The sequence below is a fragment of the Thrips palmi genome, unplaced genomic scaffold (assembly GCF_012932325.1).
Source record: "Thrips palmi isolate BJ-2018 unplaced genomic scaffold, TpBJ-2018v1 HiC_scaffold_12, whole genome shotgun sequence".
NCBI lineage: Eukaryota > Metazoa > Arthropoda > Insecta > Thysanoptera > Thripidae > Thrips > Thrips palmi.
The window spans coordinates 1667829-1808450 of NW_023144623.1; the positions used below are offsets into that span (position 1 = coordinate 1667829).

The 140622-nt window shown below is 44.6% G+C and overlaps 11 protein-coding genes and 1 long non-coding RNA gene across 17 annotated transcripts in view; 6 read left to right on the forward strand and 6 right to left on the reverse strand.

The window, feature by feature from the left end:
• Positions 1-3028: 3028 nt before the first annotated feature.
• Positions 3029-5119, reverse strand: LOC117640689. The gene is made up of 3 exons (XM_034377491.1): positions 5025-5119; positions 4792-4928; positions 3029-4405 (listed from the first exon to the last, which is right to left on the reverse strand). Exons 2-3 carry the CDS (start codon positions 4864-4866, stop codon positions 4151-4153), a joined length of 330 nt encoding a protein of 109 aa, XP_034233382.1. The 5' UTR covers positions 4867-4928; positions 5025-5119; the 3' UTR covers positions 3029-4150.
• A 4332-nt stretch (positions 5120-9451) lies between these two features.
• On the forward strand, positions 9452-23090 carry LOC117640684 (juvenile hormone esterase-like). Its single transcript, XM_034377486.1, has 12 exons — positions 9452-9602; positions 11160-11314; positions 11827-11974; positions 12613-12747; positions 14213-14363; positions 15773-15958; positions 18120-18319; positions 19234-19423; positions 20712-20944; positions 21057-21198; positions 21362-21500; positions 22833-23090. Exons 2-12 carry the CDS (start codon positions 11277-11279, stop codon positions 23029-23031), a joined length of 1761 nt encoding a protein of 586 aa, XP_034233377.1. The 5' UTR covers positions 9452-9602; positions 11160-11276; the 3' UTR covers positions 23032-23090.
• A 1216-nt stretch (positions 23091-24306) lies between these two features.
• Positions 24307-59304, forward strand: LOC117640424. Its single transcript, XM_034376928.1, has 23 exons — positions 24307-24412; positions 31054-31275; positions 34395-34556; positions 35584-35699; positions 38756-38923; positions 41406-41562; positions 42077-42252; positions 42936-43110; positions 43895-44184; positions 44833-44959; positions 45440-45627; positions 46070-46211; positions 48984-49096; positions 50560-50715; positions 51300-51447; positions 52373-52552; positions 53238-53305; positions 53784-53949; positions 55119-55246; positions 55631-55801; positions 56088-56253; positions 58396-58581; positions 59150-59304. The coding sequence occupies exons 1-23, from the start codon at positions 24340-24342 to the stop codon at positions 59281-59283; spliced, it is 3612 nt and encodes a 1203-aa protein (XP_034232819.1). The 5' UTR covers positions 24307-24339; the 3' UTR covers positions 59284-59304.
• On the reverse strand, positions 47528-48703 carry LOC117640691. The gene is made up of 2 exons (XR_004587446.1): positions 47783-48703; positions 47528-47674 (listed from the first exon to the last, which is right to left on the reverse strand). It is a non-coding gene; the product is annotated as an uncharacterized LOC117640691 (long non-coding RNA).
• Positions 59305-60938: 1634 nt separating the features above from the next.
• LOC117640045 (copine-9-like) lies at positions 60939-80944 on the reverse strand. 6 transcript variants are annotated; one of them, XM_034376251.1, is made up of 15 exons: positions 80493-80937; positions 78335-78431; positions 76569-76688; positions 76401-76459; positions 75003-75217; positions 73095-73278; positions 72475-72598; positions 72058-72331; positions 71092-71244; positions 70954-70989; positions 68322-68528; positions 68113-68227; positions 66283-66498; positions 62842-63026; positions 60939-62335 (listed from the first exon to the last, which is right to left on the reverse strand). In XM_034376251.1, exons 4-15 carry the CDS (start codon positions 76456-76458, stop codon positions 62006-62008), a joined length of 2097 nt encoding a protein of 698 aa, XP_034232142.1. In that variant the 5' UTR covers position 76459; positions 76569-76688; positions 78335-78431; positions 80493-80937; the 3' UTR covers positions 60939-62005. The 6 variants fall into 6 exon arrangements, with proteins under 6 accessions (XP_034232142.1, XP_034232143.1, XP_034232138.1 ...); XM_034376252.1 differs by lacking the exon at positions 76569-76688 and adding an exon at positions 75285-75394 and having other exon boundaries at positions 80493-80933; XM_034376247.1 differs by lacking the exon at positions 76569-76688.
• Positions 80945-82755: 1811 nt separating this feature from the next.
• LOC117640331 lies at positions 82756-83956 on the reverse strand. The gene has a single exon (XM_034376756.1). The coding sequence runs from the start codon at positions 83462-83464 to the stop codon at positions 82985-82987; it is 480 nt and encodes a 159-aa protein (XP_034232647.1). The 5' UTR covers positions 83465-83956; the 3' UTR covers positions 82756-82984.
• A 145-nt stretch (positions 83957-84101) lies between these two features.
• LOC117640330 (low-density lipoprotein receptor-related protein 1-like) lies at positions 84102-95468 on the reverse strand. Its single transcript, XM_034376755.1, has 4 exons — positions 95340-95468; positions 91992-92123; positions 86963-87168; positions 84102-84652 (listed from the first exon to the last, which is right to left on the reverse strand). The coding sequence occupies exons 1-4, from the start codon at positions 95389-95391 to the stop codon at positions 84410-84412; spliced, it is 633 nt and encodes a 210-aa protein (XP_034232646.1). The 5' UTR covers positions 95392-95468; the 3' UTR covers positions 84102-84409.
• A 13173-nt stretch (positions 95469-108641) lies between these two features.
• LOC117640425 lies at positions 108642-110602 on the forward strand. The gene is made up of 6 exons (XM_034376930.1): positions 108642-108802; positions 108881-108991; positions 109124-109268; positions 109631-109765; positions 109893-109974; positions 110380-110602. The coding sequence occupies exons 1-6, from the start codon at positions 108770-108772 to the stop codon at positions 110600-110602; spliced, it is 729 nt and encodes a 242-aa protein (XP_034232821.1). The 5' UTR covers positions 108642-108769.
• Positions 110603-113955: 3353 nt separating this feature from the next.
• LOC117640426 lies at positions 113956-114457 on the reverse strand. The gene is made up of 3 exons (XM_034376931.1): positions 114287-114457; positions 114067-114211; positions 113956-113990 (listed from the first exon to the last, which is right to left on the reverse strand). Exons 1-3 carry the CDS (start codon positions 114449-114451, stop codon positions 113956-113958), a joined length of 345 nt encoding a protein of 114 aa, XP_034232822.1. The 5' UTR covers positions 114452-114457.
• Positions 114458-126032: 11575 nt separating this feature from the next.
• LOC117640427 lies at positions 126033-129463 on the forward strand. The gene is made up of 4 exons (XM_034376932.1): positions 126033-126136; positions 126217-126322; positions 126417-126430; positions 129212-129463. Exons 2-4 carry the CDS (start codon positions 126268-126270, stop codon positions 129461-129463), a joined length of 321 nt encoding a protein of 106 aa, XP_034232823.1. The 5' UTR covers positions 126033-126136; positions 126217-126267.
• A 2349-nt stretch (positions 129464-131812) lies between these two features.
• On the forward strand, positions 131813-133507 carry LOC117640669 (protein ALP1-like). The gene is made up of 5 exons (XM_034377457.1): positions 131813-132025; positions 132101-132213; positions 132294-132860; positions 132953-133183; positions 133261-133507. The coding sequence occupies exons 1-5, from the start codon at positions 131863-131865 to the stop codon at positions 133453-133455; spliced, it is 1269 nt and encodes a 422-aa protein (XP_034233348.1). The 5' UTR covers positions 131813-131862; the 3' UTR covers positions 133456-133507.
• Positions 133508-140011: 6504 nt separating this feature from the next.
• LOC117640428 (ATP-dependent DNA helicase RRM3-like) overlaps positions 140012-140622 on the forward strand; it is a 7428-nt gene continuing 6817 nt past the window's right edge. Inside the window, exon 1 of the mRNA XM_034376933.1 lies at positions 140012-140622. This exon is cut by the window's right edge and continues 84 nt beyond it. Within this exon, the coding sequence (XP_034232824.1) occupies positions 140146-140622 (477 nt within the window). The 5' untranslated portion in view covers positions 140012-140145.

The following is a 140622-nucleotide window of genomic DNA, read 5'->3' on the forward strand; positions in this document are numbered from 1 at the left end:
GACACGACATGTGTACTTGGGTACCATGGTCACATTTTTTTAATGTGACAGTTCGACAGCTGATTGCGTGTCACACCCGAAATACTAACGTGACGAAGCGGTGCGGTATGACACATTCGTTTGACTGTAAATTTTCAGCGTTTGTCACGCTCAAACTAACATCGCCGTTTTCACGTGAAAACGAAAGTGACTCTCATTCCTTGGCTACCAGTGGTGCAAAGCAAACCAAATTAGCAAGAAGAGGCAGAGGGGCGACTTACTTTTTGTGAAAACCCGGTGGCACGCTCGTCGGATATGGACTGCCTTGTGCCTGAAGGATTTCAGAGGGGCGGCACAAAACTCGCATTTCATCTTGCCTGGTGCAGGTGCGTAGCCGGGGAAGTTGGCAGGGGGACCCACTCGCCCCCAGCACCATCGACGTCCATTTTGTACGTCGCGAAAAGCTCGTACATAGCTGCAACAGAAAGGTCGGCATGAGCAAAGAACAGTCAACAGCCCGACTGGGTCCAATAAATCAAGACACGACTTCTTACCACGATGAGATGCACCAGTTCCACCACCTGGATTCCTGGGAAGTTGTAGAAGGCCATTTCTTGCCGCCTTATAAATGCCATGTGGGCGGAGCGCCCTGCAAAAAGAAAGGGAATCGTTTAGCACAGTGGCGGGTCCAGGCGTCCTAAAAGTCCTCGCACTCTAACGACACCCACCTCTCCCCTATTAAATTTTCCTCCACAGGCGATGCAAGTAAATTTGGTGAACTTGTTTGAACAGTTTTGTGATACCTTTGAGAAGATCTCCCATGCCCCCAAAGCAAAAAAGTTCAAGATTTTGAACTGAAAGAGACTCCAGCCATTAAACATATTAGCATCTCTGTGCCAACACACGGACTTATTAACTGAGTCAAACTCATCCAAGCATCGTGCAAGACAATAGGACAGAAGGAAAAAGTTTTGTTAAGAGACATTTTTGACTTTGAGAAGGTTTACCCTCCCCTAAATAATTTTCCTCCACACACTGCCAATCCAAGTGTGAGACAGTCTCACACTTGTAAGTGTGGGACATTTTGTCTAACGCTTACAAGTGTAGGACATGTTTGTCTCACGCTTGCAAGTGTGAGACACGGTTTGTCTCACACTTGCTGCCTATGCTAGCTCTGTGGTTCAATGCCACGAGTCCCACGCCTGCAAGTGTAGGACAAACCGTGTCTCACGCTTGCAAGTGTGAGACATCGATGTCTCACACTTGCAAGCGTGAGACAAGCGTGGCTCACACATGTAAGCGTGAGACATTGTCCCTCACCCACAAGTGTGAGACTGTCTCACACTTGGATTGGCAGTGCAGGCAATGCAAGTAAATTTGGTGAACTTGTTTGAACAGTTGTGTGATACCTTTGAGAAGATCTCCCATGCCCTCAAAGCATAAAAGTTGAACTGAAAGAGACTCCAGCTATTGAAAATTATAGCATCACTGTGCCAACAGACGACTTATTAACTGAGTCAAACTCTTCCAAGCATCGTGCTCCCGACTTCCACCCTGCAGGTGTCTCCCAGGTGAAAATTGGACATGGGACTGCCTTCAATGTCTCACCTTGTGTAAAGACATCAATGCCAACACATATTGACTGAGTCAAAGCCAAGAACTCTTCAGTCCACAACGTCATCTGCACAATTGCACGAACAAGACCAAAAAATATCACATAGGTACGCACAAGGACTGACATGTGGCTACCTCAAAGTCTGTGCAACATTATCTTAAACAGCCAAGACAGCCTAGTCCACAACCTCATCTCCACAATTACAGAAGACAAAGAAAGATATCGCATAGGACTAACTTGTGGCTACCTTCCTAACCTTCAGCGCCTGTCCATCACCATGCATTGCATCTCCGTGTCGCCTCATCTTTGAAGATCCACCGATGATGCCCTTGTTGCACTGAGGACACCTCTGGCTCTCTCCCTTGAGCACCCTTTCTGGTCCAAACAATTGGTCCCCCTTCGTAAGAAGGCCTGGCTCACTGTTGTGCACTGCCTTGATGTGCCTGGCCATCTTCGAACGTTTGGGCGGATACAAACTCCTGCTTGGCGTCCCGCGCAGCAACCACGCCATTGCGTATGGCTTGCAGGAGAGCCTGGCTGCTGCGCTCGACGCTGGCCTCCACTGCAGCCCTGCAAGCAGAAAGGACGGTTGAGACGAGTCACTTGCAAACGAGGGGCACGCCGGGCAAGCCCAGGGCTAAGCTCACTCGGACTCACAGCTCCAAGTCCTCCTGGCCCAGCGGGGCAGCCGCCGCCATGGCCAGCCGACCCCGCTTGACCTGGTTGTCTAGAGTGGATTGCAGGGCCACGTCTAGGTCGGCGGGCGCCTCGCCCGGGACCGGCAGAAGGTTAGTCCCGCAATAGGCTCGCAGGTATCTGGCAAAATTGTTGTAGGTGGCTACGTGCACGGGACTGAAACAGAAAACATATGAGTGCAAAGCAAACCAAATTAAAAATGGGAGGCGGAGGGGCACCTTACTTATTGTGATTGAACTGGCGGCACGCTCGTCGGATATGGACTGCCTTGTGCGAGATGAAAAGTGGAGATGAACGACGTCCATTTTTAGGCACAAAGTAGCCTTATTTTTTATTATTATTATTATTTTTTTGGTGGGGGGGGGGGCTGAGCGGGGGGCGACTCAACGGGGACAGGCGCCATCCACTTCCCCGTTGGCTGGGGCACGTTTGAGGGCGCGTGTAGGACCTTCCTTTCTGTTCACTTTTGTTTGCAGCCGTTGTTTTGATCTCCTTAGGGCTCCATTATTCCAATCTTGTCTTCTACCCTCCTCTTCTAGTTCTCGAATTCTTTGTATTGTGCAGCAGCAACTTTCCGATGTTCGGCCTCAGTCAAACCAGCCAAAGTTCAGAAATCAAATCATTTATTTGTATCATCTTAATGTTACATCATACATCGTCAATTTACAAGTAACACTCATGTGTTAAACAAATGCTTACAAAAATACTACAGAGAAGAACCAGTTAGAAATTAAATACTAGAACAGAATCCGAATTAAGCGAGTGAATAAAATTCCTTATCAATTGGAAATTATTTAAGAGTTTTATTAAACCTTTTTACATCTTTAATATTTTTGACGGTGGCCGGGAGCTTATTCAGGAAGGACGCACCTTCGTTTAATGCATCATGCTTACCAAACGCTCCTCTATAATATTTCGTAAACTGAAAAACCAAACGTGGTCCTAACCGCACCACTGGTGTGGTCAGATGGGTGCCATTTTGACCACACCGGCTGGTGTGGTCTAGACCACGTCTGGCCACGTTTGGTGCGGTCTAGACCACGTCTGGTGACTCGGATTTACGGTAAGATTGGAGTGCAAGAAATCAATGCGAGGTCTTACCGAAAACAGACACCACTTCGGAAACTTGAATCGAGGAACCGTTTACTCACATATTTTCCTGGATTCAAGGGCCTCGTTGGCACCATGTCAACCCCGGTCCCTCTACTACTGCCCTCGCGGGGGGTCCGGGCGGGTGGTGGGTAGGGAAGGAGGTGGGCAGCGCGAGATGCGGGGGCGACAGGGGGCCCAGGGAGGGGAGACTCTCCCAAGAATGCTCACTGGTAAAACTAAAGCGTAGTTGTACGCCTCATTCGAGCGTACAACTACGCTTCAAGACTGTAGGCCCTTCTTGAAGCGTACAACTACGCATCGTCAACACCATCTAGCAAAGCAAATCTGGATGACAAGAAGAAACAGAGAGCTGAGCGGCTAGTTATTAATTAGATCTAGTCAGGTCATGTTTTGTAATTAGACGAAAGTAATTAGATTTAATTAGATGTTTAAGACTTTCAAAATGGTCCATGGCGTGTGTAGGGAAAATTTGGAAATTGTTTATCACAATGTGGTTATCTTCATCACTGGACACTGTTCCGCCATCTGATGTGTTTGAAATAATTCCAGACTATTCCCATCATCAGTCAGTGTCTACTTTGTGGACTATGGTAACAGTGACACTGTTCCGCCATCTGATGTGGGAGGCTCATGCTTGACAGAGCCGTTTGTTGAACGTCCATCCTTACACCTTAAACCCATCATCAGGTATAGAGCTTTCCATCGACCTCGTCACAATGTTGCTGTTTTATCTGGTTTAACTGAGTTTCAATCTTGTGTGGTCAGGGATCCCAGCTGATGTTCCTCATTTACACTCACAAAGCACTTCTTCCAAGTGGCGCCAGCAGCAGTTCCAGCAGCAGCTGCAGCAGCAGCTTGAATTCCTCTCCCCTCTAGAGGAACATCATCTCGAGGCACTTCTTCCTGCAGCTCCACTGCCAAGTGGCGCCAGCAACAACACCAGCATCTGCAGCAGCCGAACACGCTCAAAATACAGCACTCGAAAACCACGCCACAGCAGCACTGCAAACAAGACAAATATATGCAACAGTTAGTTCTGGACTCACATTGCAATCATAAGACAACATAATATAATCACAGTACACTTAACCACTACAAACAGGACTTGACTTTCGACGCTAAGTAAGGTATAAAAAATTGGGGAGTTTAAATGTTTTTCTGGACTGACATGACTATCATAAATCAACATAACACAATCATAGTACGCTTACATAATATTCAAAAACCAATTAAATTGAACCATTGCTTAAATTCTCAAAGTAAAGAAGATAAAAGTGTTGACTTTAAATGTTGTTCTTGACTGCCATTAACTCAATGATTGTTACAATAATGTACACAAAGAAATTAAATTAAATTCTCAAAGTACATTAGCAACATGTAAAACAAACCTTGCCAAAGAGGCTGCAGTAGCGAAGCAGCAGCTTGTCACATGAAGACTGGCACAAGATTCTAAGAAGATTCATCGTATGGCCACCTCTCCACCTCAACTCAAAATACAGCACTCGTAAACCAAGCCACAGCACCACTGCAAACAAGACAAATATATGCAACAGTTACAACCAGGCATTTGCTTCAAGTCTGTGAAATATTTTTGAAGACATTAGCAACATGTAAAACAAACCTTGCCAAAGAGGCAGCAGCAGTAGCAAAGCAGCAGCGATATTGGACTATATCTAGGGCTCTACGTGGAACTCTCTTTTCTACTGGTATTATCCAAGCATTTTCTGAAAATTTCAAAATATGGATTACCAGAAGACAAAACTGCTGAGCAAGGCATCTCTTTCCATCATCAGCGTAAAATCCGAAGTTTAAGTTATGTCAGGGACCGGGTCAGTCAACTCCTAGAAGGCTAGGACTGCTGGAAACATGAGGAAAAGACTGTCCCACACTCTACAAAAAATGTCCTGTCAACGCCGTTAATTTATTACCAATGTTTGCTGTTATGCAATTCACGGCGTTTGCTGTGAAATTGCTCACGGCGTTCACTGTGATCTCGGTTACAGTGTTCACTGTGATCTGGCCACAGTAAACGCCGTGAATTCGAGCCTGATTTGCAGTACTTCGGTGCTTAGCGGTGTCAAACTCACAGTGTTTACTGGGGACCAGATCACAGTGAACACCGCGAACAAGATCACAGTGAATCCCGTGAGCAGATCACAGTAAACGCTGTGAATTGACCTACAGTGAAAACTGGTAATAAATTAACGGCATTTACAGGACATTTTTGGTAGAGTGCAAGTTACCCCGTAAAACTTCGATTTTTGATAAATTGAAGTGTGGACCGAAGATGGGACAACTATAATCAACGCCCTTTTGCGAACGTTATTGTCTGCGTATGAACAATCCAGAGATACTAAACGGCCAAATCTGCATTTCACTCCTTGCACTAGGGTCAACTTGTCAATGATTTACGAGCGATTCTCACGTTTCGAGGTAGTTTCGTTTCTTCTGACTCCTGTGCCCAAACGAGCGCAGATATCGACATGGGGTTTGTTTCTGATTTCAGGGAGGGCCATTGCCCACTAAACGCACACATTTCGAAAAGTTCACGTTCGTTGGATTGGTCCACGTAGCGTTTGGAATACCCTAAATGTAACTTCCGTGATTGTCCAAAGTGAACATACTCGAACTTTCCGCCCCCAGTGTGGCGGTGTGGTTCGAAAATGCTGCCAACTGTCGATGGGGATTCGAAGCTTGGCATGTCTCGATCTAATTTCAACTGAAGACCAATACGCCAGACTTCTTTCAAATGTACTTATGCTGCAACGAAAAATGTTCACCGTATATTCAATTTCACTACACAAATTTCGAAAAGGCAGCTCTGGACTTCTCCCCAAGCCAAACTTTTAACTTTCCATGACACAAGCCATCAAAGTGGAGTCCCTGGGATATAATTGCATGGGTCGCGGAAATCTAAGATGCTGTACACGGTCTCAAAGCGGGCTAGAGCATTATAAAATGGCTTGTATCAACAATTACCTGTAACTTCCGTGGCACCCTTTACCCAATGTTGCAGCAGCACTAGGTGAAAATTTTTTCCGCTCAAATGTCGGGCTTGGAGTATCATTTGACCCTGGGACGACTTTTAAGCCACAGCAAGCCCGAGTCAGCCGTTAAAGCCGATTTTCACACTTTGTAACTTCCGTGAAACGTAATTTCCGTGATCAAAACACCCACTAAAACGTATGGGAATACCTTATGGCTCATGTTTTTAGGAAGGTAGTACAAGGTCTTTACTATAAATACCATTGCCATAACTCTAGTATCATCCAGGACCCCAATAATCAGAAAAACTGAATTAGATATTTCTCACTTTCGGCAAATCAGAGACGCCAAAACTACCCCGAAACGTGAGAATCGCTCACCCACCCATTTAGCCACAGTAGGCCTTTTTTCATTGAGATTAATCGTTTAGTAGAAAAATTAGCCACGCAAAGTTTTTTGACGGAATGATCTGAAATTTGTTTTGGAGTTACCTAAACCCCTATACTTTAATGTAACAGAGAGATATTTGCATTTTATTTTTTTGTTTTGACTGAGCAAGCTTCACAATTTTTTAATTTCAATAAATAAGGTTTTTTTCTCCATTTTTTACCACTTTAAGCTGAACGATTTCAGAAAGTGGATAGCTATTTGAAATGTCTCTCTGTTACATTGTTACATGGACCACAAAGAACTACTTCAGGGGCATTCCAGAGCCGATTGACAGTGGTCGAAGTTGACCTTTGACGATTTTGCTCATTTTTGGCTCAAATGTTACCTACCCATAGGTGAACATCCCCACAAAATTTCAGCCCTCTAGGTCAGTTAGTATGGGAACTGTGAGCAATCAAAGTTTTTGGCTATTTTGCTTTAGTCGTTTTTGACCAAATTGCACTTTTTTACTGACATGCTCCGGAATTCTTTTCTTTTCGATCCTGAGGTCTGAAAATTGGTACTTGAATGTAAAATTGAGCGGGGAATCCTAATCTGCACGCAGAATCGACCTTAAAGCAGTCCATCGTTGATAAAAACGCACTCAAAGCCCAAAATAACTTTTTTTTTAGTGTTTGACAACCTTTAATTTTCTCCCTATCCCGGAATCCAAACTGGACCCGTTCTAGGTGGGAAATCATTTCTTAGTCAACTACCAAAAAACAAGCGGCTCGAGTTACCGAGGGTATGGGTATGGTTTGGGCGCTGCAGTGCTCGCAACTTTGACAACTGCTGAATGTTCAATCGAATGAGATCTCATTGATCGGTGCGTCTGACAGCAATTTGCATAAAGACTTTTTTCTTCAAAATTTGATATCTGACAAGTTGTTTTCAAGACATTTTGCTCTATCTCTAACGGTTTGTGAAATATGATGCTAAGATGGTTTGGGACCGAAAATATGTCTCTGGAGTACTATCTAATTTTGATCAGCATTTCTTGAAACGCCTTTTTAACATAGTCCCTAGAGACATTTTTTCGGGGACTGAAAGTCGAAAAAGTCCACGACCACCGGTTCCCGAAAAAATGTCTCGAGGGACTATGTTAAAAAGGCGTTTCAAGAGGTGCCGATCAAAATTAGATAGTACTCCAGAGACATATTTTTCGGTCCCAAACCATCTTAGCCTCATATTTCACAAACCGTAAGAGATAGAGCAAAGTGTCTTTAAAACAACTTGTCAGAAATCAAATTTTAAAGAAAAAGTCTTTATGCAAATTGCTGTCAGACGCACCGATCAATGAGATCTCATTCGATTAAACATTCAGCAGTTGTCAAAGTTGCGAGCACTGCAGCGCCCAAACCATACCCATACCCTCGGTAACTCGAGCCGCTTGTTTTTAGGTAGTTGTCTAAGGAATGATTTCCCACCTAGAACGGGTCCAGTTTGGATTCCGGGATAGGGAGAAAATTAAAGGTTGTCAAACACTAAAAAAAAAAGTTATTTTTGGCTTTGAGTGCGTTTTTATCAACGATGGACTGCTTTAAGGTCAATTCTGCGTGCAGATTCGGATTCCCCGCTCAATTTTACATTCAAGTACCAATTTTCAGACCTCACGACCGAAAAGAAAAGAATTCCGGAGCATATCAGTAAAAAAGTGCAATTTGGTCAAAAACGACTAAAGCAAAATAGCCAAAAACTTTGATTGCTCACAGTTGCCAAACTAACTGACCTAGAGGGCTGAAATTTCGTGGGGATGTTCACCTATGGGTAGGTAACATTTGAGCCAAAAATGAGCAAAATCGTCAAAAGTCAACTTCGAACACTGTCAATCGGCTCTGGAATGCCCCTTCAAGAAGTATGGTCAGTATAAAACAAAACTGTATGCGTGGCTAGTTGACGGAGTAAAAAAAAAATTTCTTCGACACTTGTTGTAAGAGTTGGGTGACCAGAAAAGGGGCATGCATAAATCAGTCCATGTTAGATGAACCACTCACTTAGGTGTCCATAACACAGACTTTCAGAACATGCTGTCGGTAATAGAAGAATATTTTACATTAAAACAACAAGTGGATTAAATTTATGATTTTAATGAATTTTGGTCCAAATTTCCACCCACATCTCACCTTAACGGGCAGAACGCTTTTCTACGGGATTCATGACGCCTGGACATGATAAACACATGATTCGCCGAGTAGCGGACCCCTCGAGGAAGGATCAAATTAACCCTGAAGTGAGAAGATTTATTTGCTTTCACGGTAGCGGATAGACCGCCGAATTCCAAGGAGTGTCACCAAGAGCCCTACTCTCCCTTTCAGCTCTATTCTTTCGTGCACCTGGGAACCCGGTCCCTAAAACCACACCTGTTACCACAATGTGACTTTACTTGTTTGCTTCGGTGAGACGTTGCCTTCCACCACTGTGGCAAAAAGGAACGGAAAATTTTGTTAATTTTTTGGCTAAGTTTCTTCGTGGCCCTCTTATCAATAATCTCCGTAGGACCGTGCAGTCTTTCCTGAGGACCTTATAGTTTTTTCTGGAAGACTACGGAGAATGCTGTAAGGTTCTGCGGAGATATTGACAAGAGGGCTACGGAGAATTACCACAAGCTGTTAACACAATAATTTTCCGCAGCTTTTTGCCACAGTGACAGGTGGTTCTTCTGTTCGAAGACAATACAGGAGTGGACGCGCCAATCACTTCGGGCGAGTCACTCTAAATAGCGGGTGTCTCCCGGTCGCACGATCACAGGTACCTGGGTGTTCTGGCCTTCGCTCTTGACGTGCAGGTAAGGCCCACTAATGGGTAGGAGCAAAAGTGGATTTCTGCACTCTCGTCAGAATTACTTTACAGTGCTTGCGATCATGTTTGACTGTTAGCGACTCTTTCTTACTCTACAAATCAAAGAGTGTACATGGTACGCTCTAACTGGAGCATGCTTGCAAGCACGCTCTAACTAGCGCATGCCTGCCAAGCATGCACTAAGGGGCTGTTCATAAAATACGTCACGCGTTTTAGGGAGGGTGGGGGTATCGGCGATGTGTGATGAGTTGTGACGCTGAGGGGGGTGGGGCTGTTGGGTCTTGTGACGTATTTTTAAAAATACCCGTTTAATACGACATTTTCGGGTGGGTAAGCAATAAAAACGCCCTCCCGCGAAGTAAATTAATTGTCTTTTAACTTACTAAAGCGTTTATTTTACTCGATTGTGTAAAGACTTAGAGAAATGAAATAAGCTGATGTATTTAGCGCGATTTCTCGCTCATGCTCAAAAAATACGTTACAAGTGGGTGGGGGGGAGGGAGGGTCAGCCGAATGTGACCAAGTTGTGATAAGGGAGGGGTGGGGGGTCAAAAATGACCCAAAAACGCGTGACGTATTTCATGAACAGCCCCTAACTAGTGCATACATGCCATGTACACGCTAATTGAAGCAGACGTTTACTCCATAAGGGATAGGGAGTTTTCTGCATCAGGAAGCGTGTACATGGCATGTATGCACTAGTTAGTGCATGCTTGGCAGGCATGCGCTAGCTAGAGCGTGCTTGCACACACTAAATTCTTATGGACTTTTTTATGCATAGTTATGCATGCTTAGGAACGTCCATAAGGTATGTATAAAATTATGCATCACTGTGTACATTTTATGCAGGAAGATGCATAAAATGTACACAGTGATGCATAATTTTATACATACCTTATGGACGTTTCTAAGCATGCATAACTATGCATAAAAAATGCTTCATTATGCATTAAAAAAGTCCATAAGAATTTAGTGTGCAGGCATGCTCCAGTTAGAGCATACTATGTACACTGTTTGATTTGTAGAGTAGTACTTAAACCGAAGAGACGTCGTTTTGATATAATGCTGATACTTCTTCATTCATATATTTCGAAAAGGAAAATTATTTAAATTTGAGAAACAGAAAGAATGCTATGCTCCAGCAGTTCCCTTTTTTAATAGCGGTCATCAAGTGAAATTCAGTGGTTCATTTAAAGTGCCTTGCCCAGTGCATCCCTAGTAATGATTTGTAACTAACTAGCGAGTCAAATATTCATAACGTGGTACTCACATGGGGTCTCAACCCATCCCAAATAGGTTTTCAGGCAGAATTTCAATTAAAATTTAAAATATCTCTTATTTGTCTGACAGTGCTACACTCTACACTCTCATCCTTATCAGTATTTATTGACGATTATGCGCATTGATAGAATTGCGTTACGAGGCTTAACATGTAAGGAGAGTAACATATTGGTCAAGACGAAAATCGATAATGACGGTTCTAAAACAAACAAGACAATATGCCTGTTAAAGAGCATTTCCTATAAAAGATTGATGCCCTTAGGGAACAGCGTGCGCCCAGGGATCAGCCCAGCACACCAGCTCCATTCCACACGAGCTGGGAACCGAAACGCGGAGGCCGACACGTGCAGCGGCATCGAGGAAGAAGAATTTTCCGGCGATGGGTCCACTGATACTGCTCCTGGCCTTGAGCGCGAGGTAAAACTGGAGAAACTCTGGGAAAGGTTTGACGCATTGGCAAGGGAAGTCGTGACTTTACTGCCGTACGGTCCTCCATCCTCCGCACACATTAAATGTTCAAGTAGAATTTAGAAAAAACATATTTTTGCTCGAAAATGGGCCGTTAAGTTAGGAGGAACGAGTATTTGCTTTGACCCCTCTGCTAAACTAGTGAAAAGTTTTCAAGAAACGAGCAGGATCTCGGTTTTTAAACTTTTTCGGTTTTATTGCAGTCTTGGTCTAACTTGTCTTCTTGAAAATTAAATTCCTTCGTAACTTTGTGATACAAAAGTTCTGAACAAGTTGGTAAAAGTTTGTTAGGCTTTTCTGGCCAAATCTGTTGTTCAAAATACAATCCAATGGGCATAGTCCAAATTAGAAAAAATTAAAAATCTAATAGCGTGGAAATTTTACTTGCATATCTACAACTCAATTCACCTTAACTGTTTTTTTTTGTGTGATAACCAAGATTACTTTTTTCTCATTCGTAGTGCTCTCGCAAATGTGACCCCTGTCGTGCGCGTTAAACAGGGACGCCTTCAAGGCGTACAGGAGCCTGGGGCCCCGGGCACCGCACCCTTCTTCGCTTTCCGAGGCATCCCCTATGCGGCAAAACCTGTGGGGGTTCTCCGCTTCAAGGTCAGTTCCAGAATGTACCTGACTTCATTGCAGCTTGTTGTGGGGATAAAAGTGGTTGGTGAAATGAGCACTGAGAAAACCTTACAAACTATTTTGGGCCTTACAAAGAAAAGTAGTTTGTATAACAAAGTATTTTGAGCATACATAAGCTTACAAAGTAAATACTTCGTAATTTACGAACTATTTCTTCGTATAACAAAGTATTTTAGTTTGTTATATGTATGCTCACAATACTTCGTAAGGTTTTAAGAGTGAGTAGTGGCGCTGTTTCGTAAAACAACACACTAAATTCTTATGGACTTTTTTATGCATAGTTATGCATGCACAGATACGTCCATATGTTATGTATAATATTATGCATCACTGTGTACATTTTATGCAGGAAGACGCATAAAATGTGCACAGTGATGCATAATTTTATACATACCTTATGGACGTTTCTGCGCATGCATAACTATGCATTAAAAATGCGTCCTTATGCATTTAAAAAGTCCATAAGAATTTAGTGTGAAGTGCCGTTTTCAACGTTTGACCGTTATTTTATCCTAGTCGTAGCCAAAAAAATGGACTCAAAAAAAAATGTCCTTTGGGGAATGCAGATGCATTTTAGCTAAATCACCCACTCTTTTCTTGTGTAGGCACCACGCCCAGCACCTTCGTGGTCTGGGATTCGAAATGCTTCCTTGGAAGGCAGTGTGTGTCATCAAGCCACCTTCGACGGCCAACTGCTGGGATCTGAAGACTGCCTTTATCTAAATGTTTATACACCAAAGGTACGCATTCTTACAGGTAAAGGATCGAGGGGTGAATCACTCAGCGTTCTGGTGTACACATGAGTACATGAGTACGGGTGAGTACACCTTGGTTAACTCATAAATTTCACAATTTAAAACGTTTTAAGGCTTTATTTAGCGTTTTTAACGGCACTCAACGTTAAATTGGTCGAAAAACTATAGTATTTCGCCCTTTTTAAACTGGTGAGTACACTGAGTACGGGCAAATTTGCACACATGAGTACACTAGTGATTCACCCCTCGTAAAGGATGCCCTTGGCCAAGCCATAGCGAAAGTCTCGGTGTTTGACCGCGCTTTTTAACGGTTTATCCGATAGCACTTCAAATTGATGGGAATACCATACGGCGAACACGGCGAGACAAAAAGAGACAAAAAACCTAACCTAGCCTATCAGGTATCCTGCAGGAAAGGGTGTGCTTAAAAGCGTGCTGTAAACAAAAGCATACTAAGTACACACTTCACACTAAATTCTTATGGACTTTTTAAATGCATAAGGACGCTTTTTTATGCGTAGTTATGCATGCGCAGAAACGTCCTTAAGGTATGTAAAAAATTATGCATCACTGTGTACTTTTTATGCGTCTTCCTGCATAAAATGTACACAGTGATGCATAATATTATACATAACATATGGACGTTTCTGCGCATGCATAACTATGCATAAAAAAGTCCATAAGAATTTAGTGTGTTCAGTTTGCAGAGAACAAACGGTTTTTTCTTTGTGTTACTAACAATTTTTGGCCCGTCCCGTTTATTTTTTGTAAAAAAAAAAATGCCGGAGGGACGGGCATAAAGTATGATCCCTGCTGTGCGTCCGCCCGTCCGAGGACTTCCCGTGGTCCGATCTTGACCAAATTTGGTATGCAGCCTCCTTGGGTGATCCTAGGAACCACCCGGTGGCAGCAAATCCGATCCGAGCCCCGGGGGCGCTGCTGCAGGTGCATCATGGTCTACATGGGGTCGAGGAGGATTTCGGGAACGGATACAGCTAGGAGTGCATGTAGGGGTATCTTTGGAATCAGGGTGACAAGACAAAACCAACGGTGCCAATTTCAAGCGAATCGGAGAAGTTTGGACCCGGGTTCGAATCCCAGTGGGGTATATTTTAAACATTCTTTTTATTCGAGTTGTTGCATTCTTTCTGATGTTTTTGAGGGTGCTGATGACGAAAATTTCATCTATTTTGCCCCAGACTCAGATTTACATCCCGTAAGGGTTTAACATAGGCGAAATTCGCACATTTCTTAATGTACGGGGCGGGCCAAAGTTGCCGATGTATATCGCTACTTTTCCTGTTATTTTGTATTACGAACGATTTCCGTTTCGGGCTGCAAAGCCGCTGTTTCCATTGTCTTTAAAATAGCAGTTCTTTGTAGGAATTTATCTGTGTTGGCACCAAAGTGGCGCTTGGGCATCTAAACATACCCATCTACGTGTTTTCAGCTCAAATGCTCATCGCAGCTGCCTGTCATAGTTTACTTCCATTCGAGTGCTTTTATTTTCGGAGATGGCGGACGAGGTTGGCATGGTCCTGATTTCATCAACTACAACGATGTCGTCTTGGTAGTACCGAACTACCGACTTGGTCCCTTTGGTAAGTTGCGTAAGCTTCCTTTTAGAGACTTTGTAAGGCTAAAAGTTAGGGTTTATCAAATCCATGGGTACAGTCAGTGGTGAAACAAAGGCAAAAATCGTTAATGCCTTTGGGAAGGGCATTAAAATCTTGCTTGAAATTCCTATACCCTTTACGCCCTTCCCAAGGGCATAAAACGATTTATGCCCTTGCAAGGGCGTAAAAGAGTATTTATGCCCTAAAGGACGTAATTTTTATGCCTTTGTTTTACCAGTGAAGTCAAATAGTCAGATAGTACTTGTTGTCTTTCTCATATTTTACATGATAATTTCAAATTGCGATAATGACTTTTGAAATGACAGCAGGCAAAGAAGGGAAATCAATTTTGGAACGTTCAGGGCCAAGCGCGTAGGTTGCTTGGAATGGCCACAAAATTCCGATTACAAACATAATTTGAGTGACGTTGCAAGAGAAACGCGTTTAGATCTCTTATTGCGAGTCATTTACCTCTATCACCCCCCCCCCCCTCCTTTTTTTTGAAAGGTGCATGCCTTGTACAAGAAAACAGATTGAGTATTGAGGTATCTGGTACTGCAGTAGAAAGGGAAATGAACAATACCGATTCGTTGCACCGTCTATTATTGGGGAGCAGTCAAAGTAGTCCATTTTCAGTGGTTTTCCCGCCATTTTTTAATTTGCATTTTTGAGTTTCGGCTATGGGCTTTTCCTAAGAGACTAGCAGTCTCATCATGAACTCATATGGCCAACGAAAAATGCCTTAACTTTAGGTTTGCTTAAATCGAAGACGGTTTCCGAGAATTAAGGCCCCCCGATTGACAATTAACCGGTCTCGCGCACGCGGTAAAAACGGAACCTGGTTTTCCCAGGAAGCCTATGGTAGAGACATAGGCTATTTCCAGGGTGTTCCTGGGAAAACCAGGTTCCGTTTTTACCATGCACAGCCCCCAGCCTAGCCATTAGCGTTACTGCCCCCTGGATGAATTCCTACAAAGAACCTTCTTTGTAGCTACAAAGAAAACGAAGGTTTCGAAGCCTACGAAGGAAATCGTTTGAAATACGAACAAGTTTGTTCTTAATACAAAGTAAATATCATTTGTTGCCTATGAAGATCTTCTTTGCAGCCTTTACAGATATTAAAATCGATTTCCTACGTGGGCTGCGAAGCCTCCATTTTCTCTAAGCTCATTCGGGCTAGAAATAAGGAGAAGCATATATTGACGACATCCGGCAGATGTACAGATTGCACCTTTCTTTATTCTATCAAGGAAATCTCCTGACGAAATTTTTACCGAAACTTCCTGAAGCTTGCCCTCTTATTCTTGAAAGCTTGCGATTCGAAACTCTGCTTTTGCTGTTGTTCGAGAGGATACAATGCCTCAATCAAAGGATATTTTCCTTGAATGTTTCAGGGTTTTTGAACCTTGGGACATCGGGCGCACCTGGGAATGCTGCCTTGAAAGATTCCCAAGCGGTCCTTCGATGGGTGAAGGAAAACATCAAGAGGTTCTGCGGAAATCCGGACAAAGTGACCGTCGCTGGACATTCCGCCGGAGCCACGATTGCCCATGTCAATGCCATCAATGCCCGGAGCAAAGGTGACAGAAAGTAGTATTTACGGGCACACTGAAAATTGGAGTCGTCACTCGATGACAATTTTCAGGCTAATTTTCCTTTCAACAGTATTATCAAAGCAAATGATGACATTGTTGTCACGCCCATGCAATAATTATAGGAGGTTTGATGAAAGTGTCATCAATTTTTGATGAGATTATCATCATTTGAAAGCGATGAAAATATCATCCACGTTTTTGGCATTAGGCGACAACAAATTTCCACAGTGTATTGGTCCGGAAGAGAGATCGAAACAGTTCTGTGATTCAAAGTGCAGCACAAACCGCACATAAAGTGCGTGCAGTTAGCAAATATATTGTCATGTAATGTTTTGCACCCCACTTTCAACGGAGTAAAGTGGCACCTGTCACTTGTCAATCTGTGGCTTATCACGTTGAAACGAATGTGACAAAAATTCCCGGGTGGAAGGATCTGCAGTTTAAACTTCATTGGAAAAGTATAGATTTTTTGTAATGTTAAACTTAATTTTTAAATACTTTTTTTCATACTTTAAATTACTGTAATGTATTGTATAATTGCAGGTAAAGTGTAGTTCGACTACAGTTGAAGTGTAGTAAACTATAATTAAACTGCAAAAAAAGTACCAGTTATTTCGGACAACTATAGTTTTTGACCCAGGTTGCCCTAGTCTTCAGATCAGTTTACTATAGTTCAAAGTACAGTTATACTGTAGTTTAGTTACACAGCCAGAGTCAGTTCAAAGGAGAAGACAATCTGCAGTTTGAAATTTTGGTTCAAAATTCAAAATTTTTAATTTTTGAACCCTGATTTGAAGGGACTCTTCCTCCCTCTGTCCCCTTAGGTGATTGACTTTGTGTTAATTGTGTTTGGTGATTGGATGTTGCCGGGAGTTGAACCTCGGACCCATGGCTTGTGAAGCAGAGGCCTTGACCACTGCTCCACTGAGCTTCCTTGTGGATAGGGGCTTGGCTACTCGACCACATGGAAAGGCCGGCTTTCCTCAGGAACTAGAGTTCAACTGCTAGAAAACTACAGTTTTACTGGAAGCCACTCTGTACTTTGAGTGAAATCCACTTGTCCAAAATGTAATTTATAATGAATTTGCCTCAGAAACCAAGACACCATGGAGTGATTTAATTCAGAGAGCCTTCAAGGTCTTAATTTTCAACGACTGGAGTCGTTACCTTTTCAACTTCTGAGACGCACTGCATTATAATGCTTTCTAGTTTTATTTGTGTTTGACATTTTATTATCCAGTCATAATGAATTTGATGCCTAGACCTTGTTTGGCGACAAGCTGGCTAAATTTTGTGGCTTGTTGATTTCCTCGATACTTTGTCACATGCTACCTGACTAATATGGAACATTATAAAATAAGCAAACAGATAACCAGATAGTATTTTAAGAATTGGTTACATCCAGCCATATAGGTTTTCATATGGAAGTTAAGTCGTGTCTTAAAAAAGTCTCCAACGTCAAGTATTTCAACGTAAACGTTTAAAAGAAATAACTGAAACTTCTAAGAGATATTTCCTTTTCAATCCTTATATTATTTTAATCACTCAATGTAATTGTTTTTGTTTCTTCATATCAAGTTGCAGTGCTTGACATCTTAAACTATGCCTTGAGCGAAAAATTACTGCAAATTGTAGTAAACATTCAACTAGTTTGTCATTGTGTAAAAAAGTATGAGCAGAAACTTTATTTTCTTTGTAGATCCTGCTGCAGATATAAGTGTAGGCGGATCTTCAGTAGTGGACTAAATAAGTAGAGTAGTATTAAAAAACTTTTAACTTCACTTTTTAACTACAGATAGTACTTAATACCTGGTCAACAAATAGCAGTTCAGCTAGAAAGCAGTTTACATACACAGCAAACTACAGATCCATGAGCAAACTGAAACTGGACTTATTCTGCACTTTGTTCTTACCAAAAACTGCAGTTCAGGAACTGTAGTTTTGGCACTACAGTTTAAACTGCAGTTTCACTATAGATCCTTCCACCCGGGTTGTCGTCCCTTTGCGCATTAAGTCACATTCGTTTGGATGTGAGTCAGTAAAAAAAACAGCATATTCACATTCAAACGAATGTGACACAATGCGCAAAGGAGCATGACATTTTGTCACATTTGTGCGTTGGGCGACAAAATCATCCTTGTTCCAGGACTCTTCCAGCGTGCTATCCTTATGAGTGGCAGTGCTCTTCTGGGCATATGTTACATTGACGAGCACATCGAAGCAGCGCAGGAACTGGCGACTATTCTCGGGGCCAAGGACAACAGCACTGCGACTCTGGAGAGGACTTTAAGGAGCGCGTCTGGATCTGACATCAATGCCGCACATCTGACTATGCTGATGAGAGAGGTTTGTGACTGATAACTGTGAATGGCACCTCCTAAGTTGAGATGGGCAGATGGGCACCTGCTCCTCTGTTTAACTGGGGTGGATCCAGGTCAAATCCAAAGGTGTCTCAATTCTTTCATTTCCCAATCTGTTCGAATGTGTTTCCATTCGTCTAGGCAGGCCCACCCAAGATCCAATTTGGCAACAATGCATTTATATTTGGCTTAACTTTAGCGATGTTTGCTGTAACAAACTTTGTTTTGGGCAATACGCTGAGGAAAGAGCACTTTTAAGCCTACCCATTCGGCCAAATTAAAGCTGATCTGACCAGATGATGCACGCAATGACCCCAGATTTGTTAATTTGGCATCTTTGGAGGGTTTATAGGAGTGAAACTAAGCGCCCAACATAACTTCAGGTTTAAGGATTTTCTTCACTTTCCACATGCCACTTTGGCCATTAACCACAGAGGTGCAGCCCCCTTCCTCATGAGCCAGTATTAGTGATTTTTAATTTGAGATGCTTTTGGTTTAAAGGGCACTACTGCATAGATTTTACTTAATGTAATAGGGCTTTGAGGAATATACTTGTGAATAATGGTGACTTTCGTGAACTACTAAAAATTGAGTGTTTAAGTCTGTCGAGTCTTCTGCTAACGTGTCAGAAAACAACACATCAATTGTGAAATGCAAACTTCTTCTTTCAGTCCATATAACGAAATTGGGTGGAAGACCCGTAACGCCCTGAAACTCTCAAAAAAGAAACGTAATACTGCAACGTAAATAAGCAGAATTTGCATCTTGTAGGCGATTCTTTATAAGTGACATTTCGGGTCTGTCGTTTTGTTTACATTCTTTTTATTGTTGCTTAAGGAGCAGGTATTTCTTGCACTATGAGCTCAAAACCCAAATAAGAAAAATCACCTCCTCTTGCAGCCAAGCCCAAATTTGATGTTCAAGTTTGCCATGACATCGGAAATCCCAGCAGTCTCGGACGCAGACCTTCCAGGCTCACTTTTCATGTCTGAGGATCCTGAGACAATGATTAGGAACGCCGACGTTAAAAAACCAGTTCCGATCTTAGCTGGGACAGCGAAGGAGGAAGGAGACTCTCTGTATGGAATAGGTAAGATAACAAGGATTTTTAAGACCGTACCGTAAAGCGGGGCTATTGTGCCCACTGGGGTAACTTTGGCCCAGCCGCTAATAATGTAACCAATGTAGAACCACTTAAAATTAAATTCTAGCCCATGGGCCAAAGTTACCCCGATGGGTCAAAGTAGCCCCGGTTTACGGTAAGCCAATTTTAAGCAAGCAAAAATAAAATTGCACTATGAAAACTACAAATTGCACTTTTGTGCGTGGGCCATGTCGATTACCTCCGTGAAGCTGGCAGAACCCAATATTGCACAATTGATCGGACATGTCTCAAAAAATTGAGCACGAATTGAGCAATCGATTGCACTATACCATTTTATTTGTGCATGCTCGGAACAGTACTTACAGCGTCTTGCTATTGGGTTCTGCTGGGTTCACGCCAGCAGCGCCCAATCGAGCTACAGCAACGAGACAGGTGCCAAAAAATTGAGCACGAATTGAGCAACCGATTGCACTATACCGTTTTAATTGTGCGTTGAAACGAAGGTCATAATCCACCACAATCGTTTTCCCAGGTAACACTTACCAGCAGCGCCCAATCGTGCTACAGCAACGAGACAGGAACCAAGAAATTGAGCACGAATTGAGCAACCGATTGCACTATACCGTTTTAATTGTGCGTTGAAACGAAGGTCGATTGGGCGCTGCTGATTAGTGTTACCTGGGAAAACAATTGTGGTAGATTATGACCTACGTTTCAACGCACAATTAAAACGGTATAGTGCAAATGGTTGCTCAATTCGTGCTCAATTTTTTGGTTCCTGTCTCGTTGCTGTAGCACGATTGGGCGCTGCTGGTAAGTGTTACCTGGGAAAACGATTGTGGTGGGTTATGACCTTCGTTTCAACGCACAATTAAAACGGTATAGTGCAATTGGTTGCTCAATTCGTGCTCAATTTTCTGGCACCTGTCCCGTTGCTGTAGCTCGATTGGGCGCTGCTGGCGTGAACCCAGCAGAACCCAATAGCAAGACGCTGTAAGTACTGTTCCGAGCATGCACAAATAAAACGGTATAGTGCAATCGATTGCTCAATTCGTGCTCAATTTTTTGAGACATGTCCGATCAATTGTGCAAAATTGGGTTCTGCCAGCTTCACGGAGGTATGCCAATTGACTGCAATGTGTGGCTGTGTGGCCCGTCCCCGTCCGTGTACTCGAGCAGTCCCAGGATGTGCTGCTCAGACCAGCGCGCCCGCAGCCTCAGGATTGTGTTAGCACCTCTTATATTTCAGTGACAATTTTCCATCTTGTTTCAGGTTTCGTCAGCAAAGTTATCCAAGCAAATGACACGCTTTTCGTGGAGCGCATCAACTCTCGCATTGACGAGGTTATCCAGAGGTTCGCTGCCAGGGTGCCCAAGGGAGTTGCAAAACAATTAGGAGTGCAGAGCGGAACAGGCTCCCTGTCGAGACAACAAAGAATCCTGCAAATGGTCCGCAACGCTTACGCTGGTGGAAGGAGCACATTTACTCGGGAGGAGTACATAAAGGTATTTTATCTTGTCTGCGCGCAAGTAGAATAATCTCGACTTTCTACTGGCATCCACTGCCACTGGCAGGTAGCAAAAGACGAAACAAAGTAACTCATTGTCTTGAATGTAGATTATTGGTGACTCACTATTCGACGGACCTCTGCTCAACTACATGCGCATGTGTCGTGGAGACGTCAGTTTGTATGTCACGGATATCAGTACGAGCTACAACTTTGTGTCAAGAGGACTCATACCTATGCCTGCTCTCACTAGTAAGTGAAATGTTAACTCTAAAGAGAAAACCAGTTAATGCTTATGGACTTTTTGCACAAGGCATAAGTTTCGTACAAATTTTTACATAAATGAGTGCAAACATATTTTGTATTAAAAGTAACTTACGTTCAACTGGGAATTTAAAACGTGCACTTGTTACAGCAACAACTCACGCAGACGACTTGGGCTACCTTTTCCGACCCTCAGTGGTGAATCTAAATCAGAACTACAGTGACTCAAGTGAGGCCGGTCAAGTACTGCGATACATTTCGACACTGATCACGGACTTCGCCAAAGGAAGGTAAGGAATAATTGAAGAGAGAGTCGGTTGAATGTTGAATGAGGCCGAATTCATGTCCTTAAGGGGGCAGTAGCGTCATTTGCACGTGTTTTGACGATTTTCGAACCTCCTGTTTAGACGTTAATATAAAGATAAGTATGAATGCCAGAGACAAACGGCAGGCACCATTTGAAAGATAAAAGTTTTTACAACATTTTCAAAAAAAAATATTTTGTTTTAGCATTGAATTAGGATGTTTTGTGTTCTATGCAAAAATGGTCTGCAAAATTACATGGTGTCACTGCGCGCACGATTGCAGCCAAAGTTTTTAACTTTTTACCAATCGGTAAAATGCATCTGAAAAAGCATGAAATTGCCCATAAAATGACCCTTGGGTTTCAATATTGGGCAAGAAAAACTATTGAAACGCTCATCTTCAACTTAAGATGGAAACGAACCACATTTTTTCTGGCCCAATATTAAAACCCAAGGGTCATTTTATGGGCAATTTCATGCTTTTTCAGATGCATTTTACCGATTGGTAAAAAGTTAAAAACTTTGGCTGCAATCGTGCGCGCAGTGAAACCATGTAATTTTGCAGACCATTTTTGCATATAACAAAAACATCCTAATTCAATGCTAAAACAATTTTTTTTTTGAAAATGTTGTAAAACTTTTATCTTTCAAATGGTGCCTGCCGTTTGCCTCTGGCATTCATACTTATCTTTATATTAACGTCTAAACAGGAGGTTCGAAAATCGTCAAAACACGTGCAAAAGACGCTACTGCCCCCTTAACTTGTTCATTCGCTTCGTCGAGGGAACAATGTTCGATGTTTGGGGACACAAGACTCCTTTAAGAGAAGAAATTTTGTCGGATAAGATTTCGTTTCGTACAAATTTACTCCTGAAATCTGCTTGGTTCTTGCCTTTTTGGGGAAAGATTTTTGGAATTTCCAGAGATTCCGTCGGAATCGGCGAGCGCTCAAGGGGGAATAGGATTTCTGGAGTGGTTGCCCTCTCGCGCAAAAGGAATGAAAATGCATTGTCTCATGTCCTACACTGCGAGAAAAAGTGTGGATAGTACAACAAAAGTACAACAAAAACTGTACTATAAAAGTACAACAGAGATTGTGGAAAGTACAACGAAAATTGTACAAACCACAACGAGGCCTGGACTGCACAGCACTCGTCATGCCGAGTCCATTGTACTTTGTACAACAATTGTTGTACTTAAAAAGTACAACAAATACCTGATAGAAACTTTGCCAGAAATTTGTGTACTTTTGTTGTGGTTATTTCTAGCAGTGTAGGCAGCTTCCTCTTCACTGAGCAAACTACGTGTCCGTTGCAGGTCGGTGGGTCTTCCGGCCACGTGTGGCGATCCCTCACTACCGTACCGCCTGATCAACAGCGGTTCCCCAGTAGTGGCTGAGAACTACGGCAGTGGCGTTTCCGTTTGGCTCGACATCTTCGACCTGCTGAGGCAGGGGCGTCGACGCGTTCGAGTTCAGGGAGAGGGCAGGCGGCGCACTGCCGAGTGGGATGCCTAACCCTCCGGCTTTTTGGGTGTATCAGCATTCGCTTGGAAATAAACGCACATGACTATTCATGCCCGGCCCACATTGTTTCAGAAACACATCGCTTATAAACGGTACTCAATAGGGGAACATAAAACCTATGACTCTGCCAATTTTAATAGCGATTGGGGAGTTGTGAATTAACGGTTGGCCATAAATGTACGACAATAGTCGTGAGGACACGGCAAAAAAGCCGTTTACAAATGGCAAAAACTGATTTTTAACAACGGAAGTTGTTTCTTCACGACAGAGTTATCAACGACCGATCGTAAATTTACAACTTCGTCGTTAATTTACGATGTTGGTTCAGTAACGACAGATTCGTTACCGTTACCATACAGTAAAAAGTCGTTTGTTTACGACAATAGTCTTAGATGTAAAATGAATGTCAGTCGCTTACGGCAAAGACAGTTCATTTATGACCTGTCGTAATTTTTTTCGACTCATTTCTTTTAATTTACGGAATATATTTTCACGTGGTACAAAACCGATTCAGAGGTCATTCATTTACGTCAAAATCATTTCAGGACGATCGTGTCGCTAATTTACATTATTCTTGAGAGTGCAACCAAGCCCCAACCTCCACATAAATTGTAACTCCCTTTCCTGTTCCTTTTCTGAAGTTATAAGGACGGGGCAACATGGAAGAAACATACTAGAAAAAAGACTCTGCAATGCCATTCCTCACTGTCTTTAGGGCACTGCAAATCCGAGTTTAGGACAGGCATGCGCATCTATGTAACGTCAGTATGTGCCACGTTATACAGCTCACGCCTGTCCCACAGTGCGCAAGCAATGTATTTCAGCCCTTCTCGAATAACTGACTACGCTATCGCTCAGCCAAAATTTGAAGTCGTTCAAGGGAATAGAGATCATCGTCCGATCGGAGTGCCTTCGCCGTGCAGAAAGGGCTTGAAGAAGTGCCTGCGCGCGTAAGTAGAATAAAAGTTCGAATTGTTTCGATCTGCGCTCACTGGACGAAGTTCGAGGGGGGCAGAACTCTTCGAGATGTGACTCAGTGAAAAGAAGAGTGTAAGACAGAAACTGGAAGATCGTTCAAATTTCAAATGATGATGGAACACGTGCAAGCATCACAGAGCCAGACACATGGGTCCATGCCCTGCCGCCGCGGACCCGTCGCGTCCAGGCCGTGACGAGCCGCGTCCCGCCTGGTGTGCCTGGAGAATCCAGTGCCGCACGGCAGCGAAGACGACAGCAGCGTGGCGAGACGCTGGCAGTGCTGGCGATGAAGCGTGCGGCCGCGCACACGGAGTTGGAGCCATGGCCTCGCTAGCTGTGCGTGTGGTCGTCGTCGGTGCGCTTTGCTGCGTCCTCCGCTCCGCTGTTCAGGCAGGTGAGAGGATTCCAATCGAGCGCCATGCACCCAGAGTTGGTTCTCTTCGGAGTGGAGGATGCCCCCTCCCGTGTTGTATTCTTCTGCTGCTGTCTCTACACGCTTTGTCATGAAGGGGAGGTTCTCCTGTAAGTCTTACTTTCAAATTGAGTGCAGTCATTGAGATACATTAATTTCAAATATTAGTAAAATATGAGGTTTGCCTCCAAATCGAGCCAGGAATGAAAAGGACGCACACACACTAAATGTTATGTACAATTTTGTCCATAGTCCATCATAGTTTTTTGAGCACACGAAATTTTCGTACAAGTTTCGTACAAAATTTTGTACAAATTTGTACGAAAAGTTCGTGTGCTCAAAAGACTGTTATGTCTCGTGCAAAATTTGTACAAGTGCATCCGTGAGCAAGCCACAGGTCTGTAATAACAGAAGCGTGCACCCAGGGGGCTACCACTTGTGATGTTAGGAGACATAACATTTCTCAAGAGAAGAGATTTCGTCGGATTTCGCAAGATTTCGTCCAATTTTACGCACAAAATATGCTGGTTTTTGCCTTTTTGGGAGAAGATGTCGCATTTCCAGATATTTCAAGCGCTCTAGGCGAAACAGGGTGTCTGGAGTGGTTGGTCCCTCGACGAGAACCCAGTGCGATGTAAGGTTAAGTGCGCCTGCGATGGGCCCGGCAAGAGCAGCTGGCGTTGTTTGGAGCGGTACTGTGCATCAAAGACTCGACGAGAAACCGGTCGTCGCAAGGTCGGAGCGTTTGCCTGCCTCCCCCCTTCTTCCGAGGGGGGCCTACTGCCCACATTCATTGCACAACTGGGCGATCCTGGCGATCCACACCAAACCTACCAGGGGCAAGATTTTGATGTGTCCGATCTGGCTCAAACTTGCACCATTTGACGCCCCTAGGCCACTGAGTAGGCCTATAAAATATTTTTGACCTTCTTCAAACGGTTTGGATTCATTTTTAAAACTTAAGCGTAACTTTATGCTTGACTCAAGCATTAAGAAGACATTACGCTGAAAATTACACTTGTTACGCTTGATTCAAAGCGTAAACTGATTACCCCCGCGGGAGAATCTGCAGTCTGAATTGTACCCAGGAACTGATGTCACACTATGCTTTTAGGCACTGTTGCAAAAAGGTACGGAAAATTCTGTTTATTTTTTTGCCAGGATTCTCCGTAGCCCTCTTATCAATATTCTCCGTAGGCTCTCACAGTATTCTCCGTAGGACCTGGAAGACTGTATAGTCCTACGGAGAACACTGTAAGGTCCTACGGAGAATACTGCACCGTTAAAAATCCACTGTAATATTACAACACAATCACCTACAGTAATGCTGTTATAAAACAACAGTATTGTTTTGTGTCTGAACGGGAAACCCATCCAGAAACAGCACTTTCGTTTCATAACAATTTCCTTGTCAAGTAACAACAATGTAATCGTCATTCAAAATAGTTGTGTTGTCGTTGAACAGGTTTCATGTTTAGAAACAGCCTTTTGCAATCTTAAAACATATTTTGTTGTCAGGTTACAAGTGTCTTGTTTAATAACAGCACGATGAAATCAACACAAATGTATCGAAGACTTCATCGAAGACTCCAAAGAAGTATTGTTTCATTACAATCGAACTGTCAGAAAACAGCACCGAGGGCTACAACATGCTTGTAATAAAACAAGTCGTGCTGCTATCAAACTTAACAGCATAAGTGCTGTTAATTTACAGCCCTTTTTTTAACAGTGAACTTGGCAAGTCGAAGGCCCGGGCCTTCGGCCCGCTCGCATCACACACACCGTGAGCGGGTAAAGCAAAGTTATCGATGTACCATCGTGACTTAGGCCCGCCCTTCTATTCACAATATGCAAAAGTCCTTACAATTTTTACTCCAACTGTCCTTAGAATATGCCCATTTCATTTGTCTCTTCGCCCTCATTCCGAAAATACCCATATTTGCCATGCTACTGCAACTCCTTGCAATAGAGGCACAGCAGGAGCGCAAAAAGAGTCCGTCGCACTTTTTCCCATAACTCATGAAGGCGGGCTCCTGGACCCCCCTTCCGACCCCTCGTTGAAGAGGTCTTGCCAAGACCTATCGAAAACTTAAGTAAAAATTTTCAGTCGGTCGACCCCCTTTTTTGAAGATCCTGATGTGACTAATAGACGAAGTCGGGCTCCTGGACCCCCTTTCCGACCCCTCGTTGAAAAGGTCTAGCTGAGACCAATCGAAATCTGCAATAAATTTTTTTAGTCGGTCAACCCCCTTTTTTTGAAGATCCTGATCTGGCCAACTTGTAAAAGCGACCGATGGGGTCGAGACCAGGTCCATTCATCTTGTCTCGTCGCCCCGATTCCAAAAATACCCCTATGTGCCCTGCTAGCACCAATAATGGCGGAAATCCCCCTCCCGCTCATGCAAACCATGATGCACCTGCAGCAGCCCTTGTGCGACCCGGACGGGATTTGCACCACCGGATTATTTGTTTGGACGGTACTCCTGAAGTACCCTCCAAATCTGGTTACTCTAGCTCAACTCCTTCCTTGTACACAGACGCCAACAACAACAACAACAACAACACACAGACACAAAGGCAAATGCATAGGCCCTCCCCCTATTTTTGGAATAGAAGGGCGGGCCAAAAAATGGCCAAATTTGCCAAAAATATTATATTCAAAGTTCATAGATAAAAATGTACATAGAAGGTTTCAGATTCAACAGGTTGAACACCTATAGCTATGTAGGTAGTTCCTTCATCATTTGGAAAGAAATAACATTGAAATCAGTTGTCGTTGGCTTATACGCTCAACTTCACAGGTTTGCTGAGTCGACAAAAAGTTTTGTCGTAGAAAGACTTCCTGCGTTCCTGGTTGGCACCTACATGAGTCGTCTTGCATGGACTCTATTTATTGATGACTTGTCGACAAATTTTAGTGACGGAATCTTGGTATCAACCCTACTGTTATTTTACAAACACCTAAAAGTTTGAAAAAAAGGCAAAAAAATCACTTTTTTAAATGTTAAAATTTGAAAATTCATATCTTAGGACAGAAGTTGAAATTGAAAATTCCGTCCCTAAAATCTCTTCTATACATCTTTAGGATAACCCCCAAAAAATTTCAAGACTTTCCGTTCCAATGAAAGACGCAGAAAGATTTGTCCCCAACGCTCTAAAAAACACTAAAACGCCACTTTTTTTCAGAGACCGTTCAACGTTTTGGATTGAATTTTGTTTTGGGGAACTCAACATAATGAAACTAATAAGCAAAGTTTCAACTTTCTGGGATTATTTTAAAGCCTACTTGAAAGTTTCACCAGGGTCCTCCCTCGAGTTTTTGGCTTTATAAAGCTATTTCAACAACTTAAAATCGTCCAAATGTCGTAGTTTTTATAATGAATGAGACTTAATTATAGTGCGGGCCAGAGTTCTGCAGTGGGTGGGTTTTCTCGACCCGCCGCCGTCTTGCGCTCTTGGCCATGGTTCCACGACCCGGCCCGGCTGGGTGTGCACGGGTGGGGTCCGGACCCGACCCAGCTCTAGGAGCGGGTAGACTCTCCACCCGGGTCCCCGCACAGGCTCGACGTCTGCTGCCGAGCCGTGTCCGCAGCGCGCTAGGCTCGGCTGGCTCGTTGCGAGCCACGGCAGCGCGCCGCTCGGCCGCAGCCGTCCTTGTCTCTCCCATAGGTCCGCCTTGAGAGCGAGAGAGACGCATGATGTGCTCGCTTCGTCCAGGCAAGCGCGCACCTCAACGCCGCTCGCCGGGCCGCCAGCGACACTGCCGGCCGGTGACGGGGACCGTCCCGGAACAGTTAGACAACATTTGGCAGGGGGATGGCCAGACCGCTGCCGCTTCGCCAAGACCCGTGCATACAGTCGCTCTCTCTCGCACAGCCCAGGCGGCGGGTCGAGCCGACCCACCCATTGCAGAACTCTGGTGCGGGCCCAAACTCTGACCCCATCTTCGAAATTATGTGGAGCAAAATAGTTATCAGATGTGACATATAGTCGATTTACAAAAATACCCATCATAATTTCGGAACGAGACATGGCTTAAGGCCAGGGACAGGTGAAAAAATGATCTCAGAAACTGCTGGTCCAAAACTTCTTATTTTCTGTCAAAATCTTACTCTTGATGATAAACTATTTCACCCAAAATCCCATCCCATAATATCAAGCGGTTCCTGAGATACAGGCTTTTTTATAATTTTTTAAGTGTTTGTTAAAAAATTCCTGTGCGTTTCCCATTTTGGGTTATTGACCTGACCGACATATTTTTTTGTTCGTCTAAGTCCAAAGAACAAACGCAAGTGACAGATTTTAGTTTCCGGCACTGATAGCAAAATACCGACTTTTCAATTTTGATATTTTTCAAAAACCAAAGATTTTCCCTTTTTTTGTAAAAACCGATATCCAAAACCATACTTCTGGGTGGAATATACAAAAACTGTCACTTGCGTTTCCTCGCAATAACCTACTGAGTCAGTGGAAAAAATATCATTGACGACACTTCAAACTGTATGCGCACAGGACCATTCAAATGTTAAAAAAATGTCTTCGGAGAAAAGGGCGTTTAGAGTTTGATGACAGATTTTAATGGATTTTCAGCCAAAAAAATCTCCTTGCGCATACTATTTTATCGTAAAAGGTTGACCTGGATATTTTTCACTTCTTCGATTCATTTTTAAAAGATCCCAGCATGCACAACTGAAAATGTCCATTACATTATCATTGGCAAGCTTCTAAAGCATGCATTTCACTTAAATTGATCAACAATGTACAAAATAGACAAGTTTTAGTGACTTCTTAGATGAAAAAAGCATGTGATTACTAATATAATGGAAATTTTGAACTAGGCATGCTGGAATCTTTTTAAAATGAATCGAAGAAGTGCAAAATGTGAAGATAAGCCTTTTACGTCAAAATAGTATGCGCAAGAGGATTGTTCAAGATACGGCTAAATAAAGCCAAAACAGTCCAAAAAAGACAATTCGACTGGGTTCAAGACCTAGCATATGCCTTCAAAAATCAAATCTTAGTCTCTTTGAAGTATGATTTCATATTCCCAACAAATTATGACAGTGGGGTTCATTTTGAAAATGGCAAGATTTTCGCTAGAACCCCCCCCCCTCCCCCTTGATGGCAAAACGGACAATTTTACTAAAGTGTCGTAAATGCAGGAGTGTGCGAAAAGATGTATTTTAAGCACTTCCAGGTCCCGGATAGTCGAAGTCCCGACAGATCCTGAAAGAGGAAGGTCCAAAGGACCATTTTCCACCCAGAACTCATTTCATTCAATTTCAACAAACTTCTTCATTTTTTCACCTGTCCCTGGCCTTAACAGAAGGCTTTGGTAGGCCCCTGCCCCTACAACCAGTAAAAATTTCAGAATTAACATGAGAAAACTTTGGTTGTGTTCTGGTTGTTATTTGGCTCCGAGAGCATTGAAAGGGATTGAAATAAGTCCATTGAAGTGTTTCTAACTAACGGCCTTTGAATAGAAACTGGATAGATGATAACAAAAATTTCACGACAGTCTCCTTTCTTTATCCTACGAATACAGACTAAGGGAGAGTGGGGTAATTCCGGACGCTTTTTTTCTTTTTGGTCTTTGAGCTTGAATATGCTTCTTGGGTCAAATGTTATTGGAGGAGAGTAAAGTATGGACCTTTACCTTCAAAATGAAAGCCAAATCTCAGCAACGGTTAGGGAGATATAGGCGCCCAACAAAAGCCCTGCAAGTGTCCGGAATTGCCCCAGGCTGGGGTAATTTCGGACGACCTATGGGGCAATTCCGGACGACCTTAATATTTGACACCACTCGAGCTTACATTCGCTTGTTTTGATGTGAGGCATGCTTTCAGCAGGCGCACAAGGACATTTGCTGCGAACTGAAGTGTTTGATTTATTACTCAAAGCATATTATAAGAAATAGTTTCTATCAAAACCCCTAAATTGACAACACTGTCTTGAGTAAAGCTCTTGAACATAGCTGCTATGCTATTTTTCGTTCTTTCTTTATCCTTCTGAACGGTGGGGATGCATGTCCACAATTTTGAACGCACTACCTTAACATTATGCGGGAAATTGAAGAAAATAACCCCTCTTGTCCGGATTTACCCCACAGGTAGTGAAAACCTTTGATGTTCAATTGTAAGAAAACGGCGAGCCATACGAGCAATCCCGAAAGGTTGAAGTAAAGTCCATTGACCATTTAATATGATAAAATTTTAGTCATGGGACTGAACTTGACGGTAAGGTACGATGAGTACATGGAAATACGAGGGAAAGATGCAGCTTTTGCCTATTTTTGATGGTACTCAAATTTCGTGAAGCGACCACAGCCAAACGGTTTGACCTCCTACCTTGGCGATTTGGAATTATCATTTTTAACTGATTATCTTCCTCTGTTACGCGGGCTTTTGAGTTATCTTAACTCAAACCCAGTGAAAATCGAAGTGTCCGGAATTACCCCGTGTCCGGAATTACCCCACTCTCCCTTACTCATTCAATCAGACACGACCTTTCCCCTTCACGACACACATAAAACCCCGAAGCCTATGAGGCCTTGCCTTTTGCTCTTACCCGTGCATCAAGGTACGGAATTTTCAACAGTAAATGGTCGTTGATCGTTCCCCCAGCTTCGTGCCCGCCGCTGCGTTCCACAACGGTGCTCGTGGAATGCCAGCGCAACGGCGAGCCCTTCGACTGCACGACGCAGCCCTCCGCGCCCGGGACCGTGGCCTGGTTCCGCTGCAGGGCCCTGCACCAGCTCCCGTTCGGCTTCCCGCCCGCCGCCGGCTCCGAGTCCCGCTGCGAGCCGAGCGGGGCGTGGAGCGTGCGACCCTTTCGCTGCGTGCCGAGTACGTATACCGAAACTCACTCTCAAAACCTTACAAACTACTTGCTGCCTTTCAAACAAAAGAAGCTTGTCATATCAAAGTATACTTTGAGCATACCTAAGCTTTCAAAAAACGTTCCTCGTAATTTACGAATTATTTCTTCATGTAACAAACTTAATCACTGAAAATAGAAAGGTCAGACTTTTGTGCCTTTTAAGGGTCATACTTCAATGACTAAGCAGAAAAGGGTCATACTTCGATGTATTACCTAAAAAGGGTCATTCTTCAATGTCTCACCAAACAAGCTAGGGCCCGCCCTTCCGTCGAACCGAGTTGCCAGCTCCGCTTCGCTGCGCCGGCAACTCGGTTCGACAGGGGGCCGGCCCAGCTTGGCCTGCCGGCGGCCTTTTCTCGGGCCTTCGGCCCTCGCATCAGACCCAACTTGGCCAGTCGAAGGCCCGGGCCTTTGGCCCGCTCGCATCACACACACCGTGAGCGGGTAAAGCAAGGTTATCGATGTACCATCGTGACTTAGGCCCGCCCTTCTATTCACAATATGCAATAGTCCTTACACTTTTTACTCCAACTGTCCTTAGAATATGCCCATTTCATTTGTCTCTTCGCCCTCATTCCGAAAATACCCATATTTGCCATGCTACTGCAACTCCTTGCAATAGAGGCACAGCAGGAGCGCAAAACAAGTCCGTCGCACTTTTTCCCATAACTCATGAAGGCGGGCTCCTGGACCCCCCTTCCGACCCCTCGTTGAAGAGGTCTTGCCAAGACCTATCGAAAACTTAAGTAAAAATTTTCAGTCGGTCGACCCCCTTTTTTGAAGATCCTGATGTGACTAATAGACTTAAGTCGGGCTCCTGGACCCCCTTTCCGACCCCTCGTTGAAAAGGTCTTGCTGAGACCAACCGAAATCTGCAATAAATTTTTTTAGTCGGTCGACCCCCTTTTTTGAAGATCCTGATGTGACTAATAGACGAAGTCGGGCTCCTGGACCGCTTTCCGACCCCTCGTTGAAAAGGTCTTGCTGAGACCAATCGAAATCTGCAATAAATTTTTTTAGTCGGTCGACCCCCTTTTTTGAAGATCCTGATCTGGCCAACTTGTAAAAGCGGCCGATGGGGTCGGGACCAGGTCCATTCATCTTGTCTCGTCGCCCCGATTCCAAAAATACCCCTATGTGCCCTGCTAGCACCAATAATGGCGGAAATCCCCCTCCCGCTCATGTAAACCATGATGCACCTGCAGCAGCCCTTGTGCGACCCGGACGGGATTTGCACCACCGGATTATTTGTTTGGACGGTACTCCTGAAGTACCCTCCAAATCTGGTTACTCTAGCTCAACTCCTTCCTTGTACACAGACGCCAACAACAACAACAACAACAACAACAACAACAACACACAGACACAAAGGCAAATGCATAGGCCCTCCCCCTATTTTTTGAATAGAAGGGCGGGCCAAAAAGGGGTCATACTTCGATGTATGACCCAAAAAAGGGTCACTTTTGTGAATGACAGATATAGGTTGATATATCCCTATGCTAACTGAGGACCACACTCTCAGACTCGTGTTGACTTTTTTCTCTCCAATATTGACAGTTTGTCCTTTGCTTACGTAGTTTTTGGCCCGCCCTTCTATTCAAAAAATAGGGGGAGGGCCTATGCATTTGCCTTTGTTTCTGTGTGTTGTTGTTGTTGTTGTTGTTGTTGTTGTTGGCGTCTGTGTACAAGGAAGGAGTTGAGCTAGAGTAACCAGATTTGGAGGGTACTTCAGGAGTACTGTCCAAACAAATAATCCGGCGGTGCAAATCCCGTCCGGGTCGCACAAGGGCTGCTGCAGGTGCATCATGGTTTACATGAGCGGGAGGGGGATTTCCGCCATTATTGGTGCTAGCAGGCCACATAGGGGTATTTTTGGAATCGGGGCGACGAGACAAGATGAATGGACCTGGTCCCGACCCCATCGGCCGCTTTTACAAGTTGGCCAGATCAGGATCTTCAAAAAAGGGGGTCGACCGACTAAAAAAATTTATTGCAGATTTCGATTGGTCTCAGCAAGACAAAAGGGGGTCGGAAAGGGGGTCCAGGAGCCCGACTTCGTCTATTAGTCACATCAGGATCTTGAAAAAAGGGGGTTGACCGACTGAAAATTTTTACTTAAGTTTTGGATAGGTCTTGGCAAGACCTCTTCGACGAGGGGTCGGAAGGGGGGTCCAGGAGCCCGCCTTCATGAGTTATGGGAAAAAGTGCGACGGACTCGTTTTGCGCTCCTGCTGTGCCTCTATTGCAAGGAGTTGCAGTAGCATGGCAAATATGGGTATTTTCGGAATGAGGGCGAAGAGACAAATGAAATGGGCATATTCTAAGGACAGTTGGAGTAAAAAGTGTAAGGACTATTGCATATTGTTAATAGAAGGGCGGGCCTAAGTCACGATGGTACATCGATAACGTTGCTTTACCCGCTCACGGTGTGTGTGATGCGAGCGGGCCGAAGGCCCGGGCCTTCGACTGGCCAAGTTGGGTCTGATGTGAGGGCCGAAGGCCCGAGAAAAGGCCGCCGGCAGGCCAAGCTGGGCCGGCCCCCTGTCGAACCGAGTTGCCGGCGCAGCGAAGCGGAGCTGGCAACTCGGTTCGACGGAAGGGCGGGCCCTAGCTTGTTTAAGCAGCAATAATATGCAGTATTTCCTTTGTAACCATGTACAATATTGTTCACCATAAATACTTAATTGTCATCAATTATTGACTATTTTTTAAGTCAATTGCGTGACTCTTTGTCAATAGCAACTTGACTTTATGTCAATATAACGAAGAAAATCCTACATAAATATTGAGGAAATTGTACTTTTTATTGCTGTGTAAAATACTCTTTTACAAAGGACAAAAGGTCAATAACAGTCTGAGATGGAGTCTCGCCACTGTCTGACCTTTCTTTGGTCATACATTTAAAAAGACCCTCATGTTGCAGTTCTCTAGGGAGCGAGGTGGATTGGATGGGAACCGATAAATGGAGGTGTCCTATTCAAAAGATCGCTAGGCGTTCTCCCCGAAATATAATCTTTCCTTTCGGACATTGCCACTCACCTCCAGATCACCAGCCTTTACCCTCGAGGTGTCGTGCGTTTTGCAGTTTGCGGGCGCCCCACGGGCAGGCCGACGGCGCTGGTGCGCGACGGCGAGGCGGTGGAGTCCGCCGCGGACTACCCGTGGCACGTGACGGTGTACGACGTGACGCGCGACATGAAGCAGATCTGCGGCGGCTCCCTCGTCACACCCAAGTTCTTCGTGTCTGGTAAGGGTGAAATAGTTTCAGACGGGGACTTATGAGAAGAAATCAGGTCAAAATAGAGTGAGGCGAGAATGAGGGACTGCGTTGCCGTCCTGGAGCTTTCGCAGCTCCATTCTCATATACCGAAATTCTAGGGGTACATCTTCTCAACCTCAATCGATGTTTTTCCCAATATTCACTGACGTTTGTGCGCATTAATAGAATTTCGTTCAGAAGCGTAACAGATTTGTCAAGTATTGATTGATATTACGTACATATTACGTTTTCCAAAAAAAAGAAAAACTTGCAGCAAAAGATAACAAGGTAGGTTTACGGCAGACCGCGTCTTGTCGTAACAGGCTTCGCGATGTCTCGCGGCCTGTTCCTCCAATCCGCGCCTGGCGTACCTACCTTGGCCTGCGGCGCTAGCCTGCCTTCGGCAGGCATTGGCTTGTCCATCGTCGGTTACTTCTTACGTGTTGCATGCTGGGGGGCTCCGCCCCCCAGACCCCCCTTAATTCTAGATAGAGTTGCTTCATCTACAGATAACACGATCTTGACCCTTGTCACTTTTTAACTTGTCGAAACTGGGGGGCTCCGCCCCCCAGACCCCCCTCTCTTCAAGACAGAGGTAATCTACCTGCAGAAAACTCGATTTTTCGCCGTTTTTTAGGTGTTTTTCGGCTATAAAAACTGAACCAGTTGAGCTAGGATAGTGAAATTTCGCGTGTGCCGAGCCAAGAACATACCTAATAAGCCTGCAAAGTCTCAGCCAGATCGGCCGAGCCGTTCAGGAGGAGTAGTGTACACACACACACACACAGACACACAGACAGACAAAACTTTTCAACCGCACTGGAGTAACGGGCTTCGCTATCGCTCAGCCAAAAATTCAATACGAGACTGATCTGTCTCTCGAGAGTGCAACGTTTTTCTTGATTGCTTCTCTGCTTCCGATCCAGATATCTCTAATGCACCCGGTTCAGGTGAATTAACCTACGTCGCCATGAGGCGGGGGAGTGAGAATGCACTGCGCCAATTTGTGTTGCAGCCGCGCACTGCTTCCACGACAATGACCGGGCCCTGCCCGCCGGACAGTACATGGCGGGCTTTGCCAAGACCAAGAGGAGCGCCAACGTGACCGAGCCCCAGGCACAGTTTCGCCCGGTAAGGCATCCGTCCAAATTTACCCCCTAATATTTGTTCCGTCGCTCTTTTGCTTTTCTGGCACTGGAGTTCGGAACGTTAGACATCTCATCTTCTGAGAGGTGAAGACCGAAGTGAAATAGTTAAGGAAGTCCCAATTCTTCTGGTTTCGATCATAACGGCACGTTGTACGAGTCTCTGTGCGAAATCTCCCTGCCGAAGATCAACAATTGCGCCCCGGGGCCTTGGGTCACGTGTAATATTATCATTCCGAGAAAAACTTGGTTGAAGAACACCGCTTTTACACTGATGTTTGGCTAGTAGGCTCCTGAAGTAGGCTTTGATCGTTAGAAACGCGGTTTTCAGCTTTCAACGCAGAAAAGAACGCACTGTTTTTGAAACAATAACAAGGTAGGTTTACGCCAGACCGCGTCTTGTCGTAACAGGCTTCGCGATGTCTCGCGGCCCGTTCCTCCAATCCGCGCCTGGCGTACCTACCTTGGCCTGCGGCGCTAGCCTGCCTTCGGCAGGCATTGGCTTGTCCGTAGGCGGTTACTTAATGCATGCTGGGGGGCATAGCCCCCCAGACCCCCCTTCATTATAGATAGAGTTGCTTCATCTACAGATAACACGATCTTGACCCTTGGAACTTTTTAACTTGTCGGGGCTGGGGGGCTCCGCCCTCAGACCCCCCTTCCTTAACGTCAGAGGCGATCTGCCTGCAGAAAACTCGATTTTCCGCCGTTTTTTAGGTGTTTTTCGGCTATAAAAACTGAACCAGTTGAGCTAGGATAGTGAAATTTCGCGTGTGCCGAGCCAAGAACATACCTAATAAGCCTGCAAAATCTCAGCCAAATCGGCCGAGCCGTTCAGGAGGAGTAGTGTACACACACACACAGACACACAGACAGACAGACAGACAGACAGACAGGAAAAACTTTTCAACCGCACTGGAGTAACAGGCTTCGCTATCGCTCAGCCAACAAGCTAGGGCCCGCCCTTCCGTCGAACCGAGTTGCCAGCTCCGCTGCGCTGCGCCGGCAACTCGGTTCGACAGGGGGCCGGCCCAGCTTAGCCTGCCGGCGGCCTTTTCTCGGGCCTTCGGCCCTCGCATCAGCAGTCGAAGGCCCGGGCCTTCGGCCCGCTCGCATCACACACACCGTGAGCGGGTAAAGCAAAGTTATCGATGTACCATCGTGACTTAGGCCCGCCCTTCTATTCACAATATGCAATGGTCCTTACACTTTTTACTCCAACTGTCCTTAGAAAATGCCCGTTTCATTTGTCTCTTCGCCCTCATTCCGAAAATACCCATATTTGCCATGCTACTGCAACTCCTTGCAATAGAGGCACAGCAGGAGCGCAAAAAGAGTCCGTCGCACTTTTTCCCAACTCATGAAGGCGGGCTCCTGGACCCCCCTTCCGACCCCTCGTTGAAAAGGTCTTGCCAAGACCTATCCAAAACTTAAGTAAAAATTTTCAGTCGGTCGACCCCCTTTTTTCAAGATCCTGATGTGACTAATAGACGAAGTCGGGCTCCTGGACCCCCTTTCCGACTCCTCGTTGAAAAGGTCTTGCTGAGACCAATCGAAATCTGCAATAAATTTTTTTAGTCGGTCGACCCCCTTTTTTGAAGATCCTGATCTGGCCAACTTGTGAAAGCGGCCGATGGGGTCGGGACCAGGTCCATTCATCCTGTCTCGTCGCCCCGATTCCAAAAATACCCCTATGTGCCCTGCTAGCACCAATAATGGCGGAAATCCCCCTCCCGCTCATGTAAACCATGATGCACCTGCAGCAGCCCTTGTGCGACCCGGACGGGATTTGCACCACCGGATTATTTGTTTGGACGGTACTCCTGAAGTACCCTCCAAATCTGGTTACTCTAGCTCAACTCCTTCCTTGTACACAGACGCCAACAACAACAACAACAACAAACAGACACAAAGGCAAATGCATAGGCCCTCCCCCTATTTTTTGAATAGAAGGGCGGGCCAAAAAACGTGACGTTTTGACCGCTTGTGAGTAATGTTCCTCTTAACGAAAAAAGAGACGCTTATTTTGCAGGCCAACGTTAATCGGTTTACAGAAAAAGTGTGTGAAAAATGTGTAAAACGTAAATAATGATTTTGTGTGAAACCGTTCAGGCTAAATTCCATTGGTCAAAGCTTCAGAATGTGAAATACGTAAATTATGTGAACCGTCTTAGAACCCTTCACTGGTACTTTGACAAAGTGACGAAAGTCCACCATCTCTTATTTTTCAGGAGAGTCAAAAAAAGTCTAAAATTTGAGCTGCAAAATAGAGTTTTGGGATTTGATGGTTGAGTTTTACACCATAGAATCCTGAAGGCATGAGTGTTCTTTAGGTTCAAGAGCCATTGCAATCGGCATCTTAGTTCCCGAGATAGAGGACATTCGCCATTTGTCAGCGTACGAAAATGAGGTCAGAACGACGAAAGTCCAACCGTACTTTGACAAAACGACGAAAGTCCAACCGTACTTTGATAAAACGACGAAAGTCCATACGTAATTTGACAATATGGTGAAAGTCCACCTTTACTGCTAACACAAATTAAATGAAACTTTTCAACTCTAGCATGTTTTATGTTCATGCCGTCACTGAACTCATGAATAATTATCTTAATTGGAAAGCAATAGTTAACTAAGACCGGTTTTTGCAGTTGGGACTTTCGTCATATTGTCAAAGTACGGTTGGACTTTCGTCGTTTTGTCAAAGAACGGCTGGACTTTCGTCATTTTGTCAAAGTACAGTTGGACTTTCGTCATTTTGTCAAAGTACAGTTGGACTTTCGTCATTTTGTCAAAGTACAGTTGGACTTTCGTCATTTTGAAGTATTTTCCTACGCTGAATCTATTAGAGATATCGACATATGCTTTTCACCAGTCGACAGGAAATCAAAAGTTCTAGAACGCAGCCAAAAATCTCATTTTATCAAAATTTTGGACTTTCGTCACTCTGTCGCCTTCCACTATAATACAGAGAATCTTCACTACCTACGACCTTTGGAGAGTAATTTCCCACCGTCGTCCGTGAACTGTTCCCGATGCCTTCAGGTGGCCCAGATCCACATGAAGGACTACGGTGCCCGGAAGCTGCACTACGTCAACGACATCGCGCTGGTGGAGCTGGAGGCCGAGGTGGCAGTGACGGCGTGGACGCTGCCTGTGTGCGTGGACTGGGGACAGGACCTGCCGGACCTGCGCAGCGGCGAGGAGGGCACGGTGAGCTCTCTGGTCAAGGAAGAGCGCGGTTAAAAGTATATCGCATCTGCAACAAGTGATCCGGGAAGCGGAAGAACGGGATAATTCGACTTCTTATTTTTGTGCCGGAGGATGGTTTGCATCTTTACACCAAATCTTAATCCAAAGTCAATGCAATCAACGGTTTAGGAGAAAATCCACTTAAGAAAGGGATATAACTCAACTTGACCCCCTCTACGGTAATTATTATTGTCTTAATTTTATCGGAAAATAGAGCTAACTCAACCGAAGTCCACTTAGCTCCTTTGCACAAAATGGCAAAAGGAGATAACTCAAATTGTGTCTTTATGAATCTTATGTAAAAAGAATCAACTCAACTTAACTCCACATCGTTAGTTGGAAAAAAGAGGTAACTCCAAAAATGTACCTCAGAACTCTATGCAGACCTCAGCTCCACTTGAATTGTCTCCGAATACCGCCTTGTTTTGGAGAACTAAGTAAACATGGTTCCGTAGTCCATTCCAACGTAAAGATTTAAATCAGAAACCGTCTACAGAGGGATGCTACACCTTTGAAAATTTTCACAGCTATTTCTTGGGGTTTCTTGACAAAAATGCAATTGCATCATTCATCTGATTGGATTAGGCCTAAGTTTACACTGCAAACAGTTTTTTGTTTCTCCTGAAAAATGATGAAAATTGAGTTATCCCCTTCTTTCGCTTTATGGATCAAGTATGAGTGCTCATTAGGGGGCGTCATACTCAGGTGACCTTCGATTTCAGCATGCGGGTGTGACTCAAAATTTTCGTTTTTTAGTGCTGAGTTCAGATTCGTGTCGGGTTTTGCGATCGGACTGCGTCTTGATCACCCTACCCGACGATTTATGTCAAAAAGCGGCGAAAATTCGTTTTTTCCCATTGTTTTGCCCCCTTGAGTTCGGGGTGGCGGTTTCTCGACCAGATCGCCTTCACTCACTCTAGACACGACTCTTCCAACCACCAGAGTCCATGTGAGCCACCCCATTTGGAGCCTAGGCCTCAAAACATGCCAAAATTTGGTGAAAAAAATGAAAATTTTCACCGTTTTTTGACATTTTTGAGCCATTTTGAGCCCCACATCGCCCCCTTAGGTGACCTGTATGGGAAAAAAGGAGGAAGGGTGTGTAGGAAAGGCAGCGCAGCGCCGGGGCATCGCCCGGGGTGTCGTGGAGGGCGGCTTTGAGTCGGCAAAAACAGGATTTTTTCGAAAAATTGAAGAAAATGGTCGAAGCAGCCGCTTTAGCTGCGGCAGCGAATGTGCAGGTCTTAGCTCGTTAAGCAAGTTTGCTGTGCCTACCCAGGGCTCACCACGGGGAGTTGCCTGCACGTCGAGCCCCGCCCGCCCACCCGACCGGGCGTAGCGTTTAGCTGCGTTTAACGCTGCTTTATCGGCCATCGAAATACAAAGCCTCTGGTTGAGAGCACTCCGCCAGACCCGCAGCATTGACTCCTCCCATGACCCCCCATTTTTTTCAATTTTTCGAAAAAATCCTGTTTTTGCCGACTCCAAGCCGCCCTCCACGACACCCCGGGCGATGCCCCGGCGCTGCGCTGCCTTTCCTACACACCCTTCCTCCTTTTTGTCCATACAGGTCACCTAAGGGGGCGATGTGGGGCTCAAAATGGCTCCAAAATGTCGAAAAAACGGTGAAAATTTTCGTTTTTTCACCAAATTTTGGCATGTTTTGAGGCCTAGGCTCCAAATGGGGTGACTCACATGGACTCTGGTGGTTGGAAGAGTCGTGTCTAGAGTGAGTGAAGGCAATCCAGTCGAGAAACCGCCACCCCGAACTCAAGGGGGCAAAACAATGGGAAAAAACCAATTTTCGCCGCTTTTTGACATAAATCGTCGGGTAGGGTGATCAAGACGCAGTCCGATCTCAAAACCCGACACGAATCTGAACTCAGCACTAAAAAACGAAAATTTTGAGTCACACCCGCATGCCGAAATCGAAGGTCGCCTGAGTATGACGCCCCCTAGTGCTCATGAGGGCATCAGGTCGGTCTCTATCGAGGGCTCTGCCACTGACTAAAATTTTGTACAATGGAGCGTGTTTACACTCAAGTCAGCCATGCTTTTGGCCCACTTATGGGCGTTTGTCTCACAATTTGCTTAATTTGCCTACTGCGAAAATTTACACTGGTGAGAAGAATTGTAGACTGGAAGTACGGAAATAAGTACGAAACGTCCTTCCTTGTTGCAAATTAACTCATGGAATCAGGGAAAAAAATATGGGGAGGTTCCGTAGTCGGCAGGTACTGACGGCCCAGGCAAATTATTGACCAGGACCAAACGTGTTCCATCCTTCTTGCCTCCCTGTTTAATGGATTCACGTGACAAGGCGCTTTTCAGCTGGAAGCGTCAGATTTGGAAAGAAAAAAGAGTTAATGGCACTGTGGAAACCAAAACCGCTTTGATGAAAGGTCTCTGAGAGTGTAAAGAAACTGTAAGCTTTATGTGGCAGGTCGTCGGGTTTGGCGATAATGCCCTGGCGGCGAGTGAGACCCTGCGCTTCGCCAGGTTGCCGTTTCTACGCCGGGAAGACTGCCAGAAGCTCGTCATCGACAAGCTCGCTATCTTCAACCTGCTGCCCGACAAGTACTGCGTCGGCTTCCTCAACAGTAGGTAGCGATAGCGATGTTGGTGCACTATACATGGCTTACGTAGACCTTTCTCACTATAAAGTAAATACCGAGAGTACAAGACAAACTTAGTTTTTTCATCAGACGAAGGATTTTTTTTTAATCTCACTGTGGATATTTAAATGTTGAGTGTCTCTTCACAGAAATTTTGCTTAGTTTTGTGGTTGCGCTGAATCGATCCATGAAGCGGAAAGAGAGGATCTCCCTATTTTAACCATTTTTCAGGAGGAGCAAAAATAGACTCTTGGAAGGGAAAATCAAAACCAAACAAATTAATGATGCAGATGGAAAATTGTCTTTAAAGATTTCCAGGGAGCCCCCGGGAAAACTGGGAACCGGTTTTACCGTGTAGGAAATTCGGAGTCAAGTTTTTCCCCGCTCGCGCTTCCTGGATCGATCCACTGTAGCACAGCTGAAAGTTTTCCGAGACGTTCAGGGTGCATGGCAACGGCGTGGAGTCAAACGGCCCGGTCTCACAGCCTGCTACTTGCAGACACCTCGGTGGCTCCGGGCGACAGCGGGGGCGGCATGGCCTTCCCCAGCGAGGACCGCGCGTGGTTCCTGCGCGGCATCGTGTCCGTCGGCAGCTCTACGGAGACCACCTACTCGTTCTTCACCAACGTGACGGCCTTCGTGCCGTGGATGGCCGGCATCATCCGCCAGGGCGTGGTGGGCAGCCCTCCGAGCATGCACTCTTAAAACCTTACGAAGTATTTTGAGCATACATAACGAACTAAAATACTTTGTTATATGAAGAAATAGTTCGTAAATTACGAAGTATTTTCTTTGTAAGCTTATGTATGCTCAAAATACTTTGTTGTACAAACTACTTTTCTTTGTAAGGTCCAAAATAGATTGTAAGGTTTTCTCATTGTGCACCTTTCTGCACAGTAACTGGAACCCCTCCAGAGCAAACCTTCGTGTCTTTTCTTGGCGCTAGGAAACTCTCCTGATTCGTTACGGCACGGTGCGAGGGCACCAGGGACCATCTTAACTCGCACTGTACAATGCCTGTAGCATTTCAAGTGCCTTGCAAGTTGGCGATAGTTTCCTGGCATTCATATGGTTGCGCTCTGGCGATTTAAAATGGCCTTCTTTGGAGGGGTTGAAATGTCTACGGGCACGTTTTGTAAAAAAAAAAACTAAAAAAAAACGAGCGCAATTCTGTGCATTGCCGAGAACGGTGACTAAATTTTAGCCATTCAGTTACTTATTTGTCACGGACTGGTCAGTATTTTCTTGCCTGGTTTGTTCATGCACAGAACTGTCCAGTTCCTAACGAAAATATAATTAAAAGATGTGTGGGCGACCAGCCATGAATCACTCACATTCAGCATGGTTCGTTCGGACAGCTAAGCAGCCGGCGCTGCGGCGTGGACGTAGCTGAGTCAATCGCGGTGGACGGCGCCACCGCCGACCGCCAGGACTTCCCCTGGGAGGTGGACGTTTACTTAAAGTGGACTTCGAACCGCGACTTCGAGAGGCTGTGGCCTGGCGTCCTGGTCAAGCCCAACCTGGTCATCACGTGTGAGTGGAGATACATAACATACCGGTTCGGCACAGTGGGCCAGAAGACCGGTGGAGGCGGACAAAACTCTACTCTGGAGCTCAAAACGCGTCTAGAGGCTTGTCCGCCTCCACCGGTCTTCTGGCCCACTGTGTTCGGCCAGGGCCTGAGGGTGACCATTGACGACATCCGAGCCGCTTTGGTACTTTTTCATGTAATGGTGGTGAGGGGCGATTGCTCGGGCGATTGACAAATGTTTAGGTCCCTGGGCCCATTATTGAGGTCAGGGTGATCAGTTTTATATTTCTCTAAACTTTTTTTCGACGTTCATGTCGACATTGCGTCACTTACTCCCTTTCTTGGCTCTCCATGGCACAATAATAACGCTAGCTTGATTATTTTATGCATCACTCAAAAGAAAACAAGAACCAGTCTTGCCTGGCTGATGTATGTCCTCTTTTCTGTTGCCCTGAGATCCATCTTCGTGCACTTCGGCCTAAGAGTACGGAAAATTCTGTTCATTTTTTTTTTGCCAAGATTTTCTGTAGGACTATAGTTTTCTGGAAGTCTGCATAGTCTTACGGAGAACACTGTAACGTCCCTCGGAGAAAATTACCACAAGCTACACAGAATTTTCCGTAGCTTTTTGCCACAGTGTGGATTCTGCCGAAATCCACGCGCACGGTCAAAGCTGTACATGGGTTTTCCAGGTTGCTCCTGGAAAATCGACCCCCTTTTCCAGGGTGGGCCTGGAAATCCCAGGTGGTGCTTTTGCCGTGCGACCTGATGGCCTTCTTTCTGCAGCAAAGGGGCGCTACCAATCGAAATACGAAGAGAGATACTCGTTCGAACTGTCGGAGTACCCAGCGTCCTGGTTCCGAGTTGCTTCGAGCCATAACTCGCCGCCGATGCTGGCGGACAACACTGGAAACGTGAGTGAGGTGGTGCGGCTGTTCTATCCGGAAGACGTCATCAGCAAATCCGGCGTCCTCTTCAGTTTTGCTCTGATGGAGCTAAAGCAACCTCTGCACCTGATGCCAGTGTGCGTGGACTGGACCGGTAGCGCGCAGCTACAGAACGGGCACTTTGGAACGGTGAGCTGCAGCACTCCGATCTCAGACTCGTACTGAGTTTCTGTTTGGAAACGTACTGACGTTCGTGCGCATAAATAAGCGTTTTAACAGTTTTATTTGTTTGACGAACATTATTATAAATCTCGTCGTAACGAATTTTTAACAAAACTCTATTAATGCGCACACACGTAAATGAATACTGATAGAATGTCGATTGAAGGATGAGAGGAAGGATTCAAGGAACGTGACGTCATAGTTTTTGTTGAAATGAGAGTGTGAATTTAGTCACGTTCGTTTGAATAAGACGTCACATTGGTTGTAACGTGACACAGCCGATCTCCTCAACCCAAAGGCATGTGAATAAAAAATTTTGAAATGTTTTCGACAAGTTTTGTCGAAGTAGGAAATTTTTTCATCTTACTCAAAAGACGCGGCAGATGATTTTAAATTATTTATTTTTTAAAAGATCAACTAAGAAGAAAGGTTGTCAGTTGTATCTCATCTGGTCTTGCTTAGTTTCATTGATATGATCTTATTTGACATCATACGTATCTAAATGATTGTGACATTCGCATTCTAACGAATATGGCGTCACTTTCTTTGAACACAAGTGAGAGCAACGTGCCGCTGCAGTGTTCATAATACCAGTGCTTTCCCAAACGTATGCAGACTTACTTCGAGACGCCACCCAACAACACTCGAGTGTGGAAGCGCTACTCACTCGTCAACGCCAGCGAGTGTGACTACGTCTCGAAGGCGTCCTCAGCGGGCCACCATTTGTGCATTTTTCACCAAGGTAGGGCCACCATCTGACTAACTAACTCCACGCAGAGTTCCTTGAAAAGAAATAAATTGAGAATTTACCGAACATCTGGACATTTACTTTTATTTTGCTGAAGGTTTTGTGAATTCACGAGAAATCCTCTTAGGAATTGAGTACAGTCTTTGTGAGTTCACCAAGGTTTTTTTGGTCACTATTTGAGTCTAGAGGTATCGTTGTTCATTCTTGAGGCGTTTTCGTAAGTGAAAATTTCTTACGAGGAAAGTTCTGCGTAATGATACTAAGGAAATGATGCGAGCGAAATACATTCTGTTCGTATTGCGAAGTTTTTTTTTATCTTACAATAAAATACCTCAAGAGGAGACATGAAGGAGACATTGCGCTTCGCATGCACGGCATACGAAGTTCACATCGTTTGCGCCCAATTCACTTACATGTCACAAATTTCATTGTAATACATTTAGAGTGCATGGACGGATCGACAACCCTTTTCAGGAGGGGAGTCGCGCCACCGATCTCGCAGCCTATTGGTCAACGTGGACGACGCGTGGTACCTGCGTGGCATTTGGTTCTACTCGGACGCGCGAAGGACTGGCGGCTCCGTGGCGGTCTACACGGACATGAGCCACCCGGATGTGCTGCAGTGGCTGGACACAACCGAAGACAAGCTCGGCGAACCCGAGGTGAGACCTAGCAGGGGGCACCCTGAACTCTTCTCTGCGAAGTGTGTGCCAAACACGCACTACATAGAGTCAACCACAGTGCACCATCTGTAGAAATTTGTTGTCTCTTAAATGAGGAAAAAAAAACTGTATGACATTGCCATCACATGAAAATGGCGACAATTTCATCACAATTTGATTACATTTTTCACCAGAGCTCCCATACCTATTGTTTTAAGTGACAACAGAGTCATCGACAGATTTAAAGACTTTCTTGTGTAAGGGAAATAAACATTCAAATTGCCATCAAGTATCACAAAGATTTTACTTGGAGCCCTTGAATTTTCAGAGTAACGGTCTTACGGTGACCAACGTGGTGCATACCACAATACAAAATAAATTCGACCAAACATTTAGGAGTGTGTGTAAAGCACTTTTACAAAGATGTGCGTTGATGTTGCAGTGCGGGCACATGACCCTGTGCGAGCCACTCTCGTCGTCCAGGACTGTGCCGGGGCACATGCCGTGGAGTGTGGTGGTGGGTGACAGGCAGGGCCACCCCGCGGGGCCAGGGCAGCTGGTCCGTTTCAACGCCGTGCTCACGAGTGAGTACTTCATCATGTGTGCTCCGCTCACTTCATATGAGCAAATTTATTTTATGTGTGCAACGTCTTTCCATAAGCCCTTCTCGTTTTGATCATTTTTTCCCCTCCATGCCCTCATGCACTCCCAAGATCCTACTGAGCTTTTTCTTTGCAATACGAACAAAAAGAGTAGTTATTACGGCGCAGTGTGCAAAGTTCTCAGTAATCCGTGACCCGTTTCGTCGTATTATCAACAATTTCTCCGTATTATGATAGATTTGTATCGTAAATGTCTGAGAATGAACGTACTATTATGACTGCATAGCATTTTTTAGTAGGAAGTTGGGATTGTGGGTAGAAAAACATCGTAAACTATTACGTCGCTAAAAAAAAATGGGCCGCTATTTTTTGGCCCGTCCCGTTTATTTTTTGTAAAAAAATGACGGAGGGACGGGCATATAGTATGATGCATGCTGTGCGTCCGTTCGTTCGTTCGTTCGTCCGTTCGTTCGTCCGAGGACTTCCCGTGGTCCGATCTTGACCAAATTTGGTATGCAGCCTCCTTGGGTGACCCTAAGAACCGCCCGGTGGCAGCAAATCCGATCCGAGCCCCGGGGGCGCTGCTGCAGGTGCATCATGGTCTACATGGGGTCCAGGAGGATCTCGGCAACGGATGCAGCTAGGAGGGCATGTAGGGGTATTTTTGGAATCGGGGTGACGAGAGAAAACCAATGGTGCCAGTTTCGAGCAAATCGGAGAAGTTCGGACCCGGGTTCAAATCCCAGCGGGGTATTTTTGGAACATTCTTTTTATTCGAGTTTTTGCATTGTTTCTGATGTTTTGGAGGGTGCTGATGACGAAAACGACATTTATTTTAACCCCAGACTCAGATTTAATTCCCGTCAGGGTCAAACATAGGAGAAATTCGTACGTTTCTTAATGTACGGGACGGGCCAAAGTTGCCGATGTATACCCCGTAAACAAAACTACTATCAAAAGTAGTACTGTCGTACTACCATTTCGGAGCTCTGTACATCCCAAAATGTAGTACGGAAGGAGTACCTTATGAAACAAAAAAGGCATCCGAAAGAAGTACTGCCGTGCTACATTTCAGGACGTCTCTTTCGGGAGCACTTCGGGACGTCGGAAACGGTAGGTCTGTGAGAGGTCTTTCGGAGGTCCCCCACCACCCGTCGCAGCGCCCTGCGGCCATGTAGTTCCGAAGGTGACCGCTAGAGCGCGCACCTGTGTCGTAGTTCAATGGCCTGCCGCTAGGGTGCGCCACTGTTCCGGATATGAATGTGAATGCGTATAGGAATGTGAATATGACAGAGATAAACTGTTAGGAAAAATGTATTTATTCACTGACCTTTTTAAATTAAAAATCAAACGATAGGACTTGTCACGAACAACAGAAAATATGGAGACAAAAATGGTGGACAGGACTCAAAAACAAAATATTTAAAAGAGGAATCTCAGTTGGACTGAAAAGAAAATACAGCAACCATAACTGTAACACCCCTTGATTAAAAAATAAGCCAAAATGACTGAAAGAAATTCAATTAGCACTGATTCCAAGGTGTCATGCTTACTTTGCTCTGTCGCAGGAAATTCACTTAATTTGACACTGAAGCACAGGAGTCAGTTCTTGTTCCACATGTAATTGCATAGTGGTGCAGGTTATCGTTCCAGAATCTTGGGCAACTCCAGTGGGTCAAGGTTTCCGCAAAGAGCCTATTTCTCAAGCATAAAATCAGATGACGAACAAAATAAACACTTTGACAATAAGAGTATCAAAGTAACAGAATATTGTAGGTTAACTTACACCGGCACTTTCTGATTTGGATTGAAACACGAAATAAGCCTGCACCAGGCTTTGAAGTATTCTTCTTATTGGTGCACCTGAGAACTGAACATCTTCGTGCGTGGTTTCTTTTCTTTGGAGAAATGAATTTACTATAGTTAACAGAAAAATAAATAGAAGTAAGGATCCGACGCCACAAGCACAAAGCACGCCAAAGTGCGCCGACTGTCACTGCACAACAGGTGAGCATCGCGTGGGCCCGAGGCGCGCTCTAGCGGACACACTCGGAACTACATGGCCGCAGGACGCTGCGACGGGTGTGGTGGGGGACCTCCCAAAGACCTCACATAGACCTACCGTTTCGGACGTCCCGAAGTGCTCCAAGAACCGACTACTTTGGGACGAGCGACCAGGGCGCGCTCTGGCGGCGAACTCTGGCACCACACACTAGGTCCCCGCGCGACGTACGAGAGAGCTTCATTTGTAGTACGTTTAGGGAGGTCCCGAAGAGCTCCCAAAACCGACTTCTTCGGGACGTCCGAAAGACGTCGGATTCCAGACATGTACTAGTTTTGTTTAAGGGGTATCGCTACTTTTCCTGTTATTTTCTGTCACCTTCACCTTTATACTTAATCTGGACCTTGCCGAGGGTTTTGGAGCTAAGTGACTGAAATGGGACTAAAAACAGTCTTGTTTTGACCACAACACGCTCATCCCAGGAACGTGACGTTCCTTTGAGCATTGTGTCACATTCGTTTGAATGTGAATCGGCCATAAATAAGCTTATTCACGTTGAAACGAATGTGACAAAACGTCACGTTCCTTTGAGCATTATGTCACATTTGTTTCAACGTGATGTCGCGTTCCTGGAATGAGAGTGAAACCCTTCCAACGCGACGACTCTTGGTTAAATCAGGAGTTCGTGTCTGAAACTAGACCTATTAGAAAAGAAATGGAAAGGAAGTTAAAACTTTTGAACGGGCTTGCAGCTAGCAGAGTCTTGTACAGGGCCACAGGGAGTGACGGCACTTTTCAAGCCGAAGACACAGCGAAAATTTTAGTATACATCACGGAGAAGAACGGCACATCCAGAACTGCGTCGGTGAGTTGGCTGGGATAGTGGGTATTTGTTTCGGTACTTAAGAGGGACATACCTGCACTGTTTTTAACGAATGTGACGTCGTATTCATTCGATTGAGAATATTGACACGTTCGTTTGAATGTCGGTTCACGTTTAAGGATGATGCTTTAAAGTGAAACTAGCATGTCCAAGATTTGTGATGAAAATTGAACCACTATTAGATGAATTTATTCCCAAAGTTGGGGCCCCAACTCCTATTAGTTTCTGAGTTATTGAGGTTTACGAGCTCCAACGAATGTGAGATACATCAGACGTGTCACGTTCACTCTAAATGTCTTACAATGTAATTTGACTTACGTTACGGTGAATTCGGCGCAAGCATAACGCGAAGCAATATTTCTTCGTACATTACGAATCTTTTGAGCTTTTACATTGTAAGATACAAAGAAAACCCTTGGTAATATGAAGATAAAACACCTTTGTATTATGCTTGCGCCAGAGTGATTCCAACGAATGTGACATCCAACAGACGTCAAATGAACGTGGCTGAATTCACACAGTAGGTAGTATGACGTCATATGCCTTGGATAACATTTGAAGACCCTGTAGCCCAGCCGGCATGCACTGATAGAAAAGATGCTGTTAATTAACAGCATATATCCTGTTAAGTTTTTTAGCAACACTTGTTGTAGCAGAACGGCATATTGTTGGACACTGAGTCGTTATCCAACAGCAGTGTTGTAAAAAGGGATGATGGCTCTCTGTATCTGATCTCTGACAATAAGTTGTTGTGTAACAGAATTACCATTTCCAAATGGCACCAACCTGTTCATAAACAACACTTTTCTGTTTTCAAACAAAAAAGTTGTTATACATTTACAAAAAAAATGTCGAGGGTCCTAATAGTCTTATCCAATACTAGCAGTCATTCAGAAACGCTCTTTTCTGTTTACAAACAGCACTGTTCTTCAACGCGGTCTCTCTGTTATTCACAAAAAGGAAATAGGAGTTTCCTGACGGCTCAAACAAGACATTTGTTTTGTAACAGTTCGTGCAGTTCTTGGACAGTTCACCGCTGTTTAAAAATTGGAAGTGTTGCTAAAAAACTTTACAACACAAATGCTGTTCAGAAACAACAGAATTTATTTTGACATAGTTGGAGTTTGATTTGAGCCGTGAGCTGCAAAATGCTCCGGCAAATCTTCAATTGAATGGTGTTGTTTTTAAATGACAGGATACCGTTCCAAAACAGCATATATCATTAATTTTACAAACAAGATGTTCTGTTTTCCAGCATTGGAAATCGACTATATTTGTTGTTTTCTCCAATGATGAAACTTGCTGTTTCCTAACAGCATTTGTGCTGTTTTAAGTTCCGATGACACGTGCTGCTTAAAAGCAAATCACTCGTTGGTAAATGTGCTGTTTTCCTACAGTTTCTTTTAACAGTGTGCCATGTCCGTTTCCTTGTTCCGGTCCTGGAGGTTGTGCGGGTGAGCGTGCACGAGGAGGGCATCCACTTCTACTCCAACGCCGTGCTCCTGGAACTGGCCCCCGAGGACGGCGCCTCCTCCACTCCGGTGTGCCTGGACCTGAGCGGCAAGGTGTTGCAGCCGCTTGCCCCGGGGGAGATGGGCTTGGTGAGTCTCTCGCCTCAGGGCACTACAAAGAATCTTGAAACGGAAGAAGAACAAATGTAAACCCTGAAAACAGCTTCTGCGTATGCGCAGACGACGTTCCCCCACCACTCGGTGCGCATGCGCAATAGCTGTTTTTAGGGCTTACTTTTGTTCTTCTTCCGTCTCAAGATTCATTACTCGATATGTACTTTAGTGAGTGTCATGATTTGAGGGATCCTATTCAAAAGATCTAATCTGAGCGTTCCCCTCAAGAGAACGTTACCTTAAACGCAAGGTGTACCTATTTCATTCTTTTTGATCATTTGATAGCTACATCTACAAATCAAGATAATTTGTGATCAAATTCACTATAACCTGAAGATGACAGATCAAAGAAACCACAAGTGAATGCAGAAATACATGCCGCTAACGCTCGTATCCGTCCCAAATGATCAAACTGATTGAAATTCACCTGCGTTTAAGATAAGATTCTCTTGGGGGGAACGCCCAGATAACGATCATTTGAATAGGACCCCTCGTGACAGGAGTGCACATTGCGTACACGGTGGCAGATGCACATTTATTTTGCCGCCTTGAATAACCAGATCCAGTTGTGGCACACGTGGATTCCAGCCAACCACAGCATGCTCGGTACGCCTGCCTTAAGCCCAGGGGACTGCAAAAGGAAGGCATCAGTTACTCCCAACGCTGCGTATCCTACAAGATTCTGCTTTCAGAAACTGAAAGCCGCCGGTATGAAGGACTCCATCTTGTCAAGAGGCGTGGCGTGGCAAGGGTGTACGCAACGCGTGAAGCTTTAAGCCTTGCTTTCCTTGCAGGGATTGCGGACTTTTGGCAGATAATCAAAAGAAGGTCCTTGTATGCATACGCACAGATCGCAAATGCGTAAAATTTAGGGCGCTTTGAGCTCATTGGTCCTCATGAAACTTTCAATGTTATAGAAATCAAGGGAGGAAATTTTATTGCCAAGATTGCGCTACCAAGATTTTTCCTTGGTGTTTTTTTTATTTCTTGAGTCTTTTGGTGTTTGTACTTCAGTTTACTGTGGCTCAAGTGACAGTTTCGGTGGGGGTGATGAGATGTCCTTTCCATCTTCGCAAATCGTGTTGCGAACAACGGCCTTAAGCCAGGGTGCGCAAACTTAATATCATTTTGCAATTAAATTTCGGAGTTCCATTTTAACAACGGTCGCAGATTTCAAAAATAAGTTACACAACTGAAATTAGAAATTTGATTTAAGCATCCTGTGCACAACTTTTCGTGACGTCACCCCTTTCAAAAAAAATTGGCTCACAAAATGTCAACTATCTGCCCGCTTGAAACCTTAAGAAGTATTTTAAACATACACATTACAAACCAATTTTATTTGTTATACGAAGAATTAGTTCTGAAGTAACGAAGTATCTTCTTCGTAAGCTTATGTGTATGCTCAACATTCTTTATCAAAACAAACTGTGATTCTTCATATGGCCTGAAATACTTTGTAAGGTTTTCTCAGTGTGCGCATAGTGCCTATAATCTCAAAGAAGTCCGTAACTCCTGCACCCCAAAGGAGAGGATAGTTTCACGCGTCCCCCACAGGCCTCGCCACAGGCCGTTTCTGCCCCCATAGGCGGGGCCGCCTGGATGAACTGGTTTAACACTTTTGGTGACGCAGGCCCGCCGGTGGAGCAAGGAAGCGGGTACCTGGTGACCGACGGCTACCTGTGGTACCTGCAGGGACTCATTGTTGACAATGGCGCCGATCTGTCGGGTAGCGAAGTGCGCGTGGCCGCGGACCTCCGCAACGAGAAGCTGCGCGCCTGGCTGCGGGAGAAGATCCACGAGTTGGGAACCCGTAAGTGCCCCACCGTTTGACGAGCGTGTCGTCGCATTTGTTGTACTTGGAATTGCGGGAGGGAACAAAGACCGCTATACTTTGCATCGTTTGAGCAAAGACCACCATGCTTTTGCATCCCTTCAACAAAGATCGGTATGCTTCTTGGAAATGCCAATATGTCTCTCACTGAGGATTGTTTCCCCGCCCAAATTTGGGTGAGTAAGGGTGTATCAGCTACCTACATGGCTCCATAGTATTATGACCCAAATTTAGGTGAGGTAACCTTCACCTAAATTTGGGTGGTAAAGAATTCCTCGCCCAAAATTTGAGTCATGATCATAACTCCTTCATTCTCAGTGCGCGGGCTACCAATTGAAATTGAGACATCTTGGTCCACGCCAAAAAGTGTGGAACTATCCCGAGGGGGAAATCACTCTAAAAAATTGTGACCCGACTACTCCCTATTACGTTCTATTACGCTATTGCAGAAGTCTTATTACGTGTGCAAATATCGAGATTTAAACTTAAATCAGACCCTTTTAACGGAAAATTCAGAAAATTTTGGCTATTACGATTACGCGTAGTACAGGGAATCGGCGACCTGACTATTACGCAAGTGATTTCCCCATCGAACTATCCCATATTAGATTTGCAGTGTCGCGTTTGGAATCTCAGTGCTGTCATTTAATTGCGTGTGTTTCAGCGGAAAGAGTGCACTTTGTTGACACTGGCCGGAAGGACTGCGTGGGCGGGCGATCCTCCGATTTCCAGGTGAGCTCAGAAAGGCAGGTCTAGAAAGACTTGATGGTGCAATCACCGTTTCCCCCTACCATTTTATTCTCCTGATCAGATCCTATTTGCCTGCCCAAAAGTACTTAAGGGGCAATTCCAGGGTCGCTGTCAAAGTTGTATATCGACGATTTCGCTCACTTTTTGCTTTAGTTTTACTCGCCCCAAGTTCAACACCATCATAGAATTTCAGACGCCTGGATTAATTTTTGTAAGGATTGTGTGCATTTTAGGTTTTCATCTTTGTAATCCCCAATTTATCGTTGTACCCGAGAATTGTTTGTAAAACATTAAAATTGACTCCGATCCTAGTTCATGGACATGGAGAATAGAGGGGATGGAGGACCGGCTGCGAGAGCCCTCCCTTCTCCATGCTCATGGGGTCGTTACATAAGCTCCTAAACATCTTTTCGGCCAGGACTTGTTATTTTAAAGAGCGGTACTTATTCCGTGCCCGCAGTGTGGCGTGAGGTCCAAGGAAGAGAATTCGCAATTGGCGTTCAACACTCGAAGCTGGGGGACGCAGGACCACATGCACTGGAACCTCCACGTGCACGTGGACTACGGGGACAAGGGCTGGAGCGTGCACGGGGGAGCCTTGGTGAAGCCCAACATGGTCCTGACGTGTAAGTACTGCTGCCCTAGGGCTGTTTGTAGACCATGAAAGTTTTGTCGAGGTTTACAAAGATTTCACTTTTCACCCAGCGGCAAACAACTAGAATTTTGGTGTACTTTTCCCTTGAAATAGCGATGAAATAACGGTGAAGTAACGCGAAATAACGTTGTAATACCCTTAAAATTACTATGAAATAACAAAGAAATAACTTGAAAACCTGAATTTGAAATAATGGTGTACAGTCAGACGCCTTTATTTAGCCGCTCTCACTGTTGGCTATTTGGGAAAAAGTTATCCCCACCACTCTGGCTCGAGGCGAGCCCGGCCGGCCGGGTCCGGGACTCCCGGCCGACCGGCTGACCCTCGCACGGCGCCGTACTAATCCCCCGACCAGGCTCATTTTTGAAAATGCAATTTGCGTTCAAATTTTCGGCAAACTGTTTAGCGGTGCGTGTTCCTGGCGTCAAAATAGGCAGGGTCAATGAAAATTTCATGTCATAATTTGATTTTTTGACCAAGTTACTGCAGCCGCCCACGCCCGACAGGAACCCGGCAGCGCGTCCAAATAGCGATTTGAGGCACTTCTAAATGTCAGATCGAGTTGAAATTTTGAAAGTCTGTTGTTCAAAGCATGAGGATCTCCCGGAGTTAAACAAAAGTGTGGGTTGGGTCGGTCAAAAGCATTCAAACTTGAACATTTTCTTGTTCAAACGAAAAAGTACCGTAACTTGGTCAAAAATTCAAATTTTGACATGAAATTTTCGTTGATTCTGCCTATTTTGACGCCAGGAACACGCTCCGCTATACAGTTTGCCAAAAATTTGAACGCAAATTGCATTTTCAAAAATGAGCCTGGCTGGGGGATTACGGCGCCGTAATCCCTACCTGCGAGGGTCAGCCGGCCGGCCGGCGGGTCCCGGACCCGGCCGCCGGGCCCAGCCCCCTGACTGTTTGCTATTTAGGAAACGCGCCTCCCGGTCGGCGGCGAAATAGAGGCGTCTGACTGTACATATTTTGACGAAGTTTTGTGCCCCTCGCACTCCACGGATTCAGTGCACAACTTACCCCCTCCTCTCATGAAAAGAAAGAAAGAACAATCCAAAATTGATACGCCACTGAATCCACCCGTTCTCGTAAACAACCGTGAGTTGAAGGACAAGGAGCCTCTCTTCTCGACAGCTGCGAGGCACCTCGTCTCGGAAACGACGCCGAACACCACTGCCCACCCGATTTCAACCAGCCATTTGATCGTCAAGTACACCTCGTTTGTTGACTTCACGGACATACGGAGCACACGCATCGCAGAGGTGATTACGCTGGAGCAAGCTAGGAAAAAAACAAAGATTTGGAAATACCAATGAATTTTAAATTATTTCTCTGTTCGTTTTCACATAGTCTTTAATTGACTTCGCATTAGACGTATTCAATGAAAACTATGAATTTCCATCAAGAGTTAAGATTCAGAACACAGTCACATGGTCTATAACGGATTAGTACTTATGCTGATCCAGATCAGCAATAGCATTTCACTTTTCTCGCTTAAGCGAGCATTTGTATGGCTGACATTGCTGGAGAAGAACAACAGTTGCCTGTTCCCGGAAAAAGAATGTCCTACCGCTGCTACAAGCCAACGCTCCACTCCGCCCCACCCTCCGTCTTCTAGCGATTATTTTGTTTACATTTTCAACCAGGTGGACCGAATCCACCTACGGAAGCGCCCGACGATCCACGCACAGGACTTCTCGCATGACCTCGCCCTTCTCGTGCTCAAGACCACCGTGGACCTGACGCCAGTGTGCTTGCCTGAGCCCAGTTCGCTGGGCCACGAGTTGCCGCGGCTCGCAGCGGGTTCTTCTGGCGTGGTGAGTTTGAACAGTGCAGGGGACCTGCGGTGGGTGAAGTGAGATCTCTTCTATTCTTTAGTCCATGCTAAGCGTGATTGCACTACAAACGCAACTGTCTACTTCGTACTCTCTTATAAAATGCATGCTTGCAATTGCAAACTTTCAAACGTACGTGGCCATGTAACTTACACACTTTCAAACGCATACATTCGTTATTCCCGGTTATAACTCATTCATTCTTAGTGCGCATTGAACTTTGTTAAAGGATTGCTTTAATCGCCTCGATCACTTTTGATCACGTCAGGTTGAGTACATCAACGACACTGCGACATCGGCGGACCGTGGTTGGAACCGAATGATCCCCGTCAATCTCTTCGCCGCGGAAAAGTGCGAGGGCGTTTTGAACGACACCGACGACCCCATCCACCAACCTCAAGACGAGTTCTGCATTGTGGTTAAAGATTATTCCGGTAATAAAATATTACACGAGGGGTCGACAACTACCTCGAGCCGTGTACGAGGTAAGGGAGTATGGGGCGATTTGTAACAGATTTTGGAATCCTCTATACAAAATTAAGAACATTCTGCATATCGGTGTCAAACTTGTGCCAGTTGAGCAGTCTGGCCCTTCATCTAGACTGTGCAGCTCCATTGGATCAATCTGGAATCCGTAATCTTTGAAATCTAAGACGCTTTCCAAACCCTTGCATGCTGTTACGAATCGCCCCAGCATGGGGTGATTTGTAACAGCCATGGGGCTTTTCATGACATCCTACACATTAAATGAAACATCGTCGGGAATGTTATCTCCTCCAGCAGTTGTTCTTCGGATGTCCTGCAGACGCCTTAAAATCTGCGTTACAAGCTGCCGTTGACCGCCTCAGCATTAACTGACCGGCTATGTCAACCCTAACCTCATTTTTTTCAATTTTGGAGGAAAGAATAGAATAACTCGCTTTACAATGCACTTTGAGCTGTGTAAATGTATTGGAGTTAGGCAGCAGATGACTCGAGAAATAATTCAAGCATTTTATTGCAAAAACTACTTAAATTCTTGTTTTTATACGGGTCTGTTACGAATCACCCCAAATGCCGGCTACGCAAGAAATACATCCCTAACTATCACTGGACAAAGTAAAAGCAACTTATGCCACGTGGTTACATTGTAAAGGGGTCACGCTTCGAGGCCTCAACGGTATTTCGATGGTGATTCATACCTGGGCAGCCTCAGACAGAAACTTCCTTGAACTCAAAATAAAAGATTTGCCTGTTTTCGGTGCACCCTATATTTCAGACGCCCTCCAAAACTATACCTGAGCACCGATCACATCCGCTTCGATTGTTCAAGAACCCTCTACTTGAAGCGAAGGAGGGGCCATACTCAGATTTTCCTCTGCTCCCTCCACTTAAATTAATAAACGCATTTGTTACGAATCGCCCCTGTTACAAATCGCCCCATACTCCCTTAGTATATATTACCGGTAATATAAGTAATATAGGGTAATATAAGGTAATATACGGAAATAAAATAACGGTAATATATGATAAAAGAACATGAAAACGTGACATAGTATCCTTGACTAAGGCTGAAATCATGAGTTCCGGCGAATTTTAGTATTATGCAGACCCCACCCTCGTTTCATGCTAGAGCCCCCTGTCAGATGAAAGGTATGCAACCCGATGCAACCAATCTGACAAAAGGGTGGCGCGTAGCTTCGTGTCAGGTTCAGCACGGACATCAAATCCGAACTTCTTCCTGTCGCAATGAGAAGCCTAAAAGCTTTAACACCTTGATACCATGGTTCAATACGGCAAGTTAAACGTTAGATTAGGTTAAAAACAAGCAAATCACATAAATGTGTGGTCACATTGTGGTAATAAGGAGGTAATATACGGTAATATACGGTAATATAGGGTAATATAAGGTAATATAGAGGTAATATGAGCTCTGCGTACGAGGTAATATGGGAGTTGTCGACCCCTCGATATTACACCAGTTCCCGGGAAACTCTGCCAAGAAAAGAGGAAAATGCTTATTCTGGAGTTCGGTCTCACTATGCTATATGAAAACAAAACGTATTTGTAAAAAAAAATCAGAAAGTTGAAACGCAGCTTGACCGCGAGACATACTGTGTAACGCATTCTGCCTGGTAATTTTGTTTAAATGTTTGTGGTGCGATAAAAATTAGTCTATTTGGCCCATATGCCGTGCATTTTAAACATTTTTATTTTGACAAAAATCTTGTTCTCCTGTGTTAAGTTTACAAGCACCACACTAAAAAACAACAAATTTCAACCTTTCGGGCGAGACACCAAGTCTTGTCAAGTCTTGGCCGAACCTGGAAAATGGTGTGACCTTTTTCTTTAGTCCAGCCACAATATTGTCAGGGTTATGAACCCAGGCAATACGGTCCATTGCGTCCTGCACACAGTGGTCGGACGAAAATGAATCACCATTACGTGGCAAGACACGGTTCGTCTAACCAAATTCTGGCGAGTCTTCCAGGTCTGACCAAAACTTGAGACTTTTTGTCTCGCCATAATTTGGCGCAGAGTCTTTCCATTTAATTTCAGCGTACGGGGTGGACCAAAAATTGTGTGCATTGTTGCAGGTGATGTAGTAAAGACCATCAGACCGCTGGGCTACCCGCTGACAGTCATCACGGACGGCGTGTGGTACCTCCGTGGCGTGCTGGGTGGCTCGTGGAAGAGCGACCGCTCCTTCACCAACCTAGACGACCCCGACGTTCTCGAGTGGCTGGCCGCCGAGATGCGCGACGCCATGCCAGATGGTCCGGGTAGGGGGCACTGGCTTTTAGTCTATTGCATTCACTCTGGGAACTCAAGAGAAAGCACGGCATGCTCCAAATGGCAGGCAGCCACAAAGCCGCACAAAGCGCTCCTTATCCTGGAGCGAGCTTCACGCAAAATGCTTAGGGACCTTTTGTCCTTAAAGCGTTATTGGCCGCACCGAGGGGTCGGCAACTTCCCTTGGCCGTGTACGAGGGAGTATACGTATATTACCAGTAATATAGGGTGTAATATAAACGAATATAAAGTAATATATAGTAATATAGGGGTATTATAGAGGCAAAATTGTGGTAATATGCAAGCAATATATAGTAATATACAGGTAATATGCGGGTAATATAGCCACCGCGTACGAAGTAATATAAGAGTTGCCGACCCCTCGGGCCGCACTCCCGACGGTGGAGCATGGTGTGTGGTTTCCTTCCTGGTAGAGCCTAGACGTGCTATGTCTTGAGTTTCTATGACCGGTAAAAGCTTGTCAACAGTATTTACGAGCTCAATTTTTCGAAATCTTTTTCAAAGGTTGAATGCATCTAAACGAATCAATCCATCCAGGTGACAAGAAGGAACTGGAGCAATCCACCTCTGGCACAACTACCTCCGCGACCAAGGTGACCACCGCGGCCCCGATGAACACGACGACCCTCCGCTCGCTGCCCACCGAGTCACCACCACCCAACAATCGTTAGATTAAAACTCGTTGAGACGCAGTAACCTCGCATTACTTTTTTGTGTGTTGGTTTTCCATGAGTTTAACCGCGTGTGCGACCAGACGACGCACGCACTCGTACGAATCTAACTATCTACTGCCTACCACTCGGTCTACCGAGCACACAATGACAAATGCGTCCTTACAGCGAGTACACAGTAAAAACTCTTCGAAGAATCGCATTGTAATGCGAAACAAGAAATGAAGGCATTGTAAAATCTAAGAAGAAATACTTCGTATCATGAAGCAAAATCCTTCGTAATACATAGTCTTTCTTCATACTACGAAGCAATTCTACAATGCCTCAATTTTCTTCGTAGTCATGAATCAAATGTTTCGTAGGCTTTCCTAGCATGGGGCTAAACGGTGCAAAGCATGCAGTTGTAAGCGTGCATTGCGATTATCTAAAAATAAATTTGAAAAGAACCACGGTTAAACAAAACCTCTTTCTGTGTTTCAGTTAAATGCCGAGTTGACGTTAGTTGCAAAATGTCTGAACAGAACCGGTATGAGATTTTTAAAAACTGTAGCAACCTCAGCCTTGCTTTATTTAAACTCTTTCGTTGCTGTAAACTACTTAGCAAAGTGTCTGAGAGTATATTTTATTTGGGAAACAACAAAACTGAAGTGTGTGAATATTCACGTTACGAAAAACGAAAGGAACTGCACTGTTAAGGGGAGGTTTTACTGAAAATATTGCATTTTTCAAATTGAGACCCAGTGTAAAAATTTGTTGCAGATGTATAGTAATACATAGTTAATGGTCAAACATGAAATTTAGAGCCCAATACCTCCCTCCAAATCTAGTCGAAGAGGTTTTTTCAGCCTATTGTAGCAATATCTTAAAAAATTCTCCTACGCAAAGTATTTCAACGTAAACTGATGTTCTGGACATTTTTCACTTCTTTGGCTCATATGCAATAAAGCGTGGCATCACCAAGACATGGGACTCAACAAATTTATTTTGTCGTTGCTTTTCAGAAAAAAAGTCACTAAAATATCAGAAATTTTAACATTTTCTTGAAATTTTATTGACATGCTGTCTTAAAAACACAGCTTATGGTTTTGTAATGGCCCCAGTATCTAACTAATGCCACGGTTTATCAATTATGAACCAAAGAAGTGAAAAATGCCCAGAACATCAGTTTATGTTGAAATACTTTGCGTAGGAGAATTTTTCAAGTTACGACTGGAAATAGCAGAAAATTCCTCTTCGACTGGGTTGGGGGCTAGGTATTGCTCTCCAAACTTCAAATTTAACTATTTACTATGAAATACTTTAAATTTACAATGAATATTGATAATGGGACTCAATTTGAAGAAAGTAAGATTTTCAGTAGAACCTCCCCTTAACATTTCTTTCTTTTGTCTCATATTACCCCACATTGCAGGGAAATATGGGACGGCATTCCGAAGGTTATTGAAGGGTCCCCACTGCACCTAAAAATCAGAAATTTGGTGAGAGTGTAGCCAAAGGGTCAATGAACAAGTGATGAACACCTCAGTACCTCAAATTGAAATTGAAAGGGGGAATTCACAAAAAACCTCGAAATTTGTCTCATATTACCCCGTCCTACGGTAGCATCAACTAACACTTCGGCCCAAGCCGCAATATGGAAATAAAGGGTACACAGGTTATACATCGATTAAGCATACATACTTTACTCCGCATCATATGCGTTGGATACAAATAAGGGCAGGGTTCCAGGTGGAGGCAAGTACGACAGTGGCTTCGGGCACAAAGTAGCAGTCCATAAAGAATTCAACGCCCCAAACGGGGGTTGATTTATGGTTCTAGGACGGTGGCAGGCGAGAGATGTGTCAGTAGTGACCGACATGCATGCACCTTACTCGAGGGGGAAATCACTCTTAAAAACTGTGACCCGACTACTCCCTATTAGGTTCTCTTACGCTATTACAGTAGGCTTATTACGCTCCAAAATATCCAGATTTAGGCTAAAATCAAACCCTAAATAGGGAAAATTTTAAAAATTTGGCTATTAAGCTATTACTATGACGCGTTATACTAGGAATCGGTGACCCGACTTTTACGCAAGTGATTTCCCCCTCGCACCTTACTGCATCGTCAACAAGGGTTTACAATCCAGTGACTCTTGGTACATCTTACAAAAAGAAAAATGTCCCCTTTACTGCCCTGAACAAATGAGGCTACGAACTGTTCCTAGGGAACAATTACTTCGTAGGATACAAATTTCTTTCGGAATGTTACAAACAGTTAAAAACAATTACATTTTGTAACAACGACACTCTCATTCCAGGAACGTGACATCACGTTGAAACGAACGTGACAAAATATCACGTTCGTTTCAGCATTGTGTCACATTCGATTGAATGTGAACAAGCTAATTTTTGGCCGATTCACATCCAAACGAATGTGACATCTTGTCACGTTCGTTTCAACGTGATGTCACGTTCCTGCGATGAGAGCGAAAAGGAAAAACGTGCCTAAGATAAGATTCGAAGCAAGCTGAACATTCTCCTTGATGTATTTCTTTTACTCATTCCGTATGTGCAGTGATGTAATTATCTTGACCTGCCGAATGTGACCACGTTAGCAAGCGTTCCGATAAAAATTATCAGTCTTTCAGTGTGTCTCCAAAGGCTGCAATGTCTGTGTGCGCCTTTTACCGCGTGCTTGGGATGGATTGGAAAACACCCCCTCTAGCCGTCACTTACTGGTGCTACGCACAGTAACGTTCAATTTTGGAGTTCCGTGGAGGCTTGGGGGGTATTTTCTTGATTTTCATGTACTCAAGGTATTGCGGAGGGATTTTTGATAAAACGTGCCTCCGCAATTTACCTTCAGCGTCCAGGTTAGTTCCCTGAAATTCCCTGATTGGCACAAACTGGACAATGTCTCGCACGGCTCGTTCGCCCTTGTTCCAGATGGTCCCTGTCTTGGCTTCTCCCCCTTCCACGTCTGTCAACAAGGTCCTTACCGTGGAAAAGTCTGCATCACCGATCCCTATCATAATGATTGAAATCGGTAAGCCAGATGCTTCCAGGATAGCCTGTCAGGACAAAAAGAACACAAGTAATCAATGTACATGGAATAGCTGGACGCAGAGCCGAATTATGGCATGACAAAAGTCTCGTCAATAATTGACCTCACATAACAGTCGCGGTGAAATAGGGCATGACATGAGAGTCGCGCCGATTCCCGTAGCTGATTTTTCATTTGGACTGATGCCCACGACGTATACATTTTTAAATATTAATTATAATTAATAACGAATACGACGCCTACGCGTGGAATTAACCACGGGGTGGGGGTTAAACAATTACTCAGGAAGTTAATTTTCTGAAGACCAAATATACCATCAATTCTTAACGAGATGTGAGGGAGCAAAATGCAACATACGTAAGTGATTTTATTTTGTAGTTTATGGGAAGTTTGCAACATTATAGCTCTATGAACGTTGCAAAAGTTATCGATATGGCTTTTCTTTTCCCTCCGCATCGCGTTTGAAAGCATTTGCTTATTAGAGAGGCAAACGTAAAGTTTGCCCATGCGTACCTGTTTGGTTTCTTTCAGGTCGTGAAGGTTTCCATCAGTCAAGAGTAGATGCACGAAGTATTTTGAACCATCTGTGAACTGTCTTGCCATAGCTATCACCTTAGATAATCCAGGAGCAAAGTAGGTCGGACCAGACATTAACCCGTCAAGCTTCCGGAGAGATTTGTGGTAGGTCTCTAAGATGCCTGCACAAGGTAAGAGGAACATGTCACGTGGGCACTGAAAATGCAATAGGACTTTCGAAACAAGAAGAAAGCTGATTAGACGACTTTAAATGCTAGAAGAAAGCTGTCTAAAAAGTGCAATGAAAGAAAGATTAAAACTGGCCATTTACTTGGTATTTTTAAGTTTGGTCACACTAAATTACTATGTAGGTTTTTCTGCGCGCAAATGCACGAAATTAAACATGCACTTCGTAACGCACGAATTTGTGCGCGAAAATGCACGATTTACTGCATACTTGCGCATGAAATCGTGAATTGTCGCGTACAAATTCGTGCGTACGCATGTTTAATTTCGTGCAGTGGCGCGCAGAAAAACCTACATAGTAGTTGATCCACGAAGCGGAAGAAGGGGTTAAGTCGAGTTGATTCAGTGACCTCTTATCAGTCTATCAAGTAAACTTGAGCGAAATTTTGGTCCAAAAATAAGTGTGGTGAGATAAGTCCCATCCTCTTGCATCTATTTTTAGATGACATTCCCCACCTGTTCTCCCACCTGCAAGGTTCAGGCCTTTCTAAAGTGCACGGATTCAACTCGACTTAAGGCCTTCTTCCGCTTCGTGGATCAATTTAGTGTGATAGTAACGTTTAAATTACGCCAGCTCTGTGACTGTCATCCCTTTTTACCTAATGGAGATCCTTCTAAGAGAAGGTATGGGCTCGGCAATTTTGGAAAAGTGACTTTTGAAACGAGTCACTACACAACTTACAACAAACATTAGAGTCTAGATAAGGGAAGGTGGAAGGTGAAACACTAGATAAGGGAAGGTGGGGTACCATGCAAGGGGAAATAACTCCAGCCAAATTTGTACACCAAAATTCATCAACCATGTAAAATTCACTGTCGAAATTCAACTGAAATTCATCGAAATTTCACCAAAACTCCATCGAAATTTGACTAAAAAACGTCGAATTTTGACTGAAATTTACCGAAAGTCGACTGAAATTCATCGAAAGTCAACTGAAATTCATTGGATTTGTACACCGAAATTCAAAGTGATTTCCCCTTGGTACCATGTGACACGGCAACCATGTGACTTTGGCTTTTTCTCCCAAACGGCTTGCTATCCAACAGCGGTAAGAAGACTCAAAGGAAGGTATCATGAAGGAGAATCGACGTGCAATAGGTCGTGACTCTCCTTCGAAAAGGACGGGAATGGTAGCGATCAGAATTGGAAACCGTCTTAAAATAGCTAATTGGAAACTTTTTCTATTTCCCGCCGCGTCGGCTTTTTACCTTCAAAATACATTTTAAGGACATATGCTCTGCAAGATGTTCTTCTTTGATGTTTTAAGCGCAAAACAAGCTTTGGCTCGATTCTCTACGGCATAAACTTCGAGCGTTATTGCTGTTTCCCCTAAAACTGTTGATCTGGGCACCATGTGACACCACTGTCATTCGCTTTGGGATTCCACGATTCACTCAGTTGAATGTGTTCAGTCTGTGACATTTGTACACCAGTTACTCAAACCTTTATTGCTCGGGAACCAAAGATGATAAATTGATAAACTCAACGGAAATAAAAAGCTGGAAGACTTCTTCGTTCATTCTTTGCGTATAGGTACGCTGAGTAGGATTTAAACCCAGACTAAAGGCCACTGTCACATGGTACACTAAGGCTGTCACCCCACCTTCCCTTAGGGCTTCTTAAGACCCGATGTATAAAGGAGTAATAATAGCCAAGGGTTGGTAGGAAGGGAGGGTGGGGATCCATGACCACTTGTTTTGCACCTCCATCCACACTACTCTGAGGTTCGTAAAGTTAAGTTTCCAGCATAAGGGAATCCTTCGGACCTCCAAGGACCTCGTCTACCCATTGAAACTTGTCCGTAATGTTTATCATGGTTTGAGAAAATAGTACCCCATACGTGAGGTACCACGACCACCCCGTGGGGGGCACCATGACCTAAGAACTTCTTTCCCAAGAAGTGTAATTTGACCAGTATTCTCACTGAAATACCGTCAACGGGGGTAACTTGGGACACTTTTTCACGTTTTTTGAACGCCAGAGGCAAGATTCTCAACCCAGACCATTGGATCCTAACTATGTTAAAGTTTGACCCTTTTCCCATGATTTCATGCTTGTCTGGTTCATTTGCCTCGATTACATCGTTTCCAAGCGGTCCCGAAAGAGTGTCCCAAGTTACCCCATGACCGGGGGTAACTTGGGACAGTAGGTAATTAGCTACGTTCCCATGCATCTATTGATGTTAATGGACGTAATAAATTCAAGTCACAACATATAGACCAAAAATTCAGGCCTAGGAACTCTTGTAGGACCGATGTTGGACTATATCTAGGGCTCTAGGCGGAACTCTCTTTTCTACTGGTATTTTCCAGGTATGTTCTGAAAATTTCAAAATATGGATTACCAGAAGACAAAACTGCAGAGCAAGGCATCTCTTTCCATCATGAGCGTCAAATCCTAAGTTTAAGTTAAGTCAGGGACCAGGTAAGTCAACTCCTAGGAGGCTACGACTGCTGGAAACATGAGGAAAAGACTGTCCCAAGTTACCCCGTAAAATTTCGATTTTTGAGAAAATGAAGTCTGGACCGAAGATGGGAAAACTATAATCAACGCCCTTTTGCGAACTTTATTGTCTGTGTATGATCTAACAACCCAGAGAGACTAATCGGCCAAATCTGCATATCACTCCTTGCACTAGGGTCAACTTGTCAATGTTTGACAAATTTTGTCAAAAACCCTATTATGTAGTTTCCCGTTTCTCAAATACTAATTGTTATGTTATGCACCTTTTCTACCTTTCCGCGCGTGCCCTGAGGCCTCTGAAAGAAAACCCTGCCGCGGGTTTGACGCTAGGAACCCCCGTCGCGGAATGGCAGCACCAACAAGCTGTACAGGACAGACTGTCCCAAGTTACCCCCGGTGTCCCAAGTTACCCCCGTTGACGGTAATTGTTTCTTTGGCTGTTTTTACGATCAGGCCAATTACCTCAGAAAAAAAAACACCCTACAGACGTTTAAAGCTTCATCCGTTCCAAATGGCTTTGGACGGTTCAGTACGGTAATTTCTCTAAGGCCTCTACACTCCACGTCCAAAGCTATGACATGTATTTTCATTTTTGTTAGTCTTGCAATGAGGAATCCAAATAACTCCAAACCAATTAGTTTAAAAAGTAAGAATTAGAAGTATAAATATTGTCTTAATGCATTGCCTTAATGAATTGCAAAGTTTTGGATCCAAGCTAGTTAACCTACCTTCTACTCCAACACAATCAGGGCTGCCTGAGTCGAGATTTAGGTTGAAGTCGTGCGACACTGTGCCGTGAAAATTGACGCCAAAGCCGTAGGCTTTAAAAATACGATTGGCTATGAAGTTTTCTACGACACTGCATACACCTTTTATGGCCAACTCGTATTTATTAGGTTCCTCCCCAATGTTGTGCAGGGAAGGGACTGGAGCATTGTTGGACCCTGTGAACAAGCTAACAACATTCAAGCGAATGATCACGGCTCAAGACGAATAGATCCAGGGAGCGCTACAGAAGGGGATAAAACAGTTTTGACGCCAAATTTAAGGAAAAACAAAAAACTGAGCTGGGGAAACTAGAACAAAACACATGAATTGTATTACACAAAAAAGTCCAAGAAAAAAATTGAAAACCCTCGGTAAAATTTTGAGGAATACATCAAAAGTGTCAGGTCTATTCGTTCAATGAATCTGTGACTTGTAAGTCACAGTGATCAGTCAAAATGATAAATCACTTTCCGTTTAAATGGAAAACAGAGTCCTCTTAACTTAAATGCCCTCAACGAAGTAGAATTCGGAGACAAAACAAATGGAAACATAGTCGGCACAACGTTTTTTTTATGTCCCTTTCCAAATTAAGTCCAAAAAATGACGAGGGGTTCACTTGATTCCTAGATTCATAAAAATAAAAGTTGGACTCCTTTAGCCAATTTTCGCAACGGGTTCATGTAGACTTTAGCTGAGTTATCTCTATTTTTCGATGAAGGAGGTCAAAAGGGGAGGGTCAATTTGAGTTCTACCCTTTCCGGCGTGAATTTTCTCAACTGCGACGAATTGAGTCAAATAATTTGGTGCAACGATTTAAGGGGGCGGCTCATACATGTTAAAAGCACTCTGTAATATTTTTTTATGTAGACGGATCAAGATTTTGCGATTTCTGTATTAAAACCCTTTTTGATATTTGAGTAAGCTTCATTTCGGCTTAACGTAAAGTGACTCTGGACATTTTTGGGAAATTTAGTCGATACGTTTAAAATTTTGGTTCTTGTAAGATTTTGTTCGCATACTTGCTCAGATCTGTGGAGCAAAAATCGGGGAGACTCATCCCTAGTAGTGTCATAGAATTGACTAGAATGGGCTTTTTATCTGCAATAGTTTTCAAGAAAAAAAAAAACAATTTTTTCTACCAACTTTTTAAACAAATTTTTGAACAAAAAATTTGTTTTTATTTCTATTCTTCAAAACTATTGCAGGTTAAAAGCCCATTCTAGTCAATTCTATGACGCTATTAGGGATGAGTCTCCCTGATTTTCCCCCACAGATCTGAGCAAGTATGCGAACAAAGTCTTACGAGAACCAAAATTTAAAACGTTTCGACAAAATGTCCAAAAATGTCCTAAGTCACTTAAGTTTAAGCCAAAATTAGGCCAAAATGAGGCTAACTCAGTCATCTGAAAGGGTTTTAACACAGAAATTGTAAAATCTTGATCCGTCTACATCAAAATTTTTTTTTACAAAGTGCCTTTAACATGTATGAGCCCCCCTTAAACCATTCTGGCACACTAAATTACTATGTAAGTTTTTCTGCGCGCCAATGCACGAAATTAAACATGCACTTAACGCACGAATTTGTGCGCGACAATGCACGATTTCGTGCGCAGGTATGCAGAAAATCGTGCATGTTTAATTTCGTGCATTGGCGCGTAGAAAAACCTACATAGTAATTTAGTGTGGGGGCTCAATAGTAAAATAAACATTCAGTGATAAGCTTCGTTATCCCCTTCTTCTGGATCAATAATGCAGGATGGAAGTTGGACTTCCCTTGATTCAAACCTCACCTGTGAAATCAATTTGAACGGTGCCCAACAGCTCAAAACCTACAGCCACATATTGGCTGAAGGTAGGAATCTGAGGGATTTCTCCCACTCTTATTTCGCCGGAATGTTTCAGAGACTGAGAAAATGAGAAAAGAACGTTTTAGTCACTTAAGCCCGTAGTGAATCCCGCACTCTGATATTCAGTGCGATTAACATGTACTGCAGCGCACCTGTTTGGCATGATTGAAGAGTTCGTACGTGGCATTAGGTGTTTTCAACTCATTCAGAGTGGTATTGAAGGATCCAATCAATGTGGTACCTTCCTCGTCGGTTTGCAAGGCGTTCACTCGTATCGTGCGGTTGTAATCGCCATCGCACAGCGCATTCACAGACACGGACATCTCGTCCCATATGAGAAGGTCTATGTCCCTCTTCACCTGCAAAGGAAGGGTGATCATTATTAGGCAGTCAAAATGACAGCCCGACGACCGCGCCGGTCTTTCTACAGGAAACGTCGTCCCACACTACCGTAAGAAGGGGTAATATGAGACGATTTCGGGGTAATAGGAGACGGAGTTTGGTTTGCGTAAGATTCACTCTTGTTCGTACCATTTTTCGCCGTGAAAATTGACAGGGATGAGTCATCAAATGCCACGAGGATTATAATTCTAACGATAAAAATCGTGCGTCTCATATTACCCCGAAATTGTCTCATATTACCCCGGCCTACGGTACATGTTCTCCCTTATTGACCATTTTTGAACCATTTCTTTAGACACCGCAAAGTTTGGTGTAAACCTTAGCGACAAACTGGTTGCCTCTCTTCCCTTTTCCTGCATTGATCTTTCGCAATATACGGTAAGGGAGACTTGTGCATGAAAAACAGGCCAAGAGAATATTTCGGAAAACTCAACCACCACCTTTAAATTTTATTGAGGTTTCGGAATATTCCGGTAACAAATCACATCTTTAGAGAATTGCCAAATTTCGTATTTGCAGCTGAATCCGAAACATTGATACTGTGAAGCATGATAAATTTGCGTGGAATTACAGATTTTACAGAAATTAACACTCTTAAAACCTTACGAAATATTTTGAGCATACATATTACAAGGTAGGTTTACGCCAGACCGCGTCTTGTCGTAACAGGCTTCGCGATGTCTCGCGGCCTGTTCCTCCAATCCGCGCCTGGCGTACCTACCCAGAGGGCGGCAACGGCCTAGGAAGCGCGTGAAGCCATGCGCGAGTAAGGTGCATTGGTTACTTATTTTGCTGCGATTGTAAGATCTAGCCCGTTGATTGCAAAACGCTTTGCACCGATCAAAAGAGAACAAAATTTGAGGTGCATTAGGCCTAGTAGACTGCCCGATACTTCCAATTCAACCGAACACAAGGGTGGAACCATTTACATCAACATGGCGCATTCGAGTTTTTCCTAAATTTTATGATTTCTCGTGTTTTTAGGTGTTTCCACTGCACCTTAATATCAGGTAAGGTGAGAGTTTGGAGAAGAGCAATTAGCCTAATGCACCCTAAATTTCAAGCCCTTTCCATCGGTGCAAAGCGTTTTGAAGAACACAGTCTAGTTTTCATAATCTCGAACAAGTGCGCAACCTCTGCACTGACGGCGCGAGCATCGCTTCACGCTCTTCCTAGGCCGTTGCCACCCCCTGACCTACCTTGGCCTGCGGCGCTAGCCTGCCTTCGGCAGGCATTGGCTTGTCCGTCGGCGGTTACTTAATGCATGCTGGGGAGCTCCGCCCCCCAGACCCCCCTTCCTTCAGGACAGAGGCGATCTGCCTGCAGAAAACTCGATTTTCCGCCGTTTTTTTAGGTGTTTTTCGGCTATAAAAACTGAACCAGTTGAGCTAGGATGGTGAAATTTCGCGTGTGCCGAGCTAAGAACATACCTAATAAGCCTGCAAAATCTCAGCCAAATCGGCCGAGCCGTTCAGGAGGAGTAGTGTACACACACAGACACACAGACAGACAGACAAAACTTTTCAACCGCGCTGGAGTAACAGGCTTCGCTATCGCTCAGCCAACAAACTATAATACTTTGTTATACGAAGGAATAGTTCGTAAATTACGAAGTATTTTCTTTGCAAGCTTTCGTTTGTTATACAAGGTAGGTTTACGCCAGACCGCGTCTTGTCGTAACAGGCTTCGCGATGTCTCGCGGCCTGTTCCTTCCATCCGCGCCTGGCGTACCTACCTTGGCCTGCGGCGCTAGTCTGCCTTCGGCAGGCCATGGCTTGCCCATCGTCGGTTACTTCTTACTTGTTGCATGCTGGGGAGCGGCGCCCAGACCCCCCTTCATTCCAGGTAGAGTTGTTTCATCTACAGATAACACGTTCTTGACCCTTATAACTTTTTAACTTGTTGGGGCTGGGGGGCTCCACCCTCCAGACCCCCCTTTCTTCAAGGCAGAAGTGATCTGTCTGCAGAGAACTCGATTTTTCGCCGTTTTTAGGTGTTTTTCGGCTTTAAAAACTGAACCAGTTGAGCTAGGATAGTGAAATTTCGCGTGTGCCGAGCCAAGAACATACCTAATAAGCCTGCAAAATCTCAGCCAGATCGGCCGAGCCGTTCAGGAGGAGTAGTGTACACACACAGACAGACACACAGACTGACAGAAAAAACTTTTCAACCGCACTGGAGTAACAGGCTTCGCTATCGCTCAGCCAACAAACTACTATTCTTTGTAAAGCCCAAAATAGTTTGTAAGGTTTTCTCAGTGAAAGTCCGAACAACATTAGTGTCTCAGTGCACCAGTGCACAGATCAAAAGGCTCAATTTGTTCCGAATCTGTTGCAGTTTCCCTTCAATCTCTCCTTACTCCGGTGAACCACGCCTACTTGCCTTGTTGGTCTCAGCGACCTCCTCACTGACACCACCCTGGGCAGAGAAAATTCAGGTTACAGTTAAAATTTTCTGTGCTATGTGCACCGCCCCAAAATCCCACGCTAAAAAATGCAGCAGGGACGAAATTGCACTCACCTTCTTCACGGCGGTTTTAATTATTTCGAGGAAAACATCTCCGTTTCCCTCAAGACTCCTCCCGCTGAATTGCAGGGTCAGCCTCTCGTCGCAGTTTCGCTGGAACCGCGCTGAATACTTGTCGCCATTGGGCTGCTTCACCGCCACCTCCACCTTAAATTGAGGTTAGTCATGTCTTAGAGCGTTTAACTCAAAATGAATATTCCATTCCCTATTATAGATCAATATTCTGCCGAGAATAACCAGGATAATTAGCGATACACGGGCAACTTTGGCCCGTCCCGTACAATTAATGAGCGAATTTTGCATATGTTTAGCCCTAACGGACTTTGAACCTCAGTCTGGGACCAAAATAGGTGTCATTTTCGTCATCAGCACTCTTAAAAACATGAGAAACAATGCAAAAACGCGAATGTAAAAAATGGTCGGAATATACCCCACTGGGATTTGAACCCGGGCCCGAACTTCTCCGATTCGGTCCAAACTAGCACCGATAGCTTCGTCTCGTCGCCCTGATTCCAAAAATATCCCTATATGCCCTTCCAGCTGCATCCGTTGCCGAAATCCTCCTCGACCCCAGATCATGATGCACCCGCAGCAGCGCCCCCGGGGCTCGGATCGGATTAGCTGCCACCAGGTGGTTCTTAGGGTCGCTCAAGGAGGCTGCATACCAAATTTGGCCAAGATTGGACCACGGGAAGTCCTCGGGCGGACGCACAGCATGCATCACACTAATTGCCCGTCCCTCCGGTATTTTTATTACAAAAATACACGGGATAGGCCAAAAAGAGAGGGCACTTTTACCGTGGGGACCGTCAGATGAAGTGCCAGCTGAGCCAGGAAGCATGTATTGCCTTTCTATCAAAGCCCCCCTCCCCTTTTACGACAAATATTTTGGTCTCGAAGCGATCACCACACATCAATTCTGAGGTCCTTCTAAGAAACTTATGGAAAGAAACTACTTACGATTCCTTTCGTATTTACGGTAGCAAGAGGAGTCTGGACAGTGCCAAGAAGATCGTCGCGATCAGGTATGTCGCAATCAGAGTAACCTCTGTACACCTCAAAGATAAGGTATTGCTTTTCCTCAAATCGGAACGGCAGCTGGAGAGTTTCTTCCTGTTCAGGATCGTAGTTTTCGCGACCCAGAGTCGCCCGGTATACTTCTTGCCTTCCTTTGACGCCCTCGACGACGAGAAAGATGACGCACATGGCCTGCACTTTGTCGTCACTCTCATACCTGAAGCAAGTTAATTTGTTATTGCTAAAGAAATCTTTCTAAAATCCATTTTTGAATTCCGACTTGGCAAATGAAAGGGGAAACGAGTGTAGTAAACTTGACAGCTGTTGAGCATTTCTGCTGGTTTGTGAATTTCTACATACCTGCACCCTGTCTTGATTTCAACTATGTCAGACCCTGTTTCTTTTAACGAAGTCGCCTGGTGCCCGACCTTGGTGCCCGTACACAAAGCCCTTCGCAGTGCTCCAGATGATTCAAAATCATCTCCTGTTAGCAGCACAAAATGTTTACAGATTCTTATTTTCAACGTCATGGTAGTTTGTATTTTGGGTACTGGAAATTGAGATTTTGATGTCCTAGATATATTTGCGTCAGGGAGTTCATTCTACAAATTAAACGTTATCACTGTCTGATGAATTCATTCTCAAAGAGGCCCCAACTGAACTCCCGGTAGTTTGTAAGTTACGGAGGGTTATGTAAACGTTGAGTCGCTGAAGATATCCTTGCGACAGAGAAAAATGTGCCTAGATTTCGGCAATTTATCCCCCTCTAAACAGATAATGGTGCCTTCTCCGAAATTTTCAGCCCGCTGTGAGCCCAGTGTGGCTGTCGAAAATATTTTACTAAGCGTGCTGTATTCTTCAAATTTATAGAAATTCTGACACATTGTGTTTTTATTTTTTAAGAGAACTGAAGTATATGTTGAAAAGGGCAAGTCAACATTAGGACTGAGAAATAGTGACCAGTGGATGCAATAACTCACCTATGAATCTGTAGTCGCCGTTCTTAAAGGCGACGTGGAGCTCAGAAACCCCTGGAGAAAGGTTTATTTGAGCTACACGCTCTTCTTTGCCTTCAAGCCAAACTTCCATTTTCTGCTCGGCGGGTCGAGCCACCACGAAAGTGTACTCCTTCCCCGGAACAAAGGCAGTGATGTACGGGTAATCCTGTTGGTGTCACGATGTAAAAGTGATTACAGCATAATTTCGTACACTCCGGGCTAGAGGGTGGCATTCTCTCTCGCTCGTTGTTCATTCGCTAGTCAGCGGATCCTTAGACCGTCCCTTATTTTTTCAAATTGAACCGAGACAAAAGTTCGTGGTGCCAAATTGTTCCATTTGGTGAGAAAACACCTCTGCCAAAGTTTGTTGGTGCTACGATATCGCATGGCCGAGCCTAAGGGGCCTAAGTGCAAATTTCAAAAATCGGCCGATTTCGGAATTTGAAAGTTGTTTTTCAAGTAAACACGTCATTTTGATGCCCGTAGGGCGAAAATTTTAAGCGTTTTGCCGTAGCTCGAACCGTTATGGCCGAAACGGCGCTCTGAACGCGCTCCGCCACCGCGTGGATCACCGATCTGGACCCAACTACGACGCTTTTGGGCTGCACCGAGCCGCCCCGGAGGGCAGTGGATCGCTGCGTCGCTGTCAGCACCTTCCCTAAACATGTATCTGAACTATCTCTGAAAATTCCAATGTGGTTAGTGGGATTACTCAATAGGAAAATGCTGAAATATGCCCTCAAAGTGTCAAATTTAGCCATTTTAGCATTTTTCGCGTGTTTTGGTGTAAAATTTGGTCTTTACCACATCTGTATTGAACTGTAACCTACCAATTACTATGCAATCAGTCAAACACATGTTTTGAGAAGGTGCTGACAGCGACGCAGCGATCCACTGCCCTCCGGGGCGGCTCGGTGAAGCCCAAAACCGTCGTAGTTGGGTCCAGATCGGCGATTCGCGCGGTGGCGGAGCGCGTTCAGAGCGCCGTTTCGGCCATAACGGTTCAAGATACGGCAAAACGCTTGAAATTTTCGCCCTACGGGCATCAAAATGACGTGTTTACTTGGAAGACAACTTTAAAATTCCGGAATCGGCCGATTTTTGAAATTTGCACTTAGGCCCCTCAGGCTCGGCCATGCGATATCGTAGCACCACCAAACTTTGGCAGAGGTGTTTTCTCACCAAATGGAACAATTTGGCACCACGAACTTTTGTCTCGGTTCAATTTGAAAAAATAAGGGACGGTCTAGCGGATCCTATAGTACTACGACAGATCACTTTGAGAAATCAAGAAATTAATTGGTACCCATAAACGGATCTTTTCTAAATTAAAAAAGTTCCGCCAAGGCAAGCTTAGCAAAGCGGTCTTGCCGTGGACCGGCCGGGGAGGCCGGGCAGAGAGGGGGCAAGAAGGGTGGGGGTGGCGGTGAGGAGTGGGGACTGGCGCGGCGAGGCGGCGCGGCGTGGCGGCGCAGGACGACGACAGACGACGACGACGACGACGACCAACACGACCATGCAGTCCCCTCCGAGCCCGAGCGCCCTGAATGGATGGATGGGTGGATGGGATGGGATGAGTGGGATCGGATGCAGAGCTAGAAGCGGTAGCAAGACCGCTTAAAAAATTCTTCAGAAACGACGCATAATCATGTTCGTGAATTTACGATGAAGATTCGCGAATCTCCGGGAATATTTCGGGTTAGTGGCGTTACCCTGTGGATTTACGAAGAATCTTCGTAAATCACCTAGTAGGCCTATCTTCGTGAATAGATGGGATGCCCTCTGCATCATTTTTCCGGAGAAACCTTCAAAAGATCCGGCTTTGTATTTTTACAATGTGCTCTTTGCAGTTTCACTCTAAAACATTTTAGCGCGGACACCACGACCTACCTCCTTGACCACCCACGTGGCACGAAATGGGCGATTGGTGGCATTGGACAGGAACGTCCTGTAGCCCATTCCTCTCGACTCCACGCCGTCTATCCGGACGCCACCGCACTGGACCTCACCGCACGCCACGACGCCGAAGTACGAGTCCCTTTCGACCAAAACGCGAATGCGCACTTGACTTCCGACGAGTAGAGGGTCGCCGTTCGTGCGCGCAACTGCAATGAGAAATAGACTCTTCAATTCCATACACTGTGCACTCTGCAAACTCAACGGTGTACTCACAAGTCCACTGGAAATCAGTTGGTGATACATCTGACCCTCTGAGGAATGAGCACTGAGCGGGGACCCTTAACTTATCATTCAACTATCACAGTAACATACGACAATGTTCGCTGAAAGTTAAGAGAATGGACTTAAGCAAGTATTTCCAAGAGTTTCTCCACACAAATTCGAGAAACTAGTAAAATAACTTTTCCTGACACTCTCAGACTCGTATTGACTTTTTATCTCTTGCCATAAAGGTTTTTGTGCGAACGTAATAAGTACTATTTTCTTTTTAGCTATGCACTATTTTGTTTATTGTATAATGTACTTAGTCCATTAAACCGCACTTTTTGTCGTTTGCAATGTACGTTTTAATTTCTACATGATCTATTGACAATTTTATCTTTATTACGATCAAAATTGTGCATAGTTAAGAAGAAAATAGTACAGTTTACGTTTGCTCAAAAAACGCAATAAGCAAGAGAGAAAAAAGTCCGTATAGGTCTGAGAGTGTATGAAAAAAAATTAGAAGTTACTGGTTATAATTTCAACTCTTACGATAACGTTATGATGCCCTTTTGAGGTAAAATAAGGATCCCTGAGGGTGAGACATACGATTCCTTGTTTTAAGAACTCCCTGGAATGTCTTTTTTGCCATAAATTGGTGAGATGTCTCACTTTTTTATTTTCGGAGTTCACACTGAAGCTTGTAATCGTGAGCACACGCTAAAGGTAGTGTACAGTTGAGGACACAGAGCCTATACTAGTCTTTCGTTTTCAGAAACATTTTCCTCAAACCGATACACAATCCTTCTGTGGTGAGTGAGTTACCAAGGTGGACGAACGACGGACATTTTGATTGTTTGCTCTGCACTTCAAAGTCAACTGTCCACTTAGTACGCACTTAAAAATGCATACTTATCCTGTTCTAGACCACACTAACAACTGCATGCTGGGCCCCGTAACACCGGTCTTGCCAAGTATGCACTTGTTGGTAAATACTTGCTCTAGAATTCATTTGTTAATATATACTCATTGAAGGAGCAGTATGAAAATATTAATACAAGTGTATTTACTGGACATAAGTATTTATTATTTAATAGGGCGATGGGCTTCGCTCTTAAAGTGTCATACCTTTAGCACTGCAGCCTTGAAAGGTGACCAAAAGTCCGAGGAGGAGAACAACCAACATCCTGCAACAGTAAAACAATGTGAAACCTTCGTCCGTAGTAGTTTAGGAAACTTTTCGAAACTGACCGTACATGCTGACATGCAGTCGATGTGCATTTGTTTTAATTTTACCCTGCAAGCTCAGATTCCGAGTATTGGGAGATAAAGTCAGATGCGAGAATGCCGGCGAAGCATGTTGCTATTCTGCCGTGATAATGGTGTGGTCTCTGCGTCTACCGACCAAAAGCATAACTGGATATTTCAAAGGAGATCTGTCCCAGAAGATTACACAACGAAAAAGAAAGTCAGACATTACACTGGTAAAACAAAGGCATAAAAATTACGCCCTTTAGGGCATAAATACTCTTTTACGCCCTTGCAAGGGCATAATTCGTTTATGCCCTTGGTAAGGGCGTAAATGGTGTAGGAATTTCAGGGGGTGGCAACGGCCTAGGGAGAGCGTGAAGCGATGCTCGCGCCGTCAGTGCAGAGGTTGCGCACTTGTTCGAGATTATGAAAACTAGACGGGGTTTTTAAAACGCTTTGCACCGATGGAAAGGGCTTGAAATTTAGGGTGCACTAGGCTAATTGCTCTTCTCGAAACTCCCCCCTTACCTTATATTAAGGTGCAGTGAAAACACCTAAAAACACGAGAAATCATAGAATTTAGGGAAAAATGGAACTGCCATGTCGATGTAAATGATTCCGCCCTTGTGTTCGGTTGAATTGGAAGTACTCTACAAACTGAAGTGTGTACTCAGTATGCATCTACAGATGCATACTTGCAAGTACACACCTACAGATGCATACTTAGCTGAGTACACATCTAAGATGCATACTTAGCTGATACACTCTACAGAGATACTCAGCTGAGTATGCTCTGCAGATGCATACTTGGAGAGGTTAGGTATGCATCTGTAGGTGTGTACTCAGCCAAGTATGCATCTGTAGATGTGTACTCAGCTGAGTATGCATCTGTAGATGTGTACTCAGCTAAGTATGCATCTGTAGGAGTGTACTTGCAAGTATGCATCTGTAGATGCATACTGAGTACACACTTCAGTTTGTAGAGTATCCGGCAGTCTACTAGGCCTAATGCACCCCAAATTTTGTGCTCTTTTGATCTGTGCAAAGTGTTTTGCAATCAACGGCCTAGATCTTACAATCGAAGCAAATTAAGTAACCCCTGCACCTTGCTCGCGCATGGCTTCACGCGCTTCCTAGGCCGTTACCGCCCCCTGGGAATTTCAAGCAAAATTTTATTGCCCTTTTCAAAGGCATTAACGATTTATGCCCTTTAGGGGCGTAAATTGTTTACGCCCTTAAAGGGCATAATTTTAATGCCTTTGTTTCACCAGTGTACAGTTCCTACAAGAAACATACTCTGTGGATGGGATCAGAGCTCATTCGCCGCATAAATGTTTCAGTTTGTTCTTCTACTTTCGGACCAAAACCCATTTGAAATAAGACCAGACCTCTAAAAAAAATATTTCAACCAACTCTATGGTCGAAACCAAAAATATAGATCAGAAACTTAAAACAGCCTAATAAAAAAATCAAAACCAAATTTTTCTTGTTTAAACGAAAGTTAAAAATTTGGAAACTTCAGCACTGCGAGGGGTCACATCCTAGACCGGGAGGTTAGAAAATAAACTGAAACTGTACAAGACATGTTTTCGTTCGCCAAACCAGAACATTTTGGACATTGGGTTCCCCGCATCCGCGACCGTGACTTTATTGGGTTGAGAACTGACATTAATATCGCAAAGAATAAAAGGAAGGTTACAATCTAGTGCTCTAGTCTCTGTTTGGTTTCCGATCAGGATGTTTAGGGCACATTGCGGGACAATACTCTTGGTGATTTAATTTTGAGGTCCTTAACGTTAAGTGTTCCTTACCTCGGAGAGTGGACTGGCTTCGGTGAAGCCATCGCTCCTACTGAGGCCGTTGATGCCGCCCATAGCGTTGAGATGATGCGCTGACGCGCTGGGCACACTGTACAGAAAATAAAAGAGGGAAAGAAAACAAAACGGGCTGACTTGAACTACATAGAAGGTAAAAAGCCTTGAAGTTTCCGCCCGACACAATTTTGAGTAAGTGCTTTTATTAACACCCTTGTAATATTCACGAAATTTGTTTTTATTTCATGACTTTCAATATTCTTTCCACGCAAATATTGTACGTCTCGTTGATGACTTGTTTTACCTTAGGCTTTCAAGCTATGGGTTATGAGTGTGCATCAGTGCCGAAAGCCACACCAAATAACTTCCGTCAAAATTATCGTCCCATTGAAAGTAGAACCAATCCTACATTTCTTGGCCCTTTATAAACCTTTTACTCGTCTGTTTTTAAAGGTACTTTCCGGTGACAGTTTCTTTCAGTCTTCTTGTAAAATTGCAATCAACTTTTCACAGTGGACAGGAAAACTGTCACAGTCTGATGCTATCTTTGAATCCGTGACCCAAGGAGCCAGCATCGCAGATAGAAGCAGCTTGAGGTCAAACGGGACACAGCGACAATTAAGATATTAAAACGGGCCACGTTATTTACCGTTTTCGACCCAGTATTTGTCGCGGGCCAAAAGGTCGGGAAAGGTACGCGAAAAACCTACTGCGGTGTGGTATCCACTTCGGACTGGTCTCCGGATTCATGTGCTCACCAAGACCACTTTGCTGCATGCCTATGTGCGAGACGACTGTGCTATTTTCCCGGCCCTTGTCTTCAGGGGAATATTCAAAAGCGTAGACAAGGACACTATTGATCCGGTGAAGCCTTCACTTTAGCAAAGCGCATGGTGGTGGTGGTGGTGGTTGGGGGCTTTGCTCAGTCGACAAAAAATTTTGTCGTAGAAAGACTTCCTGCGTTCCTGGTTGACACCTACATGAGTCGTCTTGCATGGACTCTATTCATTGATGACTTGTCGACAAATTTTAGTGACGGATCTTGATATCAGCCCTACTTTTTTTTAAACACACCTAAAAGTTTGAAAAAAGGGAAAAAATCACTTTTTTTTTAATGTTGAAATTTGAAAACTCATATCTCAGGACAGAAGTTAAATTTGAAAATTCCGTCACTAAAATCTCTTCTATACATCTTTAGGATAACCCAAAAAAATTTTCAAGACTTTCCGTCCCAATGAAAGACGCAGGAAGATTTTTCCCCAACGCTCCAAAAAACACTAAAAAGCCACTTTTCTCAGAGACCGTTCAACATTTTGGATTGAATTTTGTTTTGGGAACTCACCATTATGAACCTCATAATTAAGCAAAGTTTCAACTTTCTGGGATTATTTTGAAGCCTACTTGAAAGTTTCACCAGGGTCCCCCCTTAAGTTGTGTTTTCACATTCTAACCAAAATTTTGGCTGGAGGACAGCAATATCACTATAAAGTCTGAACTGAGCGTCACGGAGCGCGCCTCGAACTCCTGATTACTGCTGGCAACGACATGTACTACCTATCCACTTTGAAGTTGCCTGACGAATTCCTGGAGGTCTCAACACATGTCACACCTGGACTTAAAAAGATTTCACACTCAATTAGTGCTTTTACAAGAAGAGATGTGTGGCTAAAATGGTTTCCCTTTACTCGTACAATTTCAAATATGCCCTGCACTTGATCAAATAAAAGTGAGGTGCCTGCGGCACTTACAGACAAATGAGCAAAATTTTGAGCGCTGAACATCACTCTGCAAACTCAACAGTGTACTCAGTACACTCTAGTTAGAGTGTGCTCATGAGTACACTCTAACTAGCGTGTACTCGGAGTTAAGCACAGCACGCCGGGCAATTTATGCAGCTGAAAGTGTGTACTCATCTGAGTACACGCTAGTTAGAGTGTACTCATCCGAGTACACGCTAGTTAGAGTGTACTCATCCGAGTACACGCTAGTTAGAGTGTACTCATGAGCACACTCTTACTAGAGTGTACTGAGTACACTGTTGAGTTTGCAGAGCAGTTGACCACATGTAAGTCCTAAGCGAACTGACCCACCCTTATTTATGTGTCCGATCAAAGAAAATGCCGAAGAAGAATCTCAACGAGTGTGTCGAACATACTCTGGCTTTTCGTGGACTCGACTGATTGCTGACAACGGCACCGCCGTTCTTCTTTCGCGTCACCGAAGCACCGAAGTCGTGACGAACGCGTTCGCAGTGCCTCAGTGAAAGCCAAGCAGACAAGCGTCAGTAAACAACACAGTCGTGTGGGATGGACAGACCAGAACTGCGAATAACGAGGCTGGGAACGTCGAGCAAGGGAAACGAAAGAAGGGCCAGAGGGGACCATGGTGGGGCGCGACCGATGAAAGCGCGCTCAGTGGGCCACGGTCAAGGCCAAACGTCGCGGGGAAAGACAAGCGACTGTCGCGAGGGGTATGAGAGGGGCCCTGCACCCAGCCCCAAGCCGCGCCCCCCGCAAGTGTGGAGGGAAGCCTCGTTGCTCGGCGCTCGGCCAGTGGATCGGCTCCCAGCAGACTGATTCCGAGAGTCGTTTTCGTCGCTCTGTCTCTCTCGCACTCATGGGACGTCCTTCGAGTCCGAGGGAGACAGAGCGACGAAAACGGCTCTCGGAATCACTCTGCTGAAGAGCGTTTAGCGGCGCAGCGCCCTGCCCACTGGCAACCCACAGCGCACGGATGTGCGATGAGATGCCTGTCTCGTTTGAGTGGATAGTTTTTCACCGACCTCTAAACTGTTGAGTTGGGTATTTCTCATTCGATGCCACTCGTAAATACAAGAATTTTGACACCTCACTCATGCCGATGAGGCAACCGAAAAAAGTCGCGCAAAAATTTAAAATTTTGAATTTATTTGGCTTATTTTTTAGTAGGTAAATATTGATCTGCCAAAAAAATTTATAAAGTAAAAGTTGCTTAGAATGGTCGAATTCGGTAGGGGAAGGAAGAACGACTCAAAAATTCCAACATTAGAAAAAATGTGTTGCCTAACTTTTAGGGGCATTGGTAATTATTGTCCTTAAAACGAGAACGAGGTAGCAAAATAAAATAGTGCTCTACTTTTTCACAGAAGTCACACTGCAAATCCAAGTGTAGGACAGGTCGACACTATACACTGTGGCAAAAAGGTACGGAAAATTCTGTTAATTTTTGTTTTTAGGATTCTTTGTAGCCCTCTTATCAATATTCTCTGTAGGCTCTTACAGTATTCTCCGTAGGACTTGGAAGACTATAGTCCTACAGAGATCACTGTAAGGTCCTACGGAGAATACTGTGCGGTCCCACTGAAAATACTGTAAGAGCCTACAGAGAATATTGATAAGGGGGCTACGGAGAATTACCACAAACTGTTTACAGAATTTTCCGTAGCTTTTTGCCACAGTGTAAAGCGTAGACCAGTTTGTTCTTCGCTTGCAAGTCCGACGCTTTGAAGTGTCGACCACACACTGTCCGACACCTGCAAGTGTCGACCACAGAATGTCCGACGGCTGAAGTGTGGGGTCACAATAGGAAACTCAGTGTAATTTGCCTTAGGAGTGTCCTACACATGCAGGCGTCGGACACAGTGTGGTCGACACTTGCAAGCGTAGGACTAGGGATGTGCGAATCAAGGATTTTCATTTCGAATCGAATCTTTCAAAAAAGTTTCATCGAATCAAACTTGGAAAACTATAGTCGAACGAATCAACTTAAGGTTCAGAATCGTCGAATTCGCAAACTGAAAATATTTAAAGTGCTTTAAACAGAGAATGTTATAAGGGGGCTAGGAAAATTTACCACAAATGAAAAAAATTTCCTTAATCTTTTTGGTGTAAAGCGTGCGCCGATTTCTTCCTTCCCCCAAGCCGACGGATTCGAAGTGCGACACACACTGTCCGACAATTTGCAAGTGTCGAAGCAAAGAATGTCCCCGAATGTGGGGTTCACGATACCGAACTATTGTAATTCCTTTAGGACGGGCCCTACGCTTTAGGCGTCGACACATGTGGTCGACACTTGCAAGCGTAACTAGGGATGTGCGAATCAAGGATTTTCATTTCGTCGAAAATCTTTTCAAAAAAGTTTCGGAATGAATTTTTGGAAAAATTTGTCGAATCGAATCGAACTTATGACGATTCAGAATCAAAAAATCGAATTCGAACTGAAACTAGAAAAAATTAGTTGCGTTTCAAAACACAAAAAATGTTATAAAGGAAGTGCAAAGATATGTTTACAAAAAGAAGAAAAATTAATACTTAATCTTGCTTTGGTATAAAGCACTACGCTGTGCGCTCGACTTTCTCCGTTCCCAAGCTCGGATTCGAAGACGAACAAAACTTCGATTCGAAATTTCGAATATTCGGGGTAAGCAAAAAATTTCCGTCCCCGAATCGAATCAGGGCTGGTTCGATTCGATACCGAACTATTCGCACATCCCTAGGACAAACTGGTCTACGCTTTAAAGTGTCGACCTGTCCTACACTTGGATTTGCAGTGCAACGTTATGTTAAAAGAAAACCTAATAGGAACACAGGTATAACAAGTTCTTCTTAATATTAGCATTCACTTTACAATTACATGTTATAATTATAGGAAAGTGCATGTGAATGTGTCCTAAACTAATTTGTTTATCTTTCTGTCCTCAGCTAGAGTTACCCGCAGAAGTTGTCGCTGTTCCTCATCATTGGTAAGGTCGTTTCCTTTCAAGAAACGAGTAACCGACGCTACTCCGCGCTCAGCCGCATCATTTACAACCCGAAAATGGGTGACGATCTTCAGACCTTCGAGATAACCCTCATCTGTTCCTTGGACTACTGGATCTTTTTTCAAGGAAGTTGCATGGAAGAACTTCATGGATTGTTTGGAGACGAACTTTGCAACAAGAGTAAGTACAGAGTCATCCATTACCACATTTACACGAAAAAACGAATCCGAGACACCATTTCTTTCCTCAAGTGCTCTCACTATTTTTCTCTTCTGTTGCATGGATACCTCTTCGTCAAAGAGTGCAAGGACGACCAATCTCGGAGACAAGTACCAGATATAAGAACACATTTTATCCAGTACAGCCTTCCTGTGAAAACCCAAGGTCATGGTATCGTGCACCACTTGCAAACCAAGCTCCAAGGAATGACCTTCTCTTCCTGTAGCTTTTGAATAAGAACAAGGAACAAGTAAAATCAGGACACGAGTACTTGTATTTATTTCTCTTAAGTATTGTTTGCTACTTGTTTTGGGGTGTCGCCCCTTATTTCATTCAATAATATTGTTCCGGTCAAGTATAAAAGTTAAGTTTAGTGTTAGTAACATAGTGGAGTTGATGATTATTTTCATCTTCGGTTTCTTAGTTTGATGCCGTTGTTGCTTGACATTTTCTTAATGATTACTTAACAAAGTTCCTAAGAGTCCCTGTGTTTCTGTTTGTTTAATGAATTTTAATGTGGTTTTCAGCAGTGTTTACTGTGCATTATGTCTCCATTGCTCTTGTCTATTGTTTATGATTTGTTGTTTGCTATTGTGAATTTCTTGGTGTACGTTAGTGTTTGAAACTTAAGTCAATCATGCAGTAACCTCTATATAAAATCCATTAAGTACTTAGTGTCTCAACCAACTTCAGTTCATTTTTGCACTTCTTGCCCTTTTAAGTGTGGTAAATTCTGTAACTTATTGATGGTTCCCATTAAAAGTTATCTTTAGCTTTAGTGGTACACAGTATTCATTTAGATAACTGTTTAGATTTTCAAAGTTTATTTTCAATACTTGCATAGTATAAATTTTCTTCGACCTCAACTTAGCTTAAAATCTCTATGTTGTTGACACTTCAAATGTTTACAAAAGTTGCTTCTTGCTCTAATATTTACTTTCAAAGTAATTAATCGGCACCTGTCTTACCAACCCACTAATGTGCATTAAATGTCAACCCATACTGCACATTTCTCCATTTCTCTCTTCCTTTATTTCAACTTCATTCTCTGTATTCCCTTGTATATTTGTCACTTGGCTTCAAGAAGAGACATCGCGCAAAAGAAGAACCCCGCCTTACTCCCCCTGATTTGTACAAGCTGCCCCCTTCTTGAACCGCGACACGGTGAACTGCACGGGCATGTCGGTGGCCCAGTTGTACGGCCTGACCCTGAGCCTTGCGTAGTCCGCCCCCACGGCGACCACCGCCTCGTCGTCCGGCCGGCCCAGCCGCCACACAGCAAGCTGCCCGGGCCGGTGCTGCACCTCCAGCACCAACTCGCCCTCCTCGAAGTGTAGGTAGTCGCCATCCCTGCGGTACTGCACAGAGAACACGCGGTGATGGGGTGAACGGATTTTTCCACTTTTGTCGATTTTCGATGAGTTCGTGCGTTCTAAATGTTCGTTTTGGTGTCAAAACGGAGTAGCCGAAGACTTGAGTCCGTAACCCTTAAGGGAGAGTGGGGTAGTTCCGGACACTTGGATTTTCACTGGGTTTGAGTAAAGATAACTCAATTGCCCGCCTAACTGAGGAAGATTGTCAGTTGAAAATAACAATACCAAATCGCAAATATTGCAGGCATTTTCTGATAAGTTCAAAATATGGATTACAAGAAGACAAAACTGTAGAGCAAGGCATCTCTTTTTATCATTGGCGTAACATCCGAAGGTGGTCATGTCAGGAGCCGGGCCAGACAACTCCTTGGAGGCTAGGATTGCTGAAAACATGAGGAAAAGACTGTCCCAAGTTACCCCGTAAAATTTCGATTTTTGACAAACTGAAGTCTGGACCGAAGAAGGGAAAACTGAAATCAACGCCCTTTTGAGACCGTTATTGTCTATGTATGATCTAAACCCAGAGAGACTACTCAGCCAAATCTGCATTTCACTCCTTGCACTAGGGCCAACTTGTCAATGTTTGACATATTTTGTCAAAAACCCTAGTATGTAGTTTTCCGTTTCTCAAATACTAATTGTGATGTTATGCACTTTTTCCACCTTTCCGCGCGTGCCCTGAGCTCTCTGAAACAAAATCCTGCCGCGGGTTTGACGCTAGGAGCCCCCGTCGCTGAATGGCAGCACCAACAAGGTGCCGACATGGATCGGGCTACCAACCATGGATCATTTTTGTAAGCGAGCCCGTACCGCCAAACCAATCGACCAATTTAAAATTTTCAAAGTTTTTCATTTGGTCTACACAATAGACTATGAGAATCACGCGTGGGGGGGGGGGATGATCAATCCTTCTGTTACCCTTACAATATGCAAATGAAAAAGTGCCTCTGAGACAGGGTCCGAAAACGGCCTGGTTTCAGGCTAGGTTAGGAGTCAAAATTCAAATCGTTATTACAGACGATCCATTCATCAGAAATGTCTCAAAATTTTTTCATGGCACCTTCAGAGTGTGCCCTTTCAAAATTTAGACGACAGGAAGTTATCGGAACGCCCCTGTCCAAACGCGAGGGGGAGGGGGGGGGGAATCTATGTTTGGGTAAGACCCAAATATGGATCACTAAAATCAGTGAAATTTCAAAGCCCTGTAAGTTTCAAAGTATTCGTTATAAAATGTTCAGTTCTTGAGAGGAGGTTGTCTTTGTGGTCATCTTGGAGCGTATCGAAGAAAATTTGGGTCATCGCTTGTTTGAGCTGAAAAACATGACATTCCTAAAAAGTGATCCATATTTGGTAACCTTACCCAACCGGGCAGACAGTCCCAAGTTACCTGCGGTGTCCTAAAAGTTACCCCAGTTGACGGAATGTTAAGGTGGTGGGTTGAAAACTGTGGACATGCATCCTCTCCGTATAGAAGGATAAAGAAAGAACGAAGCGATGTTAATAGCTCTTTACGGAAGGCAGTGTTGTCAATATAGGGGCTTCAATAGAAACTATTCCTTATATTAATATGCTTTCAGTAATAATAAAACAGTTTATTTCTCAGCAAATGTCCTTGCACGCCTACTAAAAGCATGCCTTTCATCAAAACAAACGAAAGTACGCACGAGTAGTATCAAATTTTAAGGTTATAATTCCGGGAACGTGCAGGGAACATTTGACCCAAAAAGTATGAGGCTCAAAGAGCAAAAAGGAAAAAAAAGCGTCCGTCAAGCATGTAGCTGCACTTAGGCCCTTGAGGCACGGCTTGGGTAAGAGTTACGGCCCGCAGTCTTTGGCTACTCTCTTTTCGACGCCTCCCAATAGAATAATCCTGTCAGTGCTGATCCAAGACAATCCTAACTGTCAGCGCAGATTGTACGACGTAAAAAGCTATTTCTTATAAAATTCGGAGACGCCAACATGCTGCTTCAAATTTCTTGGCAATGGACTTGTTAAAAAGTATAAACCTCGCAATATGAACGAGGAAGCTGGATTTGAGTGATATCATGATTCGCTGCTTTGGACTGTAGAGACCTAATGAGCAGTTGTAGCCTGCTCTGAAACCTCTGAGCAGTTAGGATTGTCTTGGATCAACACGGACAGATGGGATTATTCTACTAATAGGAGGCGTCGTTTTGACACCAAAACATTTAGAACACACGAACTCATCGAAAATCGACAAAAAGGGAAAATCCGTCCACGCTTACGCGGTGAGGAGCCTCGGCTGCACGGGGCGGCCCGACCGGGGATACTCACCGTAGGGGCGTCGCAGCTTCTGCCGCGGCGGGTGCAGTTAGTGTATGACCAGTATCTCAAAAAGCCGTCGTCCCCTTCGCCGAACAGCTCCATGAGGCTGCAGTGCTGGGCGCCGCACAGGTACAGCTGGATGTGCTTGTGTTCCTCCCCGAGCTGCACGCGGGCCGTGACTGAGGCGTTGGCGGGCAGCGCCACGCTGGGGAGAGCTGCGGACAGGCAACGTCAACTTACGTGAGCCACTCCTCGCTAGATGCGTAATAATTCGGTCGTTCAGAGGGCGGAAACACCACTTTCGACGCGATAAAGTCCAAATGTGAAAACGTAAGTCAATGTTTCACATGGAAGGTAAAACAAATATGCGGAATTAGAATCCAGCATTGGTTTCCCGGAAGAGAGATTCATTTCTCCTCAGGAGGGCTCGAAAGTCAAAGGTATAATTTTTCAGGCATTAAGACTTCAAATATTGTGGACTTTGAAATTGATAGCCTTCCGTTGTTGACGGAAAGTATGGGCACGGGTGCGCGTAGAACGCTTTCTGGTGATTCCAAAACCGGTCTTGAATTGTATTTAAGCCAACAAATGACCAATCTGCTGCTATTTCAGTGGAAGGCGGCACAAAAATCGTACTTTTTTTTGCGGCAATAAAAGCCCAACAGAGCCCCACATCCGCACTAGGCTAAATTGACAGAAAAAAGTAACCTCTTCACGAGGGAGCAAAAATCATCCACCCCCATGCACTCTGCCCTTTATAAGACCCTAATTTGTATCTGCGTGCAGCGCAAATATAAACTTCCCTCAATACGGCGACGGCCGAGTGCGTCTGTCTTGCCGTCTACCGTAGAACGGGGTAATATGAGACAAGAAGGAAAACCGAGAAAAAGCGCACTTTTTTTTGCGGTTTTTGTCGTGTTGCTCTCTAGCGGTCGTTCGGAAGGCCACCGTGTATTTATTTTCGTTATCTTGGAGGTCTTGGCAGCTCATATGAAACGAACGAAGGCAATCAGAGACTGGCTAGGATTATTAAGAATCAAAGGAAAAACCTCTAAATTCTCACAAGCTTTATAAAGTTAGTAACAAGCTAGGGCCCGCCCTTCCGTCGAACCGAGTTGCCAGCTCCGCTTCGCTGCGCCGGCAACTCGGTTCGACAGGGGGCCGGCCCAGCTTGGCCTGCCGGCGGCCTTTTCTCGGGCCTTCGGCCCTCGCATCAGACCCAACTTGGCCAGTCGAAGGCCCGGGCCTTCGGCCCGCTCGCATCACACACACCGTGAGCGGGTAAAGCAAAGTTATCGATGTACCATCGTGACTTAGGCCCGCCCTTCTATTCACAATATGCAATAGTCCTTACACTTTTTACTCCAACTGTCCTTAGAATATGCCCATTTGATTTGTCTCTTCGCCCTAATCCGAAAATACCCATATTTGCCATGCTACTGCAACTCCTTGCAATAGAGGCACAGCAGGAGCGCAAAACGAGTCCGTCGCACTTTTTCCCATAACTCATGAAGGCGGGCTCCTGGACCCCCCTTCCGACCCCTCGTTGAAGAGGTCTTGCCAAGACCTATCGAAAACTTAAGTAAAAATTTTCAGTCGGTCGACCCCCTTTTTGGCCCGCCCTTCTATTCAAAAAATAGGGGGAGGGCCTATGCATTTGCCTTTGTGTCTGTGTGTTGTTGTTGTTGTTGTTGTTGTCGTTGTTGTTGTTGGCGTCTGTGTACAAGGAAGGAGTTGAGCTAGAGTAACCAGATTTGGAGGGTACTTCAGGAGTACCGTCCAAACAAATAATCCGGTGGTGCAAATCCCGTCCGGGTCGCACAAGGGCTGCTGCAGGTGCATCATGGTTTACATGAGCGGGAGGGGGATTTCCGCCATTATTGGTGCTAGCAGGGCACATAGGGGTATTTTTGGAATCAGGGCGACGAGACAAGATGAATGGACCTCGTCCCGACCCCATCGGCCGCTTTTACAAGTTGGCCAGATCAGGATCTTCAAAAAAGGGTGTCGACCGACTAAAAAAAATTATTGCAGATTTCGATTGGTCTCAGCAAGACCTTTTCAACGAGGGGTCGGAAAGGGGGTCCAGGAGCCCGACTTCGTCTATTAGTCACATCAGGATCTTGAAAAAAGGGGGTCGACCGACTGAAAATTTTTACTTAAGTTTTGGATAGGTCTTGGCAAGACCTCTTCAACGAGGGGTCGGAAGGGGGGTCCAGGAGCCCGCCTTCATGAGATATGCGAAAAAGTGCGACGGACTCGTTTTGCGCTCCTGCTGTGCCTCTATTGCAAGGAGTTGCAGTAGCATGGCAAATATGGGTATTTTCGGAATGAGGGCGAAGAGACAAATGAAATGGGCATATTCTAAGGACAGTTGGAGTAAAAAGTGTAAGGACTATTGCATATTGTGAATAGAAGGGCGGGCCTAAGTCACGATGGTACATCGATAACTTTGCTTTACCCGCTCACGGTGTGTGTGATGCGAGCGGGCCGAAGGCCCGGGCCTTCGACTGGCCAAGTTGGGTCTGATGCGAGGGCCGAAGGCCCGAGAAAAGGCCGCCGGCAGGCCAAGCTGGGCCGGCCCCCTGTCGAATCGAGTTGCCGGCGCAGCGAAGCGGAGCTGGCAACTCGGTTCGACGGAAGGGCGGGCCCTAGCTTGTTTTGAAGATCCTGATGTGACTAATAGACGAAGTCGGGCTCCTGGACCCCCTTTCCGACCCCTCGTTGAAAAGGTATTGCTGAGACCAATCGAAATCTGCAATAATTTTTTTTAGTCGGTCGACCCCCTTTTTTGAAGATCCTGATGTGACTAATAGACGAAGTCGGGCTCCTGGACCCCCTTTCCGACCCCTCGTTGAAAAGGTCTTGCTGAGACCAATCGAAATCTGCAATAAACTTTTTTAGTCGGTCGACTCCCTTTTTTGAAGATCCTGATCTGGCCAACTTGTAAAAGCGGCCGATGGGGTCGGGACCAGGGCCATTCATCTTGTCTCGTCGCCCCGATTCCAAAAATACCCCTATGTGCCCTGCTAGCACCAATAATGGCGGGAATCCCCCTCCCGCTCATGTAAACCATGATGCACCTGCAGCAGCCCTTGTGCGACCCGGACGGGATTTGCACCACCGGATTATTTGTTTGGACGGTACTCCTGAAGTACCCTCCAAATCTGGTTACTCTAGCTCAACTCCTTCCTTGTACACAGACGCCAACAACAACAACAACAACAACAACAACACACAGACACAAAGGCAAATGCATAGGCCCTCCCCCTATTTTTTTGAATAGAAGGGCGGGCCAAAAACCTCCCCAGAAACCTCGGATAGAACTCGGGTTCTTGTCAGAACTAGGTTTAAATCTGTAGGCAATCATGTAAACATAATCAGGACAAAATTTGGTTTCGTTTTGTCTACTCCCGGGCCGCCTGTTTCAGAAAGAATACAATTTTGTCATCTTGCAGGAAAAATCGAGACACCTCTTTTCGCTTCAAACATGAGGCCAAACATCCTCCACTGTTAATAATTTCAAACACGAATTTGTTTTACTACCTGACCAGTATCTTTGCTCTTCGTTTAGTATTTTCATGTGACAGGTTAAACCAGGGCACAACTCATGACTCTATTACATTTTTCAGGTCTCTTTAGTGACACCCATTTTTCTTCCCTCCAGATTTAAAATCTTCTTCATTATAGTCCCTAATCATCTTTAAAATGAATGAAAAGAACTTAAAAAGCTCCAAACCCGCCTAAGTGAGCCAATTTTCCTTACTTCTTTCCTCTTTTGTCTCATATTACCCCACATTGCAGGGAAATATGGGACGGCATTCTGAGAGTTACTGAATGGTCCCTACTGTACATAAAAATCTGAAATTTGTTGGAAGTGTAGCCAAAGGGTCAATGAAACCCTCAGCACCTCAAAATGAAACTAAAAGTGGGAAATTCACGGAAAACCTCGAAATTTGTCGGTTTGCGGCATCTCAAAGATGTAAAAATCCTCTTTACTTTACCCTACAATCGTCAATGTAGCCCAAGGGAAACATTTTTTAATCACGTAACCAAAAACCTATACAAACTTCAGTATGGTGTTAATAAAGGTTTCCCTTGAGCTACATGGACGGTTGTAGGGTAAAGTAAAGAGGAATTTTTCATTTTTAAGATGCCGCAAACAGATTGGCGAAAAGTTAAGAACTTCCGGAAAAAAGTTTTTAAAATATTGTAAAAATTCCGTTCTTTTATTTGGTTTTGACCGTTTGTCTCTAAGAGGTATATTTAAGAAATAATCGTCATCAAAAGAGGGGTGAAAACCCCCTTCAAAAAGGGTCCAGGGACGAGACTGCCCCCTTAAAAAGTCCATAAGGATTTAGTGTGTCCTGCAGACGCCTTAAAGTCTACATTACAAGCTGCCGTTAACCGCCTCAGCGTTAACTGATCGGATATGTCAGCCCTAACCTCACTTTTTTAAATTTCAGAGGATAGATTAGAATAACTCACTTTAAAAAGCATTTTGTGCTCTGTAAATGTATTGAAATAAGGCAGCAGATGATTCGAGAAATAATACAAGCATTTAATTACATAAACTACTTAAATTCTTCGTTTAATACGAATCTGTTACGAATCACCCCCAACACGTGATACGCAAAAAGTACGTCCCCAACGATCACTGGACAAAGTAAGGGAAACTTATGCCACGTAGTGTCATTATAAAGGGGTCACGTTTCAAGGCCCCAACGGTTTACTTGGTGATTCATACCTGGGGAGCCTCAGACAGAAACTTTCTAGAACTCAAAATCCAACATGTGCCTGTTTTCGGTGTACCCTATATTTCAGACTCCCTCTAAAACTGCACCTGAGCACCGATCACATCCGCTTCGTTTGTTCAAGGGCCCTCTACTTTCAGCGAAAGAGGGGCCATACTTAGATTTTCTTCTGCATCCTCCATTTAAATTAATAATGACAATTGTTACGAACCGCCCCTGTTACAAATCGCCCCAATCTCCTTTACCTCCAACCCTGAGGGCAGACCCAGCCTCGCCGAACTCACCACGCAGGCAGCGGACCTCGTCGGAGCCGTCGGGGCAGTCTCTGTGACCGTTGCACCTTTCGTATCCAGCGATACACTTGCTGCCGTCCTTGCACTGGAACTCGTCGAAGACCCAGTCGCACTCGCCGGCCGCTACGGACAGAGAGGTCCACTGTGAGAAAAATGTACGTGATTCGTGATATCTTGTTAACAGGTTTTGACGTACGGTGCACCATGCGAAAAAACCACAGTGAGCGCTGGTTATTTTTTGGCCACGATTTACTGTAGTTCAGAATACAGGATTAACTGTACCTTGTACAGGATTTTCCGTACTCCACCTCTGTTGCACAGTAAATCTCGCACACTTAGAACCCTACAAATACACTGGTAAAACAAAGGCATAAAAATTACGCCCTTAAGGGCATAAATACTCTTTTACGCCCTTCCAGGGGCATAAATCGTTTTATGCCTTTGGGAAGGGCGTAAATGGTATAGGAATTTCAAGCAAAATTTTAATGCCCTTCCCAAAGGCATTAACGATTTATGCCCTTTAAGGGCGTAAATCGTTTACGCCCTTAAAGGGCATAATTTTTATGCCTTTGTTTCACCAGTGTAACTGCTCGTTCTCCAACGGTAAAACTAAAGCGTAGTTGTATGCTTGATCAAGCATACAACTACGCTTGAAGACTTTACGCTTGACGTCAAGCGTAGAGAAGAAATTCTCCCATGCATTTGGATAGGCGGGAGAGGGGCAAAATGGAGAACTATGCTTGAAGCCGAGCGTAGTTTTACTATGCTTGAAGAAAGGCGTAAAACTACGCTCGAGTTCTACACTCTTAAAACCTTCACGCTCAGACCATTATGGACTTTTTTATCTTTTGCTTATAGCATCTTTTGTGCAAACGTAAAATGTACTATTTTCTCCTTAACTATGCACAATTTTGTTCGCTTTAAGGATATCATTGTCAATAGATTATGTAGAAATTGAAAAGTACATTGCAAATGACAAAAAGTCCGGTTTAATGGACTAAAAACATTGTACAATGAACAAAATTGTGCATAGCCATAGAGAAAATAGTACATATTACGTTTGCACAAAAACCTTTATGGCAAGAGATAAATAGTCAGTACGAGTCTGAGAGAGTTGCGAACCGATGTGTTTGTAAGCTTGCGGAGAGTCTCACTTGTTCGCAATGCGAAGAACGCATCCGTATTGCAAATCAGTAGTTGGCAACTTGCGAAGAGGTGCTTCACAATTTGCGAACAACGTGTTTGTATTGCGAAGCCCTTACAAACACATTGTTCGCAAAATTGCGAACTATTAGTTCGTAATACAATCAAGCCAAACTCTTCGCAAGCTGCGAACTAAATGGTTCGTAATGCGAACACATTCTTCGCAAGGTTTTAAGAGTGTACCAGTGTCGTTGTAATACAAAGAAAGCGGAGGCTTCGCAGCCTGCGAAGGAAATCGTTTGTAATTCACAGGATTTTGTTTGTATTACCAAGGAAAAATCCTTTGTAGCCTACGAAGATCTTCGTCGCAGCCTGCGAAGGATTTGTTCTTTGTATTACGTAGAAACAAAATCCTCCGGCAGGGTTGCCACAAGATTTGGACGTTCCGATAGAGTCGCCGATCGACGAACAAGAAGAAGAACAAAAGCGCAGCTGGCCCCGGCAACATAACCTCCCAGACTTCTATGAGTAGACTAGTTTCTGAGTTATCTGTGGCGTATCTCCGTAAGCACTTTCGTTTGTTTCAAAGACTTTTTGACTCAGGAAATAAAAATAATTGTCAACATTTCTCGTTGGAACCGGGTTTGATACCAACTCCGTTTCTTCCTGGCTTCCGGTTTTGTTCTTCGATCGGCGACGACTAGAATGCTCTATTGTGGCCGCAATCCTCCTCACGCTCACGTTCACTCTCAGACTGTTATTGACTTTTTGTCCTTTGTTAAAGAGTATTTTACACAGCAATAAAAAGTACTATTTCGTCAATATCTATGTAGGATTTCATTCGTTATATTGACTTAAAGTCAATTTGCTATTGACAAAGAGTCAATACGCAATTGACTTAAAAAATATTCAATGATTGATGACAATTTAGTCTTTATAGTGAACAATATTGTACAGGGTTACAAAGGAAATAATACATATTATTGCTGCTTAAAAATCTACGTAAGCAAAGGATAAAAAGTCAATAATGGAGAGAAAAAAGTCAATACGAGTCCGAGAGTGTAAACCATGCCGTTTTTCAAGTGATTTTTTCTCGCTTTAAATGAAGGAATTAAAATAGAAATCTGAATTTTGATGTGTGCTGAGCCAAGGACATACCTAATGACCCTGCAAAATCTCAGCCAGATCGGCAGAGCCGTTCAGAAGGAGTGGTGCACACACACGCACGCAGACAGACAAAACTTTTCAACCGAACTGGAGTAACGGGCTTCGCTATCGCTCACGTCAGCCAACAATCCTCTTGGTACTTCATACAATCCCTGTTGAACTATTATTGTACAGTTTTTGTTGTACTTTGGTTCTACTATTCACACTTTTTTCTTGCAGTGCACCAATTTCAGATCCAAATTTCTCAAAATTGGTCTATCACTTTTAAATCACACTTCAGCCCTGCAATCACGGTACAAAGTTCTACTTATCTGCCAAGTCTTACCAAAATCGTATAGAAAATTTCCAAATTGCATAAATTGCCACTGGAGGGAAAAAATGCATTCCGGGGGATACTGTAAGGCCATAGCTCTGTATTTTGTGTACAAATATTAAAACGTGAGGAGATATTCTGAAATGTATCCGTGTTTCATGTGAAGTGGTGGATTGTTTAACTAACGGCGAAGAGTTTGGGGAAAAAGAGCGATATTTGAAGTGACCAAATAGGTTTTCCTGATGTTGCTCGAAGGCGTCTACGGGCTGCCGTTTGGTAGGGTCATGCCCCGATCTCCCCTATTCAGGCAACTAAACTGCCTCAGACCAGAGTTGTCCTGGGGCACTCAATTTTTACCTCTTCTCTGCTGTCAGATCCACTCCAACCTATGTCGAATCGAAAAGTTGCGCAATTTGCGTCAACTTTGATCATTTTCATTACGTTTTTGTCATTAAAATTTTCATTACATTCGTTCATTACACTGTAATGAAAATTTTCATAACATATATGTAATGAAAACTTTAATTACATTGTAATGATTATAGCTTCACTACCATGTAATGAAAATGTAATTAAATTTTTTTAACAGTGTACTTCGTGCCTAAAACTTTTGCACGCCGTTATTTCAAATACAAGTTATTTTACATTGTTTCGACGTTATTTCAAGGTAAAACGGTCACAGAACACAAGTTGCTTCCCCCTCGTGCACGGCCTACCTGTCGAGACGGCGGCTAGAAGGCCGAGCAGGATGAGGGACTTGGCGGGCATCGTCTGGCGAGCCGCTGGCACTACTGCAGCGGACCGACAAGCCTGACAGCATGGCCCAAGGCATGGCCACGCGGGGCTGGCCGATAACGGGGTCAAATGACGCGCCGGCCGGCAAAGAGGGGACATTGCGCGTGTTGTGATCGAAGCGGTAAGAACCTCGAAGAAACGTGGGCACACCACTTGGTGGTAATTAACACGTGCTCTACAACCTGAAGTGTGTACTCAGTATTCATATACGGATGCATACTTGCATGTACCCACCCTCAGTTGTATTCTTGGCTGAATACACATCTACAGTTGCACATTTAATTGAGCAATGGTTTTCGAAGCGTAATAATTGGCTGAGCGATAGCGAAGCCTGTTACTCCAGTGCGGTTGAAAAGTTTTGTCTGTCTGTCTGTCTATCTGTGTGTGTGTCTGTGTGTACACTACTCCTCCTGAACGGCTCCTCCTGAGATTTTGCAGGCGTATGTTCTTGGCTCGTTCTTGGCTCGGCACACGCGAAATTTCACCATCCTAGCTCAACTGGTTCAGTTTTTATAGCCGAAAAACACCTAAAAAACGGCGGAAAATCGAGTTTTCTGCAGGCAGATCGGCTCTATCGTGAAGGAAGGGGGGTGCCCCCCAGCTCCGACAAGTTAAAAAGTTCCAAGGGTCAAGATCGTGTTATCTGTAGATGAAGCAGCTCTATCTATAATGAAGGGGGGTCTGCCCCATGGGAACACCCACGTGATATCCACGTTGCATCCACGTGAGGTGGATTAGGTGGATGGATTTTTTCCACCCAAAATCGACGTAGAGCGTTCGTCGACTTCGCAGCGAAATAATTACTGCAAGAATTCAACGTCGATTCCACGTCGATGTTGCAGCGAATGAGAGACGCTGTAGATCGACATCGATTCCACGGTGATTTTACAGCGATATAAATGTTGCTATAATTCGACATCGCTTCCACGTCGATTTTGAGTCGAAGAAAGAGTTGCTGCGGATCGACGTTTAATCCACGTCGATCGTTTGTTGATTGTATAATCGTTGCGTATGTTCAGCCGCAAACACTAATTGGATATGAAACAACAGTTAAAATGCCGTGCACCGCTTCCAAGTCAGGACTGTTCCCCAGCTTGAGGAGAAAATCCGCTAGAACGTTGTAGAAAGCCCGGGTCTACCAAGGTGCGCGAGCAGCACAAGGCACATCGCCCGCCCTCGTGTCCCTCAGTTGGTTTCGTGGCGCAGTAGTTGGTAGCGTAAGGCACTGGTCCTGGGTTCGAATCCCGGGGAACAAAGAACGTCCCTTCCACAATTCATCGAGTGCGAAGGTAACAGAAATGTAACAGTCTGAACAACAAATGCAAAAAAAAAAAAATTCCAATGCTTACGCATTGCACGGTGTTCCGGTTGTGGAAATCATTTTGAAATCTGTCATTTAAACGTTAATTACGTTAATTTTACCGTTATTTACGTAACTTTGAATCCTACCGATATTTTTACATTCCCAAAAGTGATTCAGTTAACACAATGACCATCTCAGTCCATCTCGCGATCTCGCGATTTACAGTGCTCGCTCATGTTCGTCAACCGAAAGTCATCCGCGTTCCGAAAGCACCCCCCCGAGTTTAAAAAGTTTGTCAAACCAACCGTCGTGCTGGTTATAGAATTGAGGAAAACATGAGACGAGAACCGCAGCCTTTAAAAGCAAGCCAAACAATCCAACCTCAGCAACAATGGAGGGGCAGTTTCAATGCGCGACTACTCGTTTTTTCAGCCTCGCAATTTTCGAAAGGGCGCAGACGCCGAGAAAATTGTTGCCAACTGCGGAAAATCTATTTATTCTGTCTTTTCTGCTGTGAAGTTTTTACTAATGACAGATTTGAATTATGTGTAAATGTTTTATCAGTGTACAATGAGTGAACATTGGCATTTGTGAATTTTACGGCGTTTTAATTTCTTTTTATCATGGACTTTAAATTTTTGACAGTTGGTGCAGTGGGACGTTTTCATCGAGAATTTTTCTTCATGTTTTTATTATTTTCTTAGAACAGTGATTAGTTTTTGTCACTTTGATGAGGCAGGAAGTTTAGTTTTGAGGAGTGGCACATTTTTTCTTCGAAACGTTTCTGGAAAATGTGAACGGATAAGGGTGCTTGATTGTTGCAAATTTATGTTTTAGTCGTTTACGGAAAATTTCCACGATAAATTTTTAAGATTTTCTGGACTTTTTATTGTATTATGAAAAGGATTAATATGGCGGGAGCGAAATGTCCATCCTGGGGGGTCCGTAGAAGAAGAATTCTGAGCGGCCCCGGGCAATAGGGGTCCTCCTTCGTCGGAACCCCTAAAAACGATTTGTTTTGAAGAAAGTGAACATTTTACAAGAATATTGATCGGTGAACTAATCCACGTCCCATCCACGCCGCCTCGCGCGTCACTTAAGGCTCGATGTCGACTCGACGATACACGTCGATTCGACGTGGGCAGTCAACATCCCCTCAACGTCGCATCCACGCTCATGTTCCCATGGGGTGGGGGCGGGGCCCCCCAGCATGCATTAAGTAACCTACCTTGTTAACTCAATAACAGTAAAAGTAGCGATACACATCGGCAACTTTGGCCCGTCCCGTACATTTAAAAATCTGCGAATTTAGCCTATGCTTAACCCCAACGGGATTTGAACCTGAGTCTGGAGTCAAAATAGGAGTTATTTTCGTTATCAGCGCCCTCAAAAACATTACAAACAATGCAAAAACTTGAATAAAAAGAAAGTCCAAAATATACCTCACTGGGATTTGAACCCGGGTCCAAACTTCTCCGATTCGCTTGAAATTGGCACCATTGGTTTTGCTTCGTCGCCCCGATTCCAAAAATACCCCTACATGCCCTTCTAGCTGCATCCGTTGCCGAGATCCCTCTCGACCCCATGTAGACCATGATGCACCTGCAGCAGCGCCCCCGGGGCTCGGATCGGATTTGCTGCCACCGGGCGGCTCTTAGGGTCACCCAAGGAGGCTGCATACCAAATTTGGTCAAGATCGGACCACGGGAAGTCCTCGGACGAACGAACGGACGAACGGACGAACGAACGGACGCACAGCATGCATCATACTACACTGGCGGAAAAAATTAAGGGGACACTTTTTCAAAGTGACCTCAAATCTCGAGTTTCAGAGCTAGAAGGCTGCAACTTTGACACAAGTTGCCTTCAAGTGTCCTGAAAACGCGTGCAACGTTGCACTGACGAGGTTGGACCGGGAGGGGGTGATTCACCCCCAGCAAATTTGAAGTGCAAAAAACGCAACTTTAGAAGCGACCAGCCTGGCTCTCGGGGTCAAAAGAATCGGAAAACGGTACAGAGCGATTGCCCTTGACGTCCTCTACAAAATGCGACCCCGGGAGACCTCTACGACAAACCCACCCCCTACAACCCCCACCCCCCTTCAAAATCCACATTTCTTGAGGTACAGCCCTGAGATCGGGCTGGCGTCATCCTCTTGGTCACCCTGATCAAGAGGATACCGCGTCTAAGCCTGTGCACCCCGTTGTCACCCTCGGAGAGGCCGAAACACTTCACCCCCTTTCAACCCCCTGTGATTTGAGGAATTTCTGCTTTTCGGATGGGGGTGAAACTCACCAGGGTTTTGGTAGACGTGACCCTGAACAGCGTCGAAAAGGTCCTATGTCGATAGCTGCCCTTGGAACCACGCAAAGACACCCCCAAGTTAGGGGTGCACAACCCCCAAGCGGAGGGGTTGAAAACAGCCGCGCCGCTGGGTGGGCCTTCCAGACAGCCAAAGCCATCGGGTACATGCTGTTTAGCCCTTGAATTAAGGTCTCTTCACAATTTTTAGCCTAAAAACTGTGTTTCGACGAAAAAACAACCCCTGTGTTTACGCCCTTGTAGGGGCTGAATCAGCAGGGCTACGGCCATGCCGACCGCGGCATTGGATGCGCCAAGGCCTCCTTGTCAGACACCTAAAAATTCAGAATTTTCCAATCACGCGTTTCCAGACAGTTAGCGCAAGTTTCGAACTCCTGCTCACCGCCCTGCCGGAAAACGCTCTCAAAAGGTAGGCAACCCATCGGGCTTCGATTTCAGTTTTTCCGCTTTTTTCATGATTCAGCGGGTCGGATTCGATTTGCTGGGTTAGAGATTGATCACAAACACAAGCTGAACCAATCTGACCAGCTAAATCATGAAAAAAAGCGGAAAAACTGAAATCGAAGCCCGATGGGTTGCCTACCTTTTGAGAGCGTTTCCCGGCAGGGCGGTGAGCAGGAGTTCGAAACTTGCGCTAACTGTCTGGAAACGCGTGATTGGAAAATTCTGAATTTTTAGGTGTCTGACAAGGAGGCCTTGGCGCATCCAATGCCGCGGTCGGCATGGCCGTAGCCCTGCTGATTCAGCCCCTACAAGGGCGCAAACACAGGGGTTGTTTTTTCGTCGAAACACAGCTTTTAGGCTAAAAATTGTGAAGAGGCCTTAATTCAAGGGCTAAACAGCATGTACCCGATGGCTTTGGCTGTCTGGAAGGCCCACCCAGCGGCGCGGCTGTTTTCAACCCCTCCGCTTGGGGGTTGTGCACCCCTAACTTGGGGGTGTCTTTGCGTGGTTCCAAGGGCAGCTATCGACATGGGACCTTTTCGACGCTGTTCAGGGTCACGTCTACCAAAACCCTGGTGAGTTTCACCCCCATCCGAAAAGCAAAAATTCCTCAAATCACAGGGGATTGGAAGGGGGGTGAAGTGTTTCGGCCTCTCCGAGGGTGACAACGGGGTGCACAGGCTCAGACGCGGTATCCTCTTGATCAGGGTGACCAAGAGGATGACGCCAGCCCGATCTCAGGACTGTACCTCAAGAAATGTGGATTTTGAAGGGGGGTGGTGGTTGTAGGGGGTGGGTTTGTCGTAGAGGTCTCCCGGGGGTCGCATTTTGTAGAGGACGTCAAGGGCAATCGCTCTGTACCGTTTTCCGATTCTTTTGACCCCCGAGAGCCAGGCTGGTCGCTTCTAAAGTTGCGTTTTTTTGCACTTCAAATTTGCTGGGGGTGAATCACCCCCTCTCGGTCCAACCTCGTCAGTGCGACTTTGCACGCCTTTTTAGGACACTTGAAGGCAACTTGTGTCAAAGTTGCAGCCCTCTAGCTCTGAAACTCGAGATTTGAGGTCACTTTGAAAAAGTGTCCCCTTAATTTTTTCCGCCAGTGTATATGCCCGTCCCTCCGTCATTTTTTTACAAAAAATAAACGGGACGGGCCAAAAAACAATAAAATTTATATTGCATTAGTAGCGCCATAAAAGTTATTGCATTGTAAGCACAATAAATATTATATTGCACAAGCGCATTTATCATTTTATTGGCATAGTTGGCCCGTCCCGTTTATTTTTTTGTAAAAAAATGACGGAGGGACGGGCATATAGTATGATCCCTGCTGTGCGTCCGTTCGTCCGTTCGTCCGAGGACTTCCCGTGGTCCGATCTTGACCAAATTTGGTATGCAGCCTCCTTGGGTGACCCTAAGAACCGCCCGGTGGCAGCAAATCCGATCCGAGCCCCGGGGGCGCTGCTGCAGGTGCATCATGGTCTACATGGGGTCGAGGAGGATTTCGGCAACGGATACAGCTAGCAGGGCATGTAGGGGTATTTTTGGAATCGGGGCGACGAGACAAAACCAACGGTGCCAGTTTCAAGCGAATCGGAGAAGTTTGGACCCGGGTTCAAATCCCAGTGGGGTATATTTTGAACATTCTTTTTATTCGAGTTTTTGCATTGTTTCTTAGGTTTTTGAGGGCGCTGATGACGAAAATAACATCTCTTTTGATCCCAGACTCAGGTTCAAACCCGTCAGGGTTAAACAAAGGCGAAATTCACACATTTGTTAATGTACGGGACGGGCCAAAGTTGCCGATGTATATCGCTACTTTTCCTGTTATTTTCATATCATCACACCAAAACGGTGATAACCTGGACACAGACCGGCTAAAACCTACGAGACAAATCGCAATTTTAACGCGATAATTTTTATTGCAGCCACATATGCGATAATGTTAAGGAATCACATTAGGCTTTTTATCGCAGCAAATTGTTTGGGATTTTGAGTAATTGTCCGCCGAATTGTCCGACCCCCCCCCCCCCCCCCCTTTTTTTTTCCTGTGTCTTGAAGCGGAAACTGCAGCCAAGCGGGCTCAGCCCGATGCCTCTGGCCGTGATGTACGCAGAGAAAGCACGACAGGCATATTTCAACCTTTAAGCACGGGGGCTGCGCACCCCTTTATTTTGAACCACTCCTGTTCGCGCCAGGGGGTACACTGGGAAAACAGGAGCGTAGTTGTATGCTTCATTCAAGCATACAACTACGCTTGAAGACTTTACGCTTGACGTCAAGCGTAGAGAAGAAATCCTCCCATGCATTTAGAAAGGCCGGAGAGGGGCGAAATGGAGAACTACGCTTGAAGCCGAGCGTAGTTCTACTACGCTTGAAGAAAGGCGTAAAAGTACGCTTGAGTTCTACCAGTGTAGCTTTCGAAAGGGGTCTTTCCGGCATTGATGCTGTCGAACATGCTCTGGCTTTTCGTGGAGTCCTCACTGAAAAACCAAACGTGGTTCAGTGCTGAGAAGACAAAGAGACAGGGGTAATTCTTTGTGGAATCAGCAAGCTCAAAAACACGACTGCCACCGATCCTGGTGAAACTTACATGGATGATTACCTACTTGACCCTTACTAAGAAGTGACATTTGGTTTGGGCCAAACATCTCCCGTTATCGAGATATCGAACGATATCGATTTCAGCCGATAACTCCGAAATCGCCTATAAAACCGCCTATAACTCGGAAACCGTTTGAGATAACTCAAATCCGGAAAAACGGTTGGAAAGAGGATAAAATTCTACACTAAATGAGGTTTTCCCCGAAATTTTTTGAAAAAGTCAACACTGGTAAAACAAAGGCATAAAAATTACGCCCTTAAGGGCATAAATACTCTTTTACGCCCTTCCAGGGGCATAAATCGTTTTATGCCTTTGGGAAGGGCGTAAATGGTATAGGAATTTCAAGCAAAATTTTAATGCCCTTCCCAAAGGCATTAACGATTTATGCCCTTTAAGGGCGTAAATCGTTTACGCCCTTAAAGGGCATAATTTTTATGCCTTTGTTTCACCAGTGAAGTTTTTGCTAAGTTTTACTCAAATATTGAAATTAGCGTCAAACTTTAGTCCGGCGATCAAACAAGGCATACTATAGCTCAAAAGATAGCTTAATCCTTCCTACAAACGAATATACCAACCACAAAAAACTTTTTTTTCGTTTCCGAGATATCTTAATTCTCCTGAACCCCTGCAAGCGCCTGTGGCGGCGGGATAGGCCTAGAGACCCAGGCCGAGCCGCTCGGCAGGTGCGTTCGGCGGGCTGCCTACCTAACTCTCATTGTGCCTCTCCCTCCCGCATTCCCTATTGCCCGCCTAGCCTGCCGGCTGCCTAGGCACGGCCTAGGCCACTGTAGGCACTGCCCCCCCCCTTCAAGCCCCCCCCCCGCTCCCGGCGCCGAGGCTTCCCTCCTTCCTTTACTCCGCCCTCCCTCCCTCCTCCCCCTTCCCTTGCCAGTCCGAGATCTGCAACCCCCTTTGTTCATCTTTTGGGGATGTAATCTGTTGCTTTTGACGAATTGATTCCCAATTCTTTATTGGTAGTTCATAAGCAGCTCTTCACTGGTACGCCCAAAGTGCTGACCTAGCATGACAATCTTTGCTTGAATCGGTCTGAAGCCAAATTATGAGTAACTCCACCTCAAGTGGACCGAGATCTGGGATTGGGTCACGGATTCGGTTCAAAATTTGTGGGTTCAATAGATACCACTAGGACCTATCAACCCTTAAAGGAAAGTTGGCTAGCTCAAATAGAACCTGAGATATTTGCATTTTTCTAAATTTGACTAATTTAGCGTTAACATGTCGCTTTCTGATTTCTTTGTGGTAAAAGTTGTTCGCTTAGTTCTGGCCTATGTTTCTTCTTTCTAGTCCTAATAAAAGAAGTAAAATGGTGGTAGGCCAAGTTTTGTACGTTGCTTGGTTTGGCCTACTCGAGCAATTGTGTCGAATTCATCGAAACTCTTATACCCAAAATACTCCACCTTGGATTTGACCCAGGTACACATACCAGACGTGTCCCATTTCACTTCATTTACTGTAAGAAACAATTGCTATATAGTCCCTAGCACCATCAATTCCATATAAGTCAGGAAAAACAAAAACAAATTTTTCAATTTTTTACTTTGACCAATTTTTGTTGTAATTGTCAAGATTGGGGCTTCTACATGACCCTGGGTAATAGGAAAGATCCTCCGTGCACTCAATTTATATAGAATCAACACTAAGAAAAAAACCTAAACTCAAGGTGCACTAAAAAATTAAAACTAAATTGTTTCGAGCAAATTTTACAAGTTTACGAGGGGTGTGAGGAATTTCAATCAGAAGAAAATGTAATGCTTCAGCCAAAAGTTGATTTGTTGATCTGTTACTCAGGTGGGGTTGAAAAATTTTTCCTGTCTGCGTGCGTGTGTGTGTGTGTCCGCGCTACTCCTCCTGAACGGCTCGGCCGATCTCGGTGAGATTTTGCACACTTTTTGGGTATGTCCTTGGCTCAGCACACGCGAAATTTCACTATCCTAGCTCAACTGGTTCGGTTTTTATAGCCGAAAAACACCTAAAAACGGCGAAAAATCGAGTTTTCTGCAGGCAGATCACTTCTGTCTTGAAGAAAGGGGGGTCTGGTGGGCGGGGCCCCCCAGCCTCGACAAGTTAAAAAGTCAGGCCAATGGGGGGTCTAGCCTCCCAGCCTCGACAAGTTAAAAAGTCAGGCCAATGCAGCCTCAGGCACGAAATCAAATGCTGGTTTGACCTTCAATCACGCAAATTGGTGTGCGGATGCCTGGAAAAGAAACCTAGCCTGCCGAAGGCAGGCAAGCGCCGCAGGCCAAGGTAGGTGTAACGCCAGGCGTGGATTGTCGTAACTGGCGCAGCATCGCGAAGCCTGTTACGACAAGACACGGTCTGGGGTACACCTACCTTGTAATCAGTGTAAATCCCCTGATTTGGAATGGGGTTGTTGGACTTATGATTTCAACGCATTAGCAAGTAATGATCCATTTATGTAGATTGTTTGCAACGTGTAAGTTCAACCACTTAAACCACTTGGCTTGGAACCACTCACAATGCTAGGGACTAGGGGTCGTGCACATACCACGTGACCTATTTAGGGGGAGGGAGGGGTTTCGAAAAAGTCACGGCAAGTCACAAGGGGGGACGGGGGGTTGCCAAGAAGTCACGTGACATGAATATTTCTGAACAAAACAGACTGCACTGCACATTGTTTGTAAAATTAAAGATTGTGACACTTGAATTAAAATGACAGTTGCTACAGCACACTTTTGCCGAGGAATGTGTAATTCACTTTACAAACCGCTCAGTTTTTAGCTTGCGAAGAACTGTGCATTCGTAATTTTGCGAGCAAGCCTTCAAATAATACAGTTCATAAAGCAAACACGTTCTTTGCAAATTACGGACACGAGGTTTGCCAAGAGCTAACAAACGATTAGTTATGCCAAAAACAATCTTTCTATTACAAACAAGTCAGATTTCTTGCAAGGTTTTCAGTGTGCTAGCAACAACAGTAATTTATTAACACACTCACTATGTTGGTTTTTATGCATACGCAACGTACGAAATTAAACATTAAACATGCGTTACGTTGCGCGTAAATTTGTGCGTAACATTACACGAATTTCTGCATGCATGTTTAATTCCGTACGCGGGTGCGCATGAAAACCTACATAGTCATTTAGTGTGATCCTTTCAAGTCCTGTCCAGCTGTGGTAAAGCTTTCTTTTTCACGCCCGAATCTTACGCAAGCCAAGAAACAATGAAAAGACGACAATGTTGGCGAGGCAGTCTTACTAAAAAGCAATTATCAAATTCCAAAATTACCACGTGACTTTTGGGGGAGGGGTCGTGGAAGAGTCACAGAGGGTCACAAGGGGGGAGGGAGGGGTTCAAAAGTGGCCTTTTTTGGGTCACGTGGTATGTGCATGATCCCCTATATAGGAATTGTTTGTTGGAGTAAAAGAAGTGAAATGAGACGTACCAGGGTCAAACCAGAGGTGGAGTATTTTGGGTATAAGAGTTTCGATGAATTCGACAAAATTGCTCGATTAGGCCAAACCAAGCAACGTACAAAACTTGGCCAACCACCATTTTCCTTCTTTTATTATGACTAGAAAGAAGAACAATAAGCCAGAACTAAGCGAACAACTTTTACCACAAAGAAATCAGAAAGCGACGCTAAATTAGTCAAATTTAGAAAAATGCAAATATCTCAGGTTCTATTTGAGCTAGCCAACTTTCCTTTAAGGGTTGATAGGTCCTAGTGGTATCTATTGAACCCACAAATTTTGAACCGAATCCGTGACCCAATCCCAGATCTCGGTCCACTTGAGGTGGAGTTACTCATAATTTGGCTTCAGACCGATTCAAGCAAAGATTGTCATGCTAGGTCAGCACTTGGGCGTACCAGTGAAGAGCTGCTTATGAACTACCAATGAAGAATTGGGAATCAATTCGTCAAAAGCAACAGATTACATCCCCAAAAGATGAACAAAGGGGGTTGCAGATCTCGGACTGGCAAGGGAAGGGGGAGGAGGGAGGGAGGGCGGGGTAAGGGAAGGTAGACCGCACCAAACGTGGAGACCACACCAACTGATGTGATCAAAATGGCACCCATCTGACCACACCGGTGGTGCGGTCTGGACCACGTTTGGTTTTTCCGTGCTGATTGCCGAGAACGGCACCTACGTTCTTCTTTCGCGTCACCGAAGCATCGAAGTCGCGACGAACGCGTTCGCAGTGCCTCAGTGAAAGCCAAGCAGACAAGCGTCAGTAAACAACACAGTCGTGTGGGATGGACAGGCCAGAACTGTGAATAACGGGGCTGGGAACCTCGAGCAAGGGAAACAAAGAGCCGGAGGGGACGCGACCGATGAAAGCGCGCTCAGTGGGCTACGGTCAAGGCCGAACGTCGTGGGGAAAGACAAGCGACTGTCGCGAGGGGCATGAGAGGGGCCCTGCACCCAGCCCCAAGCCGCGCCCCCCGCAAGTGTGAAGGGGAGCCTCGTTGCTCGGCGCTCGGCCAGCGGAACGGCTCACAGAAGAGCTCTGAGCGGCGCAGCGCCCTGCCCACAGGCAACCCACAGCGCACGGATGTGCGATGAGATGCATGTCTCTTTGTCTTCTCAGCACTGAAAAAACCTTACGAACTATTTTGGGCCTTACTCACAAAGAAAAGTAGTTTGTATAACAAAGTATTTAGAGCATACATAAGCTTACAAAGAAGATACTTCGTTATTTACGAACTATTTCTTCGTATAACAAATTATTTTAGTTTGTTATATGTACGCTCAAAATACTTCGTAACGTAAGGTTTTAAGAGTGAGAGATGACACGCGATGTCTCGCTGCCTGTTTCTCCAATCCGCACCTGACGTACCTACCTACCTTGGCCTGCGGCAGGCAATGGCTTGTCCATCGTCGGTTACTTCCAACTTGATGCGTCCTGCATTCCACCATATAAGGTCCAGAGAAATAATGTCCATGATCCAATAGGTCCACGACCAAAAAATTTCCATAAGGTTTAAATGTCTATCTACAAAAATGTCCTCCAAATTGAAACCCTTTACGTCATTGCGTCCCTTCAGAATGACGTTCCCTCATTTTACTCATAATCCACCTCCAAACGCGTTTTATTCCATCGAACTTGGTTGGAAATCGAAGTCTGAGGTGTGCTGTGTCTAATTTGAAAGTCCCGGGCCGGAAGTACCTCGCGCGAGGCTACAGAGGGCCCGCTCGTAAAACCTGCATAGCCTCCCGCGTTTCGTCGGTTGCTGGTGTTTGTTTGTGGGACCGCAGTTCGGGGCGGTGAGTATATTTTGGTGTCAACATTGTTCAATCTTGTTAGGAAAGTGTCATTCTTTCATTTGACTATCATTTCTTTGAAAAAATCATGGCCGTTCGTGCTGCGCGACTGTCTGTTTTCGATAGTCCTTTCCACGGGACAAAGTGACTTTAGTGTTCAGAAACTGCTTATATATTGCAAGCCTAGATAAAAGCTGATTCTGGCTTGCATTGTTCAATTTCTCATTTTACTATCGATATCAAACGATATTTCAGTGGTCTTGTAAGTTTGAGTACCGACAAGACTTGTATATGCGTCGCACATAACCTCATAACCCCTAAAAGTGTTGATTTCCTTTCGCGTTGTTTTTTGTGTATTTGCTCGGACTCTCAATGCCTTTCTGAGACGGGAGTAACTTATTTTTACCACAGAACCTTCCCAAATGTTTATGTGGGCTTCTTTATGATTGAATGTCGCCTTTTGATGTGTCCTACTCAAGGGACATTCTGTGTTAGAACCAAGGCATTTTTGGGTTGTTTTTCTTTATATCTGTGTCTGTCAGGTTTGTTGATTTCAATGAGTTGGCCTTGGATTGCTTGCTAAAACATACCAATGTGAGAACATTCAGAACAAGTGCATTTATTTTGATAAACCTAATATTTGAGAGTGCCTGACTTACGATATGTCAAAGAACCGAACTTGATGGTTACTTATGTTCTCTGTTTGATAGATTCCTGACACTGAATTCTATTAAATTATCTTAGTCTAAGTCCAATCAAAAGAGATAATGGCAAATATGATTTAAAATTTTACCCAATAACTTTGAAATTTAGTAATGTTTTCCGTCCAAATGGAAAGCCATTTAGTAAGCAAGAACCTTTGTTTTGACAACGTGTATTGACAAAGTGGTGACAAACTCAATGGTTATCTGCTAAAATGTATAACAGGTTTTCTTTTAGTATCTGTTGGTTCATTGAGCCGCAGTTAGAGGTTCATTGTGTTCAGCCTCCAGTATTGGCACAAATCCCAATCATTTTCAACTTTCTCGTTGTTTTGTGACCGAAGTGTCTTCCTGTGTCTCTTCACTAACAACCAAATGTTATTTTTACCATGTTTTGTCTGTAAGTTTTTAATTCTACAACTTGCTAATGTTTGTTTCAGCATCAACACAATGGCAGGCATAAGGGCTTGTAAATTTTATGCTAAAAAGTCATCGGACACAAGGATATGCTTCCCCTCAAATGGTGCCGTCTCAGAGGATGATGATAATGATGACTTGACCGATGATTCAGACAGAGGTGAGACAAGATTTTCTCACTCTCCATTTATATCCGACAAAGTTATCCCTCCAACTGAATCTGAATCGTCCGGAGAAGAAAGTCATTCACCACCTACAAAGAAATGTAGGCAAACAAGGAGGAAGATCAGTGCAGTCCCCATAGTTGATCGCTATGCAACTTTTGGCAATCATCAATTTCCAAAAGGTAATTGTGTGGTGTTTTCTTTGCAAAGTCTTGCAACAGACCATTTATACTGTACGGTTTGATGCCATGTCCAAACAGCTTCTGGCCGTTCAAGCCTGGCATCAAGAAAGCCCCGTTCAAGGCTTGGAGTGGGCTTCGATTCTCAACCTCATTCTAAAACTCTTCAAAAGAAAAATGATACAGGACAAGGTGCAGTGATTCGTCAATATTCTAACTGAGATTTCCATTTATTGTTCATTGTAAATTTAGACCACCTAAAGTGTATAACCTAACGCCAACTTACATAAATGATATAATTCTGGTTTGTATGTTTTCTTTCAGAAAGTCAAACAACATCTCATCGTGAAGTTTAGTTGGAAGAAGCTGTTATGCTCAAAGCAGCAGATAACCCGTCCAAGGCTTGGACTTAGCGTCAATGGTCAAGATCAGTCTGCAGTTCTTGAAAAGAAAAATGATACTAGAGAAGGTACAGTAATTAGTAAATATTTCAACTGAAATCGAGGGGGTATGCACTCGCGTAATAGTCGGTTCACTCTATCTGTAATAGCACGCGTAATAATACGCGTAATCGTCGCGTAATAGTCGCGTAATAGCCGAAATTGTCAAAATTTTATCAATTTTGGTGTGTTTTAGGCCGTTTTTAGCTTTCGATTAATTTGTAGCGTAATAGAGCGTAATAGCGTAATAGTCGGTACACAGGTTCAGAGAGCGCATACCCCCTCGACTGAAATATTAATGTATTATTCATTGCAAATTTAGACCAAGTTAAGTTTAATACAATGAGCCCAACCATTATGAAATAATTCTTGTTTGTGGCTTATGTTTTAGAAAGTCGCTCAACATCTACTCGTGAAGTAGCCACTTTCCTCAAAGCAGCAGACAAACCTCAATTAGGGCTTGGCCTTGGCAGCAGTGGTCAACATCAGTCTGCAACTCTCAAGAAGAAACATGGTTCAATTCAAGGTAAAATTATAATAAATGTAGTAGCTGAAATGTAAATTTTATTTTTCATGTAGACAAGCAAAGGTTGATTACACCAGACTTTACAACTGACACATACAAATTAATTTTGTTTTGTGACTTGTTTCAGAAAGTGATTCTACATCTGAGCGTGAAGTGGATTCAGACGATGTTGGCTTGTTAGATGCCAGCATATCTTCTCCAGAGGCACGGTGTAGGGAGATACTGTGGGGACACTAGGCGCTGCGGAGTGAAGCCCGTTTCTGGACGTTCCGTAGTTCCAAACGCTCCGCCAGGATGCGCTGTTCCCCATGTGGGCCGAGGTGGTGGGGGAAGAGGGCCGGCTCACTATTGGCTGGCGGCTGGCTACCGCGCACCGCCGCTCACCGCCGCTCACCGCCGCGCACCGCCGCCAGCGGCCAGCCAATAGTGAGCCGGCCCACTTCCCCCTCCACCTCGGCCCACTTGGAGAACAGCGCTACTAGCGGAGCGTTCGGAACTACGAAACGGGCCAAAAACGAGCTTCACTCGGCCGCGTGGCGGAGGGCCCGAGTGTCCCCACCGTATCTCCCTACACCGTGTCCAGAGGTTTCTTACTACTCATCAATTGTGAACAGTTCATCAGATGACGAGTCTCTTGCTGTAGAGACCGATGTCTCCACATGTAAGAAACCAGTCCGGAAACTGTTCTCTAAAGCTTTGGATGAGAATAGACTGGCTAAGCCTCTTTCACCTCAATCTGTTGTGGACTCTACTCCATCTACATGTTCGTTCAATGCTCGCAGGGTGAAGGCAAATTGTGATGCCATGAAAACCACTTGCATTAAAGGTAACGCTTGAATTTGATTCAACTTAATTATAAACTTATTTTATACTTAATTAAAATAAAACTTAATTATAAACAGCCTGCCCAATGTGTCTCACAATCAACCATGCTTAAAGCATATTTTGCACTTGTCCTTAGCCACCTAAGTTATGGTCTGTTCTTATGGGGGACAGCCTGCAATGGCTCCAAGATGAAATTGTTCAGATTACAGAAAGCAGCCCTAAGAATTATACTCAAAAAGCCATATGGGGAGTCGTGTAGGGGTGTATTCAAGGAAAAAGGCCTTCTAACTTAACCTGGCCTGTACATCATGCAATCAATCTTATATGTTGTAGAAAAAACTGAAAACCCCTTAAATTGCGATGTACACGAGCATAATACTCGAAACAAGGACAACTACTACCATATGGTTTTAAGAGGCAGTTTTGGAAAGCTTCATCCCTCCTACTCTGGAACATTGTTGTTTAATGAGTTGCCCACGGAATTAAAAGAGCTAAAGAATAGACCAAAAATTTTCAGAAAGTGGCTCAAAAAGTATTTAATTGAAGCAGAACCCTATAGTTTTCCAACGCTGTAGTATGTAAAAGAAAAAAAAAAACTGTTAACATTTCTGTCTGATGCTGCTTATTGGCGACGCAAAGATCTCCCGCGCGCCCCTGGTGGCCGCTCCGCGAAGCTCTCTAAAGGCTATCCATGGGATCTGTTTACACGGCGTGTGTAGGGTAATCGTTGTCAATACTACAATCCAGCATGATTTTATCGGTGTTAGACGCTGTTAATGCGTCGATAGGTTTTGAGAGACCTATACGCGAAGGCGAACAAGTGCTACAGGCCGGGTTTGTTGTCGCAATTGGTATAAAAGCCAAAAATGATGACGAACTACACATCCAGGCTCTAGTCCTTCGCACTACCGGAGTTACCACCAAAACTCCGTATGTTATTGAAATCTGGGTTGATTTGTCAAAACCACCTGGCCAGCGTGTTACCAAAGACTCCTCGCCTGAATGTCAATGCCCGGCTGGAGCTTCCGAGAAGTGCAAACATATTATTGCAGTGCTTCTGTACCTGTCAAGGTAACCTTACCAGCGCTGCATTCGGCTCTATTTTGACCAAGTTTAAGTACCCAAGGGAGTGGAAATAATATTTGGACTGTTCTTTTTTTAGGGTTGAAGAGTCTGACTTAGATGACCTAAGTTGCACCGACATTGAGCAGCAGTGGGGTTCTCTGAAGGCAGCACCCCTTCAGGAATACGAGGCGAAAAAACTCACCGAGTTGTGCCATGTGAAAGCGAAGAGGGATGTATATGTTTCTAACATGCCAGAGGTCACCAAAGAAATGGAAGAGAGGTGGAAGGAAGCACTGACCAACTGTAAGAAATTCTCGTGATTTTTTTTCCATTTTTTTATACCGTTTTTGGCCCGTCCCGTTTATTTTTTGTAAAAAAATGACGGAGGGACGGGCATATAGTATGATCCCCTGCTGTGCGTCCGTTCGTCCGTCCGTCCGTCCGTCCGTCCGTCCGTCCGTCCGTCCGAGGACTTCCCGTGGTCCGATCTTGATCAAATTTGGTATGCAGCCTCCTTGGGTGGCCCTAAGAACCGCCCGGTGGCAGCAAATCCGATCCGAGCCCCGGGGGCGCTGCTGCAGGTGCATCATGGTCTACATGGGGTCGAGGAGGATCTCGGCAACGGATGCGGCTAGGAGGGCATGTAGGGGTATTTTTGGAATCGGGGCGACGAGAGAAAACCAATGGTGCCAGTTTCGAGCGAATTGGAGAAGTTCGGACCCAGGTTCAAATCCCAGCGGAGTATTTTCGGAACATTCTTTTTATTCGAGTTTTTGCATTGTTTCTGACATTTTTGAGGCTGCTGATGACGAAAACGACATTTATTTTAACCCCAGACTCAGATTTAATTCCCGTCAGGGTCAAACATAGGCGAAATTCGTACGTTTCTTAACGTGCGGGACGGGCCAAAGTTGCCGATGTATATCGCTACTTTTCCTGTTATTATAATTTACTTTTTGGCACTTTTTGCCTAAATGAAATTTGGTTTTTCTTTACAAGCCATCAATGCACTTAATTTTTTTTCTTTTGATTTCTTCTCTCTGTTATTTGAGAAAGTCATAGTATTGTAATGAACTGTACCTTTTATGAGTGGGCTGTCTGAGCCTTGAAATTATTTTGTGTCAATCACTTTTGTGTATGTGTTGTGATTTGTTTATTAACAACTGTTGCTGAAGTATTTTATAAATAAACAAATTCATGTTTATTTCTTGTGTCTTATTGTGTGCATTGTAGGTGCAGTTCTCAGTGAATTTTCCCTTTTCACGAGTTGTCTGAGGCAAGGGTCAGGAGTAGCATGCTGCCCGCAGGATGCAGCAAGCCGCAAAGAGGAGATTAAAGTTACCATTAAAAGGCTGCTGACATTCCGCACTTGGCGGGTTGTATCAGCTGTGAGACAGCTGACGCAACAGAAGCTTGACTGCTTAGCCCCAAACCTACTTCAGTTTTACGAAGAGTTTGTGAAAGTAAACCTCCAGGAGTGTGTCGAACTTGCCAACACACCCCAGGGCACAGCAGCTTGGCATAAGCACCGCAGTGTTCGAATCAGTGCAAGCAAAGCTAGAGCCCAGTATACCTACTATGTCAACAAGAAAGCTGATTGGGACGCAAGATACAATGAGTTGTACCACAGTACATTCAAGGGAAATGAATACACAGTTGCAGGACTTCGTTGTGAAATTTTAGCAAGAGACCTTTATGAAGAGCAACGTAGATGCAAAGTTTTTGAGACTGGTCTTTTGGTGAGACCAGAAATACCCTGGTTCGGGGCTAGTGTTGATGGAACTGTAATGGATGAGACAGGAAAGTTTTTGAACACTATAGAAATTAAAACATTTAAAGAAGGTCAACATCTCAATGCACAGGAGCTTGTGGAATATAATTGTATTAAAACCTTAGATGAGAATGGAAATGTAAAGGTGAAAACCCAGCATTATGCCCAAATGCAGATAGGTATGTTGGTCACAGGGGTAGATATGTGTGAATATGTTGTCTACTCAGAAATTGGAAAAGATTCACATTATGTCAGAGTTCCTTTTGATGAAAAACATGTGTTAGACCTCTTTTCAAGGCTTGTCCATGTTTACTTTGATAAGTTTTTACCTAGGATGGTAAAAGACCACCTGTCTAATCAAACTGTTAATGATTAGGTATGTGAATTCATGTTGGGCATGTGCAACAATTTTTTTAATTTCTGACATTAAGAAAACAATTTTTTTATAAGCTCGTTTTTTAAATTTGCTTGACTTCAATTAAAATGTCTGACACATTGAAACTGTCCCTCTTATTAAAACAGAAGACACTTACATAAACTTATCAATATTAATAACTGGTGGGCCTATATTGGGCAGACCCATAGTAACAGTTAAGACATCTTCAAAGTAGGGGGGCCCGAGGCCAAGGTACTGGCCCACGAAGGAAATCAAACTCTCGAATCCGCTGGAAAACTCTCTCGACATGCACTCTTGCCCTAGCTATCTCAGCACAGGACAAAGCTTCTTCTCGACTTAGTTGTTTCTTTTGGGTCAAGAATGGTGGTCGATACAAAGTCAAATTTCTCTAAAAGGCAAAGAAAATAAAATAAGACAAACATTTTTTGCAATTTACAGTTAAATTCAATAATATGAAGCTTACCTCAAGACATTCCTTCTCTATTTGGTAGCCCTTGTCCACCATGACAGCATCTCCATAATCAAGCCTGTTCAATATTTCTGAATCAGCGACAATGTGCTTGTCTGAAGCTCGGCCACCAAAAGCAGAGCTTGTTTCAATTATGAGTCCTGAAGGTGCTACTCCCATGTTAAACTTGACAGTGTGGTTTTTTTTTGTATTGGGAGTATGTTAACACTCTGCATTTTAAGCATTTACATTTCTCAATGGTTACTTCACAACAATCAAGTATAATTCTTGTGTTTCTAAATTTATCAAAAGAGAGGGGAAGGTTACACCTTATCATGCTCTGGTCCGGCCACGGTATCACTACTTTCAATACTCTAGCAAGAAGCGGACTCATATTCTTGAAATAATTAGAGCATGTTTGACGATTAATACCAAATAGAACACCTATAGCAGTGAAATCCATATTTTGCTTGATTTTTACCATAGTTAAAATAATTCTATCTCTAACAGATAATATTTTCTTGTTGCTTCGAGAATCTACAGCTATATCTGCCACACATTTTGCTAAACACTCCAGCATATCAGGCGAATGGAGACCAGTGAAGGTAAACAGTTTCTCTTTGGTACACAGAAGTTGTGGTAAAGTAATGCAGGGAACTGATTTGCTGTCATCTTCATCTTTCCATAATGGCAAAAAGTTGACTTGAGTGCACTTCTCTCCAGTATCTAAGTCACTTAGAATGTCAGCCAGAGTAACACCTTCACAGCAAGGACGAATACTTCTTGTGTCAGCAAGATTTGCTTGAACAGCACAATCCAGAATGCTTCGAAGACAGGGGATTTCTTCATCAAATTCTACATCATCAGTTGAGTGTCGTTAGTGTCGTTATCAGTCTCAGTGTTGACTGGGCACCTGAACATAATGGAAATTTATAAATTTCAATCTTGAACACAACTAATATTTGTCATTTAATATACTTTCAATGTTATTATTGATTTAAATTAGTGTAAACAATAGACAAACCTTAGAGATGCAGCATCCCTCTTAGCAATTCTTCCTGCTCTGGCTGAACGTTTTTCAGCCTCATCTGAAGTCACACCTTTGTCATGAGTTCGTTGGGGCAGATTTTGAGATGGGACTGCCTTAGGAAACAATTTCTTTCTCTGGGTAGAATTAGCTGAAAGAGAACAGCAAGGTAAACAAAGTTTACATAACCCCGAAAGACCAATAAACAAAACAACGAATTTCACAGTATTATGCAAGTGACATGCCACAACCAGTGAATAGAACGGTTAATAAGGGTCCACATTACATTCTTACAGATACTTACAGCTGGGAAAGAAGTCTTTAGAGCTGAAATGCTTCGAACAAACACGCATAGTATCCGAGGCTGGCTTGCCCATTCGGAGGGCTGACTCCCATTTCTTCCTTTGGTTTTTTTCCCTTGGGAATAAATGAAAGCTTATTCCTTCCGAGGCGTATTGTGAACACTGTGGCACACAACAATAAGTGGTTCCTTTCTTCCGTTTCAAGCCACGGGACTCGTCATTAGCGTATTGATGATCCATCGCGGCTAATCGCCATGCAAGCCGGTGCCCAGTATAGCCTTTAGGGAGCTTCGCGAAGCGGCCACCAGGGGCGCGCGGGAGAATCTTTGCGTCGCCAATCTTATTTTCAACACTGACGAATGATAGTGCTGTCAAACACTGCTGATCTCGAAATACAAATACAAATACAAACTGTGGTGAATAGATTATTTTTACATTATTTACTTACTAATATTTATTTATTTCCTTGTTATTCACATGAATTTGGAGCAGAACACCCTCAGAGCACTCCCGCTAGAGCAAGTCAAGTGCTGCTAGAAAACGACAGTGGAAGAATTACAGTTGATGCTCCAGCCAAGGCTGACGCTGCTGGTCTTCAAAAAAATACAGGAACAATTAAAGGTAAAGTAGGCTGAGTAAACTTTAAGCTGTCTGAATGAAAAATGTCAAGTTAATTCTATACTGAGAAATTATAATATGCTTTTTAGCTGTGATTTCAGAAAGGAATACTGTCAGACCAGTGCTCAAAGAGCGGAACCAAAACACACCTGAATCCATGAAGTCTCCCATGTACTCACCTCCGGCTAAACGTCCTAGACGCGTGGCGGAGGGCCCGAGTGTCCCCACCGTATCTCCCTACACCGTGTCCAGAGGTTTCTTACTACTCATCAATTGTGAACAGTTCATCAGATGACGAGTCTCTTGCTGTAGAGACCGATGTCTCCACATGTAAGAAACCAGTCCGGAAACTGTTCTCTAAAGCTTTGGATGAGAATAGACTGGCTAAGCCTCTTTCACCTCAATCTGTTGTGGACTCTACTCCATCTACATGTTCGTTCAATGCTCGCAGGGTGAAGGCAAATTGTGATGCCATGAAAACCACTTGCAATAAAGGTAACGCTTGAATTTGATTCAACTTAATTATAAACTGTGGTGAATAGATTATTTTTACATTATTTACTTACAAATATTTATTTATTTCCTTGTTATTCACATGAATTTGGAGCAGAACACCCTCAGAGCACTCCCGCTAGAGCAAGACAAGTGCTGCTAGAAAACGACAGTGGAAGAATTACAGTTGATGCTCCAGCCAAGGCTGACGCTGCTGGTCTTCAAAAAAATACAGGAACAATTAAAGGTAAAGTAGGCTGAGTAAACTTTAAGCTGTCTGAATGAAAAATGTCAAGTTAATTCTATACTGAAAAATTATAATATGCTTTTTAGCTGTGATTTCAGAAAGGAATACTGTCAGACCAGTGCTCAAAGAGCGGAACCAAAACACACCTGCATCCATGAAGTCTCCCATGTACTCACCTCCGGCTAAACGTCCTAGACAAACAAGAAATTCTAAATTGAAGTTGACTGAAATGGATGCATCATCTCCCTCAAGAAAACTAAATTCTGTGAAACGTGGTAAATATTGTTAAGTTTGATATTGTGATAACACACTAATGTGTTCTGTTTACCCATTACAACTGATGAAATGGAATGAGGCTCTGTCCATGAAGTTTTGAAACGATTTCAAGTTTGTATTATAATGTCGAATTTTGTTTCAGCAATCCTGAGGCAATCCAAGTCCCGAGCAGAGAAACAGACCGCAGCTCGTTCCCTTACCTTTGACAAACAGAAGAAAGAACACGTTCCCATGGCTGGTGATGTTGATTGGACTGAAGTTGAGTTGTGTGGATTTGGTAATAATTATAACTCTCCTACTCACTTATCTGAAGGTAAGGCAAATTCTTTTGGGATAATCATACACTGGTCATTTGACAAAGTGGCATAAGTCCACCAGAAGCCTGATTCTTTCTTTGTAAAAATGTTTCGGTGTAAGATACCTAATAGACAATATTAAAGCCAAATTGAGAGCAATTCCCCAGGAAAGCTTGTTCTCTATTGATGAGACTATGATTCCTTACAAAGGTGTTTATGCTGGCAAACTCCGTCAATATGTGAAGGGAAAGCCTCACAAATTTGGATTTAAAAATTTCACTCTGGCTGGGGCCTCAGGAATAGTATATGATTTCAATATGTATACTGGCAAGACAACATTCGATCATTGCAATCTTCCTGACGATGTCAAGAAACTGGGAGTAGGTGCCATGGCTGTGATATCTTTGTGCAATTCTATCAAAAAACCAGAAACTTCAATGGTTTTCTTTGATAGCTGGTTCACTGGATTTCCTCTACTTACTTACTTACGAGACAAAATGAACATTTTGTCGACTGGCACAATTCGCAAGGACCGAACTGGAAGATGTCCGATGCCTTCTGACAAAGATATGATGAAGTCTGGACGAGGAACCAGTGTTGTCAAAGTGAGTGAGAAAGGTGTTGCCTGCGTCTATTGGGCAGACAATAAAGTTGTGCGCCTTGCATCTACAACTGTAGGAGTTCAACCTGAAACAAAAGTTAGAAGGTAAAATCATTTTTTTTTAAAACTGTACTATGTTCTAAAATGCACATTTTAATTGTTTGATTTATGTGCCCTTAGGTACTGCAATGAGTCTAAAGCAAAGAAAGAGATTTCATGCCCTCAAGTCATAGATTTGTACAACAAAAACATGGGTGGTGTTGACAAGCATGATATGATGGAGAGCGATTCTCACGTTACGGGGTAGTTTCTTTTCTTCTGACTCCTGTGCCCAAACGAGCGCAGATATCGACATGGGGTTTGTTTCTGATGTTAGGGAGGGCCATTGCCCACTAAACGCACACATTTCGAAAAGTTCACGTTCGTTGGATTGGTCTACGTAGCGTTTGGAATACCCTAAATGTAACTTCCGTGATTGTCCAAAGAGAACATACTCGAACTTTCCGCCCCCAGTGTGGCGGTGTGGTTCGAAAATGCTGCCAACTGTCGATGGGGATTCGAAGCTTGGCATGTCTCGAGCTAATTTCAACCGAAGACCAACACGCCAGACTTCTTTCAAAGGTACTTATGCTGCAACGAAAAATGTCCTCCGTGTATTCAATTTCACTACACTAATTTCGAAAAGGCAGCTCTGGACTTCTCCCCAAGCCAAACTTTTAACTTTCCATGACACAAGCCATCAAAGTGGAGTCCCTGGGATATAATTGCATGGGTCACGGAAATCTAAGATGCTGTACACGGTCTCAAAGCGGGCTAGAGCATTATAAAATGGCGTGTATCAACAATTACCTGTAACTTCCGTGGCACCCTTTACCCAATGTTGCAGCAGTACTAGGTGAAAAAATTTTCCGCTGAAATGTCGGGCTTAGAGTATCATTTGACCCTGGAACGACTTTTAAGCCACAGCAAGCCCGAGTCAGCCGTTAAAGCCGATTTTCACACTTTGTAACTTCCGTGATAACGTAATTTCCGTGATCAAAACACCCACTAAAACGTGTGGGAATACCTTATGGCTCATGTTTTTAGGAAGGTAGTACAAGGTCTTTACTATAAATACCATTGCCATAACTCTAGTATCATCCAGGACCCCAATAATCAGAAAAACTTAATTGGATATTTCTCACTTTCGGCAAATCAGAGACGCCAAAACTACCCCGAAACGTGAGAATCGCTCTGGTGGAAATAAATAGGCTACCCACCAGATCAAAGCGATGGTACCTTCCAATAATTGGTTATCTTCTGGACCTCTCATTGATCAATAGCTTCCTTATTTATCAACGTCAGGCCAAACAACTTGGAATAAAACCCGACTTTAAATCTTCAAAAGACTTTCTCCTTCAGGTACTGATCATCTTTAGAGTTTTCCCTTTACATGTTTCTCATTGTACGAGTAAAGTTTTTAATATCGATATTATTATTGTTTCATTTTTAGGTGAGCAAGTCTCTCCGTGTTGTAGAAAAGCAAAAGGGTAGACCTCCCTCCTCTGGAGGTGCTAAGAAAAAGGACCTTATAACCAGCCCAAGATACAGAGTAGCTGATGAAGTTCGCTTTGATGGACTCCATCACATGGCATCGTACAAGAAGAAGCAGGGCAGATGTAAAAACTGTAAGAAAGGTAAAACCTTTATTATGTGTGACAAATGTGATGCAAATCTGTGTTTTACAAGAACACAAAACTGCTTTGCCCAATTTCACACAAACACACCCTCAGCTGCTGCCTGATTACTGTGCATTATATTTAATGAATTGGCTGTTGAATGTGCCACCGTTCAGAAATTGATGCAATTTTTCCAATGGATGTTCATTTAGTGATAAGATTTAATTAGAAATTGATACTTTTTGAAAGAATTATTCATTTATTTTTGATTTATTTTATGTCATGTTATCTCAACCTTTTATTTTTTCATGAAATGATTCAGATCTTAGTTACCCTTTTTAGTCATGCGGGGTGAATTTGATTCATACTTGGTAAACATATTTGTCATGTGATTTAGATTAGCTATAATTTACTTCTTTCAGCATGATTCTGCGACATTGATAGTTGCCAATGTTGCGCGTACTCTGTCAGCCAAACCACATGTACATGGTATGTGGCCCATACACAGCATTTACAGCATATCATGTACACAGTTTAGCTGACAGAGTACATTACATTTTATTTATTCCTGACATTGTTCTAATTTGTGATGAGCTAGTCTAATTTGTCTGTTGTGTTTATGAATTGATTTTTGAATTTCCAAAGTATGAACTGATTTGGTTTGTGGAAGATTCTTTGTAAAATGAATTTATGCCATCACTTAGGCAAAATTCTTTTTATATAATTTACAAAAATGAGTTGTGTAATTCTGTAATTCTCTTTGAAATGTATTTATTGCTAGTTGCCAAAACTACACTGTGTTATTTATTCTCAAAATTGTTTAAATTTTAGAAATGCTAGTCTTATTAGTCAGTATTGGTAATGAAGTTCTTCTATGCAATACTTTGATACTATACGAAATTTTGTTATTGGTTAATATTGTTTTGACTTCTGTTACGTGCAGGAGAAGATGTAGAATGGAGAATTCAGTCATAAACGCCACTAATTCCCAATACATCCAGTATTTTATTTATTGAAAAATATTTACAAAATTTAAAGTATATTCTTGTCTGGTGTTCTTCTCGTCTGTTCACCTCTCTTTGCCTCCTCTTCTGTGAGTCTTCACGTTCTTGTCTCGAGTTCTTCTTCTCGTCTTCGTAGTTCAAGTTCCCATCTGTCGAGCTCTTCTTGCCTCCTCTGTAAGTCCTGTGAACAGACAAGAGAGAGAATGTAACCAAATGCACACTCTACAACTAAGCAAAGCCAACTTCAATAACTGTCCGTTTCTTTACCTGCTGCTGGATGACGAGGAGCTGCACTGTCCGGTCCATGTCTGTCATTTGTTGTTGCATGCACCCTATGTCTCTCTTCACGTCCTGTATCTCCTCAAGGGCAAGCTGCCCTTTTGAGGGCCTGCAGACCAGGCGCCTGGAAGAACATAAAATACAGTTGATAAAAGGAAAAGCAGTAATACCTTGCTTTCAATTTTGATCATAAATAATAGAAATCTTTGCACGTTTCCAAAGTTTTCCAAAGCCGTAATGCATAGTTCTGACTTCCAACATTATCCACAAAATTTTATAAACACAATGGTTTGTTCCGCAACGTTTTGCCTATTTTGAGATGGGAACGACACACTATATGCACAGATGCATATGAGTGAGACTTTATTCAAAAACGACCAAAACTTTTACTTGCACTAACCAGAAACTTGAAGTTGGATGTGGCTGGTGCTCTGGCGGCGGTGGGGGTTGGGGGAAGGCTCTGGTGGCGGTGGGGGTTGGGGGGAAGGCTCTGGCGGCGGTGGGGGTTGGGGGGAAGGCTCTGCTGCTGACACTTCTGACCGGATTTCATCGGCTGTACCCGGAACCACCCGGTGAAGGGCAGTTTCAGCACGGCATGCCACAGGCGGCAGAGCGGAGGTGGGTGGCAACACGGAGGTGTAGAGCAGCGGCGGCGTGTCAGGGGCAGGACCCGCCTCCCGAAACAGCGTCCGCAAGGGCGCCGTCTCCAGCACCGGAGCTGTTGCAGGAGGAGGGCGGGTTGGGACGGGGTCCTTGAGCGACGATTCGCTTCTGCAGCGGCGCAGCATATTCAAGATTTTCTTGGAGCTGATCCGCAACTTCCGCGTGATAGGCGCGCAGGGCAGGCACAGCATGTTACCATGGTATGATTGTTTGGGTCCGGTAAACAATACACAGCGGAGGGGGCGACTAGAGACCCTCGCACCAGAGACACGCAGCGGAGGCCCCTTTCGGCCAATCACAGACGACTGGTAGTCCCATGCGGAGTAGGGAGCCCCCGCGCGAGGCTCCTCGGCCTAGCAGCGGTGGAGCTGGCTAGCCGGCTAGCCTGGCGCAGAGTGCCATTGCCTGGACGGGACTGCCAAGCGCTCGCGCCTGCGCATCTCTGACGGGAGGGTCTCTAGGGGCGGCGGCTGAGAGGGCGGCGGGCGCGGCGGGGCGGTGAGGCCGCGGTAGCGCAGTGCCCACATTGCGTTGCGATGGATGGGCCAAGGCTTGTCCATGGTTCAATTTGTTTGTGAGTGTGGAGTTGATCTTACTCAAGACTAGATCCAGATCCATGTTGAGAGAGGGGGGTGCAGGAAAAGTTGCCTGCGCACAGGGGCAAAGTGCGACCCTTCGCCTACCTGTCAGGCAGCTTCTCTGCTCTCGCGGTAAGGGCGACGCCCCCATCGCCCCTCCCCTGGAACTGTGCCTGGTCTTACTCAATGTAATGTAAGATTCAATGCACTTAGTCAGGGCGCTATTAGTAGCGCCCTGAATGCGATACTGAAGAGTTTACTAGCGAGCTCAAGACTTTTTCGAGTCACAACGTCCCTTCAAAAGGACAAATTATTTAATTGTCTACTGTCGGCTTTCATTGAACCAAAATCTAAAGTTCGTTATATTTGGGAACGTCCTGCCAAATGCATTAGCGTTCCGAGGCTCCACGAGGTTCCCATATATTATGAGAGGACGGGATAGATTTTTTTTTTTTTTTTTTTGGGGGGGGGGGGGCAGGCAGTTACACAACAACCATGGGGCCTAAAATTGTATTTTCCACCAATAAAGAAGATTTGGGGCGAAGCCAGCAGCAGACTGACTCAAGAAAATATTCGAAATATTTTAAATCACAATGTCCCTCTAGAAGGACATACCCATTTTTGATGTTTGCTTGGGCGATTTTTTCCAAAAAAGTTTGAGTTGCATTTTTAGCTTGTTTTGGGACTAATGGATGATGTCATTTGAAAAAATAACACCAAATGCAGATTTTCGGCCATTTTATATGTAGGATAAAATTTTCAAAAGCTAGAAAACACACAAATTGGCTCGGGCTGATTTATGACACTGTTCAATGATACTCGTAGGTAAAAGAACTACTGAAAGGTTCTTAAATATCAAGTCGGCATCGTTTTTATATCGTCTATTGACGAAAGACCACTATTCTCCCTAGTGTCACCGTGTCCCTCCGGAAGGACATTCCGTATCTCAAAAACTACTCGGCCGATTTTAGTGAAACTGACATTTTTGGAATCAGGAAGACAAAAGCAACAAGAATATAGACAGTTCTCTTTTTTAAAGTGACGGGTAACGGATGGTGACTTAAAGGGTTAAGGTCCAGAAACCATTTGGTCCATGAGTCAGAATGTCCAAATTTATTCAAGCACCGAAGCACCGCATCACAGCTCCGCGTCGAAGCACCCGGGAGCACCGCGTCGCAGCACCGGAGACCAACACTCCGCAGCAACAACACCGCGCCACAGCTATGAAAATATCTTAGGTCAGATGATCCTATTGTCGCTCTCCGTAGGACGTTTCTCATGAGAAAAATACACACCTTACTCCTGGTCCTCCTCATCCTGGCCCTCCTGCTGGTCGTTGGGTGGAGCTCCGCACTGAAAATCCAAGTGTGGGACAGGCATGCACTAGATAGCGTGGGACACGGTTTGTCCCACGCTTGTAAGCGTGTAACACGGTTTGTCCCACGTTATCTCTAGTGCATGCCTGTCCCACACTTGGATTATCAGTGCGGCCTTCAGATGGTACCCGATGGCAGGTTGGTCAGGACTTCGCCGCCGTCCTTGTAGCGCTGGTAGTTGCTGACGATCTGCTCAAGTTGCCGCTGGTTCGTCAGGTACTTCTTGTTGACCGGCTCCTTGATTTTGGTGTGGCCTCCTCTGACCTGGGTCAGTTGGGTGAAAATTTCGTTTTCTTCCTTCAAATTCTCCAGGAACCTCCAAATGCTTGCGTGGCGGATAACAATCAAGCGCTGCAGGTGGTTGTGCCAGCCCTCTACTGCGTTGTGGGTTCTCTGTTCCCCAGCGAGTGCAGCTTCGTAGGTGTTCCAGATCGCAGGTCCGAAGCGTGGTGCAACGCGTCTTCGCCGTCGCTCCACACCTCTCACCTAGTGCACATTAAGGTGAGTCACGATGTCGTCCATGGGTCATTCCAGGAGTGATTAGCCACCTTTTGCATGACCATCTCCGATGTCGCCCATATTTTGCCCAAATGTTGTCCTTCTGTGCGAAATTTCACCGCTGTAGCTCCAGTAGTTTAGAAATGGCAGCATCCTAAAGTTTTGCAACTACCTAAAGTTTTAATTTTTACTAAAAAGTGAAAATTGGCCACAGATCGGGCAATAATAGTCATAAATGGGTGCGGTAAAGTTCTCTTGACGTAATTTTGGACAAGGAATCAGAATTTGCCGGTATGGGGGTCCTAGGTTAACTCCAAACCCACGTTTATAGCGAAAAACACCCAAAAATCGCCTATTTTTGACCTGGTTGGAAAAATCGACGCCAATCCAAACGTGACTGCACTGTAAAAAATATCTTTAAATTTATGTAGCCAATGGCTTCTTGAATTTTCTTAGCCAGACACGAAAGTGTGTTTAAAGCGCCACTGGCTATGGAAAGGTCACTTTCTAAAAACCGCGACAGTGAATTTATGGTGCCAGTGGGTTATGAAATTCCAAGTCGAAATGTGAAATTTACCGCTTGGCTAACAAAACGATAGTAGTAAAGGCCCCCCCATTGTAGCGGGCCGCCATCTTGACCCTCATTGTTGCGGGTCCGCCATTTTGAATTTTTAGCCCGTCCCGTTTATTTTTTGTAAAAAAATGACGGAGGGACGGGCATATAGTATGATGCATGCTGTGCGTCCGTTCGTTCGTCCGTTCGTCCGAGGACTTCCCGTGGTCCGATCTTGACCAAATTTGGTATGCAGCCTCCTTGGGTGACCTTAAGAACCGCCCGGTGGCAGCAAATCCGATCCGAGCCCCGGGGGCGCTGCTGCAGGTGCATCATGGTCTACATGGGGTCGAGGAGGATTTCGGCAACGGATACAGCTAGCAGGGCATGTAGGGGTATTTTTGGAATCGGGGTGACGAGACAAAACCAATGGTGCCAGTTTCAAGCGAATCGAAGAAGTTTGGACCCGGGTTCAAATCCCGGTGGGATATATTTTGAACATTCTTTTTATTCGAGTTTTTGCATTGTTTCTTATGTTTTTGAGGGCGCTGATGACGGAAATAACATCCATTTTGACCCCAGACTCAGGTTCCAACCCGTCAGGGCTAAACAAAGGCGAAATTCACACATTTGTTAATGTACGGGACGGGCCAAAGTTGCCGATGTATATCGCTACTTTTCCTGTTATTTTCTCAGAAATTTTTTTTTTAGGTGAAAATTTTTTAGTTGAAAATTTTTTGGTGAAATTTTTTGGCTGAGCGATAGCGAAGCCCTTGCCGTGTTTGGGCGCGCTGAAAAGTGATTGGTCGTGAGTCTGTCTGTCTGTCTGTCTGTGTGTTTGTACTCACCAACGATTCTCAGCAACTACACAGTCCACAACTCCCTAATTTTGCATTGAACATCGTCTAAGTTCCTTCCAACACGAGTTTGTTTCTATTTTGAAATTGGTATCGTTTGAAATATTGAAAACATCTTTTTGAACTAGGTTATTAGCATGGTTAGGTTGGCAGCAGTGTTGCCATTTTCGGCTGCTTGCGGTCGCGGCTTAAATATGGGACTTTCCAAGTAGGGCAAAATAAAGAGCAAATTGCTTGAAAATCGACTTTTGTAAGAGTTATTTCCTATTCTGCAGGTATTGAAAAGTGGTGCAACTTCAAGAGAAATATAACTGGTAAGTACGATCATCAAACCTTTTAAATCTTTCAATTCTTGTTTTTGTTCTGCAAAAAAGCCACTTGATTGCTTTTGTTCTATCCGTTTTTGTAAAATTTTGCACAGCATAGTGTAACTGCAGTTTTCCTGTGCCTTTCATTGGGATCGAGAATCATTCTCTTTAGTGTTGTCTGTGGCTTTCTCAAAGTGTTGCCCACCTGCGGTTGCTGGACTGGTTTCATTATGTCAGTGCAAATTTTGTATATTTTGCTTATACATTTGTTTCATTATAGTGGAAAATTTATTATTTCTTTTACTTTTGCAGGATTATGTTCAGTTTGATAATTGAGACTTGTTTAAGTTCTATCGTGTGCCAATGCCCAGCGTTGATTTCTGCTTGCTGGTTGGGAATCATTGGGCTTCGGTCTCTGGTAATGTCTCGAGCTTTCTGTTCCTATTATACTTGTACGTTATTCATTATCCTGCACGCAACTAGCAAACTAACTGCTTCTTCTTCTTTTACAGGACATTGGAGCAAGGTTTATTTCTTATACTTATAATGCTTTGTTTTCCTTCATTTTTATTTGGAAATTGTGGTCTATTGTAATTCTTGCCAGATCGTGGGCCAAGAAAATTCCTTTCTGAATTTTAACCCTGCTATCTGTCTGAAATATGGAACTTCTGTGACTACACCATTTATTATATTAATGCATGTTTACTTCTCATAGCTTGTCTTTGCTTTAAGCAGCCAGAAGACAATATTAATAAACAATGCTGATAATACATTATTTGTGCTGAGATATTAAGGGGGGAGACTCGTCTTTAACACCAAAATTTTAACAAATTTCAGGCTTAAATAAAAAATCTTTCCAATAAATTTAAAGGTTAGTGGGCTGGTTCTTTAATGTTGATTTCAAAAAAAAAAGTTTGACTCTAGGCCCTATGACCTAGAATCTGTGATCTTTCTACTAAACCACTAAAATACGCCAAAAATTCACTGCGCGCATGATTTTCAGAGAATGCGGCATCATATCATAAATGTCTATGTTGCTCCCTCAAGAAGACTCCTGGCACTCTAGATTGAACTAGAACGATTGAAATACCTGGTTCCTAAGTATCTCAAATTTACATTTTTAAGTGTACAAAGAAAAGCCTTTAAATTTAGACATTTCAATAATTTTTTCGGACACATCTACTGGTCCGATTGAAGATATCCTAGTTCAGAGTGACGGCCTTATAGAGACAAATCATAGGAAAAATTATTGAGTCGAAACAATCAACGGTCAGGTTCAAATCGTGCGCGCAAGACCCAAAATATTGCAATTGAGTTAAATGGCTTCAAAGTTCAAACGGTCTAACCTATCCTGTGGAAAAAAAATTACAAGAAGTCATCCTATGGCCAAACGGTTTTGAATTTCGAAACCAGCCAGCCACCAATTTCAAGGGTTTGACACAAAGAATTCGAAAAACTCAAAAACGAAAATCTGATTTTTTGACGTAAAATGACGAGTCTCCCCCCCTTAACTTAACAATCTCAAATAATAATTTTTGTTTGATTCTGCCCAACAAAGCTTCTTTCATTTTCTGGGAAATGCTTTCTGTGTCTGGTGGCTTCTGTGAAAGAAATATTCTGTTTTGTGAATGAATTTTGTCTAATCGTAATTGGATTAATTGACCATGCACTGCTCACGACTGTACTTTTTTGCCACCTTTTAAGTTCCCGCTTCACTGTTCTAAGCTTTTATGCATTTATATTTTTTAAAATGAGAGCTAATCAAGCTAATGTGTAGAACACAAGCTACCGTGAAACGGGGTAATTTCGGACACTCGGTGTAATTTCGGACAACTCTGCCCGGAAGCATGGTGATGATGCTCCCATCTAACGGCCAGCTTGGAGGCTTGTCCCGTTGCGCGCATCGCATCGGCCACACTTAAAACCATCTGATCAATCACCCGGAGGCCAAATGAGGGCCAAACTTCAGGAGAAAGAGTGGTTTTTGTATTTAACCATTTTTACCTAAATTTGCTTTATGCGTAAAAACTTTGACTGGCAAGCCGAAACTGTTCATGGCCGGTTCATGAGGTGATTGTTTGTCGATTCGATCATGTTAAGAGCATACTGTGTCAAATTTTCAATCACCTGGGTCAAATAGTATGGTTTATATAGGCTAAAAACTAAAAAAATGTTACTTTACGGGGTAATTTCGGACATACAAACGTCACGCCAGGGAGAGTGCGTATGTCCTGAACACTTTCAATTTCGCAGGGTTTGAGTGGTGGAAGCTGAAAAGCTCTTCTGAAAGTTGAAGATAATCCAATAACAACGATAATCCCCAATTGTTACAGCGGTTGCTTTGTAAACTTCGAATTTCATAAAAATGGGGCAAAGCTACATCTTTAATACTTAGTTTTATATGCATATCCTACCTTAGTGTCAACGACTGTTTTGTGATTAATTTATTTTCATGTGACATGAGAGTTGGACTTGGCGAATGGCTCCATAGCTCGCCGGTTTACCACAATTGAACTGCAAAGCTTTCCACTGAGCCCCTGTATCTTCCTAACCGTACATAAGACACGACTACTTGCCCTTCATATGCACGTATGTGATCGTATGTAATCTTGTAGAGGAAGATTTAAGATTCACTTTTTCGTAATAAAGTATGGCCCGAGTTGCTTATGAAAGCTAATCGGTCAAAAATTAGAAAAAAGAAGCGTCTAAATGGCTCTACTAGTTCCACCCACTATTCATGAAATCGAACTACATTTGAGTGCAAAAACATGACTTCAAATTATGTATGAATGACCACCCCTACATTACCTTTACATCTAAACCCTTACGAATCTCTCACATTATCATAGTATTATCACTTTAGAAAGAGATAGTGATCGATTTTGGGACCAAAATCAGAACGAAAAGTGGTTTTTTCCAGGAGTGTCCGAAATTACCCCAAAACACGGGGTAATTTCGGACACTGCTTCGGACCCTCCACTGTAAAAACGGTGAGGTGCAGATATTTGAAATATGCGCCAAAACGAAGCTAAAGGTGGGTAGATGATAAATTTTAACCCTCAAGTCCATGACAGCACCACAACTTTGACAATTTCAAAAAAAACTATCAAAAGTGTCCGAAGTTACCCCGTTTCACGGTATACAAAGAAGTTCCCTTGGCTTATTAAAAGATCAACATTTTCTTCACAATGAGCTTTGGCTATCATCCATTAAAATCTATTTTCTTCTTTTTCTTTTCGGTGTTGGTTTTGAAAGCCACTGTGGCACCTGATTCTTAATCATATGTTTTTCTCTTTGCTTTCTGCAGTGCCCCGAGGTAAACGCAAGAGTGAGGCGGCGAAAGCAGCGAGCAGGGCCGAAGCCGACAAGCGGCGCCGAGAAGAACGGTCCGCGGAGGAGGCCGAGCAACACCGGCAGGACGAGGCGGCGCGAGTACGGCGTCACCGAGCTGCAGAAGGAGAAGAGGCTGCTTCCCAGCGCCGCGCCCAGGCAGCCGACGACCAGCGACGTGCCCGGCAGCGGGAGACGCCGGACGAGAGGGCAATTCGCACCGCGGTAAACGCGGATCTCATGCGTCAAGCTCGGGCACGGGAGACTCCGACCGAGAGGGCTTCTCGCCTGGGAGGCGACGCAGGCCGACACGCTGCTGCTCGCGCCGCGGAGGACGACGACGAGAGGGCCGCTCTTCAGGCTGCCGATGCAGGCCGACACGCTGATGCTCGCGCCGCGGAGGACGACGACGCACTGTTAAAAATAATCGTAAATTTACGACATTTTGTAGAACAATTATGCCGTTTTTAAACGACATATTTTGTTACGACTTAAGTCGTAAATATACGATTTGAGTCGCAAATTTACGACATATTTGTCGCTAATTTTGATAGCGACCCGTTCCGTTTTGAAACGAATTAAGTCTTAAATTTACAACTTAATCGTAAGTTTACGAACAATCGTAATTTATCTATTGAACATGTCGTGCAGTTATGACTTCAGTCGTACATTTACGAATCTTGTCGTACATTTGTGTAATGAATCGTAAATGAACGACACAAATCATAAATAAGCGAGCAAAATTACAGCATAGCATCAACTTTTCGGGGATCTCACATTTTATAATATGTAATCGCGATTACGACATTGTCGTAGAGGAATGATTTTTTAGTCGTTTAGTTACGACGAAGTAGTTTCAGAACGATTTCTGTCGCTATCAAAATTAGCGACGTTTTTGTCGCTAATTTACGACAAAATTTCTGACAGTGCGAGAGGGCCGCTCGTCAGGCTGCCGATGCAGGCCGACACGCTGATGCTCGCGCCGCGGAGGACGACGACGAGAGGGCCGCTCGTCAGGCTGCCGATGCAGGCCGACACGCTGATGCTCGCGCCGCGGAGGACGACGACAGGAGGGCCGCTCGCCAGGCTGCCGACGCAGATCGACACGCTGACGCTCGCGCCGCGGAGGACGAGGAGGAGAGGGCCGTCCGTCTGGCTGCCGACGCGGCACGCCACGCCGAAGCGCGCGCGGCGCAGTCCCCGGAGGCCGCGGCTCAGGCGCGTGAGCAGCTCGCCGCGCACATGGCGGACGTGCGCGCCGTCGAGACCCCCGAGCGCTTGGTGCACAACCGCATGCAGCGCACGCTCCGCAACCGCGTCGTGGACCTCGAGGCCCCCGTCGTGCCCCCAGCCGGTGGTGCCGAGGGTGCCGGCGCCGACGGCGCTCCCCCGCCACCTCGTGGTGGTCGCCGCCGTGCCGCCCGGGCGGCCACTGTGGAGGAGCTCTTCGAGCAATCGATGCGCAACTTGCACATCGCCAAGTGCGGCATGTGCAACCGGGGCACCTTCAGGATACAGGGTGTCGCCTTCGAGGCCTACCGGTGTCCGACCTCAACGAGGTGCTGGGAAAAGTTTGTTGACGCAAACTACATGCATCCCTACCCGGTGCCGCCGGAACTCAGCATCCTGAACTTTGTGGAGTCGCAGCTGATTGCACGTCACCACCCTGTGGTCTCCGTGTACAAGCTGAAGGGTAACCAGCTCGGATACTCAGGTAATGTGATCAACTTCTCGCAGGATGTCGGTCGGTTTGCCACGAGCCTGCCGCACCGCGTCGCCGACTTGGACTCGGTGATAGCTGTGCGCTCTGAGGGCGGCGGCGGCCACGTTGATTTTCAAGTGCGCGCCGGTAGAGTGCGCGAGGCGCTGCAGTACCTGAAGCTCCACCACAGGTACTCACTGTGGGAAAAAATCACAGTAAATCCTGTTGTGATTAGTACAGCTGTCACTGTAGTTCAGCGTACAGGATTTACTGTACTTTTTTACAGGATCTACTGTACTTTGTACGGGATTTATTGTACCACGGGGGTGGAGTACGGAATATCCTGTACCAGGTACAGTAAATATTGTAGCCAGGCACAGTAAACCCTGTGTTCTGAACTACAGTGAATCCCGGCAAAAAAATTAACGGGATTCGCTGTGGTTTTTTCGCACAGTGCTACCAGGACGTGGAGATTTCGGAGCAGAATCTCGCCGAGCTGCCCGAGGACGGCTGCGTCTTCTGGCTTATTCAGTTAACGAGTCCGACATCCCACCGACTTGGGACCGACCTGGGACCGACTTTGCGCCGACTTTCGGCCCCCTCTCGTGGGAATGGCAATGGAGGGGGCAATCAGGTTGTACCAACCAAAAAAGATGAAAACTGGTTTTATAAACTCAAAGTAATGGGCATTTATGGTTTTTGAACTAGAGAGCGACTTTTCAAAAAATCAAACTAAGTCAAAGGGTGCAAGCACACGAAACGAAGATTGCGAAAACACGAAATCCAGCGAGTGCATACTTTGATTTGTTGTGCTGAGACCTGGGGCTCACCCGCAGCGGAAAACAAAAACATCCGGTTTTGGTAAATGTAGTGGTTACTTGCTCTGTGCTTGCTTCCTTACTGTAAAATTTTAAAATTTTGGAGAAATGGATGAAGCTGCGTTAAATGTTGCCATGAACGTGGCCGTCATGGCTACTCAAGTTGTTGAAGAGGATGACGCTGATGATGATGCAGTGTATTTATTGGCTATTAGAATAGCAACAGAAGAAGTAGAAGAGGTTATGGCTCTGGAAGAGGGACAGGGCTTAGGTAATATATTAGTTTGTGCCTAGTTACTTCAGTTCTAATAGCGTCACTTCGTCTGATTCGTTTCTTTGCCTACAGCCGATTTAGGGGGTGAATCCTGGACATACATTACCGTCGACATAAACGAATACCACGATATGCCAGACCGAGTGTTCAGACTTCATTTCCGAATGGGGAAAGTGGTGTTTGAGGTAATTGTTTCCTCAGTACTGTGATACTTGTACTATGCCCCCTTTTCAATGTTATTGTTTAAAAATTACTTTGCTTTCAGGCTCTCTGTGACACCTTGCACCAGTACCTGAGAGACACAGGCAGGTTGAGGAGAGAAAGACGGCCATTTAGAGATGTTGTTTTGATGGTGCTGTGGATTTTAGCAACACCTGATTCCTTTAGGAGCGTTGCATTGAGATTTGGAGTGTCACCAGGAACTTTGTATTACTTCTATGGCTACATTATAGAAGCTCTGAGGGAACTTGCACCACACTATATCCAATGGCCAGATAATGAAGATCGAGAAAGAATAAGAACAACATTCGAGGAAGCATCTGGTTTTCCAGGAGTTGTAGGTTCAATAGATTGTACACATGTATATGTAACAGCCCCAGTGAATGATCCTGCATCGTACAGAAACAGACATCATACGTACAGCCATAATGTACAAGTTGTTGTAGATTGTGACCTCCTTGTTCGAGATATTCATGTGGGAGAGGTGGGCAGCATGAACGACAAGCGTGTATTTAGAAGGAGCCCTCTAAGTGAAAGTCTTCTGCGAGAAGAAGGATTGACTCCTCCTGATGAACATTTAGTGGGTGATGGAGGCTACACTCTGACATATTATGTGAGTTAACATTTGTCTGTTTCATTACAATTGATTATATAGGCATCCATTCATTTCGTGCTTGATTTTTAACTGTTAATTTCCTGTTGCAGATGATGATACCATTTTTAAATAATGGACACCTGACAGAACAACAGCTTAACTTCAATAAGAGATTGTCCCAATGTAGAGTTCGAGTTGAGAACGCTTTTGCACGTGGTAAGGAGAAGTGGAGACGATTAAAATTTCTACACGCCAGGAACCAAAACATTGTGGTTGACCACATCACAGCTTGTTTTGTGTTACACAATTTCATCATCCTGAATGGAGAACAAGCATTGCGAGTGAGTGTCTGTGAAAGCTGAATCCTATCTTCACATCTTCATAGCCATATGGATTATTTTATTTACTGCTTCTGTAGGGAGAAGAATTAGCACAGCCGATCAATAACAACCAAATCCTCGGCAATAGGCAAAACAACAACAACAATGTCAATGATGAAGAAGACGAAGACCCTGATGGCTTTGAAAGACGTGAGTTGTTTGAAAGGGCCAAAGAACTTGGATTAGAGAAACGCCTATTCCTGATGCAACATGTCTTGCCAGACGGTGAATGATTTTGTATAGATTTTCCTTTTCAACTGCCAAACTATTACTGTGATTGTAATGCTTCAAATGTGCCTTTTTTCTAATGTTAATATCATGGTCTGGAAGTGTTTGTAATATTTAATGTCTATTTCACAAACTGATAATTTTGTAATGGAAAAGTTTACCAAATGAAAGTAATGGACTGGAGTCTGTCACAATTATTTAGTTTACTCCTGTTCTTCAGCACCAGACTGGTTACTGTGATATTGCAGTATATTAGTGTATATAGTGTTAGCTGCTATTTTTTTAATAAGTTTTCTGATCAACATCAGCATGCCTTTGCCAACATAGCATCATCTCTGTAGGTACTAGTGCATAATAAAAATATTCAGTGATTCAATGCAAACATTTATTCGAGAATCCTGCTGAGAATATCAACAACTCGGTTCAAATCACATGTCCTATGGGAACATTTCGTTATAATAAAAGAACAATGAATATGTTAATAAGTAGTAATACTTGTGGTAACAAAAAATATGAAACTTCGGACTAGTGTTTCATACAGGTCACGTAGTAAAATCAAATTAAAGTATATAAACTTAAAGACTTATCCAACTGCATGTCCTATGAACGTATCAGATGAATCGGTGCATTCATGACTGAAAGGGTTACTTAAGACAATTCAATACAAAATTGAAGAAATAAAAATAATAACTTGCTCATTGAGCACAACAAAAACACAAATAGAATAGAACAAAAAAAAAAAACGAACACAAGCTAGGAACTGCACTTCTTAGATCACTTATACCCGTTCACAACAATCATTGACAACTTACGTAAATCATACTTCACCTGAGAGGCAAGTACTCTTTCTTGGCTGCTTTACTTAGCATTTTTGAAGTAAGCCGAAATGTCTTTGATGGCTTCAGCCATTGTTTGTAAGGCAGCAGTCCTTGGAATACTTTTTTCCTCCTGCGATAGGCGCAACAGTCTCACTTCATTAACCATGTCAGCCTTAGCCTTTGCGGCTTTCTCTTGCATTTCTTGGGCAAAGGTCTTGTAAAGCTTCTTCTTTGCTCCAGTCTTTGGTTTGGATTCTGATTGATTATTGAGCGAGGGATCATCTGCATCTTTTGAATCATCAGAGGAGAGTGCAGCAGGAGCCGACCTGGTTCTGGTTCCTCGTTTCTCTACAATAGGCATATCTGATCCATCGATGCTGTATGAAGTGGATGCTCCAGCAGAGAACACACATGGGGCGTTCAAATTTGCACTACCTTTCTCCATTAACAAGAAGAAAGGATACCACTCCCATTCAGTTGGGGCTTCTCCGCTTTTTTTCTGCCTGTCAAATTCCTCATGGAAGAACTGGAGCATTTCATTCATATGCCTTTGACACTGATCTGCATTAGCACCATGTTCAAATTTTTGCATGTCACTTGCAATTTCCTTGTACAAAGCAGTGTGTTTTATGAATGATTTAGTAGATTTAAAGGAAGACCTCTTTTGTTTGTACAGTGTTATCAATAAATTTTCTGCTCTAGAAGTCCACAGTTTTTTCTCTGAAGGAAGAAAAGGATGCATTAGGTCACCATTTGTGTTGGAACAGTAGCAACAACTGAAGAAAGTACGTACCATCTTCCTCATGGACATGAAAGTTTTCATCAGGTGGCATGTAGTCTGGTGGCAAGTCATGGATAGCCAAGAATGCTTCATAATGTGGCCATTTGGACCGTCCCATGACACCATTCACTTTCAGCATGCTTTTCTCAAAGAAAAGATTCAGACTAGAGAATTTATATCTACACACTTGCCAATCACAGTCAGAATATTCAGCCTTCTCTAGTTCCTCACTAATTTCTTTCCAAATGTAGTTTGGAACATTACCAGACTGGATAAATTCTTTTCTCTTAACGCACTCTTTCAAAAAGGCATGTGTATGCTCTGGTCCCCACAGTACATTAGCGTATTTGTTTTTCCTCTTCGGTGTATTTGACTTGGGGGTTCGAACTCCACCTAAAAGAAATAAGTATTAATGAGAGTTAAAACATGCGCCACACAGCACATCACACAGATGAGAAGTAATGCTTGCCTGCAGCACCCTCAGAAGTTTTTTTCTTGGCAGGAGAACGGAAGGCGTCTGGTGTTGACTTGGCATTCAGGTTCTTTGCAAAAAATGTCTCGGATGGCAAAGAACCTGTAAAAGAAAAATATTAGCAAACAGACGTAAACACACAGAAGTTTTTGAGAGCAAAGGACCACTTACTATTTTCAAACATAGATTGATGGGCAGCAAAATCATGCTGATCTCTCAAATCATTGGAAGCAAAACTTGTGTCTGGCTCATGTTCTGGAAAAAATTTAGTCTAGTGTAAGAACACTGAAATTCAGCTTTGAAAGTGAATAATACCAACAGGCAGAATGCAAACAGACAGTACCTGAAGAGGTCACAACTTTGGGCTGACTGTCAACATAAGTTGCTCCCAATAGCTCATCAGCTGAAAAGAAAAAGACTGTTAGTAGTCAATCGCTTAAAAACATATTTAAGAGCAAATTGGCTTGGCATATTGGTGAAGAATGTCCTCACCAGACTCCATTAAAAACGGGTGAGACTGTAACTTTATCTGATCACCACGCTTAGTGATAATATCTTGAATTTCATGATCACACTCAATGATAACATCTTCTGCAAGATGAGCTTGAGTACTATTTCCTGATTGGGAAAGTAAAAGGGTATTATCAGTAACATATCATACAAATATTACTGATTAGATGAGGATAACGAACTTACCAGAAGAGGTCACAAATTTGGGCTGACCAACAATATATGTGGCTCCAAATGCCTCATTAGCTGAAGAGGTCACAAATTTTGGCTGACTGACAACATAAGTGGCTCCAAATACCTCATTAGCTGAAGTCACAACTTTGGGCTGATTGACAACATAAGTGGCTCCAAATACCTCATTAGCTGAAGTCACAACTTTGGGCTGATTGACAACATAAGTTGCTCCAAATGGATTACCAGCTGAAAAGAAAAAGACTGTTAGTAGTCAATCACTTAAAAACATATTTAAGTGCAAATTGCCTTGCCATGGGGAGGAATCTGCTTACCAGACTCCATTAAAGGCAGAGGAGACTCTAACTGCATGCTTTCACCACCCTCAATCATAATATCTTCAGAAAGATGAGCTTCAGTACTATTTCCTGATTGGAAAAGTAAAAGGGTGTTATCAGTCAGGTATCTTACAGATATTACCGATCAGGTGTGGATAATAAACTTACCAGAAGAGGTCACAAATTTTGGTTGATCAACTACATAGGTCGTCCCTAACTGCCTTTGAACAACTGAAGAATAAAACCAGAAAACATGTTAGAGGATATTTCTGAGCTGACATCATGGTACCAGTAATTATTGGGGTTACAGAATCACAAAATTTGTACCTGAAAGTGGAGCATCCCAAATGTGTGTCATGGCATCAAGAAAGTCCCAGGCCTGACGTTTTTTCTTCATTTCCTCAAAGGTCAACTTTAGGGTGCGGATTCTCTCCCTGCACTGCACACCAGTAGCAGGCTCTAATTTGTGGTCATTACTCATGAAAGGCTTCAGCTTCTCTGCTAGGTTGTTGTAAACCTCCAATGGTACTTTCTTCTGTCTCAACGAGGGCCGTATGAATGCACAGAGTTGAAGCAGCTTGCTGGTTTCAGCAACAGACCATCGGAAGGGTTTTTTCTTCCCTTTTGTGGGTATCGCTCCATGACCTACAATGAAACAATATAGTAAACAAAAATAGGGATTGCAAAACTGAAAAAATTATAGCTTCTCAGAATGGACGTAAGGGAATGTAGACTCAAAATAAAAAAGGCAAGGCGACTGGGAGTTGGTCCACAAGCAAGGGATCCACCGAAAAATGACTTTCGACAGCAGGCTGTACGACTAACCTTGCCTGAACTGGCTGGCCGGAATGGACTCATAACCCTGGGCCTTTAGGGAGGCAATAAACCGAGCAGTCTTTAAACCATCTGAAAATGAGAAAAATCCACATGAATGGCGTTAGACGACAGGTTCACTGGGCCCGGCGATCAAGTTGCTATCAGAGATCAACTCACCTTGAAAAAGTTCACCTGCTTTTGACTGTGTAACTTTCACGGTGAAAAAACCATCCGTGTCTTCGTCGTAGATAGAATAGTCTATAATGTCAGACATCGTAATTCGCAATTCTTCTAAATCCCGGCGTACCAGACCCACCAAACCATGCCTCAAGGCCCGCGAAATAAGACTGTTCGACTGTCAGTTGTCTGCCTATAACGCCAACACAACAAATCAAAGTATGCACTCGCTGGATTTCGTGTTTTCGCAATCTTCGTTTCGTGTGCTTGCACCCTTTGACTTAGTTTGATTTTTTGAAAAGTCGCTCTCTAGTTCAAAAACCATAAATGCCCATTACTTTGAGTTTATAAAACCAGTTTTCATCTTTTTTGGTTGGTACAACCTGATTGCCCCCTCCATTGCCATTCCCACGAGAGGGGGCCGAAAGTCGGCGCAAAGTCGGTCCCAGGTCGGTCCCAAGTCGGTGGGATGTCGGACTCGTTAACTGAATAAGCCATTCAACCAGGTCCGGGGCTTTGATGCCCCGCAGCCGCAGCCAGAGGTAGCTAGGCCAGAGGTCCCCGACGCGCCACCGCCACCGCCACCTGGCCAGCAGGCCCAGCAGGCCGTGCCGGTTCCAGTGCCGGTCACGCCCGCCGAGGCCCAGCAGGCCGTGCCGGTGGTGGTCGCGCCCGCCGTGCCGGTGCCGGTCGCGCCCGCCGGGGCCCAGCAGGCCGTGCCGGTGGTGGTCGTGCCTCCCGGTGCCCAGCAGGCTGTGCCCGCCGAGGCCGAGCAGGGCGTGCCCGTGGAGGCTGTGCCCGCCGAGGCGGAGGCCGAGCCGACCGGGATCCACACTACTGGTGTTCCTGTGTTACAGCCTCCGCGGCAGGACGCCCAGGTGCAGGTCGCCGTCGAGGGGCAGGGCCAGCGCTTCGTCCCCTGGCCAGCCATTGGTGGAGCCGCCGTGAGCGAGTTCACTGAGGGACTCATCAGCACGGCCTTTCCGACGCTGTTCCCGCACGGGGCGGCAGACTTGCGGCAGGGAAGGAGGCACAAGATCAACACGGCTGAGTATTTTAGATACCTCATTGAGTATGGAGATGGGCGTTTTGCCAAACACCCAACTTTCAGGTTTTTTGCCTTGAACTCAATGATGCGTTGGTCTTCTCTTACAAATGGTCGTGTGTTCATTAAGAACAATCCGCAGTATCGCAACATGAGTGCTGCAGATCTGCGGGCGGCCATACAACGGAACCCGAACTTCCTGAAGAACGCCATGTTCTACGGGTCCAAGCTCAAGGGCACCCGGCCCTTCTGGCATGCCCGGACCGGGGAGTTGTTGGATTTTGTGGAGCAAAAGAAAAAGCCACCTACACTGTTCATGTCGATGAGTGCGGCTGACTTGCACTGGCCCGATTTGTTTCGTATCTTGGCGCCTAATGAGCCTTTCGAAACCATGACGGACGCACGCCGCCAGCAACTCCTTAATGAGAATCCTCACATAGCAGATGCATTTTTTTCGGAAAGGGCTAAACTGTTTATTGAGGTGACTTTTAAGTTAAAGGAGGACGTCGAGGACTACTGGTACCGGTTCGAGTACCAGCACCGTGGCTCGCCCCACGTGCACATGCTCGTTTGGCTCCGGGGAAGTCCCAACGTCAATGACCTGGCCACCATGACCGAGGCGGAGCGCGCCGAGGTCATAGCCTACTTTGACGGGCTGATGTCCACCATCAACCCCAACATGGACGCGCCCCCCGCCGACGTGCACCCCTGCAGGGTGCGACTGGGTGAGATCGACGCCGAGGATTTGGACCGGGATCTCATCGAGCTGCTGAACAAGGTGCAGCGACACAAGTGCAATGCAGGGTATTGTCAGAGGAAGGACAAGACCACTGGGCAGATGCATTGTCGCTTCAAGTTTCCCATTGACATTGAGGCAGTTTCTAGGTTGTTGCAGAACGATCAAGGGCAGTTTGAACTGCTTACGAAGAGGAACGACCCGTTCCTCAACAAGTACATGAGATGGGTCATTCAGCTGTGGAGAGCGAACATGGACGCTACTCCCATTCTCTCTCTGGGTTTTGTGCTTAGGTACTGCGCCAAGTACGTCAGCAAGGGCGAGGCACGCTCGCAGACGTGCGCAGAGCTGGCCGCCGCAGTCCTTGCGAACATCCCCGACGAGGACTCTGCACTCTCTGTCGTTCAAAAGCTTTTGATGAAGACTGTTTCAGAGAGAGACTACTCCGCCCAGGAAGTCTGCCACATCCTTTCCGGCCGGCCCCTCCACGTTTGCTCCCGCAAGTTCGTGATTGTGGATTTGCGGAAGAGCAGGTGGGTGGAGCTGCGGAGGGACGGCGAGCGCGCCGAGGACGGCGCCGCTGGTGCCGCTGGTGTCCAAGGTGCCGCCGGCGAGGGCGCCCAGGACGGCGCCGCGGGTGCCGCGGGTGCAGCCGGTGCCGCCGAGCCCCGGGATGTCGACGACCCGGACCCGGAAGGCGACGCTGCAGAGGGTGGCGATGCAGAGGGCGGCGCTGCGGAGGGCGACGACGACCTGGGCGTCGCAGCGGACCACGACGGCGCTGAGACGTTCGGGGCCTTCGTCGAGAGGTACACTGAGCGGCCCGCCGCCATGGCCAACATGTCCCTCTTGCAGGTAGCTCTCACACGCGGCCCGCCCGCCAACCGGCGCGACAACAGGTGGAGCACCAACCGCCGTGAGGCCGTTGTGCGCGTGTTCCCGCGTCCCAAGCTCACGCCCAACGACGAGCAGAACGAGGAGTTCTACCGCGTTGAGGTCCTTCTGCAGGTGCCGTGGCGCACCGAGGAGGAGGCCAAGGGCGGCTTTGCCACCTGGAAGGAGGCGTTCCAGGCCAACAACCTGGCGCCCAGGCGTGATCGTGACATCCACGCCCTTGCCGCGGCTGCGGCGGCCGAGTTGAGGGCCGAGGAGGCTGCCGAACGCGCCCAGTTTGAGGACCCTGTCTTTGAGGGTGAGGAGGACGACGGCCTCGAGGAGTGGATGGTGGCCGCCAGGATGGGTGCCCACGGCCGGGTCGAGCAAGTTGAACTTGGCCGCCGTGAAGTCGATTTAAGTTACGACTGGCAC

Coding starts and splice junctions, on each gene's coding strand:
- LOC117640689 (XM_034377491.1), bottom strand. CDS start 4,866: ATGAATCTTCTTAGAATCTTGTGCCAGTCTTCATGTGACAAGCTGCTG. Junction 4,406..4,791: donor ACTGCAGCCTCTTTGGCAAG/GTTTGTTTTACA, acceptor TCTTGTTTGCAG/TGCTGCTGTGGCGTGGTTTT.
- LOC117640684 (XM_034377486.1), top strand. CDS start 11,277: ATGGGTCCACTGATACTGCTCCTGGCCTTGAGCGCGAG. Junction 11,315..11,826: donor CTCCTGGCCTTGAGCGCGAG/GTAAAACTGGAG, acceptor TCTCATTCGTAG/TGCTCTCGCAAATGTGACCC. Junction 21,199..21,361: donor ACCTATGCCTGCTCTCACTA/GTAAGTGAAATG, acceptor CACTTGTTACAG/CAACAACTCACGCAGACGAC.
- LOC117640424 (XM_034376928.1), top strand. CDS start 24,340: ATGGCCTCGCTAGCTGTGCGTGTGGTCGTCGTCGGTGCGCTTTGCTGC. Junction 42,253..42,935: donor GCATCATCCGCCAGGGCGTG/GTGGGCAGCCCT, acceptor TCGTTCGGACAG/CTAAGCAGCCGGCGCTGCGG. Junction 44,960..45,439: donor TTTGTGCATTTTTCACCAAG/GTAGGGCCACCA, acceptor AACCCTTTTCAG/GAGGGGAGTCGCGCCACCGA.
- LOC117640045 (XM_034376247.1), bottom strand. CDS start 80,721: ATGGTCCCCTCTGGCCCTTCTTTCGTTTCCCTTGCTCGACGTTCCCAG. Junction 75,218..76,400: donor TCAAGGCTGCAGTGCTAAAG/GTATGACACTTT, acceptor TTCTCATTGCAG/TTGCGCGCACGAACGGCGAC. Junction 73,279..75,002: donor CCACGTGGGTGGTCAAGGAG/GTAGGTCGTGGT, acceptor TGACACCAACAG/GATTACCCGTACATCACTGC.
- LOC117640331 (XM_034376756.1), bottom strand. CDS start 83,464: ATGACCTTGGGTTTTCACAGGAAGGCTGTACTGGATAAAATGTGTTCT.
- LOC117640330 (XM_034376755.1), bottom strand. CDS start 95,391: ATGCCCGCCAAGTCCCTCATCCTGCTCGGCCTTCTAGCCGCCGTCTCG. Junction 87,169..91,991: donor CGAGGTCCGCTGCCTGCGTG/GTGAGTTCGGCG, acceptor GCCTGTCCGCAG/CTCTCCCCAGCGTGGCGCTG. Junction 84,653..86,962: donor GAAGCTGCGACGCCCCTACG/GTGAGTATCCCC, acceptor TTCTCTGTGCAG/TACCGCAGGGATGGCGACTA.
- LOC117640425 (XM_034376930.1), top strand. CDS start 108,770: ATGCAACTTTTGGCAATCATCAATTTCCAAAAG. Junction 109,269..109,630: donor GAAAAATGATACTAGAGAAG/GTACAGTAATTA, acceptor CTTATGTTTTAG/AAAGTCGCTCAACATCTACT. Junction 109,766..109,892: donor GAAACATGGTTCAATTCAAG/GTAAAATTATAA, acceptor GACTTGTTTCAG/AAAGTGATTCTACATCTGAG.
- LOC117640426 (XM_034376931.1), bottom strand. CDS start 114,451: ATGGGAGTAGCACCTTCAGGACTCATAATTGAAACAAGCTCTGCTTTT. Junction 114,212..114,286: donor TAGAGAAGGAATGTCTTGAG/GTAAGCTTCATA, acceptor TTTGCCTTTTAG/AGAAATTTGACTTTGTATCG. Junction 113,991..114,066: donor TCGAGAGTTTGATTTCCTTC/GTGGGCCAGTAC, acceptor TGCCCAATATAG/GCCCACCAGTTATTAATATT.
- LOC117640427 (XM_034376932.1), top strand. CDS start 126,268: ATGCCCAGCGTTGATTTCTGCTTGCTGGTTGGGAATCATTGGGCTTCG.
- LOC117640669 (XM_034377457.1), top strand. CDS start 131,863: ATGGATGAAGCTGCGTTAAATGTTGCCATGAACGTGGCCGTCATGGCT. Junction 132,026..132,100: donor GGAAGAGGGACAGGGCTTAG/GTAATATATTAG, acceptor CTTTGCCTACAG/CCGATTTAGGGGGTGAATCC. Junction 132,861..132,952: donor GCTACACTCTGACATATTAT/GTGAGTTAACAT, acceptor TTCCTGTTGCAG/ATGATGATACCATTTTTAAA.